This window comes from Amia ocellicauda, chromosome 15, assembly GCF_036373705.1.
Source record: "Amia ocellicauda isolate fAmiCal2 chromosome 15, fAmiCal2.hap1, whole genome shotgun sequence".
NCBI lineage: Eukaryota > Metazoa > Chordata > Actinopteri > Amiiformes > Amiidae > Amia > Amia ocellicauda.
In genome coordinates, this window is record NC_089864.1 from 22,193,529 (window position 1) to 22,315,965 (window position 122,437).

At 37.3% G+C, this 122,437-nt stretch overlaps 2 protein-coding genes across 2 annotated transcripts; one reads left to right on the forward strand and one right to left on the reverse strand.

Annotated features, from left to right (window-relative positions):
* Positions 1-244: 244 nt before the first annotated feature.
* On the forward strand, positions 245-102,367 carry iqsec3b (IQ motif and Sec7 domain ArfGEF 3b). Its single transcript, XM_066724009.1, has 12 exons — positions 245-365; positions 11,736-12,811; positions 22,592-22,753; positions 34,531-34,653; positions 40,993-41,159; positions 44,177-44,316; positions 49,043-49,168; positions 49,545-49,644; positions 52,940-53,101; positions 57,095-57,187; positions 58,789-58,832; positions 101,594-102,367. Exons 1-12 carry the CDS (start codon positions 276-278, stop codon positions 101,702-101,704), a joined length of 2,394 nt encoding a protein of 797 aa, XP_066580106.1. The 5' UTR covers positions 245-275; the 3' UTR covers positions 101,705-102,367.
* Positions 80,191-107,526, reverse strand: LOC136771604 (sodium- and chloride-dependent GABA transporter 1-like). The gene is made up of 15 exons (XM_066724011.1): positions 107,232-107,526; positions 102,232-102,598; positions 97,668-97,799; positions 97,331-97,431; positions 96,829-96,938; positions 95,605-95,737; positions 92,710-92,844; positions 92,266-92,369; positions 89,622-89,746; positions 87,618-87,730; positions 86,376-86,507; positions 84,359-84,461; positions 83,976-84,076; positions 83,224-83,391; positions 80,191-82,580 (listed from the first exon to the last, which is right to left on the reverse strand). The coding sequence occupies exons 2-15, from the start codon at positions 102,458-102,460 to the stop codon at positions 82,476-82,478; spliced, it is 1,791 nt and encodes a 596-aa protein (XP_066580108.1). The 5' UTR covers positions 102,461-102,598; positions 107,232-107,526; the 3' UTR covers positions 80,191-82,475.
* Between the last annotated feature and the right edge of the window lie 14,911 nt (positions 107,527-122,437).

The following is a 122,437-nucleotide window of genomic DNA, read 5'->3' on the forward strand; positions in this document are numbered from 1 at the left end:
TATCGTATTTGCAGCTGCGATTACAAAGCGGAAAGCAGAGCTCCCCGCCAGCCACAAACCCCCGGCGCAGAAGTTGAAGGATGCAGCTTCACACTACGTTTTCTCCTTTCTGCAGCGACTCCAATCCGGCCAGCTGTGACCTGGGGCAGGCAGGTGAGGCCGAGGGCAAGGGGGATGAGCAAGATGGCGCGGGTGCGACGCCCGGCGGAGTGGAGGAGGGCACGGGTGCCCGAGGGGGGGGGCAGAAAGCCAGCCTCCATCACACCGCCTCTCCCATGAGAGTGCAGAGGAACAAGGGGGCCAGCGCCTGCTCCCACTCCTCCTCTTCCGACTATGAGCTTTCGCTCGACCTCAAAAACAAGCAGGTAGGGGAACTGGTTGAGCGTCCTAGTCGGCACAAAGCAGGGATTGGGGTTGGTGTAATGGTGTGAGGCATTCTTCTGTCCTCTGAAATCTTGTTTAAGTGGAAGTGCTGGAAAGGCAAGGAAACAAAGAGCATTACTAGGCAGAATTAAAGTATCTTGGTGATGTTTATCGAGGGTCATTAGAGTGATGTATTTTCTTTTTTCAAATCAGGTTTAAGCTTGAATTGCTTAATTGTCTATACGTAGGATTCATGTGTACTGACATTGAATTCCATGAAACATCATTCTTTTCAAAGGGATCTGCCCCCTCTGAAAGATTGTCATTCCTCATATCCAATGTAATGTTTTTTTTTTATATATACATACTTAGCAGCTGTGCAAGTCGCTGACAGTATTCATGCTGTACGCCACATTTGGATTTGTGTTGTACTCCAGGGCTTCTTTCTGATGGACATTAAAAACAAAACAAACAAACAAAAAGAAACAAAAGACAAGCATCTCTCTTTTGTTCTTCCTTCAATCACACTGTGGTGAAATCTGTCCTTCATTTGTCATGTTGGTAATTTCCAATTTTCAAAGGCTTGGTGCATCTATGCATTTCTAGATTAATTAAATGTATTATAGCCATGTTTAAACAATCACAAATGTGCTGGGTAAATTATAAAGAATAAGAAAAACAAATGAATACTGGAAATAGCCCTACTGCAATTTGACTTCAACCTCTTCAGTGATTTTGGCCAATCCGGTCTCTTCCATTTGAGCCTTTCATGACCTCTTTGTTTACCCCCTCAGTATAAAGTGCTCTGTGATGGAGAAACAACTGACCCTGAGCAAACTTTCCCTCAATAAACCCTTACAATACCAAGACCACTATAGGACACCCATTAGCCAAGAAGATAACAAAGGGGACTGATTGCATGATTGGAATCAGTATAAAACTTCATTACACGTGTGATGAAGTGGATTATATGTGCGATGTCAATATGAAGTTGTGATTTATAATGTATGGTAGCTTGTTTTCTGGGAGGGTGAGAGTGATAGGGCTTTGTGAAAATTGAATTAATTTACTGTTGTTGACTTAACTGCAAATGGTACTGATAGTTGGGAGTGGATGTGTGTTAGTGCTCCACGAGAATGTGTGTTGTTCTTTGAGCAATAGCAGGGAGTTCAAACCCCAAAGGACTACAGAGATTGGGATTCAATTGTGGAGAGACTGCTAAGAGATTGCTGCAGGAGTATGTGAGACTGTGAATATTGGGATTGGACTGGGGCTGCATTATCTTGTTGTTGCTCTGTGTAATGTCTGTAATGTAAATGCTTCCTGTTTGTCACAGAACCTGCAAACACTGCAATACCAAGGAAGTCCTTGTTAAAGTCTAGATAGTGCTGGTCCTGTTTTCTATGTAGTCAAATATAAGGCTAGACCAAATCAAATCCCTTATGTCACCTGTTTATCACAGGTTACTAATTCACAGCTTCCGAAAACAACACCTCTAGGTTCAGGGAAAGTGGCGGAGAAACGTATCGCTCAAGTGGACAGGAAAATGGGATGGTCAAGCGAAAACCGTGGTGGCAGAAGGAGAGATACAAAATATTGTTACATTTGTAGCTTTGTCTGCATTCCCTCTCTGTTTATTTAATTCCAAACAACTCATATGGTTTGATTGATAGTAATAACAATGAAGACTCTCATAGAAATCACTTAGATGTACAAACTAATATACGAACATATTTAGTGCTGTTGTTTGTTTATTCCTATGCCTTGGGTTTGGTTGTAAGTATTATTTGTTCTATGAGTAATCCATATGTACACACACAAGGACATTACAATTATGTTTAATCAAAAATAAATATAATTATGTGGTCAAACTGAATGAAAGGTTAATATTTGAAAGCTATCCTACATTATTTAACAAATACATCCTTTATTTAGCTCCTCCTGTCCCTCACTGCATATAGACTGCATGCACGCCTATGTATTTTTGAGTTTGTAGGCTATGTTGTCCATGAATATGTAACGAATTAGTTATGTGCTCAGTGTGTGTCATTACTGTGACAGTGTGATAGAACTTGTTAGAGTAACCTTGGGCAAAGTGACAGTGCTTCAAGCCCAAGGTCATCCGTTTTGAGGTTGTGATTTTGCTGGAAATGCACTTAACTAAACTTGCAACACTCTCGTGTGTTTCATTTTGACTGTGAATTATCAATCACCTGTCCCACTTTGTAAGATTTTATTGCCTTGATGCAATCTTACCGCAGTGAGCCAGGGATACATAAAGCAGCTTCATTTGAAACCACATCACACCAAGCCTTGTCACCTCTCTGCCGTGTGATCCGGAAGGGAAACCCAGCCTCTCGCGTTGGTGCCGATGAACTCCTGCCGATGAGTGGCACAGCCTGGCTCCGAGCTGGCAATCTCTAGGTTGTGTTGCTTATCTAGCATTCCAGGTGGAGGTTTTTACTGGATTAACCATTTCACTTAATTGCATTTCCCATCTTTGGTAAACAGCCTTGTAGGTGAAGCGTTATAGCTTTAAAGAAGGCGAAAAATGAAGCAGAAGTATAATTTCTGTTAAGGAGATGAGCAAAGCTAAGAGATTTAACTACATGTGATGGATTTATTTTATGTCACAGAAGGCTTTTATTCTGGTACTTAATGCAGAACGAATTTGGTGTGGATATCACAGACATGTTTTATAAAGCTTTAGGTTTTGGATGTTATGATAGAGATATTCACTTTCATCTGTTTATTTTTTGTATCTGATTTTATTCTCCTGCCTGCACATTACTAACACTTCAGTATGTACAAATGTACTACCTTTGATTAATACTTCTGTTAAACATCTTAACTTTAACATTTTACCACTCTATCACAAAACAATTGTATACATTGCATTTAGTAATCCAGCTTTGAATTTACTTGAATTCAGTTATCAGCTATGTATGTACATGCACTGATTTTGCAAAAACAGGTGTTTATATAGAGGAATATAAGTAAACGTTTCTTGTTTTAAGATTGTTTTGATTTCATTTTTAACTAGTATAATTAGACAAAATGCATTTCTGTTTACACATCTAAAAGGTGCCAAAGGTGTTGATTAACAAGTACAGTAGGACTGTTTGCTTATTTGCTGAGAGTAATGAGATTTTTTTTTTCTCAGCCTACCTTTGTGCTCTAAGTCTACTTAGAACCGAAGATTTTTTTTTTTTTATAAAGGCAGTTTGCTAAAATCCTATGAAGCATTTTACCATGGCAACACAACTGCTTTGATTTCAGCATTTTATGTAATTTATTTTTTGTGTTTTTTGTTTTTTATCAAAGACATTGTGTACAATAGCTTGGGAAAATATGTGTTCATCTAGCAAGGTTTTAATGCATAGTTGCAATAATTGTAACTACAATACAGAGGTTTTGAGATCAAAAACAACTGTTCTAAGAGCATGTTCAGTGAAATGTAAGACAGAACATGACAAGAGACCAGTGATTTGACCATCTTATCTGAATTGCTGTCAAATCAGTAATCTCACAGTGTTCTCAGCATGTACAATTAGATTAGACCTTTGCAATAAAGTTAACTGTGATGTTAACCTGGGATTATTTCATGGACTTGAATAACTGGGCTTAGACCACATATCCCCCAAGACCTTTCTACTGTTGTTTTCTTTTTTTTCTTACAAGATCTTAGATTTGCTCGTAGCTGCATGCATATCAAATCAGCTCATTTTCTTTTCTCATTAATGATGCTTTGAATAAACTGTCTGTAGATGAAACTCATAAATATACATGCATCAGTTAGTAACATTGGAATTTGTTACTGCTCCTGCCTGCTTCTAATTCCTACTTTTCCCTGCAACCTACTGCATTATTTTTGCTCCTGTTTTTTCTATTTTCTATTGTTAAAAATGTACGATCATGAACATTCGAATTGAAGGAAGCTTAAAGAGATAACTGTAGGCTTTGGAGAGTTAAAGTGATGCTTTTCCCATTGTGTCAGTCAGTGATTGTAATGGACGACATGCTGCTATGTCCCCTTTGCTTATCTAGACAATGTTGTAGTTTCTGGTCATTCCAAGTTTGCATCATTCACTGTGGGGTTAGATTGTGAAGCAGACATTCTCTATCCTGGACCTCAGCATTTTCAGGCCAGCTGTCAAACATCCCAATAAGACTTTATGCCACAGCTCACAATACAGCATTGCAATAATTGAAAGGAGAATCAGTTCTTTCCAATTCTGCCGTAGCCAGGCCGCTTGTAATAAACCTACTATTGATTAAATAACAATGAATCCGTAAATCAGCATCCCCGTGTTCACTGTTGGTCTGTAATGGGCTGCTGTTCAGCAGAGCAAAATTGCTGACTCTTTCTGCACAATGTGTAAGTTTACTTTTGCCTTGTAGCTTACAGCAAAGTGCCAGCAAATGTACTGACCTTTACCATTTCATTGTTACATGCTTTGCTGTCAACATGTTCTCTCAAAGCCCGATAGCTTTGCTTCTGTTTGTGGTTTGTTATCTATACACAAATACTTACACTGTTTCCCTTTCACATTTGTTTTTGAAGCAATTCACATATACTCATACACTTAATATATGGTTAAAAATAACTTCTTTGCTCAGTTTTTGATTTTTGGGGAAACAATTGAAAGTATGAAACATTTGGGACTGTACTAAAGAGGGGTTCTCTTGGTATTCATGAGAGGACCAAAACCTACTCCTACTCCATACGTTCATTCTTCAAGCATCCCTTGATAAAATTCAATGTGGTGGGATAGTATTTCTTGTTTGCATTTAGTCAGTATTATTTCTTTCCACAGCAACCTACATACTCATTCATTGACATGTTTAATACGTACAGTTTGTATTCTCTGGAGATCAAAGATTATTAATTTATTCATCAACACAATTGCCTTGGAGCTGACATATGACCATAACAATTTAATATTCAAGCCTGCCAGGGATAGGTGAGATGCTGGGTTAATTTGATGAATATCAAGCTTTTAATATCTGGCATCATTTTTTTGTATTTGTTAGTTGTATACAGATCATCCAATTTTATAATAATTTATAAAATACTTATTTTAGTTTTTGGAGGTATTTCTAAATATATTTCAGTGAGCAACATGGGAGTAGTTCAAGACACAAATGGCAAAGGAATAGGAAAGTCTAGATTACATCTATTTTTCAGTTAGTCTCTTTGAGTGTCTCTAATGTCTGAAAACCTGGGAGACATTTCCTCTTCTGTGCCACTTGGTGTGCACCGTTTAAAGATTTCTTTATCAAGATGTGATATTGACTATCTGTTACAGCTCCTGCTTTGATGTAATGTATTCTCCTCCTGTGAATGCACAGCTCGGTCTCTGGCCAGCCGAGAAGAGCGCATTGTCTGACTCCATCTGTATGTTCCTGGGCGCTGACGAACAGTGTCATTGCAGTTCTCTTGACACACTGTATCTCCTGAATGATTTCTTAGTCCCCACTGAGGAAATGGAAATTATAAGGAAGAAAAGTGACAGCTTGTTAAGCAGAATATTCTCGGAGCAATAGAAAATGGGAAAGCCCTAATTAGGAGTCATCTTTCAATTCCAAAACTGTTCCACAAGGGAGTATGGGTAGTCACTTTTGACACGGAAGTACATGAAAAGCCTTCTAGCAAAGCTACCTATTGGTCCCTACATGTAGACAGGGTAGTGACTTATGTGTTACTGTCTTCTACTCCAGCAAATGCACAATATATAGCATTAGTATGTGTAAAACCCATATAGTCGACCTTTTAAAATGAACATTGTGTTTTTACTGGCTCTTTGTATACACGCCATCTTATCTTATTAAACTTTGCTAATCAGTAAACAATTAGTAGTAGTAGTAGTAGTAGTAGTAGTAGCTAAAGCAATATGGTTGAGCATGTTTTAGCCCTTCTAATCATTTTGTTTCTTTCAATACTGAACTTATTATGTTTAAAGGCTAACAATGGACAAGCTTGAACATTGGTGGTCATTTGACAAATCTAGCATTTATGATGTTTTGGAACTTCTTCACTTGACTTGAAGGTCGAGAATATTAATGGTGACATTTATGTATCTTTGGCCCACATTATTTTGACTGACAAATGTTATTCAATATGAAACAAAGCCACGACTAAGCAAACAACAACAAATACCAATAATTAGTTTTTAGTTTATAATCATATAAAGCAGGATTTTAATTGTTTTTATGAGAAGGATCTTAAGACAGAACTTCAACCTACTTAATCCAATCTCTTCACATGCCAGTTTAAGTTAATGTGCTGTGGTTCGCAGATGATGTAAAAGTAGAATGACAGGGAGGCAGAAACCTTATACTTGCGCAGTGTCAAAATCAACTAACTGGAAAGGTGTCAGCTTTTTAATTCGCAATCAATCTGTTTCTCACAACTGTGCTATGCTTTCAGCTCACACAATTTTTAAAGATGGCAGGTTTGCATTCTTTTTCAGCATCTAAACACTCTAAGGTTAGATTAATCTTTTATATTTTCTTCTATTCAATTTGGAAACATGAAAAGAAGAAACATAAATTAAATTAAGAAAAATAATCATTTTCTTTCTCACACCTAATTAGGATTGTTCGTATACTGAAACGTTTCATATTATTGGCTGTTATGTGACATTTTCTAAATAATAGTTTGACACATTTTGCAGAAAGCATCTGCACTATTTTATTTTTGGATAAAGCAGAACCATCAGTATGTTATCAATTTTTTTAAAAAAATATTTGCCTTTTTATAGTCTCATTACAAGCTTGGTCAACCCATTGGAAAATGATTTTCAGAAGTTTAACAAAACTATATAGATGTATAAACTATTGTAGTGATTCTGGTTTGCTTGGTGGGTTTTAAAGCATAGACCACAGACAGTTTGCTATTTATTTCAGAACTCATGCACCTATAATGTCCTTAAAATGAGTGAAGGCTGAAAGAGAAAGAAAGAAAAAGATAGATTGCCAACAAATGAACACAAAGTATCTGTCTTACTGTCTTTATATTTAAAAAACGAAAGTGTTCTCAATTAATTCTATAATTCTTATGAACATAAACCTCAAACACTATTTGTGTTGCAAGGTGCTGTGATTATTCTATTTCCAAATGTTATTTACCAGTGATCGATAAAATAATTAGCAATGATACTGTCAACAAAGACTTAAATAGATGACAACTGATTCCTCCTGCTATCTGCTAATGATTTCTAAATTGGTTGTCAGTAGGAAATTAATATTGGAATAGTAAATTACAAAATAAAATACAAAATTCTCTAGGTCAGGCATCATGGGACACTAATATAATAGTGTATCAAAATTTTTCGTGACTTGGTTTATAGCAGTTGAAATGGTTTATAAATTGTCTAAAACAATTATACAGGCAGTGCTACATTTCATATTTTCATATAGTACATTTACTACTATATATCTGCATATGCTGTCTTATCTTAACAACATAGATAATCACTTCTCAGCATAAATTGTGAGTATTAAAAAATGGTTTCCCTTGAAGATTGAAGCATAATGCTCTGTTAACTCATGTTTGAAACCTTCTCTTTCTTGCTGATGTGTTTGTTTTAATGTTGACACAAGATTTGTAATAGATGATGTGTAGTCATTGCTTTTCCAGAACATTTCCAGTATTATTAAGCTTGACTCACAGGTCCTTTAGTTTCCAGTTTATTCTTCATAAATTCTTCTGCCTGTGAAATGCAACTTGTTAAAAAAGGCAGGAAAGTTGTATATAGACATAATTGTGCATCTATTTCTCACTGTAAAGAAAAAGGCCTCAGAATGAATCATTCCTTTGAGTATAACAGGTCAATTATTTCAACCCATGAAATAAACTCTTCTGAAGACTTTGATATGTTTTTTTTAAGTTTTCTTTTACAGAATATTATTGATTTTGAGAATAAGATTAAAGCTACTCTCCACAAATACCCATATATCTCTTTCATACTGCAATGTCAAGGAAATCCTGCCTAGCATACAAATTCAATGAGTTTCCCTTGATCTGGAAAGAATGGTGGAAGCAGTGAGTAGCAGATGCTGTCAGAAAGGTTTTGCAGGGACTAAGCAGAGTGCAAAGGGGAATTCAACTCTGGCAAATGATCTCAAACTGGCTGACAAAATCAATGCTGCATTTGCAATGAAGGCACTAGAGATGACCCCAGACTCACGACCTTGTGTCACTCACGGTTGTGTTTCATACAGATTTGTGTCTCCTGCACTGTTTTAAATGGATGGATTGGGATGGTGTAATGGATCACTCCTGGACTGCATAAAAGAAGAACAAAATGTATAAGGATGTTCAGATAATGAGAGGAGAGTCCATCTTTCTCCTGGAGCTGTTAGAGGATACAGGATTTTAGATGATTTTGGATACTAATTACATTTCAGACATTAAATGTACATTAAAGTCGATAAAGTATACATTGCTAGGAGGGTTAGTTTATTATTTGGATTTCTTATGGAAAACGTTATGTAAAAATACAAAAATAGAAGTTGACTTTAAGAGGTAAAACTAAATCTAAATATATTCTAATATGGTAGATTGAAGTAGATGTTCAGCTGTTCTTACAGCATGATTCAAATTAAAGTAATGCAGTCTTGCATTGTCTTCCCATGCAACTTTTCAATATGTATGTTGCCTCAAAGTTTCCAGTTCTTAGAGCACTAATGTCTGAAAATGCTTTTGTATAACAGATAAAGTGTGCATTTCTGCATCTTTCTAAACTTTGTTTACATGAGGGGTGGCCAAGCCAACCCTGTTCCCTGCAGGTTTTATAGATCTCTCTAAATCACCAGTCACTGGGTACCTTGAATGCATGGGAATGTAGACTACTTAAGACTCACAATTGGCTCAATTAAGCAATTCATGATCTGAATAAAATAACAGCCAGAAGGCACAGTGGCCCTCCAGGACCAGGGCTAACCACAGGTTGGCAACAGACTGTGTTAACTATTTAAATATCTTAGCACATCTATAGTGTAAAATGTTTACACTATTTACACACATGTGTTAATATATTAAACTAGGTAACACAGTCTGCTGGTTCACTTTGTCCCCTGAAAATGTGATGCTGAAATTGCTATTTAATCATGCTGCTATGTATGACAGTAACATGTTGCTCTTTATTGGCTGAATGCATTGCCATGATTAACTGAAATGAACCCATGCACTGTGTAATATACTTGCAGTGCAATCTCCTATTGTTCCTCATAGACGAATTGCTTGATTACCAGCTTTTAGGGAGTTTAACAACGACATTGGGACTTAAATGGATTACTCTAAATTATGTTGAGCATGCCAATATTGCTGAAAAGAGATTGGGTATAATGTAGACAAATGGCATCCTTTTGGAGTACCAGTGACACATTTCAGGAGCTGCTGAGTGAAACTGAACTTGCTGTATTTCAATTAAATATAATAAAATGGTATAATCAGTGATTCAACTGTGCATTCGATAATTATGATTCGGGAAGAAATTATATTCGAGACTGTGCCAAAAATACTTATCGAGATGGCTTATTAAATATATTTTGTTCAAAACTGTATGTTGGTCTTCTGCTTAGCTCAGGGTGGGTTTATTAAAGGGAAACAAAACAAAATAAATATTGAGATAGCTAGTTAGATGTGTAAATTCTCTTAATTTAGCTAGACCAATATTTTTGTATGATTTTATTACTTATACAGACCTACTGGGGTGTGTGTATTTTTTCATTTATTTTTAATTATTTGAAATTAAATAATTAATGTGATTATTAATATTATTTTGTATTATACTTATTAGGAGTTTGTCCCCAAAATGGAAAATGAGCTGTGGTTATGCTTTAATTATTTTGAACCAGGAAAAAAAAGTCTGAGTAGCTAAATACACCTGAATATGTTTAGAAAGCCAAGGTTAAGGTTCAGAACTGCTCTTTGTAGCTTGATAGCACTTATAGCACTTTTGTCTATGTTCTTATTTGGGCAGTAGACACAGAGATCATGCCACTATTACCGGTGCTTGGAAATATGTAATAATCAAGTTTTAATCTGGCAATTGTGAATGCAGTAGAGGACAAGTGGTTTCTGTGTTTCTGGAATGTGCAATAGATAAAGTGAAGAAACTGAATGATTACAAGTGCAGTGGTTATAAGGTGAAATTAACTTTTAAATGGAGATTTAGAAGGTAGACATTTAAGAGCTTTTATAGAATAATTCATGTGTGACAAAGTGGAAGAAACTAATTATATAATAATGCCTTTTTGATTTGATTTGTTGGGGACAGCATCTCAAATCCTTCCAAATGGTTTCGTGAAGGATTTAAATGTAAAACAAGGCAGTTTGTTGAGGTACATTTGTGCCAGCATTTCAACATTTTGAATGATTGAGATGAGAAGATGTTTGAATCAATCTAGGAAGAGATTGGGAGTGAGAAACCACACAGATTGATCATTTTGTAGTTTTTGTCAGTGAATGCATCTTCCAAGAAAACTCTGTCCCTGAGAATATTGCAGAATAAGGAAGACCAATGAACCATTTCTAAGGTTCTGGAGAGAACCGAAACCATTCTAAATTGATAACATTGACCTGGGATTCGGTTTTTGTAGTTTTGTGTCATGGAGCAGTCTTGGAATAGTAGGCACTAATTTCGCTGAGTATTTCTTTCTCTAAATGTTCTTGCTCGTTCAAGTTTCTTTTTTGCCAAGTCCAGATATTCATCTTCCATGCTCCATGGAGCTGGAGAAATAGAAAATTGAAGTTGTGAAGCCTTAATAATGAACTAGGTGCATAAACTTCTCCTAGTTTGCCTCTGAAGTAAACTGAGAGATTTATTGATCTCATATGCCCTAGCCGTCTGTTTGCATTTAGCTTTTCTCTGAGGTTACATTGCCATGTGTGAGACCATCAGGGTCTCCATGGCAATGTTCTTGTTATCTCCTGCAATCACTGAATGGAATGGGATTCTTTAACTATTGTTTATTTGGTTATTAATATGTTAAAATGGCTCGTATTTGTGTTCTGTTCCCCAAAGATTGATGTTAAATTCACTGACCATTGTGATATATAGCTGACTACAGAGAGCTTTTTGTAGAAAAACACGTTTGTTTTGTTGTTGTTGAAATGGATAAGATGGATAAGAAACTAAATCCTCGCCATTGCTATTTGTGAGTAAACAGATTAGACAGAGACCTTTTGAGTTCTCTTTCCTCTTAGTTGGAATGATTCTACATTTTGTAACACTTTATTTGAGTATTACCATGTCCTACCATTTCCCTTTGTAGGATTTTTTTTTTTTCTAACTTTCCTAGTTATATTTTTGTCTTTTCTTTCACCCTGTTTCAAAGATTTCCTGTTTTTCATTCTTCTGCAGATCGAAATGTTAGAGCACAAATATGGGGGCCACCTGATCTCTCGCCGCGCTGCTTGCAAAATCCAGACCGCCTTCCGACAGTACCAGCTCAGCAAGAACTTCGAAAAGATCCGCAACTCACTCCTGGAGAGCCGTCTGCCGAGGCGCATCTCGCTGCGCAAGGTCCGCGTGCAGAACACCGAAGGCTTTTCCGCCGAGAAAGCCCTGGTAGAAGGCTACAACTTTGTGGGGATCCCACTGGTGCGCTCCCCTTCTCTCCCAGCCACCATCAGCGGAGCTCTTACTGAGCTGGAGGACTCCTTCAATGAGCAGGTCCAGTCGCTGGCCAAGTCCATCGATGACGCCCTCAGCACCTGGAGCCTGAAGACCATGTGCTCCCTGCAGGATGGCGGCACCTACCAGATTACAGAAACCTTTCGAACAGGTGCACCAGGGGCAGGAGTCGGAGAGGTGGGGATGGGAATGGCCGAGACATCTGACCTCGAGGGAAAAGACGAAGAGACCCCCGACTCCCTGCCCCGCAGCGGGAGCACATTAATGATGGCTTTCCGGGATGTGACCGTGCAAATTGACAACCAGAACTTCCACATGTCCTCCTCAGTGATGGAGTCCACTTCCGTTTCATTGAGTAACTGTCTCCAGCAAGGCGTGGAGACCACAGAGCCCCAAGAAGGGGTCCAGGAGGCACCTCAAGACGGGATCCTCCCGGACCCCGAAGAAAATTCGAATGAGTTTCCAGACCCCCCACCCAGCGAGGAGGAGATCAGCGTGGAGCAGCAGTTTGCCCTGGAGAAACTGGAGATGACTGACAACCAGGAGGAGATCCAGGAAGTGGTGGAGGTCAAGCGCAGCGAGTCCGAGACGGCCGATAACAGCTCTGAGCAGATGAGCAGCAGCAGCACCTCCACCTCGGCCAAGTCGGCCTCCGAGGTTTCTTCCAAGGAAGCGTTACAAGCCATGATCCTCAGCCTTCCCCGCTACCACTGCGAGAACCCGGCCAGCTGCAAGTCTCCCACCCTCTCCACCGACGTCATGCGCAAACGCCTCTACAGGATTGGCCTGAACCTCTTCAATGTGTAAGTATGAAACCCCTGCTGAAACTATTCTTAACTTTACTAGTCTCTGAGTCAAAAACAGGTTAAAACAGATACTGGACTATATATATATATATATATATATATATATATATATATATATACACTTAAAGAAGAATCACTGGTAAATGTATTCTTACTTGCATGCTGTTTCAACCACTGCTCCCTGAAATCCTATTAAATCTTGTGGTAAAAAGAGTTACGTTCTGTCAGACACACATCTGCTGTTCATTGCATTCATTTCCACTGTTGACCTTGATTTGTCATCTTATTGCTTAGTGTCTAAAATTTCTTCTCGGAACTACCCCAGAAACCACTAGGTTTAAATATTCTCTTTGCAAGTGACCCATGACAAGCATTTGTAATGCTTTGTAAATATTACAATAAATGCTGCTATAGAGTGATAAGCACTACTAGCAGTTTACATTGATCCAGATGACAGAAAATAAAATAAATACAGTGCATAAATACATAAATAGGAGTGCCATATACAGATACATTGAAAGAGGTTGATGTATAAAAATAGAATCATTTTAAAATTCTAATTTTGCAGAACATCAATTTGAACAAATGTACAGCACTCTACAGAATTGATTATTTTATGTCTGTCATCACTCCAGTACTGTCTTTATGGCTACTGAACATCGCTGTCATCTTTATTTAGTGTTCTTTAATGAATATTCCTGGTTCCACTTTGGAGCTTCCACCAGGCTCTTCATATAATTAAATAATGGTATATTTTCTAAATTATTATGTACACACATCACATTGGCTGCATGCTAGATTACTCTTAGCAGCTCAGGTTATTATTATCCATCCATCTGTTTTCAATAACGTCATCCAGAGGTTATTATTTATGTATAAATTAATTTATTTGATTGATTGATTGATTAATTAATTAATTAATTCTTTCCAAACATAGTTCATAGTGGTTCATAGTGGTTTTCGGTTTGGACAGCAAATTATATAACTAGCTCTGCATATTTGACAAATGATCACATTGTTCTATGAGCTCATGTGTCTTCCAGAATATGGAGAGCATGGCTTTCTTCATCTCGCTTAATTACAATGAACAGCAAAATCAAAAAGTCTTACTAAAACTGAAACTGCAGGGCACGCATAAAGCCAGGGAGTGTTTACTGTTATAGCACAGACAAGGTTCAGAGCTCTGATCAAACTGGACACTTCAAAAGGTTACTCATGAATGCCAATCAACACCATGCCCTGCATTTACATACACTGGGCATCCACTCAGAATGAATAATACACTTTTTTCCTGTTGTGATAAGCAAATCTGTTTCAGTTGGTAGAGGGTTGATAATGCATCCAGAATGTCAATAACTAGAGTTTTGAAATGGAGTTCAGTAATATTATAGTCCATTTAGAAGAGAGGGGAGATGTGATCTTGCTATTTTATTATGATTATATTGCCTATAATAGTGTGAGTCGACCTCTGTGGACATCTATACTTGTGTGACTCATTTTAAGCAGCAAAATGGAGATTTGAGATGTTTTTTGGTGTTACTTATGAAGTCGGTTGTAGGGTAGGTAAAATGTAATAGAGTGTTCAAAGTGAGAGACTGGACTGTACGTGGTCCAACCGCTCACAGGCAGATTGAAACAGTTAAAACCTTCCTGTAGTGCGGAGCTATAATTAGCTGATGAATTGGAGTGGTGTGGTGAAGGTACATTACTACAGAATTGTATTTACATATGCACTTAATGGTTGAGCTTTAGTCCGAGTGTCATAAATAATATATTCTTCACTCTTTAATTGATGTTTTATAACATTAGAATAATATTAGAAGTCAAGATATACAATAATAAAGGTTAAAAAGATACAGTGCAAGAGTGTAGAAAAATTAGCAGCATATATTATGTTAGCATTCTTATTTTCTGGAGGAAAAGTAAGCATCTCAATTGACCTTTTGGTTGACATTATGTAAACACCAATTTAATGTATTAAACCGTAATGAAGGACACTTTCTTCCTGTATGCTTCTTCAATAGTGTACAACTTTGATAAGCTGAGCCATTATTATGATGACAGCTGATGTAGTGCAGATTTCCTCCAATCCTTGGTATTTGACAGTTAGAGAAAATGTATCTGTAAAAACAGGATGTTATATACATGCACTACTATTAAAGTGAACATGAGTGTTGACATTATTTTTGACACTATTGACTAAACAATCTCTTTTTAACATGTCAGCCTTTTGATTGAGTCTTTTTATTATTTGTATTTGGTATGTTTAAATCTTATTTAAATGTTCATTGCACTCAAGTTTGATACTTAAAATACAAATAACAGCAGAATCATAACATCCCAATCTCAAACGTACAGTATCCTTGTTCTCACTGGTCATTTTAAATACAAATAATTGTACTACATTTGTGTTCAGATTTTTATGTTCTTTATCACAGATTTACAAGTATAAATACTGTACAGTAAGTATGACACAAATACGACACAATCAAAGCCCTGCACTACAAGGTTTCAGAAAGAGGACTATCAATAACTTTGAGGATTTTAGAACATCTTAGCTCTGATCCACACTGACATTTGGAGTATCACAAAAAAGCTGAACAACAAAGAGATTGGCCTTAAAAGGCTGTTATGGGAATAATTAGGTTCCCAAACAAAAACAAGTCTGTGTGTTTTCATCTCCTGCACACACACACACACAAGCCAGAGAATACACAAATAACCTATATATCTATGTATCTATCTAATACATAAATTAATAAATACAAATCCAATGCATGTATTTCCAGTCGCTGCTTTTTTTCCATTAAAATTCAATTCTGCAAATCCATTCACTGTGCCAAGTGGAGAGTGTCTAATTTCGTAGATAACACCACGGAAGACATGCAAGGCATCATCAGGAAGGGGTATAAGCCCTCGAGGGAAGGAAGAGGGTACTGAAGGCAAGGCAGGTGTTCCTGCATCAGGTTTTTAAAGGAGAAGTGCAGGAAAGAAACAACTGACGAAATGGGAATAGATTATTGGGGAATACAGAAAATACAACAATCCAAAAGACAAATATCTAATTTGGCTGGCTAATCTGGGAACTAATATTAGCTTCTTAATTGGATATACACCAGAGAACACTAACTTAATTGCTACTGTATTAAAAGACCCCAAAGTTGTTTGAATAATGCATCTGTTGCAATGGAGTGCCATTAAATCTCACAGGTCAGGAGAGGAACTATAGCCAAGATATCCATATGCTAATTTTGCTTGATTTCGTATGTATTCCAGTATTTTATGTGTTTTGTCTTAACAGCACTACAGTTTAATATCCCACTGGACACATTTTCATATTCTTACTGCACTTTCAGCAACAATTTAACACATAATGACAAAATACAGTGACGTTCCTGAAGGCATTCAAGAAAAAAACACCCCACAGTAGGATTGTTACACATAAACACCCCCGTGAAAGCATTTGTGGGTTATGGTCATTAACCCTGTTGTTGAAATCAAGGCGTGCAAATGTACAGAGCAGAAGAAAGTCAGGGAGACTGAATAATTCAAGGACAAGGTCTTATCAGCAATTGTGTCACATCGAGGTAATGATTAAGTCTTTCATGCCATTGTGGGTTTATGTGATCTGGGAATTGAAAAGGATGTGTTTGCTTTGCTTTTGGGGGCTCGTCTGAGTGCGTACATGGAGAAGAGTTATATGGGTTGAAGTGTTTGTTTCTTTTCTGTTCTCATGACGAATAATAGATTGTTCTGATTGGTTAATGAAATGTTTATTGCATTGTAAATCATAAATAGCAAAAGCTGCCTATTAGTCTGAGCATGAGTCCCAGAGGTTTTTCTGTGATTTCAGGTACAAGTTTAGATTTGCAATTGCTGGGTAGCTACAACTGTATACAATATACAAGGATACAAGGCACACACTTTGTAAATATCTTGCTGAAACAGGCTGTGTTCATGATTGTCCATTTTTGGAGAACAGTGAATACGGTTTGGTTTGTTCTTTCCCCCCTTTTCATCTACACTTGCGGTTAAACTGAAGCAACATCTCAGTGAGGCACAAGTAGATGTAAGAATCAGAAGAATCTATTGATTTGTGTCAAACTGTATTAACTTTCTGAAACACACACACATCAAAATGCTTCCATGTTACTGGCAGTGAACTGGAAACCATTTTGACATTTGTTTGATGTCTGAGGTCGGCTGAGGACAGTACTATCCTGGGGTTCATTCATTAATCATTGTGGCAGGGGAACTGCTCAGAGTTGGCTTCAATTTGAGGGAGCTTTCTGATTAAGTAAAGTTTTCCTAGGACCAGGTATTAATATGAAACCAATACCAAAAACAGCAGTTGTATTTATTTACAATAGAGCAAACCCGTTATGTGACCTAGTTTCAGGCAGCTGCCATATTGGTAGACAACTTCTGCCTTGACTGCATGAAGTTACAGCGCTTTAAAAGAAAAAGAGTGTCTAAATCTGTGACTAATGCTAAGAAAAAAGTACAAAAATCATGATAAGTGATAATGGGACAAAGTAATTTAACCACCATGAAATTAAAGCAATGGTGATTTTTTTTTTTTAATCGAACTGAATCATCATATGAAACAATCATAATGTTATATCAGGTTTGCAGTTAGCCCTTTATTTAGAATAGAATTAAAATATGATTTTAATTAAATATTGCTTAAATAATACCAGTTGTATTGGTAATACCAGGTATTTGGCAAGCTGATTAGGATCATGGCGGTGCATAAACTATCAATGATCAGAGAGAAGAATATATATATATATATATATATATATATATATATATATATATATATATATATATATATATATATATATATATATATATATATTAATCAAAGAAACTTGAATTTCTAGATATGAGTAGTTGATTGCATATATTTGCCACAAGCTTTTTCACAGAAATAAATACGAGTTTGAACACGTCTCACCTTTTCCTTCCATGTTTACACATAGAAATGTCTAGGACATGAACCGATGACGTTGTTGAGTTGAAAGGCACAACAGAATCACACACACTCGTAAGTGCACAGCAGACTCAGACCATTAACCTGTGAATCCCTTTGCTTGTCCTCCAACATGGCGGTGGCAGGTATTTGTGTGTTCACACTATTACATGGCATTCATTTGAAATGCTAATATTGAAACATAATTATTTACTTAAAATAATGTAAATTGTATTTTTGCCAACCACATGTAATACATAGTGGGCCTAATTAATAGTATATATGATGTTATATTACTAATAATGTGAGGTGTTTTCCTGCAGTCTAAAAATTGTTTTAATCTAACATTTAATAGCCAGAAATGCAACTGCTCTTTTCATTGTGCATTCTGAGTGAGAGAGATACATTGTTTGCTTGATTTATAATGGTCTTGTATGTTTTATTAATAATTTTATTGGGATGAAATTAAATTAAACCAAACACAATTGCTTATCTCTTTCCATCCTCCACATTTACAAAGCCAGAGTCCACAGCTGACAGTCCAACGCTGAACATTTGGCAACCTCTCGAACGCATAAACCCAGCAGTACATTTTGGGGGATTATTTTAATTTGCCCTCTGGTTTCATTCCAAGGCTCTGCATATAGCAGCCTGTAGCTTCCTTTCCATGCTCTCTGGGGCGTTTGGGAATGTGATAAAGAGCTATCCTGTAGGGCCAGCCATCTGAGGTCAATGTTTCTCCCAATCTGCCATTCCTCTCCACAAAATCATCATGTAACAGAACAGTATGAGCAATTCATTTTTTCCTTCCAAGTATTCATTGGATTATTGGGTTTCTCCTTAATTACCCTACATTTTATTTTATGTCCCACAAATTGTCCATAAACAGCCATACCAAAGCCCTTTCCTCTCCCCTCAGCCAGCCACGAAGGATCGACACACCTATATTTTAAAGTTTTGAAACTGCAAATAATTTAAATGCTGAAGGCACCGTTTGCTCAAGACCATGAAGGAATCAGTATTATTAGTTCCACCATTTAATTTGTTAACGGTAATACCTATAACTACGGAATATTGCAAAGGCAAGAGGTAAACAACAACCATCCTCTTCAGATTGTGAACGAGGGGCTGCAGATTTGAACTCACTCTCCTCGAACAGGTAATTAAGGAAGATAAGTTAAGCCGGTTTAATTTCATCCCTTGATGCACAGGAGCATCACATTACAGCAGTTGTGCCTGCAGGTGTGTCTGCTGTGAGAGGCTCTTAGGTATGTGTGGAGAATGGCAACATCAGACATTTGAAGGAACTTGTTTTGTGTGTAAAGGCCGTTGCTCACTGGATCTGATACATCATTTGTCGTCCGTCATATGAAAAGTTGTCAATCAAGGAAATTGCACATTTGATCTGTTAAAAATGTGCCAGGAAAAAAAAATATCACACAAAAACTATACCTCATCATGAAGACACAAAAGCAGAATGCATGGTTCAACATTAAACTATTTATTTGAAAGTGCAAATCTTTGTAAATAACATAAGTCACATTTTTGTAGTTTATCTGTGCTCAACCACTTTCTATGAGATTTCTAGCTACATCAATAGGTACCATTCAATTCCCATATATTGTCTGTCTATTTTTATTTGATTTGTTGTATGCTTCATGATTAGACACGTCTTCCTCTCATTTTTCATTGGTCAATGTAATTTTTAACGCACATAAAATCAGATTGAATCGAACTCGTTTCGATTCCAAAATAGACGCAATTTCTGACTCTGACAGGGATGCACAAAATCGTTTTTTTCTCTTTTCACACACTTAAAAATCAGATGCATCTTTGGATCCAGTGTGCAAAGGCTGTAAGAGTCACATGGTTAATGGAGCGGTAGAATGTCTGCAGCTCAATAAAGCCAAGAAGGGAGAGGGTTCAGGGAAGAATGACAGTTACTTAAATGAGAGTACATCTCACTTTGGTTACATCTGCTGTTTGTGCATTTAAATTCCAAGGTACCTGTCTCTTTTTATGTTTTATTTTTGATTTTTTACATTTACTTTAATTTTCTTGTCACGAAATGCAGCGATGATTCAGCTTTCTGGTGCCAATCTTGATACACTGAAAGGAGTTGAAATATGAGCTATTTTCTCAAATGAAAAATAGTCTTGCAGTCATGGAAAAATTCTGGAAGTGGATCTGCTTGTGTGTCCATTGGTTTGGAAATGATCTCTTTGCAGCACTCTTATGAACAGGAACTGATTTAAATGAAACCTTATTTGTAATTTGTTTTCATCACTTTTTGCTACTTAAAGAGCACTAAAATTAACAAAGTTATATAGATGTCCAATTATCCTTGCTTTCTGACAATTATTTATCAATAGAAGTAGAACTTGAGTGTGCGGTGAAGGTACATAACTGGATTTCATTTATTTATTTATTTTAATGGTGGGAGATAGTTAGGGGTAATGATGGATTCTATTGCATGGGGAACCAGGAGAGAAAGAAACATAACCTGAACATATTACTACACATATATTTCAATATGGCAAAATGGTCACGAGATATATTGACATACATATTGAAATATATCAATGTATATTTAATTCATATATATATATATATATATATATATATATATATATATATGTCAGTGTTTGCTGACATATATTTCATATACTGAACTAGATTTTAAAATATTTTTTATATTTTCAAAATGTATTTTTAAGAGACATTTGCTACCATTTTCTATAAAATACATTTTGGAGAGCAGCCTTCTACTGAAGTCTGAATGCCTGAATAAGACCTTGAAGAGAATACACACCATCTATCCAACAACTATGTTATATATATATATTTCCCTGTGTTTAACGGTATCAGAGTACAACAAACCATTTTAATGGGATTAATAAAGCGTTGACGCAGCTGGTCTGTATTAGACTGGCGTGTCATTATCATGGTTCAGGGACTGGCCCTACACCACAGAAATGAACACACTGATGCACTAGATGTCCCATCATCCATCTTTAATTTGCTGCCAGTGAGATGTTGAGTCCACCACCTTGGGTAATAATGACCCATCTTCTGAAAACACCAACATGATAAAAGCATAGCTTAATAATAATAAAGTACAGCATACAATAAAACAATGTATACACTAGCCTCAGAGTGTACACTTGTACATTTTAATTTAGGCTTCATGAATGGTATCTTGATTAATGCCTGCGCATGAATGTCCAAATCGATTTCTCCCTCATTCGGCTCTAATGCCTGTGACCCTATGAAGGATCTGCTCTCATCTCTAACCAACTGGGCACACTGCGCATGTCCAACCCAACATCTCCACCATGCATTTTTTTTGGTATATGATATATCCACTTCGGTATATGATTTATTTTTTCTGTTATTTTTTAATTGAAAGGCCCCTCATACAGGTGTGTCCCATGACAACTCACTTTGATAGTAATTGTAGCTCTTTTGCCAGGTGACTCACTAAACAGTTCCAGACCCTCAATAGCGGTTCAAAAAGTAAATAACTGTACAATTATTATTTGAGACAAAACATCTGCAATAAAGCCCTGACTCACGTGGCCTCTTTACTAGAGTGCCTCGCCTTATCTCTGCCTCTCCAGCACTGTAAACAATGACACAAGGAAGGCCTAGTTCAGTCTCAAGTCATCAATAACACTGGAGAATAAAATTGAAGATGGAAACTTTATTTATCATTGACTTGCGAATGTATTCATTTAATTATCAATTAAACTTTTTAGAATTCGAGTTGCACATTTGTTTAATTGCTGTATTTATCATGCATAATAGCAACAATCCAAAAGCCCTAATAAAACAGTAGTTAAGATCAATTTCACCATGGACTGGACTATTTAAATAATTTTCAGCTGATATTATTTTATTCACAGCGAGAATTATGGGAAAATAAAACAGAGAAGGCCATTTAATTTGATTTTATACCATGAATGAATGTCAGTATCAATGATGGTAAAAGGCATTGTTCTTGTGTGATACGCCCACTTTAGAAAGCATATGAGCAGACTTGATCTGTGATTATTCATGTAGTGCTCAGAAATAACCCTTCCAGAAGACTGGACTGGCATCAGTGGCCAACATGCTTGTGCTTAGTGCTGTTGTTTCACAATTTAAATGCCAGGACACACAGTTTCAGCACCTGATTATTTCTGAAATATCTACATTGTCTTATGAAAGCTATGCTAATACATACAAGCTAAGGGGGCTGCATTAAGTTTTCATGATTATGGGAGCTTGATCTACATATGATACAACGCTATATATAGTAAACTCCACAGAGCTTCCCGCCTCTGACCTAAGTATTTTGTTTAACTGAATAATTTTCCAGGCCACCACTGTATACGCAAACAATTAGAATCAGTACAGACAGCTGAATACCTAGAAGGTGAATATTTGGTTTATCTAAATGATAATGTCACATTATGCAGCACTGTTCAACAGCTGTCTGAACGCCATTCTGTGGGTTTTGTCTTCATATTAATCCCAATGGTTTCACACAGACAAATGCTGTTTAACGTAATGATATTCCATTGCCAAAGGTGAAATTGAAAACTATAGGAATATACGAACATAATTTGCTGTACCTACTATGCAGTACTGCATACTCTTTAAAGTCTTGTACAAATAAAAAAAAAAAAATATATATATATATACTGTATAGTGAGATGTAATGTTTGAAAATGGTGTTTATTTTTATATTTTTATAGTTTATTTTTATAAAAACATATACAAATAATTGAATTCAACTTGATTTTATCATTTCTCTGCAGGAATCCAGACAAAGGCATTCAGTTCCTCATTTCTAGGGGTTTTATCCCGGACACGCCCATCGGTGTGGCCCATTTCCTGCTGCAGAGGAAGGGCCTGAGCCGTCAGATGATCGGAGAGTTTCTGGGCAACAGCAAGAAACAGTTCAACAGAGACGTTCTAGAGTGAGTATTCAATAAAGAAACAATTCAGCTGGTGTTCTAGAGCGAACATTGTTGAAACTCCCAGTTTAGTATAGACACTGTAAAGTGAGTATTCATGAACACAAAAACCAACAGAGACGTTCTAGAGTGAGTATGGACAAAATAAACCATCCAACCGGAGATTGTTAATGCATGTTCTACAGCATGTGTTCATGAACAAAACTTTTCAAGACTTTCTGTAGTATTCATGAAAGAACATTTATTTTGCAGGGTTTTAGAAGTATTGGGGCTACTGAAAAAGCCAAACTTTGAACTGTCATGTTGACTTTATGAAAGTTAAGTCACCATTCAAAATACTATCTTAATAATTGAATTCCTCTTGTTCAAATGTGTCCTAAAATCTTTTTCATTCCATCAAACTGAACATAGCACTAAGTTACATTACACAAATATGTATCCTTATTCAGTTTTAAATGAAGAAAAGGAAATTAATCATTTAGTTATTCAAATTTGCAATGGTTTAAGCATAACATTTTATAATGTGAAGATAAGCACTTCACGACTGAAGGAGAAATAAAAGTGCTGTTGCCGAGCATTTAGTACCCATTATTTCCCTATTGCTAGTGTACCTTTCTCCAATCAGTTACTTAATTGTTTTTCACCCACTCACATGCAAATACACTCTTCCCTCAAGAGGCTGGCAATGGAGGAAGGTTTTTGGCCCATAATAGTATCTTGTCACAGTTCTTTTATCCTCCTTAGCACATTATTTCCATAATCTCAGTGAATTGCAGTAGATTGTTATCCCCTAATTAGGTGATGTTTATGACAAACACTTCCTGTGTGTGCTCACTTTCAGCAAACTGTAGGTGGGCACACAAACTATTTTCCACTCATTTAACTTGATCAATCATAGCATAGGAGTATAAGAAATGACCAAACTCCTTCAGTGGTCCTTGTATCCAAAACATTTCACATTTTAAAGACTACTTTTGAGTGCTAATATCCATTCCATGATATTTCTTTATTAGCTCTTAATTAAGTACCATTTATAGAAGTTTTAGATTGTATTATTTTTGCAACGCATAGCATATGCACTTTTATAAAACATAACCCACAATATAGTTACTTCTGATCAGCCGTATTGATAAAAATAATAATTTTAAACAGTCTCAATCCACAGACCCAAGAGAACTAATCAGCATTACTCTGACATAAAGACAGACAGCTCTACACTGTCAATGTATTGATTGATAATGGAAAAAAAAAACAATATAATAATGCAATAGCACATTTCTTTGGAGTTTTTTTCCAAGTAATTCCCTCTTTGTGAATTACCATAATGTTACTTTCTTGTAAAGCTTTCGACATGGTAAAATTAAGAAATAGCATTTATATAATGAAGTAGTAACTTGGAGCGTTGTGTGAACTTTTTCCCCTTGTGGCTTTAATGAGTGTTTCCAGTTAGCAAACTACAAGCATCTTTTAATTAAATCTGCACTCGGAGTCAGCCAGGAAAGAGATTGGAATTACAGGGACATGATCGGAAAATAAAAGCTTAGCGAGATAAAACATTAAACAAAAACAAAAAAATGAAAGCAGTGCTCTAGTACAAAAGAGCTCCACACCCTGTAGTTTTGCAGGATGTGCGGCGTTCCAGGGGGAGACAAAAGCTGTTGGGGAGACTGGCTTTCCAAACTGCGCACTGCGCTTTTGCAGATGTCCACTGATAATAGCAAGGGGTATCTTCAAAGCCATTTCAGGGCTGTCAATCAAAACTGTGTGCTGGGCTGTGTTATTGTGCTCCTTCCGTCTTTAGATAACAAGAAAGCTTCTCCTTATCAGTGTTCATCTCCACGGTGTGTACATGCAGGAAACAAATATAGATTTTCTTCGTTTTCACTTTTTTTGATAAACTAACAGGTTTCAATGACTAGGGTGCAGATGCTGTTGTAAAAATATGCAGGTAATAACCACCAGCACAAACAACATCTGCAATGCCTTATTATGTTCTTGTTCTTGTTCTTCTTCAGCAGTGTTTGTTTTTAATAAACGTGATGAATTAAAGATGCAAGAGGGGATAGCCAGAGTTAGGCTTGTGTCTCTGTGTATGTTTTTTTAGCAACTCTCTTGCTAAAAGGCAAAGCATCGACTACATCAAACCAGAGGAGCTTTTCCATATCTGCAGGGACACACAGAACCGGGGACACAAATGGAAATTGGGCTTCAAGGCATTAAAGACAGAAAACAGGAGACACTTCTTCACACAGAGTCGTCACAATCTGAACAAACTTCCCAGCGATGTGGCTGAAGCTGAAAATTTGGGAACATTTAAAAATAGACTGGATAGGATCCTTGGATGACTTAGTTATTAATGGACACCAAACGAGCACGATGGGTCTAATGGCCTCCTCTCGTTTGTAAACTTTCTTATGTTCTTATGTTCTTAAAAGCCACCACTTTTAAGAACACATTTGAGTTAAAACTACAAGAGACCATTTCTGAATATTTGCTAATATTGGCCACCATTAAGACATACAGAGTGTATTTCCCAGACTGTGGCGATCCTAACAGGAAATGTCTGGTGTGGAAGGATATGTATGACTGTACAAGATATTACATCAGACATTTTGAGGGAGTAAACACTAAAATGGGATGAAAAACACCTGACTGACAGATGAAGGCTTTGTAACATGTCTACCTACGCAGGTGACCTGTAACAAGCCTTCTCACAGTAGTACAGGCACCCCCTTCTGAAATGTTCATGTGTGTCATATCACGATATCCAGGCCCTCTAAAGGGAAAGTGTTGGGGGTGCGGTTGAGTCACTAAAGTGAAGTTGCTCGGAGAAGTGAATGTCATGGACGCTTTGCCCCGACTGGCAAGTCCCTCAGCAGAAGAGACAGTATTTTCCGAGGCCTCAGTCTTTCCACTTCGTTAATATCCGACATCTTGTTATTAAAGACTCATCGGAATGCTGAGCAGCTCAGACTAATCAGCCCTGAAATGGGCCGAGCACAGCTCTGGGAGTGATTCATGAGGGCCCTTCACTGTCAACACTGTGCCTGCTCTCAGTGTTATTTATTATCATTATTATGATTACTTGAGGACTTTTTCATGTGGCAGCTCTTTAAAAATGGGCTGACTATATCTCTTAAAAGGGCCCTCTTATATCCAGGCACTGCAGAGGAGGAAAAATATAATGTTTCACACATCCTGTGAGAAATTATTGTGAGGGGCACAGAGGGAACTCAGTGTCATAAAGCAGATAAAACTTTCTAAGGACTCATTGTGAATCTAGAAAGAGACTATGCTGGTTTTCTCATGATTTATTGGCAGGAGATGAGGTCTAATTTAGGAAGAGAAACTGGCCGTACTAATGCAAATTACTCGGCTCATGGTAATTTAATATATATGGGATATTTCAATATCTGCCCGTCAATAAATTGAGTAAAGTAATATTATGTTGTCAGGTTTGTGTGTTATCATGAAGATTCCAATATTTCCATCGTATACCAAGAAAATGTAATCTTTACTGCCGAAATCTTGTGTGATTGCTGCTCTAATTTACATGGTATTTTAAAGCTATTTAAAACAGGAAAAAATATATATTTAGGAATGTGACAAGACTTGTGCATCTCAATCTAGCTAGTGTCTCTCTACATATGGAGCCTTCAGATATTGTATTTTAATCTAATTGATAGTAAACCCAAATCATATAAATATGTATAATTTATTAACCAGGGTTTTATATTGCTTCTATTTTTGTTATTTGCAAGCTACTCAATTTACAGCCTTCTGGCACAAAACTCCACCACAGCATTAAATCTGTGGGCACTTTAAAGAGCTGTGCCCACCTCTGGGGTGTCATTGGCACGGGATAATCTTGAATGTATGATCTTCAGGTGATGGATGAATGAGCCACATGGGAAATAGGCCTTTAATGAATCTGAGGGCACAGCTGAGTGGGTCAGAAAGAAAGCCTTCTGTGAGAGTCATTTGCCTGCATTTAATTTACCAAAACAAAAGCTTTATAGGAGTTCAAATGAGTTTTTAAAAGAGTTATTCATCAACTGGAAAAAGACGACAAAAACGATGTCTTGGGCTTACCTTTTAAGTGTTTTCTAATGTCTTCTGCGCTAGCCTGTATTCTGAAACCGCTGTGCTTGAAAAGAGTTCATTTTAATTGATTTAATTAAACCTCTTTCAAGGGCAATGATTGAAATGCTTGAAAAGGATTTTTAAAGGGAGTAATGAAGGTTTTCTACATGAAAAATTAAGAGGATAAAATTACAACCATGTAAATCCTGCGCCCTTGATAGTGCTAATAACCCCAAAGAGTTTATGACATTCACATGTCCCCAGTAAAGGGCAAGGTGTCATTCAGCAGTGCTTAAAGCCACTTACTATTAAGTGTGGAGCCAAGACAAGGCCAGTTTAATTTCTGGGACGATGATGCATGCAACAGACACAGGTCAACATAAATTCCACTCTTCCATTATAAATCCTGTCAAGTTAATGTTCCAAAGTATTTTTTAGTGACCTGTACAGAGTCCTCACTCCAGCAAAGGCAAAGTAGTCTCTTTAGCAAGATCTAGCCTTGTGAGATTTTAAGAGCCTCAAACACCTCCGATTCTCAGTCAGAGCCTCTATGTGCAAAGTGACATTTTAAGCCTGGAAGGATTAATAATGCACTGCATCATATATGTGGTTTAAAGCATTTGAATGGCAATGGTTTTATTCATACGTTTTGCTACTTGAATGAAGACTATATACTGTATTTGATCACTTTATAATCTTAGAAAGCTTCAAGGTCTGTTCATTGCCAACGTATCATGCTGTATCCTAGTAGCCTTATAACTAGTCTAACATTTAGTGACACACCTCGAAAGTAGGGCTGTGTGTCTAGAAAAAAACTATTCTGGGAACAATATTCTCAATTCCTTAAATGACGACATCAACCTCCAATGAAAATAAAACAAAATAGCAAGTCCATCCATCATGCAAATCCATCTTGCATGTTTAACTGTCGTCTTACCTCGGTTATCTGATTTAGGATTGTATGGATCCAAAGAAGAAGACACAATCTAATAATTGTATTCATATTTATCTGTATCCTGAGTTTGTTGTTTTACTTTATGCACTATAGTCATATTACAATCAATACACGCTGGAGAAAAAGGCAGCTAAAACAAGAAGAATGACTAGGGCAGGAAGAGATCAAAAACTCAAGGCTAATCTAACAAACAAATCTCTTTCCCCTTACTTACCAGGCATATTTAAATCTGCATATTATATGAAATGCCAGCTAATTTATCATTATTTAATCAACCAAGAGACAGCATTCTATTCTTATCCTTTCATGTAATTTTACTTTTAGCTTTAATATAACAGAAGTTAAATCTGCCTGATTTGGTCTAGCTCAACAAAGATATTGGCAACACTTTTATTAGTGTAGATAATTCCCATGTCATTAAAGATGAAGTGACACATGGATTCCTGTGAAGATAATAGTGAACATATATGAAATAACATCATTGCGTCATTGCCTCTCCTATAATTGAAATCCTTTTTTTATGGTAATTTCGTCCTAATCCCAGAGCATTATTTCCTATAAACACCACTAATCAGCTCAGATAAAGATAAAAGCTTATAAAAATTTACCCAGGCTCTCATTTTCCAAGGTCAAAGTGTGCACAGAGCAGACAGAAAAGTGTTTGGGAGATTCCTATGTATCCCTGCAGCAATGCTTTTCAAGCTCTTCATATGTGGATCCCTTGAGGCAAAATATGATGCTATGTTCAAACAATGTCTATGTGCTTGGAAGCCTAATAAAAGATTGTGTTGAGGAAAGCACTAGACACAAGAACATAAATGACAGTTTCAGGCACTGACAGCTATTTCTACCTTTCCAATTGATTGTTTCATTTTTATGAATGAGCTAAGCAATTTTCTCAGACATATAGTTCCACAAATGAAGTATTTTTAAGTTTTACTTCATATTCTGTGACACAGTGCAGGGTGAGACCCTGCGTCTGGGGATCAGGGTTGCAAGTAGCTGTAGCGCTGTGCAATTGCTAAGAAAAGCCTTTACAAACACTCTGTAAAGAAAATAACTCCAAACCCGGGTTAGGGCGTTTGCTAAGACTAATAATGTCATCCTGTCTACTTTTGGGCCACTATTCGAGTTTAGAGATTGGTCAGTGCTGCGCTTGTGCAAAAAAATAATAATAGAAAAGTAATTACATATTGTTTTAGCCACATTTTAACTTTCTTAAATGCTCCATCTGGGAAATTATATTATAGTCATGATCCATGGCCTGCTTCAACTTTGAAATGCTCCCACTATACCTAATTCTCTGATGATATTGTGGCCATTTAAAGAACCGGACTGAGTTTCTTTCTTTCTTTAGCTGTCAAGAAAGTTGAACTGTTTTTGTCTTGCTCAGTGCACCCGTGGGAGGTGATTTATTAGGAGATATTCTTCCGAAGCAAGTTTATATCTCAGAACTAGGTGGCAGTTTCAATGTTTCTGATGATGAGGGAAGAGGAATGTTTTGCTCAATGGAAAATCCATTTTAAATCTATAAGGGGAGGGAGAGGAATTTACAAGCCAAATCTTTTGCAATTGCACATTTGTCCTTGTAACAATTACAAGTGTCCTATATTTATTGTAGCTAGTTCCTTTCAGTGCAGCTCAGACAAGGGCTGTGGTAAAAAAAAAAGCCACACAATCAACTTATCAGTGGTTTTTGATGTTTCTGTAACAGTACTACAGAGATTTGGCAGCTATGCCATGCCCTCCAATATGTTGTAACACGATCAAATCGTGCTTTTCAATGCCACCTTTTTATTACAACATGAACTGAACAGCCACCACCAATGCCAATGACTGCTCTTAAGAGATCTGATACTTTATTTGACCTCGAGTAATGTAGCCTGCCATCTCTTTTTACAATGGAAACATTCACATTTTGTTCTGTTTTATGTTTTATTAATGCACCTTTTCTCGCTCTCTCTTATTTTTTTGGCATTTGCTACAGCATCTGCAAGACCGTTTTTAAGTGCAAATTTTTGACTTTCTCTATTTTAGTAAAAAAAAAATTGATTTCCATAGGGCAACTTTAAGATATATATGAAGTCTTTCTTTAGAATTTGCTCCAAATTGAACTGGAAACCAAATGAAAGACTGAACCACAGCTTACAGACTATTTTCTTAATTGATGTCTTGAAATATAGTTAATTTAACCTGCCTTAACATTGAGTAAACTCTAGGCTATATGCCTCTGATTTAAGGAAGTGGAGGATTGTGCTCAACTAGCCAAGTAAGAGATGAGGCACTAAATCATTGGATTTAGCTGGGCATAAGACACCTTGTATGCACGCCAGATCGGATTTTTAAAATATAGATATGCTAAATATTCATTTTAATCCAATGAACAAATGTTGTGCTACTTTCATTTTTATGTCTTTGTTTTTTAAGAAAATGTTGAGCAAAGGAGAAATCACAAGTGCCTATCATTTTCTGAAGGGAAAGTAAAAAAAGAAGGAAACTGCAATTATTCATACCAATGCATGTAAGGGATGCATGCGGCTTATACAATTAAATAATTAAACAGTAGAAGGGCCTTGTTATGAGAGGGAATAAACTGGTTTGAAGGTTGCTGCAATTAAAAACACATGAAAAGAATTCCACTGTTTCCGCTGTATTCTACCAATAAGATGGGCAACAGGCTCTTTGGAGCAATAAGAGATCTGTACATATAAGTAATTTTCTGTTTTCGGTGCACCGTAGCGTGAATAACCTTAACGTACTGAAATAGGTCACTGCACATGGCACAGCCTACCTCTCTCCTGCACTCAGGCCGCCTCTTCTGTACGCAGCCATACAACCTCCTTTATGGCTTAACTCATTCCTCAGAAACTCTCACAGCACACCAGATCTATCTAGTCCCTCTTCCTCTCACGCTACTGACCCTTCTGTCTCCATTCTCCTAGACCCAACCATTCTCTCCTATATCTCTTCCCCTCTTTCTCATCCAAAAACCTTGGTGTCTCCCTTGATCACTCTCTTTCCTACTCAATATAAATATTTCCTAAAATGCTCTTGCTGTTTCTTTGTGGGTAACATCTATACAATATGTCTTTTTCTCACTTTTTAGCAGCTGTGTTTGCTATCAAGACTGGAGTACTTCTGCTCTCTGCTTCCAGCATTCATTCTCTTCGGCTCATTCAAAAATCTGTTGTGTGAAAGGTATCTCTTATTGTATAAGAGATGATCTGCTGCAGTTTTGGCAAGATGGCCGCAAAGTGAAGCTGAGTTGCATCAAATGACATCTTATACAATTAGACACCCTTCACACAATATATTAACTTATTAGAAAATGCAATTAGACAACATATGATCATTTCTTTTAAAATACAATAATTATATTGTCTAAATACTATTTTTGAAACAAGTTTGATAGAGTTCGGTACTTACATTTCCTACAATTTGCAAAGGTTATTTATATCAAACGATGGTTACCAATTCATTATGCTGCAAGGCTTTCAAATGCATTTTATGAACTTGTTTATGACCCTCCGTACATTATGGAGATCGGATATGAAAGTCATGAGTTTCAAAATTCTATGGAGTTTCGAACAGCCTGACCGCCATATTAATTAAATCGATCGTGACTGCACTGTACAAGGAAATTCACCCCAAAAAGGAAATTCATGTCTATAAAATATTTTCTTCTGTGGGCACCTTTCCAGAATTTATATATTAGATTAAATCCAAGGTTCTTCAATATTACAAAGACATTTTATTCAGATCAGTTCATTTTTAAACCAGTATTTTTTTAAAGGAAGATAATGTAAATGTTAACAACTAAAACATGATCTTTTCTGAGAAGAGTAATTGTTGACACACAATAGGAAAATATAGCGGGAAATCTCCTTCTCCACATTTTAATCTTCTCCCTCAAAATGGAACGACATGCCAGTCAGCTTTACACAACCTTCCTCATTAATTTATAGAGCAAATCCCTTTATGGCATCCAAATTCCTGACTAGTGACACTTTTACAGAATATATAGTATATTAAACAGGGCATATACTGTAAATACAAGCTTACATTAATGCAAGGGTGTACCTGCCACAATAACTAATTAAGAAATTAATCAGCCAGTATAAAAAACACCAGCAGTTACTGTGGCAGCTATTATGCAAATACATTTATGTGGTGTCTCTTTTCCTTTTTATTATGGTTATGACAGCCCGAGCTTAATGAAGGAGCAGGGGCTAAGTCATCCATTGAGTCTTAGACAACAGCACAGTAAACGGGGTTTCCAGTGCAATTTCTTCCATCATTTACGAGCTTTCTGCTTCAGAGCCTCCAGTTCTGCTCATAAATTAAGCTTTAACATCAATCCGTGACTTATCAGCCCTGGAAATTCACTGCTTTCCCCCCAGCCCAGCATGACTTCCACAGAACACGTTTGTTCCACAGTATTCAATAGCTTAGCATTGCCACGCTTGACGAGACGCAAAATTTTGCTGTAATTGTTTTTTTCACCTTGTTCCTAGTTTGTGTTCCTTCAGCACGTTATGCATTCTTTTTCAACACTTCATTGGAACATTATTTTCAGTTAACTTTTGCTGATCTGCACCGCTCCTTAACTAAGATAAAATAAGGCTTAAAATGACCCACTTCCTGCAGTGCAATTGGGTTGGGAGAGTAACACTTGCCAGTCCATACACTGTGCAGATGTGTAAGAGCTATGCATGCCTGGGATTTGACACAGAGGTTGCATGTTTTTTTGGATGACTACTCTGCTCTCGGCTGACCACTAACGCCTGGAGAATAAGTCTCGCTGGGGTTTATTATTTTATTTATGCTGCATTAGAGCCGGAAAAGAATGCTGCATCCTAATGTAAGACTGCATTTACAGAGTCTATATTTAGATTATTGTTCCGTATGTGCTTGCCCGCGGACATTCCTGTAAACAAGATGTCACGCCTCGATGGATCCCGTATCTCATTCTGCTATGTATATATGTTTCTATTTACTTTCCAATCATTATTTATCCATGTGAGTGGCAGTACTCGATCTCAGAGCTGTGTTACAAGTCATTGGTTCCATAATTTACCCGTCGTGTATGCTTCCCCATCCTGAACTGAAACTTTATGTGATGGGTGCTGGGAAAACAGTTATCTCCAGTGATTTAGTTGGAAAGCAACTCTTATTTACAGCTGCTGTCCATGCTTCATTTAGTGTATTTGTTGTTTTTTACTGCAGACTCTGAGAGACGTTTATATTAGTATTGACTTGTTGTTCTAATACAGTGACTCAAATCTAAATTATATTGAGAAAACCTGAGGAAGATTTTTTCAAACTTATTTTGTCTATTTCATGTCTGTGATTTTACATTTTATTGTATTGCTGACACCATTCTCGTGTCCATCCATTTATTTTTCTAACGTTGAAGGTGTCCATCTTCCTTAACACTATGAAGCACTAATCGATTTGAACAGTTTGTACTTTCTTGTGCTCATGTTATCTCCAGTGGAATTAAATATTTAAGAGCAGTTATAACTCTTATAATTGTACAGAGATAAATCAAACACTAAAACTATTTGTTGTATCTAAAAATAGTTTTACGGAATTTACTAGATATAAATGAATTAATTTCGAATTTATTTAGGGGAAGTGCACTGAACCATAAAGAAACAACATTAAGGATACATTTTGGCACCTTAACTAGATAGGTAAAATTAATTACGTTAAAAACATTATTTGTGCTTAAAAGTTCACAGTGAAGCAGAGCACACAGTCATAAATTAAAGAAATAGAATTTAGTGGGGAAATGCTCTGTAAAAAATGAATATCTGAAAAAAGTTAGAACTGCAATGCTCTGAGATAAAACATAACAACAAATAATAAACTGGCCTCTATGGTAGGCACTGTAGCATAAATATGTTTAACACACTGCACATCTACAGGTAATCTGGGTAATGTTTTAAACATGAAGGACATGGATCGAGATATCATTCTGTGCACAGAACCACACAATGTACAGTACTGTGCAAATGTTTTAGGCAGGTGTGAGAAAATTTAGTAAAGTAAGAATGCTTTCAAAAATAGACATGTTAATAGATTATATTTATCAATTAACTAAATGCAAAGTGAGTAAACAGAAGAAAAATGTACATCAAATCCATATTTGGTGTGACCACCCGTTGCCTTCAAAACAGCATCAATTCTTCTAAGTACACTTGCACAGAGTCAGGGGTTTTGTAGGCATATAGTCAGGTGTATGATTAAACAATTATACCAAACAGGTGCTAATGATCATCAATTCAATATGTAGGTTGAAACACAATTATTAACTGAAACATAAACAGCTGTGTAGGAGGAATAAAACTGGGTTTGGAACAGCCGAACTCAGCTATAGAGAGCAGACATAGAGAGCAGGCGAAGGTGTCCGAAATATTTCCCAGGGTTTATGTCAGACAAGCAGACTGAGGCACAGTGATGGTTGTTTTATTACTGGACTTCAGCTGACTGTGATTGAGGTTCTGACACTTACATCTATGCTATGGCTAATCAAACATGCTCTGGAACGCAGATGTTTCACTACTGATGACAGGTCTGCCGTGGCAACAATACCACAAAGCCGAAAAGCTCATTAGTAATAGGTCTGAGACTAACAAACTCGGTTCCACTGGTGAAAAACCCTCCACAGCATCTCCTACGTTGACCCCTGTCTCTGAGTTGGACCACAACACAAACCTTCCCCTTCTCCTCACTGCAGCTGCGTGGTGGACGAGATGGACTTCTCCGGGATGGAACTGGACGAGGCCCTCAGAAAGTTTCAGGCTCATATCCGAGTTCAAGGGGAGGCCCAGAAAGTGGAGAGGCTCATTGAAGCATTCAGGTGAGACCACTCACAGCCATTCATCAATCCAGGGCTTATTTGTCTGTTTCAGGCTCTTTCTGGTGTAGGGAGAAGTGTGTTGTCAAGTCAAGAACAGGCTGTGCTTCTGACTTATTTCCCAAATTGAAATAATTGGATCAGTCCGAGTGTTCAATCAGCTCTTCGGCTGTGTACATTGACAGACAGCCCTACGTTATTCTACAGGAGTAAATTGTATTTTGGACAAAATATCAGCCGTGACTGCAGCTGAAGGATCTCATGGCACTTTGTCTGTAATGGGTCTAACCCAGAATGGATGTAGCAAAACACGAAATTAAGTAACCTAGATCTCATATGATCTCATAAGTATAAATATTTTTGCTACACAATATGTTATTACACTTTGCTTAGTACCTATTACTAATGTAGAATAAAACAAAAACTATTTGGAAATGTGGGGACAGGGGGTTACTGGTAATATTTAAGCAGTTCCATTAGGATTTAGTTCACAAATGCCTTTCTTTCTGCTCATCACCAAAGAGGCTTATTCAGCCCACGCAGAGCAAACATCTGTCTAAAATTAATAACTTTCCTTATACTTGAATTGCATCAGTACAAAATCTGTTAATTGGAAGGTCCAGATCCATTAAACAGATAGATGTAACCACCCAGAACTCAATGCATGTTGTTTACTTGAGACAACATTTAAAACTAGTAAAGAAAATAGTATTTGACAAGGAATCAGTAACTGCTATAAAAATAATTTCTGTTATATAAACAAGGCTTTCATGTATTTGATATTTAAACTAAGAATTATGAAGAAAAGGAGGAGTAAAATAATCTCTACCCTTTGTTTAATGCCATGAAAGGGGTTTCAACAGACTAAATAAATATATGTATTTTCTGTCCCCCCACAAGTAATATTTGCCTTTCTTTTTGAAATTCGTTACAATTCAAATAACTCCAAAAAGGACGTTTAGCAGTCATTTTCCCTGTAAACAACATTACACTTTAGTACTGAGAGAATGTAGACAGCAATTTAGCATCAATAATAATAATACTATTTTTTATTTATAATAATAACAATAATACTGTAATGTGTTTTCTTTATTATGATGTGAATCAATCCTCATGGGGCACAGTCTAGCAGCTTTTAAAGGTTTATTTAAAACATCAACAGATTAAGTTAGTTTGGTCCAGTTAAGCACATAAGAGTTGGGTTAAATAAATAAGAGCCCAACTGAAATAAATACAGAATACCCCATGGGCCGGGGAGAACAGAGTGGCAGACCCTGTTTTATCATCAGGGCTTTCTTGCCTTGAAGCTAAATAATTTTACAGGATGAATGTCCCATAGGAGATTGAATATCAGAAGTATAGCACTGAAATAGGCATCGTCCCATAGGAGGGAGCTGTTTGGGACACCACAGGAAAACAACAAAAACAGAAGTGAGAATTTGTTTTTCATGCAGTGTAGTAAAATGTTTCTACAGTGAAGAGAGCAATTCTCTGGAATCTAGTGATTTGAATTGACAGACTGACTCCATAAGGAAACCTCTGGGGATCCCAGATCCCAGATTCAAAAGAAGTCCTGAGATGAATTCAGCTTTTTGAGCAAATAGCAGACTTTTCTTGGTAATAAACATCATAGCCTCACTTGGGTAGGAATTCTGAGCTATACATTAGCTGCTGTAGAAATATGGATTCGTTAGTTAATTACAAAGCATAATGCAGTTATATTATTTGCTGCAGGCACCAGTTCATGCTTTAGGTCACTTTTTGATCAGGTTGTAATAAAATCCCAGCTCTGGGATTTAAAAAAAAAACAATACAAAAAGTGATTTTATCCATATGACTGATTTAAATTGAAACATTTAAGCCATTTTGCTAAAAGAAATAGTTAGAAAATAAAAAAATGTTCCATATTTCATCATCTTAGTCTGTGATAAAAGAAAAATGCAATTACAATCATCTGGTTAAATATTTACTAGAACTGAATAGAAAAAGAGATAGCCAGAAATGTCTTCTCCACATGATTTATTAATAGAATCGTTGTTTCTCCATGATACATTTTCCTGTGAGGAGCTGAACCACGAATGTGCTACAGAGGAATAAGTAGACGTCGAATGCAACGAATGAGTATGTTCTTTTGGTGAAGAATCCCTACATTATAATATATAGCTAACATTCCCAGTAGCTAATTAGACAGACTCAATAATAAGTAAACGAACAAATGAATGAATGACAATACAGAGCCCAAAATAGCAGCTATGGAAGATGTCAGTCCGGTCCTGGACTACGTAGGCATATGCTAGCATGTATATCCTTCATACTCGAAATGACTTATTGATCTGCCAGTTAGGAACCTGTTTTCAAATCTGTCAGGTCGACAGTCACATGTCTTCTGAGTATAATCAGCTTTGCTAAGTCAATTGCCACGGACAGGGTGGGTGGCTGCCTGCTCTACCATCTTAAGAGTTAAGCAGCTGAGAAAATATCTGAAGTGCCGAGTGGTCTTGACCCTCGCAGCAGTTTGCTGAGGTGTCCATCTGTAGGATCAGCCCTAGGCCACGCTGAGAGCTTGTGTTGAAGCGTCTGTCTGTCTAGTAAGTGCTGCTGGAGTTTTTCAGGCAGTGGTTTTCCCTGTTCGAGTCTGTTAACATCTGAGTCAGACAACGAAACCTTCAGGCTCCTGTTTAAGACATCACGGAAACAAGGGCCTTCATTTGAAAGTCTTTTAAACCCAGCAAAGCACAGTGTTCATGTCCCCGGGTCGTGTTCTGCAAAGGTGAGAGACCTACATTAATAAAGCACTAATACACCAGTAAACAGCAGCAACACTGTTGTTAACCGCTTCAGAAATAGATTTGAACCAGAGATTTAGGGAGACTGGTTTTGATCAATTTTATGGCTTTGAGTCATCTGGAGTATAGATGTACAGTACATCTCGTGAAGCGTTTTAATGTTTTAGCTTTGAATTGTGAACACAGATGGTTCCAGACTAATGTAGCCGCTGCTGTAGTTATCATATTCTTTTTAAAGATCACAACCATTTTGAAATGAAGTAGTGGTTACAGTCTCTCCTTTGCAGTCCCTTGCAATGGGGGGTGGTCATAACCCTCCAAGCATTTTACTGTATGAAAGTATTTAAAAAAAATGGTGTCTTTAAAAATCAGATCCCTACCTTCACTTTTACATTGGCAGTACTGCTTTTATTGAGGTGCCTACTGGAGAACATCCTGCCCCTTTAAAGGCTTTAATTATCTATTTATATCTTAATGATGTACATAAAATAGATTGCTACATGTCTGCCAGCAGTCTAGTTGGGCTTCGTGGGATGGTGAATGGTGTTGGCCTGTGCCCAGTATCCCAGAACCTAGCTGTGTCTGAAAGGACAGCCTTTGCTTCATTAAGGGTAATATGTGATAAACCCCAGGCAGTTTAAGTCTCAGAGAGTCATGACTCCTTCAGCTATCCTGGTGTCACTTCTGCCACAGATCCAGATCATTGCAATACACTTTCTGCTCCCTGTCTCGAATACAAACCCACATATAATATAACCATACATATATCAGTATATATTGTTCTTTGCACTCTCCTCAAAATCGTTTAAATGTATAGCTTGGCAGATTAGGATTTTCATTGTGAACTATAATTAATCTTAAAAACAGGTCATCGTTAAAGAAAGTTTGACATTGTCTGCAGGAGACTAAACCTCTGTAGCTTAATCACGATATAGCAGTTTCAAAGACAAGTCTGTTAATTAATTAATCAGACAATCAAAGAATTAAGAAAGGCCTCACTAATGCTTGTGAGCTTTTGGAAGCTAGCTAAATAGGTTTTTATTTATTTATTTGTTTAGTAAGAAATATAATTGTTAGCATGACTATCCAGCCATTTTCATTTCATTTTCATAAATTACATGACACCATGCTTATGCATAATACATATGTTACAGTTTTCAATTGTCTTAGAAAACATTGCAGTTGAAATCAAGGGACTAGAAGGATTGGCAGGGGCCTCACAATGACAGCTGGTGGGAGTTGTGTGGATGCAATAAATACAGATCCATTTAAGCCTTAAGGATTTTGTGGGTTGTCTTCAAATGACAGGAGTTTAGTCAAAAGTGCAAGAGACTATATAGGCACCAGCCTACTGTAATGTACACATTTTTACACTCCTCTCTTCAGAAGGAACACATCCATCTCTTCTAGAAAAATCGAATTGGTGCTAAAGACTATTTGTCATTTTTTTAGGGAGAGCTGGCTTCTGTGAGCCACCTTGTGTTTGAAATAAGGAACTGTTAGGCTTGATATAAAGGCACCAACATTACAAAAAAAAATGAAGACATAGACCAGAAAGCATGGGGATGAAATGTAGACACACACACACCAAAATATTTGATGCTAACCTAAGTGCTTATTTTCAATGTTTTGTTTCCTTCCTTTCCCACACAGCGTACAATATGATACCAACTCTTCAGTTACTTCAGTATAAGGAGCATGTTTTGTTTTTATTCACATTGTGTGTTGATTACAGATTTCCCTGTAACTGTAAATTTTGGAAACAAATGATTGTGATGCTTAAATGAGACTGAATGTTTTTGATTAACTGATAACAGAATGATTGATCGCAATGTACTCTTTGTAGTCAAAGCAAGAGGATGCACCAATACTCACAGCAAGTATCCGAGAGTAAAACATAAGATAATGTAATGTAATGTAATGTATTGTAATATCGCCATCGGCCTTTTATTTTATAACTTGAATTGTAAAATGATACATTTCTTTTTTATGGTCAAACTTTTCATATACACTGACAAATCCATTTTGTTTAGTCACATATGCAACTAAATTAGGTGTATTGTAAAGCCCTGCTGTCAGCTTCTGAGAAAATGTTTATATGAAGTTGTGAGTATTTTTGTTAAATAGTTCTATGCAGTTGCTTATGTTTTAAAAATTAATGCACTGGGAAAGACTGATGATATGTCTCGCCTCATCTATTTTCCATAAACAGCCTTTTGGACATTTAGCATACATTCAGTAGCCACTTGAAGTCTTTCTAGCAATAAACAGCATTGTAATACACAGTGTGACATGAGACATTTTACACACTTTGGTAACAGTGTCGGAGACAGTACACAGAATGCGTCATTAATTTAATTAATCAGACGTTTGGAGAAGCGGAAAAATCACCGTAAAATGCAAATTCCAAAATAGAGCTGGAATGACAGGCTGTAGAAAGTGCAGAAACAAAGCATATTGCACACTTTTACAAACCAGACTGTAGATCTGGGCTAAGGACTGATATTTTAACCACATTATTTGATTTGGCAACGAATTCTACAGTGTAACTATTGAAGTGAAAGTTTTGTTGTTTTTTAACAATATAAAACTCATGTCCTTTCTTATCAATATTTTAGTTTATGTAAATGGGTGATATTATCAGTGCCAGAAAGCAGATTTTTATATTAAAGAAATATCAGTATTTAATTTGAAGAGAAAATTTATATGATTATATTATTTCGAGATAAGCAAATATAGATCAGTGGAATAAGCAAATATGGAATGGCTTAATCAATGTCTCAGCCTACACTTGAGTTAATTTTAAGGATCAGCAACGATGGACACTTATTTTTTTTTTATTTTTTTTTACTGGGCATGACTAGACAAGATAATAGCCAAAAGGCTTAGAAAGGAAATTACAAGGAAATGTTGTGTAGCCTAACCATTATGGTAAAAAAAAAAAAAAAAAAAAAAAAATTGGTGTTGTGCAGCTATACATGTTTTACTCGGGTACTTTCACCTCTGTGTATAACATTAAAATCGGTTATGACATTAAGGTAGATTCAATCAGCACAGCAAGATCAGAATGAGGACTTGGAACTAAAATAAGATAACGAAAATTCAGTATCTATAGAAATAGTACTGTCAGGAAATTCCATTAGTCACCTTTGTCTGTTTTGCTGCTGACTGATGGGATTTTTAAAGGCTGTTACAGTGTGATCTCTTTGCATAAGTCTGTGGTTAATGAGTTGTTTATATGATTGATGTTTTCTGTTTTCTTCTAAACCTTCTGTTATTATTTGTATCCCATGTCTTGTGATGAATACATATTAAACAGCATTTAACGAGTCATTCGCACCATCTTGGTAGTTTATTTGCTAGTGCCTACCCCATCCCAGAACCTCAATTAGCCGTTTCTATATCATCCTGTATGCTGTATTGAAGGAGTCTTTTGGGTTGACTTTGTGAATGGGAATTGATAACATTGTTGATACAATTTCATTAACCCTACATCAACACAATGCTGTCTATTGCGACAAATATTAAAAACTGTTTCCTTCTCTCCCACTCACAGCCAGCGCTATTGCATGTGTAATCCAGACGTGGTGCAGCAGTTCCACAACCCCGATACCATCTTCATCCTGGCCTTTGCCATCATCCTCCTCAACACAGACATGTACAGCCCAAATATCAAGCCTGACCGCAAGATGATGCTGGAAGACTTCATTCGCAACCTGCGTGGTGAGTTGACAGTTCTCTGAAGCTTGATGGGGCTGTCCTACAGTTTTAGTGGTGATCCCTTGAATGTTAAATGAAACAGAAAAGGTTTAGTTATCCTCAGAGCTTAGCTTTCAACATCACATTTGAAAGTGGTATGGTGTCTTTCCTCTGTTTTTTTTAAAGGTTTCAGTCTGTGTAAATGTTTTTAGATTTTGCTTCTACAAACGCAAGCAACTCCCTGAAAATATTTCCCAAGAAGCATCTCCTAGTTGGCTACAATCTGCTAGCCAATGAGATGTGACTATACAGTAATCAGAGGGCATTAGTTTTAGAAGGTCAACCAATTAGAAGAAGCTACATAGAGTGCTACAACCCTAGTGCCAGCAACGACACGATGAAGACCACGTGTAGGTGTTCCCCAATCAGACCTCAGATACAGCGCAGGGGTTAGGGTCGAGCAATACCTGGAACACTCCAATTTTATTCCCTGATGGAAATACATAATTATAGTGTAGCAGGAAAACTCAAGCTATGGTGTTTCAAAGAGATCTTTGGAGCTGTGGAGAAAGGTCTGGAACATCAACCTGGAAATAAGCAGTGGGTTAGTACTGCCTGGAGCCAAGTCTCCATGTGGCAAATGGCAATATCATACTTATTCTTTCTTATGTGATCAACTGGTGGACCTACATATTAAGAAAGGGCAAAATTCCTGTTGCAAGATCTGTGAAGCACTTGGAGCTAACTTGCACCGCATCTTGGTTGGATGCAAAATGGCTGCCAGCCAAGGTAGGTATTGCTGGTGACCAGGTGCTGAGGAAGCTGAACAGGGCCTGGGGAATAATACAAATAAGAGACTTACGAGGACCTGGTCTGAACTGGACAGTCTGTTGTCCAAATAAGTATGCTTGTAAAGAACGTGAAAATTCAAGTGCCTGTTTGGACATGTTATGCAGTATTCTCGAGAACAAGCCTGCCAAGAATGGCAACAGAAGCAACCAATGAAACCAATACCATGCAGTCAAAACATCTTCCCAGTCTACACTCTAAAAGATGTAAGAAGTCTGTGGCACAATCAGCATTGTTATTGAATAGGCAGGTTACATTTTGTATGAAAGTAAAGTCCTGAGTGGACAGAATGTGAAATAATGGGCCGGATTAAATCAATCCGCTAATAGAAAACTACAAACCTGTACATCATAGCGGTGACATTTATGACTGGAAGAAAGTGCCAACTAACTGAGTTCAGTTCTGTAGTTTTCTATTAGCGGGTGGGTCAAACTTTTGCTTTAATCCCAGCCAATACCTCAAATACCTGTCACCATCTCTTTAGATTTTATGGTCCAGAGGGGAACGTTTACCTACTCGCCACCAAGGGGGCCTCCAATAAAAACCTTGATCAGGCATAACCTTGTTTGCCATCTGGCACATGCCAACTCACTACGCCAAATCAAGCTTCAAGGTGATGCTGTAGCTGAGCAGTATCACAGGATTTCAGAGCCAGTGTTATTACTTTAAAATTATTACTTTAAAAATGCCTTTTGTACACTATTATACTATTTGTGTTCTTACAAAAGCTTACTGTGGTAACAGCTGGAGATCGGGGGAGCACTGCCTTTAGATCCACCGTCTATCCTCCAGTGTTGCTAGTTTGCTTTAATATTTCCCAGCTCTCTGAAACCCCGGATGCCTTTTGGAGTTGTAAGCGATGTGACAGCAGCAACTGTTTAGCTAAATCTGTAACCTGGAAGTCTTTCATCTCTGGAGGCCAGGATTTCTGATAAGAATTCAATGGTGTACTTACTGTGCGCCATGTAGTTTCAGATCACAGAACCAACAGCTGTCTCCCTGGCATTGTATTATGACCAGTCAGGGGAAATGTACTCATCATTGCTAAAGCTCCTGGTGTAATAATGTTAGAGCTCCACATTTTCAGAGGGACTGTTATTGAGGTATAGTAAGATTAAAACATGATAATTTTTTATACGTTTTTTTTTAGAAGACATACTATGAGAAGACTAGAATTATGACACTATTTTACTGTATGTAGATTTTTTTTAAGGATTAAAAAAGGTGAGGGCCGGAACTAGTTAACTGTCTTACCTCTAAATATGGTCTGTGTGTAGGATGCCACCAAATGCTAATGACACATTTTGTGACCTTTCGAGGTTCTGGAAACAGTAGAAAAACATGAAGATGCCACCCACAAGAACAGAGGGGACTTTCATAGATAATGCAAACTGATAATTTGTTTTTTATGCATTCTGGTTATGTAACAAATAAAATGATAAAGTAAATACACAAAACCATTTCTTGACTGTTAGAGGCAGAAGAGACAGCCTGCTGTCAATGACTGAGTAAAATATTCCACTATGAGTAGCAAACATCACAGATTATTTAACATGCAATCAGCCATACCTTATTTTTTGCTGTTAATGTTTTCTGTGATTGATAGATAGAAGTGGTTGGCTGACAGTCTTACAGTCATGCAAGGAACAGCACATGTTCTTGCATGTCCTAGCCATCTAGACGTGTTGAATTTCACATATAGATTTTTTGTGATTTTGTTTAGTTCTGTCATTTTACTTGTAATATTGCCATCAATGACATTGGTGTATCATGTTTTCGTTCCGATTCCGATTAGGAATCGCTGGGATAAATTGCCAATAATAGCTAATTTATCTAAGACCAGATCAAGTCAAGTTAGTTTGTGAACTTAGATTGGATTAGCGTTTCTGACACTTTTATTTGACTGCAATTTTACTTTACTTTCATTATATCAACAGATTTGGTCTACACAATATTTGAGTCTGGTGGCCATGATTTATATATAAAATAGTCTAAACTAACACTAGATTTGACTGAGCAATTACCAGTCAGTCACATCTTACCTTCAGTGGTCTTCAGGAAGACGGCACAAATATTCCTCTCTACACTGTATAAATAAATTACGTTTATTTTAGATCTATCCGAAAAAAGTAAATCAAAGAGTCCAAATTTGAATGTGATGAATATATGAACACTGTTTTGTTTCCCACTAGGAGTGGACGATGGGGCCGATATCCCTCGAGAGATGGTGGTTGGCATCTATGAGCGAATCCAGCAGAGAGAGCTGCGCTCTAATGAAGACCACGTCACGTATGTCACCAAGGTGGAGCAGTCCATCGTTGGCATGAAAACGGTGAGGCCGTCTACATACTACCTACAAAATGCCATGTAAAAGTACGGCCCCTGCTTGCCCATGCAGTTTTATTTCCAGTATTAGTAAATTGGTCACCTTTTAAAAGCTTAATTTCCTCATGGGCCACATTCGAAATCAATGCAGTGGTAGTCAAGGATTATTAATGACCGATATTTATTAAACAAAATGAATTACATTGTTTCTAATGAAGGGTGTGAATACTTTCAACTGAAGGTTTATGTTGTTATGATTCTGGCTACCTTAAAGAAATCTCATGTTAACACCTCTTATATGAATAGAAGTTGAACATTTAAAAATGAAAAAAGCTCTGTATTACACATTACCACTACTTAATTGCTTAATATATTACCACTGCTAATACCTAGCATGACAATTACTCGTACATTTACAATTAAAAAATATAAAAAGTGACTAATTAATATTTGTTTAAATCATATACATGTATGTTTGAAGACTTGTACTGAACTGTATTTTTGCACTTTGTATTGCACTTGGATAAGGGCGTCTGCCAATAAATAAATAAATAAATAATAATAATAATAATAATATAACACTATCATCACAGCTATGCCTAATCCCATAGTATAGCTTTAAAGAGTTAAAGAAAGCTTAACACATTAACAAGTTATAAACGCAAAATACAAAACACGTACGTATGTTGCCTCTAAAACTTGCATTTTGTAAGTGCTCTTACTTTCATCAGACATATTCTTTTCAAAACTCGATGCAATGCAAGTGAAGGAAGATATTTGCCAAGTCTCTAATAGCAACACAGGATGAAATCCTGGCCTCTACTTCAGTTACTCACTCCTGCTGTATTCGCCTGGAGTGAAGAAGCTGCTTCTTTAAACTCTCTCTATCTCTCTCTACACTCTCTCTGTCCTGTTCCTGCTCTCCCTTTTTGCCTCAGAACTCCCTGCACTTTATTTTTTTTTATATATATTTTAAAAGTGTTATGTAATCTGAACTTTATGACCACACTTTTATCCCTCAAAGATCTTATCTCTTAGCTGTCAATCAAACATGACCACAGTACACTCTTAGCCTTTTAAAGGTTCATTGAGTTTACGGTACAGATGTTAAACTAAAGTTGTTGTTAGGTTTTTATGATGTTTTGCCCTGGAGTAATATCAGATACATGTTTCATTTTGATTTTAACTATACCATCGCATTTAAAAAGTAAGCATTTAAAAATGAGCAGCTGTTGGCATTGACAACATTAGTTTGTTGTAGAAATATATGTACCTTACAGCTGTTTGTGATCTAGCAGGGTGCATTGTAAATTACAACACACAGACAGATAACTTGGGAGTAGTTGAATTGGAGCTCTTGAAAGAGAAATACACATTTGTGTATTATATTTTCCTTTAATGTGTTTCAGCTTTTATTAAGATTGTTTTCTTTTAAATATTTATTTTCTATATCTATACTGAGATTACTTTAAGCAGCAGATTAAACAAAAGTGTATGTGTATACCTTTTTTTATGTATATATGTATGAATGTATATATGCCTCATATTTTATTGACTGTACATGTGTTTAACTACACATTTATAATTGAAAATGTTTCAAATAGCGCTTGGAATTTAACAGATTTAAACATATATCTTTAATGTAACTATATTATTTTAAAGGCTATTCCAAATTACGAATGCAAGGCATAAATATACGTTTTTCTTTCAGAGGTTTAAATTTCAGTGTCAGGTTCTTCTCAGAAGGAATGCACAAACGCTATTTCAAAGTACAGTTCATTTTGATGCCCCTCATGAATGCAGCAATGAATTATGCAGCATGAAACTGGATTAGTAGATGTTTCAAAACAATTTCTATTCAATTATTGCCTTTTTCCCGTCAATCTTATAATTGAAATGGCTCTCCGGGGATAGGCTGCTGTGCCCCACTGTGCGATGTCAGCAATGGAAAAATATTGAGCTGGTTTATTTGAAGTCATAGCAGGGGTGTATAACGACATCTGTGGAGAGCTGCAAGGGCTTTCATATTTCTTTCTACCTGAGCTCTTAATTATCAAGCTGAATGGATTATTTTCTCAAATGGAGCAGTTTAATTCTCCGCACCAATCCTTAAGATGTTAAACGTATAAAATCTGCTGGACTGTGACCTCCTAGCCCTGGCCTTACCTTGGTAAATGCACCATAGATTGTTTGAAGATGGTTTTACTGTGGTTTTATCAAATTTTACTGTGGATTTCTTCAATTTGCTTCACCACACTGGACCATGGGAATTCCATTACATTCCATGATAGATATTTACAATATTTGCTTTGGTAGACCAGGGTTTATTCATGGTAGAATAGGACTGCATGATAACACCATTAGAAACCTCTGTACGACTATGATAGAACCACAGTAAACTAAACTAGTTAAAAGCGCAAATATTCTCTGGTAAATTTACCGGAGCAACAGTACCGTAGGGTTTACATCTTACAAACCTGTTCAGCACATTTTCTCCTAAGTGGTGTTGTTCTCTGCATCTTCCATTAAGGTTTGCATGTGTTAGAGAAACCAAGGGCACATGAGAGAAATCAAAAACCAAATCCTGACTCCCGCTGCGTTTTGTATCAGAAGCTTCAGACAGAGTTATTCAGTGTTGTAGTCTACCAAATAAAAGATGTCTGGAAAAGATGATGAGCACACTACCTTACAAATTCCTCAGGACCTGTTGTTGTTATCATTCCTTTGAACTTATTTTGGTCGTCTTCCTTTGAAATATCAAAGGTCTTCCGCTGTACCGACCCAGCACCACTCTGAACTTAAGACAACGATGCTGGTATCAAACTGCAGCCTTGTCCCAGTCATCATAGGCTTCATAAGTCAAACAGTGTGCTTGCTGTTCTCAGTGGGTTAAGACATTCATATTTGGAAGCACTTTGAAGGACTGTAAATAAAATGACAAGTTTTTAAAAACATTTATAATGTGGTCAAAAGTTTTAGAACACCCCAATTTTTCCAGTTTTTATTGAAATGTAAGAAGTTCAAGTCCAGTGAATAACCTGAAATGGTACAAACGTAAACAGTAAACTGCCAGAGATTGAAAAAAAAAAGTTTAGGTTATAAATAATGTACATTTCAGAGTTATATACTGTGTTACTACACCCTCTTAAGGATTATTTGGCAGTGTTACCCGCAGTTCCTGTACATAGAAGTGACAAATAGGCTTGTTTTGTTCAGAACAACCTAACAATTAATTAATTATTCAATGTTTCTATCAAACACAGAAAAGTTCAGATCCAATTATGTAAAATCGTTGTGTATTAGTACACTGTACAGAGTTTTCCATCTTGACATTTTGAGCTCTCTATGGGTGAGTGTTGCTTCTACCAAAACGTGGATGGTCTTGTTTTGATCAGTAGACTGTCGGGTTCCAGAATATGTCATTGTCAATATTTTCTGAGATTTTGTATTCCTACTCAGACCAAGTATCCCCCCACCCCCCCATTTCAGAATGCGGATTGGGGGGGGGCTTAAATGCAGGTGGGTATAAAAAACAATTTCTTCACATCAGAAAATGCTTCACATTGTTAGAAAGCTGAGAGTCTCAGATTTGGTGCCAGGGTACCAGAGGGGTTTGTCAGCTTAAGGGGTTAAATTTTGTTAAATCAAACGATTCCATGATTATTATTTTGTTGTTCTATGCTTTAATTTCAGAGTACATCGAGACATTAAACTGCGTACATTTGAATAAATACTGGAACAATTTAGGTGTTCTAAAACTTTTGACCAGTAGTGTAGGTTCGACTCATAACAATGGATGGCTAATTTAACTTCAAAACTTTGACCGACCCGCTAATACAAAACTACAGCACTGTACTCTTCAGCTTCATTTTTAGTAAGATGACACTTTCTTCTAATCATAAATGTAACCACTACGGTGAACAGGTTTGTAGTTTGCTATTAGCAGGTGGGTCAAAATTTTGATTTAATCCGGCCCTTAGTCTCCTATTTCCTACTATGTTTGACATTCTTGTTCATTTCTGAAGCTGTTAGCTGTTGTTTCAAAATGATTGATTTGTAATAAGTCTGGGTCCGTGTGTGTTTGTATATATAAATATAAAGCAGCACGGTTATTTGAACACCCCATTCAATGTCCCCAAACAGATTTATAAGAAAAGTAAACGCATATTTTGGTATTTTATTGGTTTTTAATTAATTTAGCGTAACACTTGCACACACTTGAGTTGTTAATACATGTGCTGCTACTGCACGAGGAGCTTAGATGGAAATAATTATCAACACATCAAAGTTTATAAAATGCAGAACCAGTCTCCCGTGCTACTTCCTTAGTTGTCCAAAACTAAAATGTAAATAATGAATAACTGACCAAGTCTTCACGGAGGAATGCTGTAATTTCCAAAAGACAGGGAGTGTGGGTGGGATCATTTTGGTGGGTGTTTGTCAATGCTTCTGAGCGTGTGTTGGCGGTTCTGATCAGACAATGGTGATCAGTGACCACATATGACAACATACGAGGATAAAGAAGCCTGCTGTTAACTGATAGAACATTCTCCTCATTTTTCCCTTTAAAGCTGTGCAACTGAACACAGTATGGGAGGTGTGCTGTTTTGGTTGATAAAAAAACAAATGTGTTGTTGTTGTCATTTGTTTTTCTTAGCAGATAATGTTAGGATCGATTGAGGTGACCTGGCGACACCTCTGTCTGAATAATCTCCCTGTGCTTGCTCTGCCAGGTGCTGTCCGTGCCTCACAGGAGGCTGGTGTGCTGTAGCCGGCTTTTCGAGGTCACAGACGTCAATAAGGCCCAGAAGCAGGCAGCCCACCAGAGAGAAGTGTTCCTGTTCAACGACTTGCTCGTGGTAAGCCAACGACATCCTCCCACGGCTTGTGAATGTCTTTAGCCTATTCAAAATAAATTATGAAATTGTAGTAGTGATTTTTTTTTTTTTTTTTTTTTTTTAAGCTTAGGTAGTAAATCAAACAATACTTCAACAAACAGATTTGTCAGTTCTATATTAAGTTGCTTTTCAGCTTACTTCTTGAGGAAATGTTTTCTCTAATGAACCCCAGTGCAGACTGCTGTCCCCTGGTGGTCTTTGAGTCTGCATTGTGTGGGTGTTTTTCTGAATACACCTGTTAAAGAAACACGTGGTATTATTCACTCATTCACCCTTTTCCACCGTGAAGGATAAATTGTGGTTTATTTGTTATTGTTTTTGTGTGTGTTTGTTTTAGATACTGAAGTTGTGTCCTAAAAAGAAAAGTTCAGCCACCTACACATTCTGCAAAGCGATGGGTCTCTTGGGAATGCAGTTTCACCTCTTTGAGAATGAATGTAAGTTCTCTTTTTTGTTTTCTTTCTTTCTCTCTGACATGGAAAGCGGTAGCTGCGTCTATCACAAAGTGCAGCTTGAGTAGGAAATCAATCAACATTTTCTTTTAAAAAACACTTTTCTGCATGGTAATAGATCCGAATAAAGCTTTTTGCTTTTTCTTTCTTCCTTTTGTGAGCTATAGAAATTCTACCCACTTGAATTAAACTGAAAATAGATTCATGCCCTTGCTTTTGTGTGTATGTGACAGTAGTTTGGCTGTTAGGTATATCAGATAGCAAATGTAACTTTTTAGTTTCTCCCAGAATTATGCTGCATAAATTAATTAATTTTAAGTCATCATGCTATTAAAAAGGAGTCTGTAAAATTGTCATTCCAAATATATATTTATTGAAGACTTACTTTTGTTGAATATTTTTATTATAATGACGTGAACTGTGGGGGATCTAATTAGGGCTGTTTTTTCATGATATATTAACAACGCTGTAATATTTTCTTAGGCAAGATTGATTACTTGACTAAAACAGACCTTTTGAAAAGCAGCAGACTTAAGTTTGTGTAATAGGCTTGTGTGTTGCTCTGTTTGTGTCTTTTGCTTCAGGTGGGTGTTCACTGGCCTTCCAAACATTTTGTGAATACATTATAAGAAACTGTAGCATGACCTCTAAATATAAAATGGAAATGCAATTGATATCCAAAGAGGATTTCTAATTTGAAATTATGTTTGATTATGTTTTTATGACTCTTCCAACTAGAGGAATCAAGCAGCTACAGAAACAGAACAGTAATCAACCTGCAGTGTTTCATTACAGAAGAAATGATTAAATTAATCTCCTAACGACCGATATAATATAATTTAGACTGCTTGACACTCCCGTAGTATTTCTTCATTCATGTTGGTTTTGCTCTAGCTGTGCTAAATTAAGCAAAGTAATGTCAGATGGGTAGCTCACTTATCATTTCATAACATTTAACCAATAAAGGTGGGGTGATGACAAATTTTATACCGAGGAAAGACTGATTTCCAAAAAGCTAATGCATCAACTATTCAACAACAACATTAACACAGAAAGAGACAATCTTTAAAATGTGCTTTAGCAGTAATGTCAATGTATAATGCTACCGGCTTTAAGCAGTAAATACATTTAAGTATTTCATGCATGTCACAAAGTAACGTAGAAGGTTGGTCACGAGTGAGTAGAGTCAGGAGGATTGCTTCTTTTTGGCAGTTTATTTGAGTCCAAGAATGCATTTAGTCTAGTCAACAGTTTTCCCAAAGAACCAATTAAAAGGTAATTAGAATATGGTTAGGGATATATTGTTACTGGAATATAACTGTCTATAGCAAACAGAAAACAAAAAAATATATATACTACAAACTCCTACACAATCTCAAGATAATACAGACCTTCCACCTCCCTTGCTACAAACACACTGGATCTTCTGTAGCTGAGGATGTAACTTATTCCTCCACAGCTAAACCATTAGTCACGATGACACGTTTGGGTAAAAATAAGTAACAATGGTTTCTACAACAAAACAATCGCATTCCTCTGCACTTTAATTGTAACCCCCTCCATCTACACAATGGGTATTTCTCTATTTGTCGTAGCATATTTATATGGTAGATCTGTCCAGGTTTAGCGCTTTGCAGTACATCTCATTTACCCCTTCCATGTCCTCATATGGAACATGCCAAGTGGCAGGTGAATTGAATTGAATTGAATTGAATTGAAAGTGCTGTCGGTGGGTGTCTGGTGCCTGCTGCATGGACTGTCTGTCAGTGGGTGGGAATGCAGCTCTTTCATCCTGAATTGATGCTAATTGTTCTATTACACCACACAAGTGGTGGGCACTCTTTCCCATGGACCTAATGCAACGCCTAGAATTCCTCTGGGCTGCCACCCACATGAGAGTGAGAAAGGAGAAAGCCCAGTGGAAGATCGGGGTACCTAAGATAAGATAATAAGACATCCAGACTCTATCCATCCTTGTCTAATACTGTTTCAGAATGGCCTTCAGCATCTTAATGAACCTATCCATTACTCCATCTTTCTGTGGCTGATAAAGGCAAGGTTTCTGGATAGTGAGTGGCATAATCTATTACCACTGAAATGTATTGTTGGCCTCTTGCTGACTTTATCAATGGGCCTCCTAAATCAATTGTAATTCACTCACCGGGAGTTTCAATAATGGGGTACAAACTGTGCACTTTGTCTTTCTAAGTTCTTATCAATGGCTTCCCTGCCCAGCCTTAAATATGTCATTAGTGCCCATCAGTAAAGAAGAACTTTGGGGGGGGGCGCATGTAACAGGATAATTTCTTTTCTGCCTCCAAATTAATTCCATAGTGAATCACAGAACATTTAGTTTTGTGGGGGATAATATTGTATGCTGCTAAATTTACATTTTTACCATTATTTTATACAAAATTGGGAGCAAATTCCACTTTGAAAATCAAACCGCACATCCCTTGGCTGTACTACATATTAGTTAAGCTAATGGCTTTATTTTCTTGAGCTGTGCCTAGAACAAAAACTATAATTCCTTAGACTATTCTTAATTTAAAAAAGCCAGTAGGATTCATAAATGTATTCCATACTCCCTTGTCCCATTTGTAAATGGATGGTCAGTTTGTTTATTAGATGTTGAGACAATAGGTTTTTACTGCTAAAACGTGGATCTTTCAAAATTAAAATCCTCTGTGATGTTCAGGTACATTTCTAGTGCTATTTTTTGGTATTATTGGTTTGCAAATTACAAATCTGTCAATTAGAATATTAATTATTGATGTTTTTTTTTGTTATACCTCAATTTAGTTTGTATATTCTTGCACTCTCTGAAAGATATGAAGTTTTTAAAACACCAAAGGATTTTATGAAATTAATTTTCCGCGCTTATTCACCATGAGCTACTGTATTACTCATTAGCACTGTAACCTCAGACTACATCTGCACTGTGCCTCGTGACCTACCATGTCATGTCCATCCATGTAACCCAGGGTAGACCCCACTTCATTGCAGGGGGCATCAGTGCCCTTATAGTGCCCTGTTGCCCAGAGTCAGTCCCTGCAGGTGCCAAGACATTTGTTTCCCATTCATGCACCTTTCTAACTCCACCAACACAGACGACAGAGCTGATTTCATACTACAATACTTCCACACTTCAGAGCATAATCGGTTGAAACCGGTGCCTTTCATAAATGTCATCTTAAGCAGAGTCAAGTTGATCAAGCCTCTGGCGGTCAAACCCATTCAGAATTGTTTTCCACTCTCATCCGCCACGTATGCTTTGCAGATTACCCCCATGGGATCACGATCGTCTCTCCTTTCTCGGGCTCGGAGAAAAAGCAGGTGCTGAACTTCTGTGCCCAGAGCGCGGAGGAGCTGCTCAAGTTCGTGGAAGACCTGAAGGAGTCGATCGCAGAGGTGTCTGAGATGGAGCAGATCCGCATCGATTGTGAGTACCTTCCTTTTCAACACTGCAGCCTCGGTGGCAGAAAGTGTAATGGGAATGCGGTGGAAAACTATGGTTTATAGTTAACAGTGTGTTTGAGAACATTCCAACCAACATTAATAGCCATGATTAACGCAGCTAGTGAGCAGTTTTACCTCAAACAGCTGTGTGTCTGAATTGTCCTCCACCGTGAACAAGCTTTTCATTTCCATTTTGTGAGGAAGTTCAGCCAGACTGTAACCTTAGTAATGTCTTGTGCAATTTGGCTCATCATGTACATGAGGTCGTTACAGTGACGTAAGCCCTCTGTGAAATCAGTAGAGTGTACAAACCTCCAGCGTTGGGAGCTTATGGTTTGAGAATGAAATACATTTATATTAATAAAGAAAGTTATTCAGTTATAGAATAAAAGGGCAAAACGTACTCAGTACCAGAAGCCTGATTGAGAACATACAGTATGTGCCAAAGAGTTAACTTTAATCACATAAGGTTGCTGGTTGCTAGCTCAAAGAGTAATTCTGGAAAGTAAGTAAAAGAAGAAAAATATATATATATTGTTCACTTTCAGTCATTATTTGTAAAAAGACAATGGAATATTCTTGACCCATTTAAATACCACTCAAAGAATCCAAGAATACAATTAAAACCTATTTAAAGCAAAAAAGTTAAAAATCCATATTTTAATTTTGAAGTATCATACTGCAACGAAAAGTTTAAATTAGCATATTCTTTATTCATTAATTTTGTAAAATGAACAATACAGCCTAGAACTTTGAAATGTAAATTAAATGATAACAGGTAAAGTAAAATTAACAAAATACCCAGATATGACTTATTCCTTGTGACAGAGCAAGCGAGTTTAATAATCTTATGACCTGTCTTAGTCAGTTTGCAATCAAGAAAATCCACACACTTTATTGTACTATTTTTTAAATTTGTTGTAAAAAGTGAAAAGGCCAGTTCTCAAGATGCAAAGCTACTGATTGTGGGTCTGAAATCTTTCACCAGGGTCTGCCATTGAAGTATATATCTTTAATCAACAAGGAAAAAAAAAGATTTCTAAAGAATTCAATGTAAATTGTATAATTAGGATCAGGGCTGTACTTCCAGCACTTTTTTAATGTAAATATGATAAATGATTATGAAAATTATGAGGTACATAATTAGAAGATACATTCAAGTTATTAAAGTAAGTAATTAAAACTATATTTTTCAGTTGCTGTGGTGAGCCTGTAACCCACAGATGTAAAGAACAGATTTGTATTCGAGCAATTTAACACTATCTTGAAGGCATCTATTATTTATCTGGGGATATCTAGGGATTTCTCGAAAAAGCCGTAGCTTTATGCAGTCCGAGCACATTTTTATTTCTAAACAGTCTGTTATCAAAGGTTGTAGCAAAGGCAGTCGAACAGAGTGACTAAGTTTAAGAAATACTTGGAAGGAGCTTTCTGGGAAAAAAAGAAAGAAAGAAACAATACCGAAAAATTAAATGGTTTATAATTCAAATTTAAATAAATGAAACAGACTATGCATTTGTCTGCATTATCTGGAGGTCTGAATCTCCACTTGACCTTTTGGAATAACCTGAAAGGCTTTTGAAAAAGAAATCTTGCTGAAAGTGTATATATGCTTAAAACATGTACACATGGCCTTTACTTCAATGTTTATTGTGTAATAGATTTTGAAATTGGCCACTGAAAACAGAGACCTACAAAACATGTGAATATAATATTTACCCCAATAAAGCTGCTCAGATCTTATTTGAACCAATAATAGTAAGATCCATTGATCCTTCCCATTGTAAACCCTTGCTTAGGTCAAGACTTTTACTTGCACATTATAGAAGATATTGTACTGTCACACCGTGGGGGGCTGCCACGATGCCAGGCTCTTGAAATAGGCAGGGCCTCAGGAAATTGACACAGGAACAGGGGTATAGTGCACTAGTGCTGGTTTATTATTACAGTGCAAGACAAAATAAAATACAAAACAAAGCCCTAGCTCCTGGTTGAGCCTAACTAAACAGTGGAACAACAAGTCAGACACTAAACACACAGCAAACAAGTCCAAATCACGATCCAAAGGGTAGTCAAAGTCCATAAATCAAAAGTTCATCACCGTTTGTTTCCCACACTCAGCATGTTCTCTTTCTGCTTCAACCCCAACACTACACAACAAAGCATTCCGACTTCCTGCTTTTATGCAGGAAGTCAGCCAATCAGCAGTGTGCGGTGGGTCACATGCTTTCTTAGCATGGTTCATCCTCCCGGGGCTTCTGGGAGGTGTAGTGCTGGCCTGCTGGCCAAGTGGTGCTACACCCAGCACTGAATTCCTGTGCCAAGACAAAATGTAGCCGAGAACGCAGGGGAAGACCAGGAACGACCACAACTTCATGCTAACATACCTTATATTATCTCAAAGCCGGAGAAAAGTGTAATTCAGTATGTTTTTGAATGTACTATTGTCCACAACAGAAGCAACGAGTACCAAACATTTCAAGCAAAAGGTTTCCATTATGACAGAATAATTCCCTGTTGCCAAGAGGCTGCCCTTTGAAATGTCCATCATTGACAGAAGTATGAGCCTAAGCCCAGGCCTGCTTTAGGAAAACGAATTTCTACTGAAGAGACTGGCCTTTATAAATAACTTTGAATTAAATATGCAGTAACTGACCTTTTGTAATCCAGACTTCACCCCAAAGGCTGTGAAAGTCAGTAGCTAGCAGTATTTGCCTTTATGTGTTTTGTTTGAACAGACTTTTTTTATCCTTTCTTAAATCAAATGTTCAGACAGTCCTGCTTCAACACAAGCCTCTCTATCACCTTTAATGCTGTAAAGCTCGAAAAGAAAAGTATGAACATGTTTTGGAGACTTTTCATCTCTGTAGATATGATCCAGCGAATCGGATATAAGCTATATTTTTCAAAAATAAATATAATCATGTTCCTGGAACCAACTGGGAGTCCACACTACTGCCCCATGGAGAGCGTGTCTATAAAAACATATGATCAATTAAAGTGCAGATTTTCATGGGAAGAGTTGCAAGAAAATAATACAATGAAATAACTCAGCATTATGAATTAAAGTAGATGATTCATTTTTAGGTGCTTTCACCTAATACATAACTTAATCATAATAAAGCCATAAGTGTTTCATAATTACCACAAACACATGTATTCATTATAAATTGAGTCCAGCCCAAGGCTTTTGACTAAGTAGGGCCACTAAATTATCCTTATAATCATCCAAGTTAACTTTGAATTCTCTGTAAACAGTCATAAAACCTGGTTACATGTTTAATCCCCTTTGATCAAAAGGCTGTAGTAGAAATTATGTCAAATATGTGTAAAACCGTACAGTCCAAGTAAAACAATGCTCTGCCAAAACACAGAGCAGTGAAGGGTTCTTCATTCTGAATAAAATAATCACACAAAGAGGCATCCATGCTGTGAAGTATGATCTACACAGTCTACTATTTTCTATCATCAAGATCAGTGATCATTTGTCTGCAGCGTCTGTTTTCATGTGAGATTAAAACTTTGTGCATTAAAATGATTAACTGCATTACATAACATGAAACAATCAAATTGAACTAATTTCACAATTGACCCAGTTCTCTGATTTAATGAGACATCTTTCATTTTAAGAAGGGAGTAAGAATACTTAGTTATACACCAAAACTTATACACTCAGTGGGACATTATAGTTGAGATTCAAATGGTTTTGATATAAATTACCCCTTTAAAGTTAAATGTACAATATTATTTTGATGCTCATGAATTTTTGTGACTCTCCTTTTACATTTCTGTCAGAGATGATGAATAGTTAGCATTCTGTCAAAACATTTAATTCATCAAGTGGGGAACAGTACCATTTAGTAATTGCCTTAGACCGTAAACTCCTGTCCCATGCTGTTCCAATATGACATGTAAGTGTTATTAGAGCTCCCTTTCTGGTAAGTCTAACGAGGTTTTTCCTGTAATGTGTTTATAGGGGAGCTAGAGAAACAGCAGGGAGCGAAGACTCATTCTGCAAAAAACAACGGGACGCAGCTGGAGATCCGAGGAAAGCAGGGCTCCCCACCAGGTACCCACACTTCTTTTTGTTTCTTTGTTGTTTTTTTTTTAAATCCAATATTAAAGCACTGTATCATTCATGAGGAATTGTGTTGCTGGGGCTGAACTCCTTACTACGTATTTAAGTGGATCATTGAAAGCAACGTGAGCATTTCTAGTAATGTTTCCAGCAAATGGAGCTCTGATTTTTGTCTGTGTGTGGAAAAGTGTCTCGGAATAAGCGAAATAATTGAAGAATGTGGCTTCTATATTCTTATCTAATGATCATCCCTCTTTCAGATGTGCCATTGTCCCGTTTCTGCACCACAGGTTGCTCTGTGTAGTGTTGGTTAGTGCTTATTAGAGAACAGAAAAGACATAAACAGTATTTCAGATATTATTTCTGGGTTTATATATATTATATATAATGCAAACATAATGTTTGATTGTTTCATACAAAAATAAGCACAGTTATTCGTTACCAGTGGATGCTCTAATCATACAATAAAGCAGTGTGATTTTCTTTGGTTTTGAAACTAATAAAACAATGTATCAAAAGCATATTCTTTAGTTAAAAAAAGAAAGCTACCTTAGTAAGATAGTAATAATATATTCACTCCTCATAATTTTAATCCAGTCAAATAATAATAATTATTATATTATATTGTATCTATAGCTCTTTTCCCATCCTCTTGTGCAATACAATATGATAAAATGATTTTTAGGCATCTATCAATCATTTATAAAACATTAGTAATCAAAACCTGAAATGAAGTAAATTTGAGCTCCACACAAAAGTCATTTTCAGAATATCTGATGCTATGCTATTTTTGTACACTCTTCTGCCTATGTGTATTTGCATGCATTTGCCGTTGCCTTCAAGTGTAACTAGAAGCTGTCTGTTTATAGTAAACATGTTATATGGCTGTTTCTGTAGCGTAGTTGTCCTTTAACTCAGTCCTCTAGTCACTCAGATATACACATACTTTGCCTCAATGTCTTTACCTTTTCTACTTACAATGTGTCAATGTAATCCTGTGTAAAAGCATAATTTACCAAGGTTTTTCCAAGACGAATAGAAAAATAATGCGGCATAAAATCGATGGCTACATGTTTGTGTAAGAAAAAAACTTTTACAAGTGCAAGGAAGAAAGGACATTGTCTGCAAATAAACCCATCACATATTTTTTGGCAACTGCTTTCTACTGACTTGGATAGAGTGTTTTATGGTTCACCAAATATTTGTGGAGAGTCTGTTGTTTATTTTAAGATGTAGCTTTTAAATAGCAGAACCTGCATTATCTAAGATTTTTTGTTTACAGAAACAGCTGTAACTGTAACCCTATGAACTCTGTGTAACTTGCTTGATTTGCGCTGGACTTTTCTTTGTTAAGTTAAGTGATCTAATATTGGCAGTATTCAGTATATTTTAATGGAATGTCAGCTGAAGAATACATGCTTTCTGACAAGCACCAAATTGTGTTTTACATTATGCTTTGATTTTAGTTTTTTTAAGGTAAAAAGCTAAATTATTATATATGAAAATCACTTCAGGTATGGAAGCAACATACATTTATTCATTTGGCTTTTAATGTATGGTGTACCTTGATATTATTGCTTCTTGTTCTTTAGGCAAACAGGACCTTGATGAAAAGTCAGGGAATAATACAGTAGAGGTAAGTAACTCTAAATAAGGAGAATCCAAATTGCAGGTAAGTCCTTTAATTTTGATCCAAAGCAGAGAGGAATTTAGTTTATGGGCAAACATAGTGTGTATGTGTGCTGATGTGTGTTCTTCTATATGAAAGAACCAGAAACCTCTTCAATAAATCTCCCTGGAAACGTACTTTTGTACATTCATATTTATGTGGCAACTGATGGAGTATTTCCAAATTACTGAATTCGAAAAGAAGGATTTGCTTTTGCCTAACTGGTGCTGTTGATGGCTCTTGTGGTCATACACACATGAACGCACGCACACACTTTGCCCACACAGAGAGGGAAATGGAAAGGAGGCACACAAACATCAACTCACACACACATCAACACACAATACACATACTTGGATTGTTTTTTAAAGAATCATATTTCGAGAAATGCAAACAAATAACCCAATTCAAGGGGTTTAGACTCACAAATGGCTGGTGAAAGAGTTGTTGGCTTCATTATGAGGATGGGGAAGGGGGGCTGATGAGACAGACTGCTGGAAGAGAAGCGCAAGAACAGAGGCACAGTATATGCATGTTATTAACATGTTATTACTGTCAGGAGGAGTACAAAATAAACAGCTCTAGCACAGATCAGATTGTGATATTGGGACTGAAATGACTACTTGGTTAAAACAGTTGAAGTTGAAGATTAAAGGTCATTACTTAATCTCCTTTGATTCATTGCCATATCACTGCATTAATTGATCAAATCCGCAGCCACTAATGAAGATAGATCACAGATGTAAAGAAATCCCATTCACGGTAATTCAGTATTTTCCAACATATTCGGTTTATGAAGCTTCATAGGATAGGCTACTTTACAACCTCAATGTATGGTTTTCTTGTGACGAGGTAAGCTTAGGATGGTGGTATATGTTGTATGAATTTTCCCTGAAAAGTAGTATACATTACTGCGATAAAAGGCTCAGTGCAATCCATGGCTGTCAGAGGTGTAATTGACAGAATTAGCATACTCTTATACGGAGGGTGTAAAATGTAACATTGGCAAGCAGATGAAAGAGAGAGAGCCGAGTGACATTCCTATTCATTCCAGCTGGTTGGCAGCGCAGTTTCCACTGCGGACCACAAAAGCATTAATCTATGAGAAAATGCATTATATTTCCATGTGCAAATGTCAGGCTCCCTAGAGGAGAGTAGCTGTCAAAATGTGTCATGCGACTGAGAACATTTTTACAAGGTTATGTTAAAAGCCATGGATCTCCTTGGGACAGTAAGGATGCAGCTGTAGGCTTGGCTTTTTTACACTTCATACCAGTGGAGCTTGGCTATTGTATCATAATTTGAAGTTATATTTGAATTACTGTGTTTACTATTGTGCTGGCAGCAGTTAATGCATTTTAATTTTGTTATACTCCATTTTTGTTGATATGGAGGAAAAGTGCCCTAAAGGCTTGAATAATTCATAATGAAAGTGTCTTTACTACAACCCATTAATAATAAACCCCAAAGTATGCATTTTTAGGTATACGTATGTCTGGTAAGACTTCAACAAAGTTGACATTTTCTACTGTTCACATATTAAGTGGCACATTAAACTGTTTTGGAGCACTTGATAAACTTGGCCATTGCAAGATGTGAGGAAAGGAGAAAACTATTTGGTTGGGCATCTGTAGTGTTCAGTAACTGTATGGTGGAACATGGTGGAAATATTAAGCAATTTGTTGAAACATCCATATTCCACTTCTAAGATTATTTAATTTTGATGTATGATAAATATTTCTCAGGATTGCAACAGACACATTTATAATCACATGCTTTCATTTCAAAATTCGCTCCATTAGTGATTCATCACAACTGTTTCTAAGAACTATCAGTAGAGCCTTCAGCTTTTCTGATGATACCCCAGGGCAGCCGGGCAGTGATCTATCTCTGTTCATCAGTCCTTTCTCTAATGACAAGGCATATCTCAGCAGAATGATACTGTTGGCAATGATAGCCCATAGGTCTTGGGATAATTGGACACAGTATCCCCATGCGAACCCTAATGCACCACGTTCTGTTTCCTCAAAAGCAACTTTTCTACTCCAGTGAAATTTAATTTCCTTCAAGTTGTCCATCATCTTACATCAAGTCATAATAGGAACCTGAAATGGACAAATTTATTTTTGGATCCCCGTTTTCCGCCTAAGAGCGAACAGAATCGTTTAAACAGGAAAGTATAACTGCAGGCGAAGACAGTGGCTATAGAAATGCACACTGTCTCCAGTAAAAAAAAGAAAACAATATATACAATTCAAGGCTTGGAGAAGCAGTAATTTCCTTTTTTTTATTTCATCCTTACTTTCCCCCTCAATAGAAACATAACAGCAACCTGTAACCAACAATATATTTAAGAAAGGGTATTATGAAGAATAATAATAGAGTAATACAAGCTTTAAGCTAATCTGTTTGTCAAAAATAATCAATGACACAAGATTTTTTTTTTATTCTGGACACAAAATGTGCATGTGTTTGGTAGCTGTATTCACAATGCTATTACTCATAGATTTCTTTCATTTAGGAAAATGTCATTCTAATATCGCAGATATGTTTCTAACCTAATCTGTGCCAGTCTGATTTCTCCTTCTGGTGCTGACTCCTTTAAAAAAAATGTTTTACCTGGACTGGATTACTGAAAAGAGTTGTTTTCTTGCCCAGTTATTGATCATTAAGCGATCAATACTGATGCCCAACTTAGAAAGGCTGAATGTTGGTTTTAACCCTTGCCTCACCTCACAAATCTGATTGCATTTCCATAATATGGTAAATACATAAGGCTCTGTGTCCATACCACAGAGAATACGTCTAGTTAAAAACCATCACCGAATGTATTACAGATCAGTGAAGCCATTCTCCTTACAGCATTAATAACTGAAAAGGTAGGATGAAAACAATGTGCCCATATCACAGTATTTTCCTTTGCTCTTTTTACCAACCTTTATGGGTTTAATCCCATTCTTTGTGCCTTGGTTGGAACAACAGTTATCCAGCTATATCTCTCTCCATCAGGCCAGCTTCTGAACTGATTAGTTTGATATGAAGAGATTTCACAAACTGGTTCTGGTTACAAAAAGATTAGCCCATGTCTTCTATGTTTCTTGTTGTCCACGCGCTGCCACAGCAACTTTGGTTTGTGTGGGAACCAGCTGTTCTGTATCTATGGGTTTTGGTCTGCACTTGATGATGCAGTCACCCTCCCAGAATGCCATTCTTCATGATTATGGGTACACGACCTTCATAATTGTATTGTTGGTAATTTACACTTCTCCTGTACTCTGTCTCAGGCTCCCTGTTCAAATGAACCAGCAGCTGATTACCTAACATTGGCTTGTCCTAGATTTTCAAATCTCTTTAGTTATACAGACTGGAAAATGTTAGACTCTATTACAAGGTTTTATAGTAACATTGGAAAAAACGAGAGAAAAGTCCCTGTTTCTCAGATAATCACCATGCTTTACAAACATACATGGACATCAACTGCAGTCTTGCAGCTATTTTCATCATCCTAATTCATCGCAGCCAGACAGCGCATTCCCCATAAGTCATTATTGTCTAAAAGTATTTAAGAGAGAGAGAGAGAATCGTATTGTCTCAACAACTATACATTTAGAACTACCTTTACACTCTGAAAAAAGGGTAATCATATATCACACAAACAATAGTATTGTAAAAAAAATGTAATCATATTGTTTTAAAAGCAGGAAAGGCACAGCTTTCCTCTTGAATCCTGTATTTCATAACTGCTTACTTCTTCTAAGAAAAATATGAAATTCAGATGATCATACATGAGTATGAATGTGAAGCTGCTTCAAGATTATTACTCTCTGAAGGTTTCTTGGCAGTGATCTCCATAGAAAGTAGCATTCTGTTAATGCATAAGTGGCCTACTGCATGTAATATGGAGTTTACCTTTTCAAGACAAAGATCAAAAAGTTTGCGTGTCACTAACACAAGAAGTTAAGTAAAATCTAAAATATCAGGAGCTGCGAGCAGGGAGTTTTGCTGGTGTGGCTTCTGAAATGGGCAGGCAGCAAGAAAGCCAAAGCAAGCCAATTACATTGGTTAGTTTGTAAGCTAAAACAGAGGTCTTTACAAGAAACTACACTTGAATAAAAACATTTACCAACCTGGACCTGAACTATGGACCTGCGCTTTAAAGTGGTTATAGTTATAAATTGGAAAAAGTAGAATGAAACAATAAATAAACCCACTGAGTGCAAGTGTGATCCCAGATGTGATCTCGTTTTCATTGTTCTTTTATGAGTTTTATGCTAGATATGACTCATGAACACATTAATGCATAGGCTATAATGGTCTAGTTTTTGTTTCAACAAGGAAGCGAAATGTTATCCATAGCCTAATTATAATAATAATAATAATAATAATAATAATAATACAAACAATTCTTGTAAAAATAAAAATGAGACCCATTATAAAGGAAGAATAAGGCATATACAGCATAAGCATACCCTCTGCATAATGCTTTACTTAAATTACGTAGGCTATGTGAAGTGGTGGATGTAAATGTTATGGGAAGGAAATTATTGTTCCATATCTAATAGCACTTCTTCTGCAAATACATATTTATATGGCAGAGTAGAGGGGTCTGTCGGCATTGTAAGCAGTGGCGTAGGCTGGATGAGGGGACTGCAAACCCCTGATCTGAAAACAATTAGGAACATGAATATGAATTAATATTTAAATTATGTTGTCCCCGTCATGCTACGCCATTGTGATGTCAACATATATTTAATATTTTATTTACATTGCACAGTTGCATTAATAAGTGTTATAGACCCGTCGTTCTTCATCAAATTGCACTTTTCTCTTAAAAGTTGTCTTTAACTGCAACTGATATACAGCTCTGGAAAAAAATTTGACCACTTAACATTGATTTCTGAATTTGGAGTGGTCTCTTAATTTTTTCCATAGCTGTATATACAGATGGGTGACAAATTAAAGGAAATGAATAAATGAGTGGAGGAACATAATGAATGCAGATGCCTCCGAACAGGTATAAAGCATGATACAATTAAGCAATTAACATGCTCTGTGGCATTTATAACTCTTTCCCAGGTGACTGAGAATGTCAATGCAGGATGTGATGAGACTGTGTCAGCAAGAACAGTCTGTCGAAAACTACACAGAGAGGGATATTATAGTAAGGTTGCAGTGCATAAACCCCTCATTACAAGACAAACGTACATTTGAGAGTTCAGTGCTGCAAAAACCATAGGCACTGGTCTACAGAGATGTGGAAAAAAGGTCAGATGAGTCATCCTTCACCATATTCCCGAAAAGTGGGCGAGTGCATGTGTGGTGACACCAAGAGAACGGTACAGGCCTGACTGCTTGACCCCTACAGTGAGGGCGTCCGGAGGCTCTGTTATGCTGTGGGTGGCATTTTCCTGGCATGGTTTTGGTCCACTTGTCCCCTTAGAGGGAAGGGTCACTGCAAATCATTACAAAGTTATTCTGAGTGATCACCTTTATCCTACGGTGAAACATTTCTCTCCTGATGGGAGTGGTCTCTTCCAGGATTACATTGCCCCATCCACAGGGCACGAGGGTCACTGAATGGTTTGAAATTATCGTATGCTATGGCCTTTGCAATTGAACACCTATGGGAGATTCTGGACCGACGTGTTAGACAGCGCTCTCCACCACCATCATCATCACACCAAATGAGGGAATATCTTTTGGAAGAATGGTGTTCATCCCTCCAGTAGAGTTCAGAGACTTGCAGAATCTGTGCCAAGAGCATTGAAGCTGTTCTGGTGGCTCGTGGTGCCCAACACTTTACTGAGACACTTTATGTTGGTTTTTCCTTTAATTTGTCACCCGTCTGTATATACATATGTACCGTGTACAGGTTGCAGTTTCCTGCTCGGGATTCAAACTACACACCACAGACACTCCTCTAGCACTCCACACTGCACAACTTCACCCAGTAGAGTGATAAAACTGCTACACCAAAAACCTAGACCTCCCAACAGTTTTATACACTCTACAGATTTCACAGAGGATTAGCAGAGTTAGGTTGTCCTGTTTGTGAATTAATCCAGGATCCAGTTTCGTGAAGTCTCCTATGTGGTTCACAGGATGAAGAAAAAGTATTTACGTAAAGAAGGAAATGTGTCCATAAACACAGATAGCTATTCCTATGGTGTCGAATAGGACAAAGTGTTCAGTGAACATAGCAGTTTGATTCTCTTCAGAAGTAGCTACATCAATCAGAATTCTTTTCAGTATGCTGTCCATCATTTGGAAAGCAAGCTGCGTATTATCCCTTAGATCAATTGAGTTGAACAGCCCATTCGGTCCTTTACTGGCACATACACTCTCTGGCATTGAAGCTGCCGGGTTCTTCTCCAGGAAAAGTTTAAAATATGTTTCTATTTTAAATTTCTGTTGTTTTCTAAGTTTCTTTTGTGTCGCGTGAAACAAGTTTTCTTTATACAGCAGTGGACCGATTGCATGGTGGGCGCCGGTCTCTTCCATGTGGTCATTTTTCTCCTTGCTGTGACGGGGCTCTAAGGACATTCTATTGAATAGTTACACACAATGTCTGTCAAAGGCTGAGGTGACAGAGTGATGTTAGAAAGTGGGGCAGTGTAATCCCTCCTGGCACCGGCCCGGGAGGCTGTCCGGCTGGGGGGACCTGAGCTGGTCAGCACCCCTGCCTCTCTGTTCACCAGGGAGCATCACTAAGGGGATTTTGAGAGACTTGTCCTCCTGTTTCCAATCTCACTTCAGAGAGGGAGAGAAATGGCAACATCCCCGAACAGCCACAGTAGATTTGACACAAATATAACTATTAACTTATAATATCGACTACATTGGTGATTCTGTTTTTTTTTTTTAGAGGAGCACAGCCCACCTATTCTGTGAAATATTGCAATAATAATGTCAAAATTAAATCCACTGTCTTTGGTTTCAGAACAACAGCTTTTTTAAAAGATAAGAGATAAGAGAAAAATGATCAAAAGCATAAGTAGAATACATTAATTCTGCCAAATATGCAAATGAATCAGTAAAACAGACATAAATAGATAAAATACAAAGCAAAATAAGTAAAACAACAAATAAATTCAATTTACAAATTGATGCAAAAAAATAATTTAAATAATATACCCTGCAACTTTAACGTATTTTCTCTCTGTACACAAATGATACATTTCATTTGTATGGATGTTGGGAGCCACATCTCATTTGTTACACAGTGTACGTCGCCTTTACATCAGTGGCTATAAACATTCTATATTTTCACCATACACAAAAGCCTATGTGACACTTTTTTATTTTTTACATTTACCAAACGTGCATTGTTTACATTTTGGTAAAACCACAAGAGCTTTTAAGACGACTTCAAAGTTGTTTAAAACAACAGGAGATGTGAGAGCATTGGCAGGTTGTTTTATCGCAAGTATTTTTTGTATTTAATACCGTTACAATGTGACCATTTTGCACCGTAAATCTTTTTAGATTCGATACAACAAATGTTTAGCAGCACGAGATCCATTTGTAATGTAATGTCAGTAATGCCTCTTTGTGCGATTCATAGTGCAAACATTTTTTTTATAAATTGGTATAGGAAGCAGTGTCATTTGTAAATGTAATCATAATTCTTCACCATAAAACTGTTGTGCGCTTAATATACCAGCTTAACATAATAAAATATATATTTTCCACAGAATCAAGTCTTCATGATAATAATGCATTGACAAGTCAGCAATATCTCCACAGGACAGCTCTCAAATTGTTGTTTAAACAATGCCTTTAAGTCAGAGCATCTTTAAAAATCAGTAGATAGAAGTTCAGTAGGGTTATAATTCTTTTGATGAGCAGTTACATTAAGCACAGTCTGTCTTGTACTTTCTGAAAATGTATTTCATTAGATTCTTAAAATACTGAATAGCAAGATTGAAAAACTCAGTATTCAAATAGCTTTTTGAAACAAAATATAATGGAGCAGTAGCCACATTCACAATACAGTCTTTCATTATATGTTGCACTTTCTATTGACTTCGATGTTAATTACTAGATGGGTTTGAGTATTTTCATCCAATCATTTGAAATCTGAAATCAGAAATTGAGAAAACAACTTGCTCGTGTTTTTATTTTGTGTGGGAAGACATACAAATGTATTTTAAAGTTGTCAATTTTCCAATTTACTATTCTAAAGTATGAAATACAAAAATGGATATTGACTCTTTAATCTAATTTACATACTGTGATTGACAATCATATATTCAAAATTTAATATCCTTGTAATGCCAAAATAAAAATTGTCAATATTGCTTCTAAACAACTGTTGATGAAAATTAATTTGTCAGTGAACATCACCAAGTTAATATGGATGCGACACATGGATATAAACCTTCAGCTGGATGGCTGGCTTCCCATCCTCCAGGAAGTCCTGCAGGGGTTGGAGAATGACATTCAGATCCAGAGCCATGCCTTGCATCTGTAGAGTCCCCATCGCCTGGGTTAACCAGCAATGGCTGCACCAGGAAAGTGAAGCACAGTTTGATGGAAAGAGATGCCACCAAGAATCCTGAGCACCCACCAACCAGATGTTCCCTGGTAAAGTAGTACCAAGTGGTTTAATGCGGCCATCAGGCAAGGAGGACGTGTGAACTTTGTATGACTTACAATCCACTCAGGTTATGATTGAGCTCCGGAGTATTGGGCTTTGGCATTTCCAACAAGGGTGAGTTTGTGAGCTTCAGCTCTTCCAGCTGCTGCAGCAAGGGGGAAGACAGCAACATCTGGATTCTCAATGACTGGTGGGCGGTCAGGACACAGGCCATATTGGAATGGCTGCTTGTGAAGGTGCCTGCTCCACAGACTACTTGTTGGGACACAATACATTCTTGCGCGACCAAGCAGATTAATATACACCTGTCACCTCTAAATCTCCCGTCTCCGACCTCAGCACTGCGTCCTTCGCCTCGTAGGTTCAGACAACAATAATTTATATATTATTTTTTGCTACAGAGTGAACCCATATATGGGCACAAGTTCATGACAAGGTAAATAATGTATACAAAAATAGCACAGGAATTTCAGAACTACTTGAAATAGTTTAAATTACTAAACACTAAATATGACAATATATCCTGACATGTGTTTTTTAATTAAACAGTAATCGTGTTTGTATTTCATTCTTTAAAACAAGAAACAAAATTACATGATTATTGTTCTTGAGTATTTGAACAAGAAAATTGTTTTCCAATGTCAGATTCCAAAATGAAAAATGATTGGACATGTATACAATGTATACTTTATATCTTGTTTCCATTTTTACTCATGCTGGTTCTTTGCAGAATTTGCAAATGATTACTCCCAACTGACATTTTAGTGTTTTACTTTACAAAACAAGGAATAATGTAGCAATATGTTTGAAAAAGCAGTGAAATATATATACACATATCCCACACAATCTCTACTGTAAACAGCATTTTCTTCCGAGAATAATATCACCTGCAGGAGAATGCAAATATTAGGTTATGATTCACTGCCAACTTACCTTTGGAAAGTCATAAACAGTTTAATGCAATTAACCAATCAATCAATTAATCAATTAACTGCCCAAGACCATTTTTTATTTTTTTTAAAGCCTGGAAATTGATTAGGATGGTTTGAGAACTTAAATGAGAGACTGAAAAGGTTAGAGTGTCGCCAAAAAAAGAGAGCGCACTCCTTTTCAAATATGAATATCTACTCTACAATTTGGCCATAATCAGGCTGAGTGAAAACTACCTGTAAAAATAAAGGCATGTCTTCTGCTCAGTGTCGCCTGTAGCGTCTGTGTAAGTTACCCTGTGTCTGAGCACCATTCCTTGGATTCTCCCCTCATTCAAGCTCTCTGGCTCAATGGTCCCTCTTTTTGATGAAACGTGTGGATCTTGAGATTTTGACCACTCTGACTCTAGCACCTGTGCTTCCCTTAGCCCTGCACCTGTATTCCAGAATGACACTAGGCCCTCCTGTCCTCTGTCCCACCCCCACCGCCCCTGAGATACAGAAACCACCCCCCTCCCCACCCCTCCACCAGCACTGCCAGCACCCGATCTGAGTCGTCCTGCATCTTGCCGCACGTTCCCAGATACGCATGCCTGTTGTGTTGTTTACACCAGAGGGCTATCATCTTAGAGGAGGAAAGTCTTATAACATTTAATGCTGTCTCTGGCTGTTTCTAAACTAGGTGTCAATTCACAACAGGCTTCAAACGTACCAGCTCAGTGCGTCCCGGAACCAAGAGAGTGGATCCCACCCGGGCGCCCTTCTTAACCAGCAGGGGGAGTCTTACTACCAGCAGCTACAGCCTGGAGTGGGGACGCCAGGCCACCAGCCCAGCGCCGACCTGCACCCAGAAACGCTCATCCAGTGCCAACAGATCGTCAAGGTGATTGTACTCGACAAGAGCGGACACAACCACATGGAGGCCTTCCTCAGCCAGACCCCTACTCACCAGCTCATCCAATCCACCGCCTCCACACCGATGAGGTCCTCCGAGGGTGGGCATCAGGGGACGCCCATGAAGATCACCCCCCAGCCTCCTTTGCCCCCGCCACCACCCCCTTACAACCACCCCCATCAGTACTGTCCGCCCAACCCCCTGTTGAGTAGGCGGAGGTACTCGAGTGGCTCTCGAAGTCTAGTGTAAATAACTCACGCAGTGACCTTTTATAAAAAAGAATAATATATTATATACAGTATATATGTATATATAGAGAGAGAGGAAGAGAAGACAAAAGACTGGTATATTTAAAGAATATGTGAAACAACTTTCAAAGTTCTACTTAATTCATATGTGTATTTTGAAATATTAAGTAGTTTTAACAAATTTATATGACATTTGTCGATTTACTGCTTGATGTTCATCCTGTCTTTGTTTTTTGTTGATTTTGTTTTTGGTGTGTGTGTGTCACGGACAACTGACACTCCCTCTTTGAGTTCATCCAGATTGAACTGGCATTTTAACATGATTACTATGACTATGACTAACATACCCAATCTGTCAACAAACTGACTGACAGGGTTTCGTAACTTCAAGACACTTTCTTTTGCTCTTTAAATTAATCTTATCGCTATTGTGTGCGTGTGTGTGTGTGATTCAAATCGTGCGTGCCAAATAAGGCCAAATTCCTCTATATGGACTCCTTACATTCATTGAAAGCTAGGGCTAGATTTGTATTTGTGCTTCAATAACATGAGACAGGGTTTTCTCCCTGGTTTTATAATCCACTGAAATGGACTATGGAGGCAGGTTAAAATGAAAAAAAAAAAAGCAATCAGTACTCTTTTGTGTCCCTTCAGACTGTTCGCTCCTTGTGTGGTTTTCTTTACAAGAATTGATTTTTTTTCCTCTAAGAAAGTCCATGTATTTACTTCTTTGGTTTTGTAAAAAAGAAAAAAAAAAAAAAAAAACACAACCAAACAAAATTGTGAAATAATGATTTCGGCTTCATTTATCTGCAAACATAGCTGTCGTTTTTTTTTTTTTTTTTGTGGGGTTTGGAAGTCAATGGAAAACCTTAAACCAAAGCAGCAATTTGATTTAATTGGAGAAATATTCTGTAATGGTTATTGCCCTTCAGCTCAGGAATCACAGAATTATCCAGTATGGAAATTAGCAATATATGTAAAAAAGAAATATATATAAATATATGTTTTTATTTAGCAAACATCTTATAAAGGTTGTATATTGAGATATGCTATGAAATCCCTCCCAGTTTAGAAACGCTTCAGAGGACCTATCATACAGTCTTGCCAACATTCAGAAATCATGGAAGAGTTTGCAGGATATAGAAAAACAAATTTTAGCCGCTTAATCCGGTTTGATCTTAACTCTATATATTTGTAATGAGCATTATTTGTGGGTTTCCTTATCTCAGTCATTGACTCTTTATTAAGAGTCTAAGTACTGTGAATTCCCCCGGTAGCCAACTCTCGAAACAGGAATACCGTCTACATGCAAGATTAAACAAATGTTACTCTGCTTTAATTGTACAACTGTGACACAATAATTGTGTGATATAATGAAGATTGAACAAATACAATGATCACAAATAAGCGAATGCAGGGTCAGAGACCATGTTCAATGGCAAATAAATTAATAGGATGGATTAGTGGGAGCTTTGGCTTCGGAAGGAAATACATTTTCAGTCAACTAAAGCTTCCATTATTTCTAATGACATTGTAAATGAATGTTTCTGGTCTATTATTCTGTTAATGTAATGTTATAGAATTGAAACAGCACAAATATAATAATAAAACAAATCTAAAATCAGCATTACTGAAAATATGATTTATAGATTCCTGGCAGGTTAGAGGTCAAAATCTGTGAACTTGCTTCCAAAGAGGGGGTTTTATTTCAGCTACTGCTTATTTCAATGTGGGTCCGAATTTGTTTCATGTAAACCATTAGTGCTTAGTGAAAGCACATATCTGTTCATATCTTTCATACAATTGCGTGGATTGCAATCACTGTCTTTGTGTGGGTAGCTGTGCTTGTGTACTTCTATTACTTTGGTGTTGTTTTGTTGTAATTATTTACAGACTGGATTAGAAAATGAACTTTGTGACAACGTTTTGTATTTTGAAACTGTCCTGAGCTCAAAACATGGAGTGTTGCCTTGGATTGGAACTAAACTGTGTCTCTTGGGACCGCCGTTTTTGTTGATACGGCGAATGCATTTGTTATTCAAGACACACGGCAGCCAGGGCAAGTATTAGATCCTTGCATGTGTTGTTCTCTACCTATTGAAAGTGTAGCTATTCAATTTATAAAGGCAGGGTCTACCCTTGGAACAATTAGTCACCAAAACCCAAGGTATCATAACGTAATAAATTAATCAAGACATGTAGAAATAAAAACATGTTCTCATGTATCATGAGGAGAGGTGATTGTACGGCAATAATATGTCCATAGTGCAGTCTAAGCTTCCTCTTATTGGTAACACGCTGTGCTTCACCATTATTTCAGGGAACTATATGTCCGACAAATTTGTTGTTTTTTACGTCCCTTACAAAGTCATCATTTAGCTTCCGGAAGCTTTGAACTCATGTCCATCAAAGGGTTGTTTAGCTTTAAATTAATTAGTAAAAATCTTTTTGCATCCACTCAAAGACATCCACCTTCGGTCCGGAGCAAGTTCTCCTTCACTCCAAGTTCACTTTCTCTTTGAGGAGAGCTCTCAGTTTATTTGCATTTTGGGGAAAGAGAACGTGTCTAAGTATGCAAAATTGTTTAATGTTGAAAGAAATCTCCTCAGGTTTCACCAAAATAGATTCAATTTTCCATAGACAGTAAAGAGCAGGACTATCAGTACATTTAAACCGCTCAAATAATAGTCCCGTTAATCCATTAGGGAAGGAAAGCTCTTACAGGTCTAACACAACCCTCACGAAATAACATTATATTCCTCCCCAGATCCTACTGATTCAATATCCCTGTTTAATGCATTCTGTAATTCGGTTATTAATGATGAATAATTCGGAAAAACAAACAGATGCTCAATCATCCACTCGTCTTTCTGCCACTGGTTACTGCTTACACATACGCTGAAGGAATAAGATCCCAAGAAACATCTTAATTGATGATTCAGTTATTAATGTAATCATTTAAAAAACAATATGATTAACACTTTAATACTTACAGCGTTTAACTGCTACACACATACACAAACACATGCCTCTGTATTTTATCAAAGGAATCAATTAAGATATTGTTCAATACTAATATAAACTAGACTATCAGTGAAGTTTTCAATCCAAATAAATGTCCACAGAATGCATTTTGTCATGAAAGAGAAAATGGGGAAATTGAAGACAGTGGGGATTCTGATATGTAGGTAATGTGATTTTGTGTGGTTTAAATTAAAAGCAATCTTGACATTGTAACATATCTTCTGATGAGTGTATTTTATATTTTATTATGAAAAGATATTTCACCCTTTAGAAGATTTGCAATTATTTAATTATTCTTCCCCTCCACTCAGTAAATCCCTGTAAATATAGAAGAATAACTTAAATACACAATTGTATGGAACACAAAACAGCCCTTTTTTAAGGTTTTCTCTCCAAACTTACACGGGTATCTGGCATGACTTATGGAGATCCATTAGTAATATGCTGTTAAAGAGAATCTGTGGGTCTTATCTATTCAGTGACATCAATTAACCTTTGTTTATGGCTGAATTGATGAAGGAATGTGATTTCATTCTCGGATTCTCTATTGATCAGTATTGATGGGACACAAGTCAACATTTTACCTTCTGTTTCCCCCAGATGTTTAATTCATTTATTTATGTTTCTCACCACAATAACAGTATTATTTTTTTTAATTTAGCACTCTGTTTGCACTGAAATAATGCATACGTTGTTCATGTTTCATTCATGGGATTTGAAACACTTGTGAAGTACATTTTGTTCTTTTCTAGTAAACCATGAATTGAAAGAGGTATCCATTTTATTGTTTTACACTGCCAGGGATTTAAAATATTTAGCTTAAATGCTGACATTTGAACTGTAAAGCAAATATGAATATACCTTTTCTGCATTCCTACAGGAATATCACAGATATAGCAAGATACAAACTGAACACAGTTTACTACTGACACAATTAAAATGTCTCATGACTTGATGGACAGATAAAGCGTAATATTACTGCTAATATAGTATACGGAATACTATAACTCTCTCTGTGAATGTCTGTAGAGTTAAAAGCATTGCTCACAAGTCCACAGCACTACCGAGCAGTGTGTCCAAATTAATGTTCATTTAAACAATTGTAAAACATATTAAAAACAACTGTATTGTTCCTTAGGATATGTTTAGAAGGTGTGTGTATTGTATACTTCTGCAGCTAAACTAAACTCCAAAACTTTGTGTTGTACTATTGCTAGGGCACTGTTAATTTGTTCTGGTCTGAAAACAAATATTTCAGTTGCATATGTATTTAATTGAATATCTGCGGTTCTACACTTCCATAGGAAGCTGATTATAAGAACGCGTTCCAAGATAAGATAACCCAGAAACGATGTTTTCGGGCAAACATAAGCTTGGAACATTCTGGAAATGTGAAGTGTCTAACGTGACAGCTCCTGTTTGTCAACTCCCATCTTGGACTGTCTTACCTCAGAAAATATTGGCATGCAAGCTGTCAAACTGCTTCTGACTTTCAGAAAGGTATTGATTAATTCATTAATTCACTGAATTAATGTATGACTTTGGATATCTTCCCTTCAGACCTCACCTTCACATTGTCAGTCCGCCATTTTCAATACAGCTGAAACTCGAATCAGTGTGAGTGTTTGGTCTTTTAAATATTTGTAGCATTTAACCCTTCAAAATTATGTTTTATGGCCACAAAGTACAAATAAGTCTCCTACAATTCTAGTGTTAATTTCTGTTTATAGTATGTATTTATTTCCCAATAACACAGCAAGGGTTGCAAATGTCACCTCATAAATTATCTCTAAACACACCCATTAGCCGAGGATCATACATTAATAAGCTGTGTTCTGGGAGCAATGTCTGTTTTGTCAATATAGTTAGTGATTAATGGTTGTAATTTATTACATTGTTTTTAACTCATTTATTACTTTATTACATTTTCAAAACTGTAAAGCATGTAATCTGCAGCCCCGTCTCTAAAGTGTTACTGTTTGTTTGGTTTTTCATTTCATCCATCCATACAGTATTTCATATATTTATTATTGGACTAGTTTTTATTTAATGCAGTTAATTTGAAATTATGTATAATCATGTGACACATGACATTTACATTCTGTGTCAAACTGGCTGATTGTTTCCAACATGTTTTGTGCAAAACATTTTAAGTTCTTAGAAACTGTGAGCCTCCCTCATAAAATTATAAATATATATATATTTACATGGTTGATGCTGTTCTGTTAAATTATACATTAATATCATACACATTATATCTGAGGCTAAGAAAATCATATTTCTGTGTCATGTATTTGAATCAATATTATGGTGCAAATATGTGTAACACTACAATTACTGCAATACAAAGCCCACAGAACAATTAATACATTGAATGTGTGGATATGTACAAATTATTTCAGTAGGGAACTGTAGTACTGTAAATTATCTACTTTAAAAAGTGTAAATATGATTAAAAACCCACCATAACAAACAAATATTTTAAAAGGCGAAAATCAATTTTGTTAATACAAATTAATATTCATGGACTTTTGAATCATGTGAAAATGCTTTGAAATTGTTTAAAACATACAGGCATTTTCCAGACAATTGCCCTGTGTCTTATGTTTGTTATCATTATAAACACCTAATCGATTTAAATCTATAACAGGAATGTTGCTATGTTAATCTTCATTTCCTTTAATTTTTGTATTGCCTGTTCACCTGAATACATTCATCTTTGAAATGCATGGATGCCTGATGACTGAAACACTTTCCTGATAGTTTATTTTGTTTGTTTGCTTGGTTTGGTTTTTTTTTTTTTCCAAGGGAGACTTGGATTCCTGCTCTCTAACGAAGTTCTTCAGCTGTTACACTGATATTGTCATGGGGGTTGGTACTGAAGTATGCAGATGGTTACTGCTTTAATCTTTGTACTGGCCATAGCACACTAAAACGGACTATTTCAAACCCCGGATATGATTACATTTCCCTAGTGAACCTGTTTATGCTACGACACTGGAAGAAATTCCCAGGAAAGAACTGTGTATTGCTAGACACTGCTGGTAGACATTGTGACTGTAATGCAGTGTTACCTAAATCTGCTGTTACCTGATCCATTCGATAGTTGACACTTACTTCTTCTGTTGTTTTAAGCTGAAGTGCACCATGTAGGAATGTCTTTTGTGGGATGGTTTGGGGAAGCATTTATGGTTTTATTTACATGCACAATTTCACCCAAGAAGTGCAGTGTTGAGTGATATCTCACACATTTGAACATGGTGGTTGGTACCCTCCTACACACCATTGTTGGAAGGATGGACTGCACAATCTGGTGTTGGACAGCCTGACTCATAAATGAAGGAGAGCGATGTTTATATTCATTCTTCAATAAAAACTCACTACAAAAACCAAACTGAGCCAGGGAATAACAACAGTGGAAAATACCCCACAGAGGAGTTACTGTGAACCATAACTCTTTCCAAGTTTTAATTCTGAGCGCACAGCTACGTTGGTGTAAGTCTTGGCAGAACTTTACCTCTCCGATCTATTCAGACATCTTGGAAAGTGACTCTGCGTTCCTTTAGTTGTGCGTGGCCATTCAACGGTTATGTTAATGCTTTTGGAAGAACAACAGAGAAAACACATACATGAATAAAAAGAAACAAACCAAAAGAAAATGAAGATGTGTTTTTAATATAATAAAGAAGCTTTATTATAGAACTTGCACAATGAAACTTATTAATTTTATGAAGATCATTTATTTATTTATTTTGTATAGGCAAAAGAGGCCTATTGAAGCATATTGAGTGTGCCAATGTATGTATAAATATGTATAGAAATCTGTATTAAAGAAATTATAATCTAATAGCATTGTACTGTACATAAGCAGAAGAATCTATACGTTATGTGTAGATGTATAGGGAGAGTTGTATTTCTTAATGACCGTGCAATACTCTTGTGATAGGTAATCATTTCAAATTATGATCATGATTTCTGTTTCCTGGTGTTCCCGAGCAGCATTTGGATTTTCTGCCAATAGTTTGTTGTGAGAAAGAAAGACAAAATCTGTCCAAAAGTCTGCATTGGGTTTTTGAGCAGAGTTAAGTTAGATGAATGTGTGAAAAGGGCTATCACTCCAACTGTCTAGTGAACTTGATCCATCTTTGAAGGAAGGAGCACAATTAGATTTCTTTGGAGGGCTGATGCATTTGTTTGGCAGAGGAAAACCCATTGGTGATGTCTATTATACTCTGAAGGGTTATGACTCTAAATCCATTCATGTTGTGACTGATGGCTTCTGGAGTCACAGGGCCATCTGGTATTTCTTCCATCTGAGCTCTCGATGAATTGAACCACTTATTCGCTAAATTGATTAAAAGTAGTATAATTTCCAGGGTTTAAGGAGCTGGGGAAATAGACACCAAGAAATCAGTATAGGACTGCGGCCCACGATGGCTGTTTTCAAATCTTAAGGTCATCAAGCCCGAATCCTTTTCAAGTTCATGTTGTTGTTGTTTAAGGCATACAATATCAGCACACCTGACTTCGAATACCGACATTATATTGACATTCGAAACTGCTGCACATTTCTGTCGACCCAGTGCAAGACTGCCGTGTCTATTTGTAAATGCTGCTTCATATAATTAAATATCTGTTATGGAGTAACTAGACAATAACCAGATATTACTTTGGCAGCGCATCTGAGTAATTCATTCTCTCTCCCTTTGCACTGAGATGCCTGAATTGGAGTTACTCTAAGGACAGTAAGAAAACAAACAAACAAAGGCTTCAGGTTTAAAACCAGCCACTATTTTACAACGGGCAGTTTGGCTCTGAAGTTTGGACGGCTCATTTTCAAGTGAATGTGCACCTGGAGATCTGGGAGATGCATACTATGTGTATCGGAGAAGAATGCGTGATCTGAATGTTAATGACTGATGCTGGCAACTTGATTTTTTAGGTAGGAACAATTGGCTTAATTTAGTTGAAGAGGAGGGACACATGTATGCATTAATTAAGCAATTTGTACATAAGAGGAGGTCAAGGGGGAATGAAAAGGCGTGCACAAGGATTTTCCATCTTGGGCTCTTTAAAATGGATTTATCAACCTGTCAGACCAATAGGCTTCACTTAATGGCTTTGCATTTATAGGTTATATTTCATTATCATCATTTCATTATTATTATGTTTATTTTTTCATGTTATCTGGGTGACCAACCCGCTAATGAACCACAACTTGCTGCTAATTCTGGCCTGAGTTCCTATGTTCCTCTCTGCTCTTTGCACTTGCATGCCACTGTGGGAAGGGCTTTTTCTCTTGGGACCCTTTGCTATACCATTGACCCTTTGTGTCCACAGTGTGTCTCACTGACATTTTTGTTTGTCCAGGCATAGATACCAGTCCTCAGTAGCCATGTAGACTGTGACTCTGTTATCCTATAAATTACTAAGCCACACAAAACGTATTGTACAGTGCAAAGATGTTTGACCTTTTCTTTTCCTTCTGAATATCCTGTTGTGCTGGAAATGTCTCTCACAGTCTGAAAGAAAGTGTAATATTTAAGGATGAGAATAAAGGAATTAATAAAGAACAATTCAACAACAACAACAATAATAAACAACTTTTTCCAATGTTCGCATTCTGTCATTGTTTTTCTGTGCTGTTTTCTTTTGGGGTGAGATGAGCTTGACGGACATAGATGCAGATGGTTTTTCGCAATGACAAGTTAAAAGTTAGAGGAGAGATTGTGTTTGGACATTGTCAGGCGTTCTCCAGATAAAAAGAGGATGCCTAAATTGTGTGAGATGTATCCAGCTGATTTACTGACCAGGCAGTGTCAAAGACTTGTTCTGAATATCTAAGCAATTTACACTTTTACATATAGCATGCCACTCACAAAAGAAAAAAACTATAATTGGAGTTTCCCTGGTGTCAGTCTAAACTGAAGGTTGCCTCTTGCAGGCTTAGCTTATTTTAGGATGCAGGACTTGACTCTGTTTGCCAGTATTTCCTAGGTGTTAAGTATTAAGCTGCCAGTGTCTTAATAATGTTGAAGAATAGTAGGAGGAATGCAACAAGTTTAATTTTTCAAAGTTTGAAGTTGATCTTCATGAAATAGCTATGTGTTTGTGATATTCTCATTTTGCGTGTCCCCATAAGCTTCTTAATATGATGTTAAGATTTAATAGGACCACCAATCACACAAATGCATTCACATAAGGCCATGAATCACACGGAGACATTGCTTTTGAAACTAATATGATTTTCTGTATCCTAGTAATACTATATTCAGAATTCATTTTATCTGGATTTTATTTGTAAATGATTAAGAAAGGAACTGTCTTAAGAGAGGTTTGGTGCCTACAGCAGCCATATATCATAGCTAAGAAAGACAACATTCAGTTCTCCCTGTCCTGAAGAAAGGGGTGAATTCAAAGCTGACTAAAAAACTTATAGCAACATATCATAAAATTATACCGCTTGGAACATAGACTGGATACTGATTATGAAAAAACAAACAAAATAATTCATGGTTGTTCTATACTTTTTAGCTGATTATCAAACACTACAATATGTAAGAATCTGCTGGAATGATACCAACCATGCTTTTTATTTTTCATAAGAGTGAGCAGGACTCAGACCTGGGTGCTCAGGCCTCAAGGCTCTCCTGGTGGAAATAAACGAGACAGATTTGACAGCATTACTCATCTGCTGGGGAATTCATGAATATCCTCCCCACTGTGTCCGAGCTCACCCTCCAGCTGAGTGCTCACTAACATGGGCTCAGGCTAGGTCACCGTCTGCCAGGCTGTAGCAACCTCATATGCAGATCACATGTTTTGCCAACCGATTTCAGAAATAAACAGATCAATTAAGTACAACTTATAACCAGCAGGGGTCACAATTTCAGTCTGTATCCCACTGTATCCAAGAATCGGCTTGGGTGTTATCCAGTAGTCAGGTAATAAGCAAAGTTCCAGCTAAGCAAAGTCACAGCCAGGCGGATATACATTACCCATCTGCTGTGATGTTCATTACAAATGTCACGCTTCATTTAATCTCTATAGAAAGCTTCTTGTGCCATTACAGTGTGATTAATTTGTTTTCTAAATGACTTTGGCATAAAAAATCAGTTCCATAAATGCGTTTTACATATATATATATATATATATATATATACCGAAAGGTGAAATTGAAATGAAATTGTGTGTTATGCTGTTACATATAAATCATTACCCCTAAAAGCAGTAACAAAAATGGCAGTCTTGCAGTTTGGCATGGTTGTAGAGCATGTTTTGAGTTCTGTACAATATTGGCTGGTTGCAAGCATATGGAAGCAAATATGTGATCTTTTGTTGCTGTAACACTGGGAAACAGGTGATTCGATGTCAGCGTAAAAGTGTGAATTGTAGAGAAAATAGTAAGATGACAATAAAATAATGTAGTCCTGTCTCATAAAATGTCAGTAGGTATATTGTTTTGCATGGTAGAACCATTATATGGAAAAAAGTAGAGTCACCTGTTTGTCAAGAATATACCTGGAGATGAATGTCAACCTTTGAACCCCCATTTTGAGACCCACCTATAACCAAGAGAGCTTAAAAGAAAATGAATGTTACATATGACAAACACAAATCATGGAAGTCTCTGCAAAATATTGATTTAGATTTTAATCGGTTATAAAGAGCACATTTCAACATTCGTACAGCAAACATGAGCTAGTCACAGCAATTCAAATAAGGATCTCTGCTTTACATTGTTTACATGATCCTACGTTTGCTGAAAGTGAAGCTGGCCGATGTCTTATCCTAAAGTCTCCGCTGAGGCAGGTGTTAAACAGTGCAGGTAGACGTATACCTGACTGGGATATTCTAATAGACCTAAACAATCAGATAGTGTTACACTACTTCAGATAAAGTCACACAGCAAAAGACAAAATGTACAGTTTTACAACCATGTATGTTTTTTGTTTCCATTCTCAAGACATCTCCCATAAAATCCAGCTAGAATAATATTATAGTACTTCCTGTGCGATCATAAAAATATATATATATTTCACATAAGCCACTGTTTTAAACACACAGAGTGGAAGGATATTACAAACCGTGAGATCCCAGTGTCAGTCTCAACTTAGTTGTTAGCAAACTCCATAGTAGATGAATGACCTTCAGCCTAGTGGAAGTAAATCTGCTGCTACTTCTTTACATGCCCACGGCAACCAGGCCAGGTCATACACACCTGGATTGTGGGATTTGGATTAAAATTAAGTCTCAAGAATAAAAGCTCATAAGTCAAGCTTTTATTATTCTTGTTCTCTGACACTGAAGATGACACAAGGACATCCTTTTACCTTTTTAAGCTCCATAAAACTCGTCTGCGCACTGGACTACAAGTCTAGGGTGGGGTGCAAATTGGGTTGTACGGAGAAATTCAGTTTCACAGCAGTTTGATACTTGATTAAAGGTTCCAAAGGACCTCAGAAGAATATTTTGAATTCGTTTCCGAAAGATTTTCCAGACCAGATCACTTATTTGTAGTGATGGATTTGATCATGATGTTTATAAAGAATAAAAAAATGTCAAGCTCCCCAAACAATCCTCAGTCAATATTATTATTATTAAAAATAAAAGGTCTTCTGGTATGTAGGTGTCTTTATTCGTCAGTCTCATTCAAGGTAGGTAATCACTAGACAAAGCCTAACTAGTAAAATTACTGCTTTGATCTGAACTGCAAGTAATGCTCCCTGAGTTTCAAAGCTTGCAGTTACACAAACATATTTGAGGTTTGGAATCCTCTTCATTGAAATACAAAAGCTAAAAAAGCTTGAGTAAGTTGAATACAACAAGGCAATACACATTATATATTATATATATGTATATAACATCTAATGTAACTATTATACTTTATAATTATAAAATAAAATCATGAAATAAAAATGAGAATATTTCCACACATAGCATTTCCTTTTGTGTTATATATGTGTTTTATGTACTTATACACATTTGGGGGGGTTACATTTTTTGATAGATCTATGACTTTTGATTGCAATAAACAAGAATACAAATAACATATGTACAGTGTGTATTTGAAACATAAGAATAACTATATTTTATATTTTAAGTACCAATTACCAATGTGTATAATTTATCATACGTTTTCAGTCTGTTATTTAATATATAATTATAGTTTGCCTTTAAACAATTGCAGAGTTATGAATCCAATCCTAAACTAAAATATAAATGAACTACATTAATGAACACTTATTGTCCCCTTTGTTTCTGTTAGTACTCCAAATGTGAATGGATCTAGAGATGTATACACAGACAAATGTACGCTCTTTTCTTTTTTCAAACCATTCATTAACCACACTTCATTTCATGTTTTTCATTCTAAATGCCCTTCGGAAAATGGTACACTACCGATGAAGGGTTTGAGAGGACATTAGTGTACAAGACACCAGAGGCTGTAAGCAGGTGGCCTGTCTGATAACAGGCTGGTCGTTGGAGGGAGTAAGCATCATCGCTGACCACATCTAAGCTGGTATTGCTCCTAATTACCCCTTATATTTGGGCCTAGTAATGCATTTACTCCACTTTAAGAAAGAGTGAATTTGCCCTCTAACCAGAACACACCACATGCATCACATTGTGGAGTAATGGACGTTTTGAATTGAGTTATTTTGTGCTCAAAAGTGCCTCATTGGTAACTTTTAAAGCCAAAAGAATGGGCGACTCAGCTTCCCCAGTCTTTGTGAAAAGGGTGTGTTCAAATCAAGTTTAACATCTTAGGGAAAGTAACCCATGAACCTTGGATTGCTTAATCTGCCCTCTACAGCAAAGGTCAGGGATACTGGTAGTGCACTATTGATAGTAGGGTGAGTTTCCCCCAGTGTCTTCTGTCCGCTTCATTGTGGATGCGCCAAAGATCATTTAGACTACAGCATCCCCAAAACTTCCCGTGACTGCGGTCATAAGGGTCAGTTCATTGTCCTGAGCTTTCAGCTCCTCTTTGGGATGGGTCATCTTATGCCAACGCTGTATAAAACATGAATATATAGTTATAAGATACTTACTAGGATCACAGAAAAAAGGTAACAGAAAAAATAATGAATTTTAAAAAAGATAAGTCAATAGTTGCCCCCCATCAGACAGAACTCACTTACGCATTCATTCAAAATGTCAACCAGTTTCCCAAAAGTAAATATTATTTCTGTTTGCCAAAAGCGTCATGCATTTACCCAATGGAAAGTCATCACCTGGAATCGAATTGAGGTTTTAATTAAATCTGGTTGCCAGCCATCCATAAGGTCTAGTAAGTAACAAAAATGAGAACTCCTTTCAGGCTTACACAAGCTGGCCTGTTCTCCAAGGATTACTGAAAATGTAAAATCAATAAACTGTCTCTCTCTGTTGATATGGACAAAGTGCAGGCTTAAATCTGAAGATGTATGGAGCTGGCAGCCTCGCCAACAGTCAGCTTTTACTCTAGACTACGAAGAGTGTTACAAAAAGAGAGATGATCACCAAGTTTATGGCATTGCTGGGTTTACTCAATGTCGCATAACTAAGACGAGAACATGCAGTGGCTGATAAGTGATCTTAATCATGTCAACCACATTTGCGTACTTTATTTTATTTCAAAATAGGTCAATGTAAGCATAATGTCCTGGATGTTTACCTGGCTGATGCTCCCTTTGGTGGTCACGAATATGTAGACCATGTACCCTGGAATGAGTACCATTGAGGACAGAGCCATGAACCAGCCAATGCCCTGACCCCAGGCAGGGAAGATATATTTCCCCAGGGTCAGGGGGGTCATCTCGATGACACTGAACAGGAACACTCCCTGCATATGGAAACAGGAGGTACAGATTATACCAGATCACTCATCACAAAGAGGTGAAGAGTCACAAAGTATGAAATCCATATTAATGCATACGTCACCATTTAAAGATATCTAGACAAGCACAGATTTACACCATGGGAAAATAAGCATTGATTAGTATCCATTCATAGGGCAAATGCCCTAATTTAGCAGAATCTCTTATTTTCCTTCAATTATTTTAGCTTGAAATTATGTAGAAAGTGATGTAAATTTAAGTGTACATCCAGGTAAGCTTAAAACAAACCTCAATACAACTGTTACAGAAGTCTACTATCATAAGATCTATAGTACTTTTGCATTATTTTCATGGTTTTCCACAGCCTATACTACATTTGTGAAATATTCTCAGTGTGGCTCAAATAGTTGCATTGCTTAAGATAAGATGAGTATTTTTTTTTCCACTGTTAGGATTGATTTGATAAAGTTGAATTCAGACACATAAATTACGGGTAAACCTTTTTTACGGGACAAATAACACTCTTCAGTTTGGGGGAACAGGGCAGTTTCGTTATAATGTTTCTAATGATGAAACGGATTTGCCTTACCAGGCAGATTAATGGTGTGAAATACTTCCAGCACAGCCTCCACCAGCCACAGGGTTTGTAGCCGATCATTTCTTCGATGTTGCCGTAGAATTTATCCACACCTAGACAGAAAAGCAGACAGAAAAGAGGAAAAGAAACACGTTTAGTTTTATGATCATGTATTCGCTGTATCTGGAGCTCTAGTAGCCATAATTCCCAACAAACTTTTCACTTTTCATTGCTGACACTAAGGCCCAGAAGATTATTTTGTAAATTCAGAATATGACTGGCTTTGTTTTATCCTGCATGTGATCATCAAAACGTATTGAATTATTGAGCAGGAAATCTTGCAGATGTTTTATGTAATAAAAACATTCCATTATAATGCAAAAAGAGGTATGTACCATAACACCAGGAGATGGAAGTTGTCTCAAAGAAGACAAGGAACAGCAGACACATCCCACTGGCAGAGTAATAGTCAAACAATTTGAAGACATAAAGCCCACCCTAGGAAGAACAATTCAGACACAAATGTTTCAAAATCATGTGTTAGTAAATCCTCCTTACCAGCACTAAAAAATCTAACACTTCATAAAGGTCTTAAAGATTAAATTCTTACATCAAACTCTGTAAGATTGATTTGAAAGGAGTGTATAAAGACTTTTGGCAGAGCCAGTCTGGCAAAAAGCTGCTTGTTCAATCCTTGGATGTCCTCTTTATCAAGATGTTGTAGGACTTTTAAATTGGTTCCTTGGTTAAGTGCCCAAAGTCTTCTAATAGGGGTCACGTAAAGGGCATATTGGCAGGTAAACAAAGAAAAAACAAATTCAGAGCTCCAATCGTAGTTTGTCGACGTCATTCGAAACTACTTTCACAACATTCACCAATTTCATACTTGTAGTTTGGTCATGTGGTTTGGTTTAGTCACCTTGAAGTAGAAATCTGCAAATGTCTGGGACAATTCTGATGACTTGGAAGTAATCAATAAAAACATGGCCACACTTTACAGGAAGGTGTGATGTAACTAGGCTCAGAATGCGACTAAGTACACGTCGTTCACTGTGAGTTAAGCTTGTGGTGTAATTACATAGTACTTAATTTGTCAACACAAAGTATTTAGTATTCAGTGTTTCTGACACTTGTTTTTTCCTGGTTATAACTGTAACCAAGTTAATTAGTTCAAGGAGCAGATTGTTACAATGTACCTTCTAAAGTCTCAGACAGGAGCTTAACCACTGTAGGTCATTTTAGAAGAAGCCTTCGGTGAAATATTACATTAACACATCACACAGTGCTTTATGGATGTATTACAAACAAATAAATCATGCTGTGATTTACACGTTCGTCTTTTCATCACACATTTTATGAGAACAAATTGTATTGCAGCTGCATGAGTTTCAATCCAAATTGATTACGTCATCTATTTTAAGACTATCAAGCAAATTAACAGCTTACTGAGGTTTATTAATAGAAAAAACATTGGCAATTAGGAACCATTTTTTAAATTTGAGCATTAAAATAACATGTTTTGAGTCCAACCAAAACATAATTCTTATTTCTAAATCTGTTTGAAAAGTTTGTTTCATTATAATTGAATATAAACGCAATAGTCCTATTAGTAAATGTCATACAGTTCTGAAACTAAAATAAATTGTTTCAGCCATCAGAGTCTACAGAGATTGCAGTGCATCAATTGTGTGGAATTGACATCATTCATTTTAAGCAGCTCTTAGTTTTGTTTTGTTTTTTATTGTGGGATATTCATATTGCTACAGCTTATATCTCTGGGGTATCAAATTGGTTTTGCAAAGACACCATAATTGGCATAATCATAATTGTGCATGGTGCCCTTTATAACCAAACAAATAAATCAAATTAAATACTAATGAAATGATTTCTGATAGTTTTCTCTTGATTTTCAACAACAACGGATGTTACCCAAAACTAAAATGCATTACAATTCAATAAAATGCAACCGAGAAATTCACTCAAGGCCATGTGGGACAAAATCCTATGCCTGATCAGGGTCTTTAAATACATGTTTAGTTTACAGACAACTACAGGACAGCAAACAAGAAGTACCACATTGAATACATAGACAGAGATTTTGCTGTTTGCCGCATGTTCTTTCACATGTTTTTCAAATGGTTAATATGACCTTAGGGTTATAATTTAAGAGTGAAGATCATGAACATCTTACTCCCTCCACCAGCTTATAACTCTATTAAATCCTGAGATTACTCACCCCAAACTTGACTGACACATTCATCATCCTTCCTCCCAAGCATGAAGATTAAAACTTTCCGCTAAGCAGCAAACACTAGATTGTAGGGGCTGTAACTGTACTTCCAGATTACAACGGCAGGATGATAGACTATAGGAGAAAAGGTATTGCGTGTAGTATTGCTTTCTGTGCTTTACCTGTGTGATGTTTGAGTAGCCAATTATGTAAGAGACCAGGCAGACGATTGCGATGAACAATTTTTTCCGCCTTCTCAGCACACTGGGGTATTCGTCCATCAAAGCCGTGATGAAACCTTCCACTGTACAAAACTAGAGACAAACACATAATACCCCTCAAGCTATGGTTAATATATGAACATGTGGTGGATTTTGGGGTTTTGGGTTACACAGAGAATAAAACTAAATGCTGTTAAAATACATTGACAGTTTAATTACAGAAAAAGCAGTTAAAAACTCTAGCAAAGACCTAATGTCTGCTGCATTATCACATTTGCTTTTAGTGTTACCAACTTGACTTTTACTTTTTGTCTACTCAGGACACATTAAACTTAATGCAGTAGATTAACCATTTATACCATGTAAAGAACCAGCAACATTTATCTAATTCAGGATCCTATCACCAGTCCCTGTTCTCTGTGACTGGTCTGTTTCCTACAGTATTTTATTTAGATATCTTTGCTCATCAGCATCCATCTCTCTTAGACCATCTACTGGGGTCTCCTCGAAGCATTTCTTATCAGACTGTACCTGTAATATTACTTTTCTATCTATTAACATTTATATCCAGCACTGTGATACTACTGGATGTATTTACCTCACCTAAATACTTTCTACTTTGTGGAGCATGTGTTGTTAACATTTCTGAGAAGTTTACATGTTTCTTTGGTTTGTTTTGCATATTAAATGTCACACAAAATTATTGTATTTCCTAAAAGGTGCTCCTTTTTTAAAAAATAAATAATGGAATTACATTTCAGAAAATATGGTTGAGTTAAAGTCTGCACTGGAGCACTGAGATAACATTATTTCCTAAAATTATAAATCAAACTTTAAAATCTTCACCAGTGGAATCCCAATGGTGCTTTTTCTTCTTATGTTTGTAATGGCTTAAATCGACTGCAACACTGAGATTTGTAAACTTTGTGTTTTAGCTGGCAGGGACCCAAAATATTTTTTAATCACCACAAACCAGTGGTTGCATTAGAAATAAAAGCTGATATCTCCAAGGCCTCATTTGAAACTGACTCAAGTGCATTTAATAGAACTGTTCCTATTCTCATGCAGGAGATCAATCCTGACCCTTTTTATTAATGGCACCTTTTATACAGCTGACACTGAAATCTATAACACATTTTGAAGTCTGCAAATGTGTAAAATTAAATGTGGTTATATATCTCAGTGAAGTGTAGTGATGCTTACTTGGCTGTCCAGACCCAGCATCATGAGCATAGAAAAGAAGAGGATGGCCCATAGAGAGGACATGGGCAGCTGAGTCACAGCCTGTGGGTAGGCGAGGAAAGCTAGGCCCGGTCCTGAAAAGCACAGAGACACCCCATTAACACAGCCTTGGGGTTCCCTTGTCCCCACTGACATAAAAAATGTTGCAAAGCATGTCTTACGTCTATAAATATTGGAGCTTTTTTGACGTATAATTAGAGACCCAAACACAGGGCCCTTCTGATAATATCTGCTGATATGAATGTGAGATGTGTTCTGCCAATCAGCTCCTATTTCCTGTTTTAGTTTCATTTGAATCAATTCCAGTCAAACGTAAGAATGTATGAACATCAAAGTTACACTGTTAGTGTATTCTAAATCTGTTACCTTTTTCCACAATATTGATTGTCAGTGAATGCCGTTTTGGAGTGAGAGTCATGTTTTCTCTCACAGCTGTGAGGTTCATTGGCGTACTGCCTCATTAAAAGTCTGAACATTTCCTGTATTTTCAGAAAATTAAATAAAGCAATTAGTATACTCTTATTCTAAGCACAAAGTAATAAAATGATGATACAACTAGTTTTTATTTTCTGTGTAATTAAACACAAAAATGCCAATGAACAATATGAATTCAGCTAAACGAATCAACAAATAACAATGTTTCAAATTAAAAGTGTAAATTACTATCTAACTGAATTACTATTTATCACCAGCAATATAGATCAGATTGCTTCTGTAATACTAGGGCTTGGCTGAGATCAATTGAATTAAACTTGAGTTAATTGCCAAGCAAATCAGTGTGTGACAGACTGGAAAATAATAGAATGCGTTTAAAAAAAAATAGTGCATATGTTCCTTCAAAAAAGCTGCGCTGTTAAACAGTAAAACACATTGCGGATATCTTTGTTCCTTAGAGGGACATTTGAAGGGATAAGTACAGTGTTTCATTGTAACCGTTTATCGATTTCGAAATAAATGGAGACGTCTCCCTCTTCTCGAATACTGCTGTCCTGTAATTATTTTTAGACAGACAGAAATTGCAACTGTTTAAAATGATACACATCCCTTCGAGACTTGTGCATCACGTGTCAAAAGGGAGTTCTATTCATGCTAATTGGGACAGATTTCCCTTGCAGTACTGCCAGGGGACAGGCAGCTATTTCTGTGATTCAAAGTGGATTTTTAACAGAGTGAACAATTTTAAAAATAAAGAAAATGGCTTTCAGCATCTATCTAAATGATCTACATCCAGGGAGAACTGTTAGACTATAGTCTCTCTCTCTCTCTCTCTCTCTCTCTCTCTCTCTCTCTCTCTCTCTCTCTCTCTCTCTCTCTCAGACCTATAGCATCATCTTAAATATTGGGGGATTGGAATGGGGTATCATCACTTTATGCAAACATTTCTGGAGATGCCTTATATTGTAAATTACTAAATCTCGGTTAGAGTGGCACTGTAGCTCAAGCTATTGAAAATAAAAGACAACCTGTAATGTCTATGAAGCACAAACTACTATGTGTCAATGTGTATCAGCCTCCCAAACCATTTGGGTACATTTCTATTAACTAATCTGAAAGTTCTGAAAGTTACTGAAAGTTCCTACACATTGGTTTATACCCATCCATCTATCCATCCATTTTCAATACCCGCTTCCTTCTAGGTAACAAGACAAGGGTCATGGTGAGACACAGGGCACAAGTCAGGGTAAACCTCATTATCATTGCCTGGTCAAGTTTTACTCTAGGAGTTCAGTGTAATGCCAGTCCAATGAAGAATCGCTGCTGTTGTCTTTGAGCTTCCATTACTGGAATAACTTCACTTACCACTAGACTTGGGCTGTTCAACCTACAATAGCTGTATGTTGTCCAAGACTAGTGATTATTCCAGCCACAGACAGGACTATGATTGCTCTGAATTGCAGTCTAACTCTATACAACATAGTGTTAGAGGGAAAGGTCGGGAGGCACATGGTGTCCCATTGAGTGTACCTGAGGCGGCAAGTTCCTGAATGGGTTTCTTGGTGATGTAGGACATGAAGCCCACAATGGAGAAGATAACAAAGCCTGCAAACATGCTAGTGGTGGAGTTGATGCAGCACACGATGATGGAGTCCCTGTGCAGAATGAAGAGAAACAAATGTCTGTTGAATGCTGTCTTGCAACACAGTTAAATTTGGAACCATTTTCTATCCCGCTCTCAGTTGTTTTGTCATGGTTGTTGTTAGTGTTGTTGGTCTTTGCCTGTGGTATAGTTTAAGGCCAAATCATATCGTTTCTCCAGATCAATAGTTAGTGGTATGTCTGTATTTTGCTTTGTTGTCCTGATGGGCACGTCCCCTTGAAAGGGTTAAAACACCAGGTGTTTATTAGTTAAATCACAGAGGTTTAACACTAGAAGCGCTATGTAACTGAATACGGAAACAGGAAGTGAAAATCTAAGCCGAAATACAGGAAGTCATTTGAAGATATCTTGAAATTATTTGCAGATATCATAGATATCTTTTAATGCATTTAGAGATATCTCTAAATTATAATTTGGCTTGCCATAGCGGAGGAGCATTTATTGCAATGCTGTATATTCGCGGAGTAAAAGAGTTGACCTGGAGAGGCTGTCAAAATGCAGTGTGAGGGATGAGCTCATGCAGGGAAAGTGCAGAAATGTGTCCTGTGTGACTGTACGAGCTGTCAGGTATGCAGGCTAAATATATAGTAAATAGTTTATCGAAATACAAAACTACAGTGAATACAAGCAGTGTATGTTGAAAACAAAGTTTACACGGTGTTGAACATGTTTACTTGAGTATACAATTATGTTTTGATAAATGCAATAGTTATTTTTGAACTATAAAATATTGCTTTCGAGAATTATTTCAATATTTACATTTGCACTTGTTTCATTATCTTATTCTTTGCTGTTTTTGAACTTTTTGCTCATTATAGGCTATATAGTTATTCATGATTTGACTGCAGTGTGTGCATTTAGAAAAAAGGTGCATTGTTATTTATAGCAATAATATTAATGTTTTATGATCATATTTCAATTTAAATACTACATTTGTGCTATGTAAATGTTGGATTTGAAGTTCATGAATAAAACTTCTGAGTTTTATACGATGGTTTGCCTTTGATTGTCATAGTGCAGCTGTTAAAGAGCTATCGGTTACAATGACCGGCTATGGCGCTTGAAGGTAGTTCGAAATGTCGGTGCTTCTAGTGTTAAAGTGGTAAGACCTCTGTTTCCTTCTGTGTACTTGTAAAGTCTCTGGGACAGCAAGATTAAACACATTCTCATTGTTAGTGACAAGTGTTGTGAACAGTGTCTTGAACCTGTATAAAATCGTACTTTAATGTGGAATCTTTACAGCTCCACACATCAAAGACAGGCGATGCAATTATTCTACAAGCAGGCTTTTCTTGCTTGAGTGAAATAAAGTAACAACTCAGTGGGTACTTCCTACTTCCAATTAGATTTTTATGTGCAACTCTTGAAGCCCAAGGCTGTGATGATAGATGAAAGTTGAAACAGCAAACTTCCACATTTTCAGCATTGAAGAACAAGTGTATAGTAAATGTATTTCATGCTCATAATTTCCAGTTTGATGAGTATTGAAATACAGCTACTAAAAACATTTTGGAAAATGATATACTCAGCTTTTCTTCACTATTGCTTTCATTAACGGATGCCAGGGAAGGCAAAGTTTGCAATTACCTTTTTCTATTCAATTATCTATTTATGATTGCACAATAACATCCTATAATTTAACTTTAAAGTTAGTTTTCCTTTCACTTTCCCAAAAGGCAAAGAGGAAATTAAACAACAACACAAACAAAGGCCATGCTAATCCATGATGGGAAGGCCCTGTACTTTTAAAAAACAAACAGGAACTTGACAGGGATAAAATATGTGTGGAAAGCTTGGATAATCCTATTTCACAGATTTGGCTAAAATGGGCACAACAAGCTCTTCTTGCAAAAACAACAAGCGTTTATCGTTAATAAGTAAATGACAAACAAAGGAAATACATTCTCATAATTGCACACTTTGTAGTCAGGATGGTTGTTAAGTAGAAAGTTCTAGTTGATCAAGAGGGGGATTATGAACAATATCATGTGTGTTTGGCAGTGGCAATTGAGTTCAGTTATTTGTACTACAATCTGAACATGCATAATACTACTGGAAATGCATCAATTGACCTGTTGACTACAATTAATTGATTACTTTACCTCATTTGAATTTAGTCTGAGATGAGCAGCTTTATTAATTGCATGTTAACACAATCTCTATTGCAAATCTAATTTCTTGTGAATTAAATATAATGGAATGTAATTAATTACTTAATTGCCTTAATTTAAGACATCCAACATAATTGCTATGCTCAAATCAGTTTTCCTGTCTTGTGTAATGTATTCCTGAAATAGTAGTAACAAACTTCAAATACAGGCTTGCACAGACTTCAAGATCAAGGTGAAGGTCTTCCAAACAAATAAGTAATATTACGTGTGTTAAGAAATAAAGAGCTTTTTAAAAACAGCCCAGATCTTTTGATACCTCACTGGTTCAGCCTCTAAGAACCCTGCTGACCTGAGATCACTGATTTGCACAGATTCATGTTAAAGAACGTAAGGGACGTACCTGTACACGTTATTGTGAAAAGTATTGTAGCTTCCTAAAGCAATCAAGGAGCCCAGACCCAAGCCATAGGAGAAGAAAATCTGGGTGGCAGCATCTAACCAGACCTAGGGATAGAAACCATACAGTTCAAAAGATGGTTACAGATTGTATTCTGCTTGATGTATTTGGCATTGGACGAGGTGATATAACTTTATAAGTGTCCCTAATAACTGTGTATTTACACTGTAATTACTTGGTAACTACCAGTGTAATTATGAAAATTAACACAGTATTTACACTAATTGTGCATGCTACAATGTTTTTACTGTGCTAGGGTAACACTTTACATTTAGTATCCCTAATTGCTATGTATGTACTTGGTAACTACCAGTGTAATTCTGCCTATTTACACTGTATTTACACTGTAACAAGTAACAATCTTCTTATACTGGAAACACCACACACCTCAGATTTGGTGAGTTTGCTGAAGTCTGGCGTGATGTAGAAAAGAATTCCTTCTTTCGCCCCTGGGAGAGTCACCCCCCGGAAAAACAGGATGAACAGCATGAAGTAGGGATATGTGGCAGAGAAATAGACCACCTGTGAAAGTGATAGAGAGAACACATTACCCCCACTAAAGTCTGTGAAAAGCAGGGATAATCCATGTGAAAAAATTCACTGCAATCCAACAATGTGATGGTGGATATAATTTTCAGATGACTGCATGCTTTCCATTCACAGTGACAATATTCAGCAGCAGCAGGGTATTTTGGTAATTATTTGTTTTCTACCTCAGTGATCTGTCTTTATGGATTTGGACTTTCTCTTAATAAAGTCAGTGAGCACCAGCAATGTCCGTTATATCATATGATGTCTTGTAACAGATCATATCTAAAATTCATTTATTCTAATGTAACGGTTCTGTTTCCTTGTTTGTGTAATTTGTGTGCATTGATCTGTGCTTAATACCATATTTGCCATCAAAGCTGTATTCTTACATGGAGGAAATTGTCTGGCTTTCTTTATAAAACCCAGATCACGACAGCGAAGTGACACTAGACTTCGTACACCAATGGAAGTGTGAATTGATCATTCATGCTGTGTGTTCGTGACTTGAATGCAATACCTGCTTTGTAGCTACATGTCTCTAATCCATAGTATGCTGTCAGGACTCCCCAAGTGTGCCGGGAGATTTTTATCCCCTCAAAAATTATGTAATTTTTTGGCAACTTCATAAATCTTTTATGAAATCAAACTTATTCAAAGTTGTGAAAATGTAACATTTAAACATCTACTGTAGACTTTTTTAAATGATGTATCCAACTGAAGACGATCTCTAAACCGCGTTGGTTGTGACTGAATGCGCACCTGCGCTGAGCTGCAGTGCTATCAGTGGTACTGAAACGCAATTGATTAAATGGACATATGTTGAATTCATTTTTATCTTGCTCTCTGCTTGTCCTTTTTCTAGTTTGGACTTGTGGATGAAATAGATTTTATAAATATTATTTAATATGTTTGTCCTTGCCCTTTTGGTAGGCTTATTTATTTGTTATGAAACTGCTTAATTTAACTGTGGATATATTTTTATCGTGCTCAGCTCAGGTGTGCATTCAGTCCACAAACAAAACATTTCAATTGCGAAACGTTTGATCAAATAGAATAAAACAGCCGGAAGCCGGAGCCGATCCCGGCAGGCATAGGGCACAAGCCAGGAATACACCCAGGACGGGACGCCAGTCTATCGCTGGGCAACACACACACACATGCACACACACACAGGGCAATTTAGAGAGACCAATCAATCTAACCCGCATGTCCTTGGACGGTGGGAGGAAACCGGAGTGCCCGGAGAAAACCCACGCAGACACAGCGGTTACGTTTAACCACTTAGCTGAATTAACTTGTTAGAAGATATTGTGAACTGAACATATTTTCTGTTAATTTATATTTACAGTGCATAGTTTTTAGTGTCTGGTCTTGCTCTGCCTGCACTAAAGAAATTATTTGTTTTAAGTAATTATTTACTATTTCTGTCTACTTTTTTACCATACCACTAAAGGCCACTGCTTGCATTTCACACATTTGCCCTTTTAATTACTCTTCTACTGACATATTTTAACACGCCATGTGCGTTTTAGCAACCCGTTGCTATTCAGGTAAGACAATACCTAGTAAATTCTGTTTTTTTTTTCATGTTGGTGTGCCGTGAGGTTTTTGGTCTTAGCAGAGTGTGCCATGGCATTAAAAAGGTTGGGAATCACTGCTCTAATCCATTGGTAATGTCAGGCTGTATGCCAGGTCTTAATATGGGCATAATCATATTACATCCCACAGATGCTTTAGAGCAAATGTAGGTAAATGGTTAAATCCAACAATGGAACAGACATGTAGTTTACAATGTAAAGCAGCGGTTCTGCGAATTGAACGTTCAGTACTGATGATTTGTGTAGTGTGAGCGCGTGGCATATCCCTCTTCAACCTTGACATTTTCCTGAAGTGAGCAATGCAGCCGTAAATTCATATACAAAACAGTATAGTGTCTGTCATGTCATTGTCCCAACAATTCCTATCTAACCAACTTATCATTCTCTTTAAAGAAGCTGGCAATTCCAAACACTCGGAAAGGCCTTGTCTCCTGGGCACAGCTTTTACCATTTTCAGAGTGGTAACCTTTCAAATTACTTGTCAACAAAGACAAAATCTTTCTAATGTAAGTGCGAAAGAAACACATCTCTACCTCTTAAAGTGTTACCTGAGGAAAATAGGCTGTCGAGCTCAGAGGCAAGATTTCTTACAATTCTTTAAGGAATGCTTAACCCTTACAAAACATTGGGGGATAGGAGGGCACAAGGTGATAAACTTTAAATTGATCCTTGTTTAGACATTTTGAGCTCAGCTCTGAAAGTAATTAGTTGCTGTATCGTGTCACAAAAGAAAACATGTAGTGTTCACACTTTGCTGCTGATGGAAGAAATATATTTGTCATCCTTTGATTCCTGGCTGGCCTGGTTATAAATTGGGTTTAGGTCATAAGTGAATTTTCTCTTGTTATCTCATCTTGGCTGCCAGTGGGTGTTGATATATAATAGGAGAGCACAATACTTTCCTAGGTAATTACCAGAACACATGCTGGGTTGGAGGTTCTAGGAAGAAACAAACACACCATAAAAGAGACCACAAAAATGAAGAAAATCTCACATTTTCATTATCCGTAACAAACATCTAAGAACAAAAAAGCAATAAATAAAATAAACTATAAAACAAGCCAACAACCAACAAACCACAACAAGTTTATTATGCCATATGTGTGGTAAGTTGCAATACCATCTGAGATCTTGATCGGTGCAATCGGCTTACCTTCCCAGTCCATTCAACCCCTTTCCAGATGGAGAAATAGACCAGAATCCAGGCCAGGGCAAGAGTACCAGCCAGGGGCCATCTGATCTCCCCAGGCTCCTCCAGACCACTTGACATCTGGTGCATGTTTCGCCTAGAAAATACACCCCTCGATCATGACCTCAAACAAGCTGTGTGAGCAATGCAATAAACAAAAACAATATGCAAGTCCCTAAATCAATTTACAGATCTAATAACATTTTCCTGATTTTTTGGCTTGGGACTTATTCATGGGAACATTGTCTCTGAAGCACCAGTCAGTCCTGAAAGGATTGTAAAGATAATTACAATGGAATGGAAATTTGAATTAAGCATGTAAATCATTTTATATTGTGTCAGCAAAGTGTTTGTTAGTGCTGCATTAAAGTTATTCCTCTGTAGGGGAAACACACAATTAAAAAATAAACATTTACTTTCTTAATTAATGATTGATATAGGGCAAGGGAACAATACAATTCCATATTTCAATAACTAGACTTCAATTTCTACTCCACTCCCAGGCAGGTACTCAGGTAGTAAAGCCACTAAATATAATACATGATATTATTTCACTCAGATCTACAGCAGCAATATTATATTACTCATCACTAACTTTATTGTGAGATAGTTACAGAAATAAAAGCTGCACATATGTTTTGATTATATTTTATTGCTGTCTGATTGGATGATTTATTGATATTTTGTCTTTTTGGGACAATTTTTGTCAGGCAGGATTTCCACTGTGAGCAAATACATGTAAATGAAAATTATGAGCAGAAACATGACTGGAGATTTTTATTAGTAACATCAATCATTTAAAATTGGTATTTTGTTAGAACAATTCTTGTTTTGTGTTGTTTTGTTTCTTGCTTTTCTTTCTTTCATGAAAAGAAAATTAGGACATTTGTTCTATAGCAGCAAAAATTAGTATAATACAGTTCTGCATAGTCTGAGAATTATTCAAAGATCAAGTGAAAGCAGTTCCCTCATAAGTGCGTGTGTGCTGCACCCCCAACCTCTCCCTATGCCTTTTGCTCAACAAGAAACAACAGATTCATCTTCATCTTCACTCTGCCATCTTGGTAGAAACAAGAGGATAATATTAAGTGGAGTGGAATGAGGCTAATGATCAAATTAAGTCATTTTCCCTCCTTATATATATTGTATATATATTACTCAAGCTTATCAGTGACACAGGAAACTTACTCCCAGAACTCCGTGACGGCACTGGTCAGGTTGGTGGTGTCTGTGAGGCTGTAGTTGGAGAAGCAGCGATCGGTGTTCCAGGGGTTGCCGCAGCTTTGCCACGGCACCTCCTGTAATCACAAAAGGACCACTATTTTAAATCATAAGCATAAATGTTCAAACCTGGGATTTCAAAGAGAAGAAATAAGTTACTTTATTGTATCATCAACAAGAAAAATGTAAACTAGTTGTCAAACAAAGAACTTCTAAAAGCAATTTCTAGTTCAAGTGAAAATGAGAAGTAAAACAAAAGCACTGGTCAAAAGACATGTAGGAATTAACATGGTTTTGAGCATTAAAAGTAACAAACTGTATGCTTGTTATTTTTGTGTCAGTTTTCAGACCCATAAGCGTGAGAGACCAGTGATGCAAGACTTAAAGAGCTTTAGAGCTGATCATGACAGCAACAGTTGGGAATCTCTGTGATTTGAGTGAGATATTATTTTCTAACTGGAAAACTTACTGCTCTGAAGGAATTGAAGAGGTAGTAGAGGGCCCAGGCAATAATGACGATGTAATAAATGTTCAACCAGAATGACAGGACTACAGCAGCCAGGCCAACACCTGAAATAGTTCGACAGAGAAGCTGAGATGCATTAATCCGACACTCAAATAAAGTGTTTAATCACCAAAGAAGAAGAAGCTATATTTATATGTAAAGCATTTATAAAATAACTATTCAGGTTATGTACACAGACGAAAATTATATTTTTTTCACAGTAAAAAGGCATGATCTGTATCCTGCACGAAAACAGTGATTCATCTCTTTCAATTAAAATGTAACTTAATTGAATGCACACCTTTGAACATCGGCGCTAGCTTCCAGACCCCCAGACCCCCCACTGAGGTGTATTGGCCCAGAGACGTCTCCAGGAGAAAGAGGGGAATCCCAGCAAAGACTAGCGTCAAGAAATAAGGAATCAGGAAGGCGCCTGCAAAAACAAGACAGCTTTCAGGATCATTGTGCTGACCTGTCATAACCTCAGCTGCCTGTTTCAGAAAACATACAGAACAGAATATAATATAAATCCAGCTTGTAAACACGGAGGAGGTAGATGACTTGAAGCAAAGGGAAGGTAATCCTGTAATTCCAGTGGATTGTACTGAAAATCCCTGTTCCAGCGAGATACAGGCCCTTAAGTGATTCTTCATAGCAGTGCTGATAATGCAAGACAGGTGTGCAGCTCAAACTACAGAACTATTTGAATCCTATAATCGGTAAAGTGGATCATAAACAGATATAAGAATATTATTAAAACAACACTTATTCACACCATAAATGAATACGTAGAACACCCATTTTTACAACATATTGAACCACATGATCTGACCAAATGTTAACACAAATCAATTATCAAAAATTGGATTAATCTCTTGTTGTAGGCATATTTCATGCAGTTACAGTGTTTAAGAGTGTTTGTTATAAGGGACTGCCAATATCAAATATAGTGGCAACATTGAGAAAGTGGATTAATTGAGTTCAAACCTAGCAGGCTGAGTTGGAATAAAACCAAAAACAGGGAAAACTCTATATAATTCACATCTAGCTAGTGACATGAAACAGGGTTCTGCCTTGGAGTTAATATTAAATGATTTATGTGATCCTTTTTTTCTGTGAAGCAGTGATTCAAAGAAAAAAACAAACAGTCAAAATTATAGACATGCCAAAGTAAAGCACGGTGTCTCTTTCAGATCGCTAAAAATCCCAATCTAATTAAACTATTGTATTGATTTAATAATTAGATCAATAAAAGCATGTTCTACATTGGAAAATAGGTTTATACAATTAAGTGGAACTTTTATTCATGACTTTGACTTACTACCTGGCAAATAAAAATTGAATGGTACCCTATCATTGTCACTTTAATATTTAGATAAAACATATTGTTTTCTGTCCATTAACTCAAACCTGCATATTGCAACAAAAGAATACCTGTACTATTATTATTATTATTATTATTATTATTATTATTATTATTATTATTATTATTATTAATAATAATAATAATAATAATAATAATAATAATAATAATAAATTATTAAGTTATATAGGAAACAAATGGTCTATAAACCATTTCAACGAAAAGTATTTTGTGTAACCACAATATTATGAACATGTGTTCATATTTTGCAGAATAATGTTGCATACGTTATCTGAATTATGTACATGATCTACTATGCCCTGAATAATATAGTATGAGCTCAAAATAATGTAAGTTCCGAAAATATCTGGTAAGATTCTGAATTCTGTATTTCAGCATTTTGTTGATCACAGCTGCAGTTTAGTTAGTGCTTTTACTCAGCACTATATGATAAGGCATAAATCAAGTTATGTTCACACAATAAGGAAGATTTAATTCTGTAAAGGTTAGCTCACATCTTTGCTTAGTATACAAAACCTGTAACTGCAATGAAATTATTATGAAGAAACGATTATTAATATCCACTTACCATTGCCATAAAATGCATGCATGAATTGCAACATACAATGGTTACATTGTAACATTTGTGATTTTTATTTAATTTAATATTTTTTAATATATTTTTTATTTTATTCACATTACAGATGATGGCATGTTGTGTTTAAATTAATGCTCTTAATTGTATATCTTAACCAAGTGAAATCCCCTACCCCCTCTGCTCTCCCTACAAAGATTTCAAGTGGTCATTAATTAATTAGAAGCAGCTGTGTACTCTGGTATAAAAGAAGATAGCCATTCTTGACTGGAGTTTGGAGACCAGGAGAAAAGATAACGAGAATGAAAATGAAGATGTAAAAATATAAATTAACATTTTTAAGCATTATAACTCTTTGGGGGGGATAGGAAAAAATATATATTTTCATAAATGGAGCCTATACAGTTTACAGAATGGAAATAGGCCTTCTTTTTTTCTCTTAACGTGTGTAAGTGAGGTTTTTCGTATTGTTTTGTGCTGAACACACTTATTGTAAATGTAATATGCTATCATTGAGTTGAATTATATTTATATAAACCAGTAGTGTGCCATAACCACAAGGCATTCAATTGGGGAACTGATGTCAAAACCATTATAAAATGACAAGTATCACTTGATGTGGGGCGATGCTGGACACAAATCGCTAAACTGAATTGATTTGTGGTTCAGGATTAAATGTGTACTATTGGCAACTTGATTGGTCCATATAACCTTCCATATGTGGCAGATCAAATCTAGTGTGCAGCATATATTTACAGAGAAAGTCTATATTTCAGATTTAAAAAATGGATTTCACAATATCCTTAATAATTAGGCTATTACACTAAACTATGGATGTGAACTAACTAATGATTGTTGATGGTAAGAGACTTTGTTTCCAAATGAAATGCTTTATTTAATGATATGTATTGAATGGGAAATTATTTCTGTAAATATGAATTCCATGTTTTGAAGTTGAGACCAAAGACTTCAATAAAATTGCCCCGATAATGGTAATATCTTAAGTTGTTATTCTACTTAATAAAGAATCCCATGCCATTCAACAGATTCATAAGATGAATTAATTAACTTCCATAGAAATATGCACAGACCTTCAATGGCATCTTTAATCTGATAGCATTTTACTAGTGCAAGTGTTTAAGTGATCAGGGCAACTAAAAACACCTCAATACCATAGTTTGAATATAAAGAATCACACAGATTTCTTCTAACATCAGGATTCAACACATCCCCTACATCTGTGTTGATCAAAACTAGCACATTCTTGCACAATACATACTAGTGTTGTATTGTCATGAAAGATGGGCACCATCCAGACTCCAAGGCTGGGATTAAATCAAAACTTTGACTCCCCGCTAATAGAAAACTACAGAACTGTACTCAGTTGCAGATTCATTTTTAGTTAGATGCCACTTCATTCTAATCATAAATGTTAAATCCGGTCCCAAGTCTTTATTAAACTACTTGTTACTTGCATTGTAAAAAATGTAATACCATACCAAGGTACCAGAGGTCTGGAAGAACAGACCCCTGCAAGTTAATACCAAGCTTGTTCATTCTGTGCCTTTTCATGTGAAAAATATCACACAGAGATATCCAGTGTAGGTATTGTAAATGGTTGTGAAAATATGTAGAGAAATGAGCTCTGAGAATTGCAAGCAATCCTTCCAGTTTTAGTAAATGAATGCCAATGGGAAACTTGGAAGTTTTGACATTTTCCATAAAATGAATAATGGAATGAACTTGTTGAAGCTTAAATTAACTATCTGAACACAGGAACTCAATATATCAATGGAATAAATTGCCTGGCCACATTGTGGAGGCTAACAGCTGTCTTTCAAAATGTACCCTTAAATGGTGAAAGAGTCAGTATGAATGTGTTCAGCTCTTAAACTGTAAATTGGAATAGTGTATGAGATGTCTAGAAAAGAGGACTAACCAATTAGTGATCTAAAAATAACTTACAATAATATTTACTGGGCATCAAAATGGATACGATTTAGTGATAGATTACGTTGTTCTTTATCTACATCCTAGTAAAATTCTACAATATGCATTTTTCATTTCACATTTTTAATATACAATTTTCCAAAATGATGGGGGTTTTAATCTGGTAAATTACTGAGGTGCCAGCTACAATGCATTTATGAAAACAGAAGATGGAAGTGTGGTATTAATTATTGTTTTTTTAAATGTCAGCTCAATGCAGAACACATGAACAAACACACCAACAAAAAACTGTATTAATAACATTACATTTTCATTACAGGCTACAGATATACAAAGTTCCCTGTGGATGACTCAACTACTCAAGAACATCAGAACTGCGCCATCTTTCACCAGCTTCCAGCGCAACTTAAAACTCGTCTGTTCAGACTGAGCTATCGTCTGCTTCTGCTTCTCGCCCGTGCCGGGTTCCCATTCACTGTATCTCCACCTTGCTTACTGCATTATGTAAATATAACTAAATCCACAAAAGCCAATGCCCTCTACACAGTGTAAAGTATTACATTTGTGTGACTCAAATTGGCTTCTTATTGAATTAAATTGCTGTGTGTGTTGTGAGTTAAGGTGTCAATGAAATGAGCAAGTAATACATAATAAAGATACACATCATAGTTTTGTGTCAACATGGCCTACAGCTGATCTTTTCCAATGCCTTCTCTTAATTTGCAGATTTCAGAATGGAGAGCTTCTGAGGGAACTAAGCATTGTGTTCAAATGTGTCTAAACAGACTGGATAGACCATGACTTACAGGAAAACACGTTTTACTATTAAGATACTCGACCTTCTGTTATAAAATAAACAAACTGTCATGTGATGTGAAACCTATAGAGATGAAACTTGAAGATAAAAAGCAATATACTCAGGTATGTGCCTGTGACTCATTGTATTTTTTCTCTCACCTCCGCCATTTTTGCCACACAAGTATGGAAACCTCCAGACGTTCCCCAGTCCAATGGCGTAGCCCACACAGGACAGCAGAAAGTCAAACTTGCCCTTCCAGGTGCCTCGGTCAGGGAGGTCTTTGTCGGTGTTGCTGGGAGGCGCCGGGTCCAGAGTTTCAAAGGGAATGGCCTCCTTCACTTCAGTAGGGGAGTTGATCTCCACTGTGCTCTGCCCGGTCTTCCCCATGGCAGTATGCTCTGGCGCTCAGCTCTGCCAGCCCTGCACTGCCAGCCCGCAGCAATCCTCTGAGACTTCGCACAGCCGTCTTTAGAGGACAAGCGATGGTCTTCAAATCACAGCGGTCAGATTTACCATGGGTGGGAGCTGCCAAAGTACAGAAACAGCCTGTCAAACCTCCAGCATTTTACGTCTCAAAAGTTTGGATGCATCAGGTGATGTAGCGAGGGATTGGTGTCATTACATCATAATTCTGTTATGTATGTTCTTCCTTATTTCTGTTTGTCAAATGTCATAGATATATAGGTAGCAATACGACATCCTCTTTATCATAAGAAAGCTGTATTAGATGATGTAAGTGTAGTTCTTTCAAATTAAATCATATTGGACTATCTGAAATAGATATTCCTCTGGTTATTATGGTTTACTTTTAATATTATCTCCCTGTTTCATTTAAAAAGCACAATTCTGTATGTGAATGTATTCTGAATTATAAACTAATGGTAAGCTCATTAAGATGAGATATTGTGTGTTGCCTCAACTGAACCATGGGACTGGGACTATACTCATGATTTGTGGAGCCTCCTGGTCCAGGTATTGTAATGCCACAAAGTAACTGATAACGGATGCCTGTTAGTCAAGTAATAAATTAAACCCCATTCCATTGGGGAAAAGCTATTCTAATTCAGGCAGCTGGCAAATAAAACCAGTGGCTCAGAATTGAAAAAGACTTGTGGGTTAATTTTACCAGTTTGCCCCATATTCCAGGAAAAAAACAATCATCTCATGTGTAGCTATCCATATTTAAAAGTTGCCATTTATTTTGTCTTAAAAATATAATTGTCCTTATTTGTACTTACTGTGGATCAAGTGAGTAATCAGCAACTAAGGCTTCTGCATTAATCAAGACAAGATCGATCACAACTTGGAAAATTGCAAATGAACAATGAAAGTGGGAAAAAGTATGAAAATATAGGCCATGCAAGGTAATGTAGTTGCAATGTCAATTAAGTAAAAGTTTTTAAAAAAATGTTTACTTTCAGAGCAACTTTAATTTCCAATTCTGTCTCAGTGTCCTGGGATAACAGGACGAGGTGGAAATCCTATGCACAGCCAGAGAATCAAGCAGAGTTTCTCAGTCCAGGGCATCGGGACCCCTGTGTCTTTTCATTTTCATTTTATGTGAACTAATTACTTTAGCTAATTGAGCCCTTTAATCAAACTATTTGCTTGGTTCAACCCATTTGTTCTGAGATCTTAAAAAGATTGACATAGATTAGAAATTAGCATGAACATAAAGGCATGCTGAACGAGTTCTGTTTGGTAAATGTCTCGACAACTTTACTGGTCTTAAAAAGATCTAATTAAGAAGATAATGGAATTCAGGGATCAATAAGCCCAAGTAATTAAGATTTCATTTGGAACCAAAAACATAAGACACAGGGGGTCCTGCAGACTAGCCGTGAAAAACACTGAATTAGAGTATAGGATCATTTCGTTTACCAGCTCTGGTTTTGCGAAGTGGGGTGTAGACAATATTATTAATATGTTTATAAACAGTTTGCAGATCCTTTCAGACAAACATGATTTAAATAACTGTTTACTAAAGAGTACTAAAGTGGGGGATTGTTAAACTGGGTTATGACAGAAAAATGTTACAGGTTTTATAGATTTCTATCAATTCTATATGAAATCTGAACATTTCAATGATTTTCAATGATATAAAGACATCTACCAATTCTAACCGGTACTGTGGTTAGTCCTTAGGGACGAAATTACTTTTACAGTTAGACACAATACTTTCCAGCCTCTCTGTTCCAGATTGTCACGGCTACAGCCCAGCACTCTACACCAGTCCAAGCACTTCCGCTTTCCCCCACTAGATGTCACCATCACTTTTCCTTATCAGTCACTTCTCCCAGCTCCCTTCATTCAATCAGTCAATCAACATTCCTGAACACCTTGTGCACTTGTTCAGTTACCCTCGGCTCCCATTTGCCCTGTACTTCCTAACTTGGTTTTCTGTTCCACATATAAACCCCTCACTAAGCCTCAGTTTTTGTGAAGTTTTGTCAGTTTTACCACTACATCTCTGAGTGTTACGCCCTGTGTCTTGTTATTGCCTGGATTCCTTGCCTGACCTACCGATTACGACTTTGGACTTTCCTCATCACTCTGTTTGTCTGATCGCCCAACCCTTGCCTGTGACCACGACCATGTCTTTGCCTTGCCTTGTCCTGCCAGTATCTGACCTACGCCACACCTCTACCACGCATCACAACTGGGTCCCCCTGTTCCCGTGCCCCGTGGTACGTTACACAGATAGTCCCAAGCTGTCTATTAATGCTCCCAATTGCAATGAACTTCAAGATCACTGCCTTCTAGATGTTCCTGATCCACACAGGTAGGACTACACCATCAAACTCTCAGCGTGCGAGTTGCCTTATTAATAACATGTAAGTGATAAATCTCATTAACGCTACATATTTAAGCAAACCCATTACTAAAGTAATATAAAAATTTAACTGAGAATATTTTAAACACTTATCAAGGGCTTAAAATTTAATAAGACATTCCACCAAATTAAACATATACTTTAATTAGTGAATCCAAGGTCCTTAAAATTAAAGCATGGAAGTGAATGGTGTCTAAAGCCCATGTGTTAATTAGATCATAAAACATTTTAAATAGCTTTGCCTCAGTGTTCCTACTTAATAAGTCATAAAAAGACACTTGCTGATATGTACTTGTACTGGAGTATCTTAGTCTATGTTCAAACAGTGTGCTCTGGTAAAAGAACACCAAGAAATTACTGTTGTTTAGAAGATCACTTTACGTTTTAAAGTAAAAGTTGTTATGATATACCTAAGTCAACATTCATAAGACTAATGCATTTACTGGAACCAACAGAAACCCAGAGGAGAAGGGAAGCCAATTAACTTTCAGGATAACTTTTTTTTTTTTTAACTTTTTGTTTCCATTTTACGCAACAGATTAATTCCTGCATGTATTTTCAGAAATGTTATTAATTAACATCAAATAAGCTGTCTTGTGACTGTACTTTGTATTCATATATGCCTTTGTTTTAACCCACATATTGTTGTAAATGAGTACATATCAATTCATGATTTTTGAAATTTGACGCTTAACAGCATTCATTTTTCAAAATGGTACAAGTATGTTTGTCCATTAATGCTTAAGATCTGGGTAAAGTCTCAATCCTAGCATGCTTAAAAACGTGACTAAAGTTCATTGCAACTTGAACAAATTGAATACTTGACTGGAGATTATCCTCAGGAAGGTGCCGTGCTAGCTGTCCCCATGTTTGTCCTGTTGCTGCATGCAAACGCTGAAAGTTTGTTGAAAATTTACCCAGTAAGACAGTAAGTGCACCCCTGCTGTAGAGTAACAGAAGGTTTGGACCACATTCATAATGCATGCAGTTTATTAATATTGCCTAAGAAATGCAAATTTGTATGTATCAATGTCAACACGCTTTATTAGAAACAGAGCAGAAAGAGAGGAAAGCTTTGGCTGGGAGATTAAGGACTTTTTTTACCTCAAAGGTACAAATTCATATTGTGTTTGTTTTAGATAAAGAAAAATCTAAACAAATTAGGATATCGTTCATCTATTTCAAAAAGTGTTAAATGAGACTACTTTAAGGATGCAAACCATTTTCATTATTTTATTTGATAAAAGATCATTACAGTTTTACTCTCATATATTCCAGGTATATTTTCAACTAGTTGGAACAAGACAAAAAATATAAAAAATTACAATAACAATGGGTAGCTCTTGGGTATACAGTTACATAGGTATAGTATACCTCCAATTTAATCTGTATCCATAAAATAGGAGGTGGCTCTATTGCATATTTAAGTCAATTTTTATCTATAATGGCCTAGTTTATTACTTTTCAAGTAAATTATATCTATTTCAGGATTCCCCCAAAGTGTCACAACAGGGGGTTCACTATCATTCCAAGTAGTATCATTCAAACTTCAGGGAAAAGAAAACGAATGCCTACCTAACAAGTATTATGGTGTACAATGACATTCAAATACCATAGATTTCATTTCATATACTTTTAATTCTTAATGTGTTAGGAAGCAGAATATTTTTTCTGTGCATAATTCGCAGGAACGGCTATACATCTCAAATTGAATGTCACCTTACCCACAGAAGTCAACCACTTTCCTGTCCCAAGCACATTGAGTGACGTATACGACCAGGGACTCACTTCACACAGTCAACTTAAAATGAGCATGACTACATCTTTACTGTTTAGTTTAACTTCATGCCTTCGCTCTGTTATTTGAACTGCAGCAGACACAAGAACTCCAGTTAATCTAGCTGCATATTCACAGTTTCATTATGAGATAAATGCTTTTAATGGCACTGGTTAGTATTTGACAGAAGGAAACACATTGTGACTGACAATGATTGTCTGACTGTGCCTAATAGTCTAAAATAACCAGTATCAGTCAAATATGGTCCTAGATGTCTTTTCTCTTATTTTAACTTAACTATATTACTGCTTCTTTTACAAGATAGATATTGTGCCTAATACTGCTATAATAACTTTTTATTGTGGCTTCTCATAAATTAAAGTCACTGACTGAAAATAATGAAATATTAATTTGATTCTGTATCATTTGGAATATTTAAAACAAGTTAGAATAGGTGAAGGAGGTTTAAATTTGTATCCAGTGCAGTTTATTAAGTACCAGTGACTTATGATAAAAGTTCACCTGAGAGAAAAAAACATAACACCTACCTTTTTGTATGTACTTTTCGACTTCTTGAGAAAAGCAGCAGCTGGGGTCCTTTTCTTCCTGTCCAGCATAAGGAGTATTGGACGATCTCTAGTCAGCTGATGTTCCACACGGCAAAACCGTCAGTGCAGGGGACAGGCAAAGGAAATAGTCACAAAGTGGGTGCTGGATAGTTTTTAGTAGACATAGACCCTTCCCATAGGCTGTGTTGGTGATATTGAGCAGTAGGTAATAAGCTTCGAGCTCTTGTCTAATCCAATTATTGCTCACCCTTGCTGAAGACCCACGGAGTGAATGGAAAATCGATCTGCTGATTCGGGGAGTACTCTAACATAGAGCTGTGACGGTTGTGTGCCCTATTGGCAGATACCCATACGTACGCGCACACACACACACACACACACACACACGCTCAAAAATACTGGATTCAGCGGATCCCTATGCTCACAAGAAGAGAGAAACAAACACAAAAACAACTTTGAAGAATACCCCTCTGTGCTTTTGCCATGGCCGTTTGGCGCCAGCACCCACTTGGGGCACAATAAAACATTCATTGATTTTTTAAACCTCTTGTGCCAGTTGCCATGGGATATCCCCATAAAGGACAGCTTAATCCACTATTTGAAAGGCCTTGTCAAGGTTTGAAAAGACTTTGCTAAAAAGGCCGATAAACTGTGTTAGGATTCAAATGAGCAAGACATTAGGCGTTAGACAATGGTATTGCAGTAAATCCCAAGCAAGCAGGAAATGTCACCTTAAGCATAACTGAAATGGGACCCTTTTCCGATGGGGTGGCATCTCCTCTTCTGCTCAGTCCTGCGGAGAGTATTGAGTGTTTGACATAAAATGAACTGTTACTGACTCCACCTGAACATTGTGTTTCCTTTTTACTCTATAAAAAATGTTAGTTTCAAAAGCTAAAGAATCTAGAGAATTTAAAGTCTTCTGCACAAGGTAAGAGCTGGCTAACTTGGATTGGGGGTCAAGTGTCTTGAAATTAGGAACAAAATGGGCCTCTTCCTCAAGGCTAAATCATGATCTGGCAGGTCAACAGGTTTAACATTATGAAGAACTAAATGTAATATTTCTAGATACATTTCACATGCCTAGAGTTTTAAAGCTGACTGTTTCTCTGTTGCTCTTTGGACCTGGTTAAGGCTGACAGCCTCCCTCAAACAGTATAGATTCTTTCTCTCATTTCAAATATAGCTATCTTATCTCTAAGGCTCTGCATTCTGTTGTTTCACTACATCTTGTTGTTAAACAAAACTTTCTGTTAGCATCCTTGACCAATAGGTTTTTCATTCATAAAGTCTACGTAGTAAGTAATTTAAATCTCTTGTTAATTAGTTACAATTTGCTTAGTAAGCTTGTTTGCACCAATCAAGAAGGAAAGCACCGTCTTCTCTGTCTTGTACGCAACCCATAAAATACCAAATGTAACTTAGAATTGTTGAGGAAACTTCTCCTGTCAGGCTCCCTGGTGCTGCCGGAATAAAGAATCAACCTTCTACCACACACTGAGTCTCTTGCTATTTTCCACAACTCTTCACATTACACTCAATTTATACAAAGAATAAAGAAAGCATCTTTTGTATCATGCAGTACACCTGTTTGGAGGCATCTGCATTCGTTATGTTCCTCCACTCATTCAGTCAGGTTTTTCCTTTAATTTGTCACCCGTCTGTCTTTGACATCTATGTAAGTAATTACAGTTTAATATAAAATCAAGCTTATTTATCTTGTTCTTCACAATTAAATGTGTAAAGAAATGTGAATGATATGTTAATGATCTGATCTTTGTCTACTATTTACTCTTACAGCCAAGTATATGGTAAATGAGAAGACGCCCAGCCACAGAGATTCGATTTTGTTGTTATAATTATTCTGTGAATGAAAAACTTATAAGTATAAGCCTGTATTACATACACATGTGCAAGTTAGTTACTTTTCCTGTAGTGCAGTGGCACTCTTCCCTCTGAATTAGGAAATTAAAACCAGTCACTGAAAATAAAACTAATTATAATAACTGTAATTGTACTTTAAGAGAAGCTTTCATTTGGATGAGATTGCTTAATAGTATGGACCTAAATTAGTTACTCAAGTGAGTCTGTAAAAAGCACTTTATTATCTGATACTCTAGTTAATAAGTTTCAGTCGTATATTGTCTTTTTATCTCTTAAATGTCCACTAGATGTATACCAGAGAAAAGGAATACTAACTAATGCTTTTCTTAAAACTTATGCCACAGACAGGTGGTAGCCTGGTAAGTGGGTAGCCTAGGCCTCCTAGTAAATCAATGAAATGTACCCTGGGCTTTTTAAAAATCACACAATTGAACTGGCAGGGTTAATCTGAAACATTGACACTCAACTGAGCGAGTATTTTCACTGTCCTCATTAGTCCTCCTGTTCAATTTGAGCGAGAAATGTGGGAATCTATTTTTCTCTGCCAGAATAGAATGGGGTTTGTTTAAAGGACACTCTCAGTATAAATTGATGATAACTTATTGTCTTGTTCTTCCTGTCTTCTTCATTGTTGACAATTAGGTTTTTACATCATAATCAGAGCAACCAATCTCTACAACTGTATTTGTCCTAGATCTGGTGTCAAGTTATAACCTATAACTGAAAAGCTCTCCCTATCACTCTGCATGCTCCATCCTCAGTCCCTTGCAGACACAAACTAGAACTTGCAATTGGATGAGGAGGACAGCCAGTGAACAATCATTACAATTACATCTGGATGGGAAGAGAATGAAACACCAATATACACCGCCCGCAGCAAATATAGCTGTCAATAGCAAATCACACTCTAATCAGAAATACGCTTGCACTTCACGCTCATTATGCAACTCTGTCTGAAATAAAATCGACGGGGCTGCTTTTCATCCTTCTGCCTACATTGCAAATAGATCAATGCTCTAATTATTGTCAAACAATGAGTTATGAAACTCGGCTTTCAGGAATTATATGAAACCCATTTATAACTTGAAAGCCCTCATGCACTATGGAAAATAACATCCACATTTCATTTTTTTAATATAATGGATTTGCAAAAGACAGCCACGTAATTCTGCAAAGCAGTTTTGTTGCTAAGCGTATTATCTGTAAAGGCGCAAACACAACAATGCATAGGACTCAGCTGTATCTTTACATGTCTGTTTTTAAATGTCTAGTGTGTCTGCTTCAACAACATTGATGGGTAATGTGTTCCAGACTCCCACAATCTTATGTGTAAAGAAGTGCCCCATGTTTCCAGTCTTAAAAGCATCATCTCGTGTTGCCTTGTACTGTATGTGTGAAGACAGAGCTACAGCCTGCCACTTCACAGAGATCTAAATTGTTGATATTCCCTTGTAGACTGGAGAGGTCTGGAGGGAGTGTAAGGAGAGATGAGAGTCGGTGCAGACTGTCTGGTTAGTGTACGGAGTCAAAGTCAAATGTGAGCTGAGATTGAGAGCTAGTGCAGGGTTATGGTTAGTAGAGTAGCACGTAGAAATCAAGGCAGAGAGAACACCAGATGGGCAGTCGAGTTCTGGATGAGCTGGAGCTGGTGGATAGCAGTTGTTTGCAGATTTGTAGTAATCTAGGCGGAAGAGAACCAGGGTTTGGACAAACAGTCAAGTAGTTGGTGAAGAAGGGATGGATTCTGCATATGTTGCTCAGGAAGAATCGGAAGGTGCATGTGAGAGTGGAGATATGCTGGGATTAGGACAGAGCAGGGCCAAGGGTGACTTCAAAATGATTTGTTGAAGATGAGGAGGGGAGTGTGGTAGTTTCCAGTGGAGTTGAAATGGAGGGATCAGTAGAAGGTGAAGAGGAGGGAATGAAGAGTAGGTCAGATTTGGAAAGGTTCAGCTTGAGTGCATCCAGGAGGAGATAGCACATGAAGAGATGCTAGGAGAAGGGAAACAGCCAGAGAGGACTGAGGAGTAGAGAAGGGAGGAGATGAGGAGCAGATGCCTGCAGGAGGCGAGTGGGCAGGGAATCAAGGGCACAGATGGTGGGTTTGTGACCTTGAAGCAGAGAGGGGAGCTCAGAGTCAGAGAGAGACGAGAAAGAAGAGAAAGACGTTAGGTCAGTAGGAGACCCAGAGGAAGTAGATGCTTCATTAGGGAGATGTGGAGGAGAAGGGGGGGGGGTGTTAAAGTGTTTTCATATATTAGTGATTTCAGAAGAGTAGAAGGAAGCTTAATCATCCTCAGAGATAGAAGGTGGAGGAGGAACAGTTGGGGGGGAGTCAAAGAGGGACGAGAAGATGGAGAGGAGTTTACAAGGGTTATTGGCAAAGGATTAAAAGTACGATTTTTTGGCCGAAGTGAGTGAGCAGGAGAATACAGACAGCAGAAAGCGATAGAGGTCAAGGGCAGCTGGGAATTTGGAGCTCTTCCACTTCTTTTCAGCAGGAACATGGATCTGGTTGAGTGAGAGAAACTAAGGGAGGAGGTGAAGGAGGAGAAAATGGCCAAATAGCACTGTTGACAGATAGATGTGAACGCAAGCAATAGGAGGTAAGAGAGAAGACCAGGGTGGAAGGGAAGAAAGAGCGGAGATTCTGTCAAAAAGTGATGGTAGGCGTGGGTGGGGTGGAGAGAGAGAGGAGGGAGAGGGAGAATGATGGCCCGAGATGACCAGAGTGGTCACAGACAGAGCAGAAGGGGAGGCAGGCTCTGGAGAAGATAAGGTCCAACTGGCGGCCTTCCTTGTAAATAGGGTGTGATGGAAAAATTGAAAGAGTGAAGGAGGAGAAGAAATCCACACAGGTCAGCTTTGTGTAAGGACTGGGATGTTGAACACTGACTCCCATCTGATCTTTGCACATTGGCTTCACAGTGGCATCCTAACCAGTTTCCTGCTTCCCGTGTGCTCAGTTTGGTTCTGCAGTTTGATCTGGGTAGTAACTGGTGGGTATGAAGCTCATTCATCAAAATTTTGCTGTAACCTTATCCTGATTTGTGCTTCTCTCCGATTCTAAATATATAGTCCTATTTAAGTTTCATGATTGTAAACTCAGACGGCAATAAAATGTGGAAACTTTGCAGGGGGATGAATACTTTTTCAAGACACTGTATATTAAGATTATTTAAATTATATTTTATAGACATGTAAATATGTTACAGAGGGTGAAGGCTATATCTTTGAAAGCATTTAATAGACACCTCAAAATCCCAATCTCAATCCCACAGCAGAAGATATAGATGGTCAATAAATCAAGTTACCACTTCTCTGAAGAGGTCAGCACAATATAACACCCATTCAGTTATACTCTGTTGGAATTTGATAGTATGCTAACAATGCATACCTTTAATGGTCTACCAAGATCCATAACCAGTAGCATACAGATATTATAATTGCTCTTTGATTTTTCCAGGAAGAGGAGTTCACTTGTGGAAGGTTAAATAAACAAAAATGACTTTTTGACATTTCACATGTGAGTTAGGGAGAAATTAAATGTCAATAATTGGATTTGAACAGACTATATTATCCCATTAACGCAGGACTTGCTATATGTTAAACTGTTTCAAAAAGCAAGGCAGATAAATCATGTATAATATAGGCTTGCTAGTACATATTCTCCATCTGAATTGAATAATTATAAATAAACATATTTTTAACACTTAAATAAACACACTGGTCTTCCAATGTAGTCATATCCTTGATAAAATGAAAGAAAAGTGTTATAGCATAAAAAAGCAGGTGTATATTTAATACCTGAACCAAAAAAAGGTACAAAAAAATCATATCAATATCATATCTGTCAAATATAGTTATATATACACACATTTTTTAACCATCCCCCCAAAAAAATTGCTTCAGCAAATGCAACATACATAAACAGGATTTGGATTTTGTGCATATGTGTTTTTCTTTTTTTTTATTAGAATAGTAGCAGCACAGGCAAGGAAAGTTGAGTTATTTTCCAGAGCTCCTGTGAGACTTCAGAAGGCAGTGTTGAATAATATGTGCTGAACTGCTCTACAATTTTGTAAATGTAAAACCTAAATTAGAAGTTGCTGTATATTTGGGCCTTGTGATGCATTCAGATTTTTGTGTCTGTTCCCTTATAATTGCTTCAGTCCCAAACTAATAGCCACCTCAGGCAACGTTGCAGCATTCAACCTGAGATAAGTAGTGCATCATCGCTTGCCAGTATTCCTGAGAGTAACTACACACTCAGCTGCTGTCACCACATGTGATAAAATCCCCAAAGTTTACCAATTGATATTATTTCCTTAACTCTGTATGGACACAATAATCTAAAAATGTTACTGAAGGTTCAGATCTAGGAAACGGGAGAGTAATTTAAATGGTGCTAAAAATATGTCTTTTAACTTCTCACAATACATTTTTACCTTTTTGGTAATAATAGCCATAATTATGTTTAATATTGCCATTAACTCATGTGACTACTGAAGAGAGATTAAATTCAACATTTTATGAATATGTATTTATAGATTGCAATATCAGGTAAAGGTCAAGAAAACATACTGGAATATAAGTTAAAACATTTTTAAACTATATTAATATATTTCAATATTTATGAAATTATTGAAGAAAACGTATTAGTGTTATTATTAATTATTTCTTAGCAGATGCCTTTGTTCAGGGCAACTTACAAAATATAAGTGCAATACAAAGTGCAATAATACAGTGCAGTTCAAGGCATAATACATTTTACAAATTGACAATTTACACAAGTGTATATGAGAAATACAGTAAACAATATATAAGGTTTTACATACTAGAATGAAAAAGCTGCTAGGGGCAGACAAGCTGTTAAATTAAGAGCTAAGGGATAGGGAGCATATGGGAAATCAAAATAAACAATACAAGTGCAAGTAATGCAAAGGCAAGTGTGTGACAAAATGTTGTATAAGTGCAATCTTACAGGAGAAAAAATGACTAAATTAAAGTTATGTCTGAAAAGATGTGTCCTGAGTAAGCGCCAGAAGAAGGTCAAGGACTCTGCTGTTTTGACTTCGGTGGGACGGTTGTTCCACCATTTAGGGACCAGGGATGAAAAGGAGCAGCTCTGGAGGAAGGGGAGTGGAGAGGAGGCAGAGTTAGTCTTCTGGCACTGGAAGAGCGCAGTGGTCTGGAGGGGATGTATGGGGAGACGCATGTCTGCAGGTAACTCGGTGCAGTCTGTTCGAGACAGCGGTAGGTGAGGGTCAAAGTCTTGAGCTGAATGCGTGCCGGTATCGGGAGCCAGTGGAGGGAGAGGAGCAGTGGAGTAGCATGTGCGAATCGGGGCAGAGAGAATACCAGACGAGCCGCAGAGTTCTGGATAAGCTGGAGAGACGGGTAGTAGTTGCAGGCAGGCCAACCAGGAGGGAGTTGCAGTAGTCCAGGCGGGAGAGGACCAGTGACTGGAGTCGAGTAGTTCGTGAGGAAGGGACGGATCCGGCGTATGTTGATCAGGACGAATCTGCAGGTGCGTATCAGTGTGGTGATGTGCTGAGTGTAGAAGAGCGCAGGATTGAGGGTGACTCCTAGGTTCTTAGCTGAAGAAGAAGGAGAGAGTGTCATAGATTCCAAGGGGATCAAGATGGAGAGAACAGCAGAAGGTGAGGAAGAGAGGGAGGGAAAGAGGAGATCAGATTTGGAGAGGCTGAGCTTGAGGTGGTGTGAGTGCATCCAGGCGGAGATAGCAGAGAAGCAGGAAGAGATGCGAGAGGAGATGAGAGTGTCGGATGAAGGGAAAGACAGGAAGATCTGGGCATCATCTGCATAAAAATGGTAAGAGAAACCATGGGATGCAATGAGGGGGCCCAGGGGGTGAGTGTAGAGAGAGAAATGGAGGGGGCCCAGGACGGAGCCTTGGGGTACGCATGTGAGGAGAGGTTGGGGGGTGAATGAGGAGCCTCGCCATGTCACTTGGTAGGTCCGGTTGCTGAGGTAGGAGGAGAACCAGGTGAGAGCAGTCCCAGAGATTCCAAGGTCAGCGAGGCAGGAGAGGAGGATGGAGTGATCAACGGTGTCAAATGCTGCAGAGAGGTCAAGGAGGGTGAGGACTGAGGAGAGGGAGGCGCCCGAGCACAGCTGAGGGAGTCCATGACTGCCATTAATAACTAAGTGATCCAAGGATCCTATCCAGTCTATTTTTAAATGTTCCCAAATTTTCAGCATCTACCACATTGCTGGGGAGTTTGTTCCAGATTGTGACAACTCTCTGTGTGAAGAAGCGTCTCCTGTTTTCCGTTTTGAATGCCTTGTAGCCCAATTTACATTTGTGTCCCCGGGCACGTGTGTCCCTGCTGATCTGGCAGTTCTGAGGAGAGGTGGGGTCAAGGGTCATTTGTTGAGGCGTGGGATGAGAGCAGCTTGTTTAAATGCAGAGGGGAAACAACCAGAGAGGAGTGAGGAGTTGAGGAGGGAGGAGTTGAAGGGGAGTATTTCAGGAGCGGTCACTTGGAGGAGGCAAGTGGGGAGAGGGTCCAGGGCACACGTTGTAGGTTTGTGACCTAGGAGGAGAGAGGAAAGTTCAGAGTCCGAAAGAGGTGAGAATGAAGAAAAGGAAGCTTGATTGGTGGGAGACTTGGATGTGATGGGAGAGGAGGGGGGACTGTTGAAGAGCTTGCGGATGTCTTTGATCTTGGAGGAGAAGAAGGCGGCAAAATCATCTGCAGTGCGAGACAAGGGAGGAGGAGGGTGAGAGGGGTGAAGAGGGAGGAGAAGGTGGAGTAGAGTTTGTTGCGGTTGTTGACAGATGATTCAAAGAGTGATTGGAAGTAAGACTTCTTGACTGAGGTGAGTGAGGAGGAGAATGTGGACAGTAGAGAGCGGTTAAGTTTGAGGGCAGCTGGGAGTTTGGACCTCTTCCACTTCTGTTCAGTGGTGCATAGACTGGATCGGGTTGAGTGGAGAATGGAAGAGATCCAAGGCTGAGGAGGGGAGGGACAGACAGGACAAGACGTGAGAGGACAGAGAGAATCAAGGGAGGAGAACAAAGAGGAGGTAGCACAGTTGACAGACAGATGGGAAAAATAGTCAATGGAAGGTAAGAGTGAGAGTAGTGGAGGCAAGGGTGGAGGGGGAGAGGGAGTGGAGATCACAGCGGAAGGTGACAGAGGGAGTGGGTGGGGTGGGGAGGGAGGAGAGAGAAAGGGAGAAAGAGTGGTAGTCTGTGCTAAGTAAGACAGTAACTAACAAACAGTAGCTGCCATTATGAATATAGGTGCAGTAAAAATACAATTAAATAAAGTAAACAAAGTAAACAACCGGTACTTGGCAGCGCTCGGTCATTACGTTCACGGGTTCGTGTCCGCCTGCTGGGGAGAAGGAGTCAACAGCACAAGTGCAAAACAAGGAGAGCAGGCACTCAATTTAAATGAGATAATTAAAACACTGTTCTGTCCAGATCCCTCAAGTCACGCCCTAGTACAGCGTCGGCCGAACTAAGTGCTTGGAATGTCTGGAATGCTAAACTCTAAGAAACTGCCTGTTCTGATTGCAGAAAAGACGTAGCTAAGTGTTGAAATTTGTCAGGCACACACTGATATGTATTAATACTATATAATTTGATATTTTATTTTAAGAAGCATTTAAAAATAAATCCACTTTATTAGATGAATGTGAAGTTGTAGAGGCCTGGAGGTTTATAAGATGTTGTCTGATATTGTGATGTTTTGTTTAACTGTGAATGTAATTTGATGTGTCTGATGCAAATCCCATTATTCCACGGGCACAAAGATCTATTCGTAAAGAAGCAGAAACAATCCTCATGAACTTAATTAGGTTAGAATTCAACTGAGGTGAAGGCATTATAAAACATTCTCTCATGCTATATATAGAGAGAATATATATATATATATATATATATATATATATATATATATATATATATATATATATATATAAATTCCAGTTGGTGTTCCAAAATAATTCATTTTCTGTAACCAGGGGGATTTAAATGACCCAGATGAGAGGTTAGTACAGTCATGTTGGATTGTCTACACAACCAAAAAGTCAATGAATATCAAATCAACACTTAATTAATGCCAGAGTCCTGTTGAACCTCGAGGCTCAGCTTTTAGTGAGATAATTACAGTATTAATCTTAGCCTAACGGTTAACATGCACTCACATTTTAAAATGAGCACATTTTTAGTGTAGGGTAGACATGTTCAATTTTCAGGAGTAAGAAACCATCATTTGAATAAAGCCTTATACAGTAATTGTCCTAACATACAGACCTTATAGATAGATAGAGCCAGTGTCAGTGTGAATTACAAGGAATTCACATTTCTCCTGATATACCAGTGGCCCCAAGCAACAGTTTGATTTACAAGTTTTTACATTTCAAATGTTACTTGAAGTTAAGGACAGTGTTATAAATAGGAAGTATGTACACTAGCATTCTTGTACATTTAAAATGAATGTGCTGGTGTAACTTAACTGTCCTTCGGGGTTCATTTGAAAAAGTTATACAGTACTATGGGAAGAATTGCTATTTCCATCCGCTGTGTAAGCATCCACCATGAAAACAATTCCCTAGTGTGTAAAAAGTTCAGAGCCCAACACTGCATAGAAAATCTTAAAGAAAAAAAAAAATCTTGAGAAAGTCCCTTATAGGATGTGTTCAATCAATTAACTTTTTGAGAAGCTTATTAAATCCAAACTTGGTGCTCAAGTTCCCCAGAGAAATTGCTCAACGTGAGCATTCATGGCAATCTGTCTTATTTAAGAGCATGGAAGGACAAGAGAAAAAAGGGGAAATGGGGATCTTTACAGCGGCTTCACATCCTTGGTTTTGAGTCCTCCTAAAACCCTGCCTGCCAATCAGAAGACAGCAGGCTGCATGAAGCTGATAACTGTTAGTTGCAATAGCCGTGGGGCATGGCCTCTGTAATGATGATGAGGATTTCAAGTCACATGAATTTCCAGTATAAATTGCTGCTTAATTGAATGCCTCTTCCGATTTTATGGATGACAAAACTGCATGAGCATAGCCAGAGGTAGCAGATGGAAAAGAAAAGAAAACTAAAGGGTTACTTTCCAATCCGCTTCTGAACGTACATGAACTTGCAAATGGCAAAGCTGCCAGTCCATTACAGGTGATTACAATGTACATTTTGAAGTTTAAGGTGACCATCTAGCCCCGCAATTGCAGGACACTTTGAAACAGAACAGGATTATGAAGTTGCCCTTATGACACACCATAAGGTAGATTGTGTGTTAAATGTCTGTTAAACACATGTTATTATGAGTAGCATGACAATACATTCATTTATTGTTCTAAGTTGCACTAACTAGCAATCAAATCAAACTGCTTTGATCCCCAACAGGTATAAACTGATCAGTAATTTCTGCTGAAAGTATTTAAAAAGTGAGTAAATAACAAATCATGCTAAACCAGAGACTGTGAGTTCTGTTGAGTATGTAAACAAACAAAAAATATGATCTAAGAATTAAGGATGAAAAAGGATGTGGTCGATATAAGATTCCTGGCAGACAGTTCAGATTAATGCATGATCCATCATTGCTGCATTTAACCAGGTCTGGTAAACTTTAATTCAAAGCTGTTCTTGTTTTGTCCAAAGCTCCAAATGGCCAAGAGCCAATGACCTCATTGCTATTTAGCAGTGAGGTGTACAATATTGTCCTGTGCCAATAGTTCCCTTTCAGCGAATTGCAGACTCCTGCATTTTAATTAACATTGTGAATCAAAGATAATTAAAGCAACTTATCTAGCAACATCTCACAACTACATGTTAAGTACAGAAGCACAATTGTTGGATGTGTGTGTCTGAAAGGATGTTGTTTTTAAAATAAACACCTGAATAAATGAATATTACCATTTGGCAATGAAGAATGATGGAAATGCCAGCTGTTAGTGAACAGCATGAGTATGTACAGTATATGTTTTCAATTTAATTAATTTACACAATGTTTTGATTGGTAATGACACATAATTAACATAACCCCATAATGAAAAATATTTACCTTAATTTGTCTGCATAGTAAAGACAATATCAAGAAGCTCCATCCATCTCCATGTGCTTTGTTGTGACTTCCTCATTTGCATGTGTCCAAACTGAAGATTTTTTATACTACTTTATTCTTCTGTACTTTGTGCATTGTAATGGTACTGATGGCAAAATGAAAGGACAACCATGTTTTTTATAAAAAACAAATACAATTATTTTTATTCATTGACTGTATTCTATGGCTGGATTTTTGTCTGTTGTGATTGTTTGAACATAAGAAAGTTTACAAACAAGAGGAGGCCATTCGACCCATCGTGCTGTCCATTAATAACTAAGTGATCCAAGGATCCTATCCAGTCTATTTTTAAATGTTCCCAAATGGTCTCTTCAGCCACATCGCTGGGGAGTTTGTTCAGATTGTGACGCCTCTCTGTGTGAAGAAGTGTCTCCTGTTTTCTGTCTTGAATGCCTTGAAGCCCAATTTCCATTTGTGTCCCCGGGTCCGTGTGTCCCTGCTGATCTGGAAAAGCTCCTCTGGTTTGATGTGGTCGATGCCTTTCATGATTTTGAAGACTTGGATCAAGTCCCCACGTAGTCTCCTCTGGTCCAGGGTGAAAAGGTTCAGGTCCTCAGTCTCTCAGTAGGACATTCCCTTCAGACCTGGAATAAGTCTGGTTGCTCTCCTCTGAACTGCCTCTAGAGCAGCGATATCTTTCTTGAAGTGTGGAGCACAGAACTGTACACAGTATCCAGATGAGCTCTAACTAGTGCATTGTACAGTCTGAACATTACTGCCCTTGTTCTCAATTCTGTACTTTTGACAATATACCCTAGCATCCTGTTTACCTTTTTTATTGCTTCCCCACATTGTTTGGATGGAGAAAGTGAGGAGTCCACATAGACTCCTAGGTCTTTCTCATACGTTACTTCATCTAGTTCTGTTCCTCCCATAGTGTAATTATAGTGGACATTTGAATTTCATCTGCCAGGTGTCGGCCTGAATATTATATAAGTACCTTTGAATAGCCTGTGCTACCAAGATTGTATCTGCTGAGCCACCTATTTTATTATCATCTGCAAATGTGATGAGTTTGCTAACTATCCCAGAGTCCAGATCATTAATATAGATTAGAAAAAGCAAAGGCCCTAATACTGATCCCTGTGGAACTCCACTAACAACCTCACTGCAGTTAGAAGCAACTCCAGTTAGAAGCAACTCTAATCGACACCCTCTGTTTCCTATACATCCACCAGTTCATAATCCATGTGTCATGCTCATCAGAGCAGGGCAAGGGGGACCCAAGCGCAGACTCAATTGCAACAATAAACCGATGCGAACTATCCGAAAAGGGGCAAATCCAGAGAACAAAGAGATTACAGTCCAGAGGTCAATTGAACATGCAAACAGACAAAACCAGGGAATCCAAAAGAGTAGTCAAAGGGGCAGAATACAGAAGTCAAAACACAGGTGATCTAGGAATACAAGGCTCAGAGATGTCTATCAGGGATACGACCAAACTTTACAATTAGTGAAGGAGACAGAGGTAGTTATATACAGGGCCAGAGGGAGTCTAGAGGAATAGGTTGGGAGTGATGAACCACTGGGAGAGGAGAGAGATGAGAGAAGTGCACATGGTGGTTTGGAGTGTAGATAGGGTGAATGAGACGTGTCAGTATTCAGGTGAGTCTGGGAATAGGAAGGAGAAGAAGTGAGGGGAGAAGTGAGGGGAGACGTGACAGTACCCCCCGCCCCAGGGATGGCACCAGCCAGAACAAAGTGGTGATGGCGGCGGCGAGGACGGCCCCGGGGGGCATCGGGATGGGCACGATGAAAGTCATCAGTTAAGGGCTGGTCCAGGATATCAGCTGCAAACACCCAAGAACGCTCCTCTGGACCATAGCCTTCCCAGTCAACGAGGTACTGCAGTCGATCCCAGTGGCGACCAGAGAACCAGAGGAGGAGGTGGCGATGGGTCAGGGATGGCCCTAAGGATCGGGGAAGGAGGGATCCGAGACCACAGGCTTCAGGAGGGAGACATGGAAAGAAGGAGCAATCTTGTAGTGAGAAGGTAACTGTAGGCGATAAGTAACTGGGTTGATTTGGCGCAGGACTGGGAAGGGACAGATAAAACAAGGACTCAGCTTGCGAGAGGGGAGTTTCAATTTAATGCCACGTGTGGAGAGCCAAACCAGCTGGCCAGGTTGATAATGAGGAGCCGGTCTCTGGTCTCAGGGTCTTGTGTCGTGAGATGGCACGTTGAAGGCGGGTGTGAGCAGCAGTCCAAACTTCCATGCTGCTACGAAACCATTCATCCACTGCGGGAATGTCGGTGAGCTCTTCATCCCAGGGAAAGAGAGGCAGCTGGTATCCCAGAACACATTGGGTGTAAGGACTGAAGATGAACTGGTCAAAGAATTATGGGCATATTCTGCCCAGGGCAGAAACCGACTCCAGTCCGTTTGTGCGGTGCTGCAATAGAAACCTGCCAATTTCTTGGTTCAAGCAATCAGTTTGACCATTTGAATGAGGGAGATAACCCGAAGTCAGGCTGACATTAATATTTAAAGCTTTGAAGAAAGCTGTTCATAAACGACAGCTATAACCATAATTGTGGACCTCGATCAGTGACAATGTCCTCTGGTAAACCAAAATTGCAAAACACGTGCTGGAAAAGGGTTTCTGCAGTTTCCAGGGTTGTGGGAAGCCCCTTCAGTGGAACCAGATAGCAAGCCTTAAAGAGACGATCTATAGCAACCAGAATAGTGGTGCAAACGTGGGACTTGGGCAGATCAGTGACAAAGTCTTTCGAGATATGGGACCAAAGTCGGTGAGGGATGGGAAGTGGTTTCAAGAATCCAGTGGGACAGAGTTGGGAAGATTTGGATCGGGCACATGTGGTACAGGCTTTGACAAACATCTTGTTTTAAGGCGGGCCACCAGAAATGTCTTTGCACCAGAGCGATAGTGCAATGAATCCCTGGATGTCCAGAGGCGAGGGAGGAATGTAGCCATCGAAGTAGTGAGGAACGCACGCATAAAGGTACATTATTCCTTTCAGATGGGCATGTGGATAGAGCAGGATCTGATGCGAGACCTCTCTTAATCTTTTCCCAAATGTTCCATCGGATTGGAGACACAGGTAGGTGACAAGATGGGTTCTGTTGTTGAGGGATTTTGATGGGAGTCAAACTGGTGAGATAATGAATCAACCTTGACATTTTTAGATCCAGGGTGGTAGGTTAGCGTGAAATTAAAGTGGGTGAAGAATAGAGACCA

What these genes read in the sequence shown, in the direction of transcription:
- iqsec3b (XM_066724009.1), top strand. Translation starts at nt 276, where the DNA reads ATGAGAGTGCAGAGGAACAAGGGGGCCAGCGCCTGCTCCCACTCCTCC. An exon ending in GGCCTGAACCTCTTCAATGT is followed by an intron (nt 12,812 to 22,591) that starts GTAAGTATGAAA and finishes ATTTCTCTGCAG; the next exon opens with GAATCCAGACAAAGGCATTC. An exon ending in GGAGCAGATCCGCATCGATT is followed by an intron (nt 53,102 to 57,094) that starts GTGAGTACCTTC and finishes ATGTGTTTATAG; the next exon opens with GGGAGCTAGAGAAACAGCAG.
- LOC136771604 (XM_066724011.1), bottom strand. Translation starts at nt 102,460, where the DNA reads ATGGGGAAGACCGGGCAGAGCACAGTGGAGATCAACTCCCCTACTGAA. An exon ending in TCAGGAACTTGCCGCCTCAG is followed by an intron (nt 87,731 to 89,621) that starts GTACACTCAATG and finishes TGTGCTTTTCAG; the next exon opens with GACCGGGCCTAGCTTTCCTC. An exon ending in TTCCATCTCCTGGTGTTATG is followed by an intron (nt 84,077 to 84,358) that starts GTACATACCTCT and finishes TTTTCTGTCTAG; the next exon opens with GTGTGGATAAATTCTACGGC.